The 144179-nt window shown below is 40.2% G+C and overlaps 4 protein-coding genes across 6 annotated transcripts; all 4 read left to right on the top strand.

Moving 5' to 3' along the window:
• Positions 1-40851: 40851 nt before the first annotated feature.
• On the top strand, positions 40852-44653 carry zfp64 (zinc finger protein 64 homolog (mouse)). The gene is made up of 6 exons (XM_085344900.1): positions 40852-41048; positions 41214-41381; positions 41459-41602; positions 42646-42708; positions 42799-43050; positions 43157-44653. The coding sequence occupies exons 1-6, from the start codon at positions 41027-41029 to the stop codon at positions 44566-44568; spliced, it is 2061 nt and encodes a 686-aa protein (XP_085201026.1). The 5' UTR covers positions 40852-41026; the 3' UTR covers positions 44569-44653.
• Positions 44654-68268: 23615 nt separating this feature from the next.
• Positions 68269-73749, top strand: sall4 (spalt-like transcription factor 4). 2 transcript variants are annotated; one of them, XM_085344641.1, is made up of 4 exons: positions 68269-68335; positions 70377-72809; positions 72894-73198; positions 73312-73749. In XM_085344641.1, the coding sequence occupies exons 1-4, from the start codon at positions 68269-68271 to the stop codon at positions 73747-73749; spliced, it is 3243 nt and encodes a 1080-aa protein (XP_085200767.1). The 2 variants fall into 2 exon arrangements, with proteins under 2 accessions (XP_085200767.1, XP_085200765.1); XM_085344639.1 differs by having other exon boundaries at positions 72891-73198.
• Positions 73750-77809: 4060 nt separating this feature from the next.
• On the top strand, positions 77810-111547 carry atp9a (ATPase phospholipid transporting 9A). The gene is made up of 28 exons (XM_085343772.1): positions 77810-77913; positions 80260-80404; positions 83689-83802; positions 84000-84108; positions 85127-85185; positions 86102-86153; positions 87140-87234; positions 87534-87614; positions 88464-88539; positions 88985-89061; positions 89289-89449; positions 89551-89693; positions 90296-90408; positions 91083-91292; positions 93483-93644; positions 94222-94314; positions 94432-94515; positions 95444-95614; positions 97055-97153; positions 99691-99780; positions 100035-100179; positions 101647-101711; positions 103557-103712; positions 104998-105062; positions 105267-105375; positions 105466-105523; positions 108357-108560; positions 110890-111547. Exons 1-28 carry the CDS (start codon positions 77846-77848, stop codon positions 111024-111026), a joined length of 3141 nt encoding a protein of 1046 aa, XP_085199898.1. The 5' UTR covers positions 77810-77845; the 3' UTR covers positions 111027-111547.
• An 8314-nt stretch (positions 111548-119861) lies between these two features.
• On the top strand, positions 119862-137827 carry nfatc2a (nuclear factor of activated T cells 2a). 2 transcript variants are annotated; one of them, XM_085344627.1, is made up of 10 exons: positions 119862-120207; positions 121928-122849; positions 122956-123124; positions 125461-125663; positions 125763-125935; positions 127611-127751; positions 129596-129651; positions 129747-129879; positions 130003-130677; positions 136895-137827. In XM_085344627.1, exons 1-10 carry the CDS (start codon positions 120150-120152, stop codon positions 136948-136950), a joined length of 2586 nt encoding a protein of 861 aa, XP_085200753.1. In that variant the 5' UTR covers positions 119862-120149; the 3' UTR covers positions 136951-137827. The 2 variants fall into 2 exon arrangements, with proteins under 2 accessions (XP_085200753.1, XP_085200752.1); XM_085344626.1 differs by having other exon boundaries at positions 129747-129906.
• The last annotated feature ends 6352 nt before the right edge of the window (positions 137828-144179 follow it).

Below are 144179 nucleotides of genomic sequence, written 5' to 3'. Positions count from 1 at the left end.
CATGAGGGGAGCATTATAACACTGTGTGGGCTTAAGGTTGTCTGTCCTTGGTGCTTTGTTAAACTTGGATGAGCCCCAGGGACTTTATAATTCTATCTACAACTCGCATCTACTGAAAACACATAACGGTGGTCTGAAGAAGAAAAAACAAACACGACATTCCTTCCGCCTCTCCTCCGAACATCCGACAGCAATCTGCTCTCAGTGCAAAATGATTCCACTACTATGTTTTAATTTCCACCCTATCTACTTGTTAATAAATCTAAAATGCAGGCACTCCAAATAGAGACCCAGACATTCTTTGTTTTTACGTGATGAACGACTTGGAAATGTTTAGACATCGATGTTGATTGTGCTTCTCATGGAACACCGCGCCTTGTTTTTTAGCTTGCTGCAATGATTAAAATAAATGGGGAGGATGAGTGCACGCAGGCAAAGCAATTGATAGCAGCATGATAATATAGAAACAGCTGAAAGGGACTGATGTGGTGTTCGCTTGATGGTATCAAGGAGAAACTGCTCATTCTCAGAATGGAGATCATTTCTGGAACTATGTACTTTGTGAGAAAATGCTTTCTCTTATATATCACTGAACTTGGGCTTTTTCATTAAATGCGCTATTTTGTTCAATATTTGAAAAGAGCCTGTGCCGGGGCCTGAATGGATTGAATTGATGTTCATTGGACAACTGTATATCAAAGTGATGGCCAAGTCTAAGAAATGACAAAAATCCATTTCATTTCAAGTTTAACAGAATTACTGGGCTTGATGCCGCCTGTGAACAACTACCAGAGAAAGGAGAGAAGTGTGCAGGGATGGTTCAGTGTGTTGCTAATGAAAGTGTATGTTGCATGAATTATCAGTGGGAGGACGGCTGTGGTTTAGCTGAGCTGAAGAGATTCAGATTGAGATGTCCACTCACGGCTCACTGGTTTGATATTTCCATCATCGACAGCAAAGGAGACTCTGACAGTTGGGCTGCACAAAGCCAGCTGTTTTCATGGTTTGAAGCGTCCTGAACGTGCACCCAAGTTGAAGGATTGGTAGGAGATTATTAAACAAAGTGACACCCAGAACACAGGCATCCACAGTTGGAAAATCACTGGGTCTCTCTCTCTCTCTCTCTCCTTTTCCCTCTGCCGTTTGCTTTCTGGCTCTCTAATTTTGGAGCTGCAGCAAAGTGCTCCAGCATGTTTGTGTCAAAAGTTCCAAATTGAAAAGTGTGATAAGGTAGGAGCAACATTAAAAATAGATAAACACACATCTCTGGACTAATCTGAGGGGGAAAAAAACAATGAACAAGGTGGGATGAGGATCATATCCCTGCTTATCAAGTGATTCGAGAAAAACAGGGGAGATTGGATCTGTCGTCGGTCCAATAGACTGATGTCCTGAAATGACTCTGCTATGACTAAATTATTCAGAAACATTAACTCAATAGGTCTGCTTTCTATTTAAACAGACAATGCATCAGGTTAGGAGAACATACATTAAATACACAATATACATTAGTACCTGAGCTGACAATGATATTTTTCTATTCATAATAATGAACGCTATGATAATGCTGAACAGTTTCTTTGATTTTAACAGTATTTGTTTACTAATTATTCACCTAAAATACAAGATATGGGGTCATTTAAGTGGTGGTGAAGCTGATAAATGTATTCAGTTTAGAACTTTTATAGTTCTGTGCATTGAATTTCACAACTTTACCTCCCACTTGCCTCTTAATGTAATTTAAGTAATGTATCATGAGTTCACATCGGCACAGGTTAGGTGCCTTCAGGTGTTACACTTGAATAGAAATATTTTATTCATTATCATTACTGCGATGCCTTTTGTGTCTTTATTGTTCTCTGGATGTTGTTGAGTTGAACATTCAAACTTTGGTTACAGAATGAACGGTGAAATGGTGTGAAGATGCTGTAATGATCGTTGCAGCTATAAGGCAGCACAAAGTTGTTCCTTCTTTTACTTTATTTGCACTCCAAGTAGCCTTGATGTTGCGGGGGTACAAATATTTTAGTATAATTTTATATAGAGAGGCTTAATGCTAATTGTTATCAGTTACTGTTCCTCCAGGAATTCTTGATAAACACTTTTATTCTTAATGGGCAGCACAGTTTTCACAAATGGTACAATAGTGGTAACTGGAGACCAATTTAAACATAACAAACAAGAGAAAAAAAAAGTCAAATAACATGTGCGTGCAACTCTACAAAATAAGACAATAGGAATGTTAAAGATGCACCAACAGCGTAATTCTGGGCAGATGTGAATGTTTGAAACTACAATTTGATCAATAGTTGGTGCTGACACTGATTTCATATGTTTTTGTTTTGTTTATGTCATTTTTATTTAGCCCATCACTGCAGCTGCCATTAAAGGCAGTCAATGCTTTTGTGTGGGATAATTCTTCCTTTGTTTGTGAAGCCCTTCACTATAGAGCAGCACAGTGGTGCAATGGTGATCACTGTCACCTCATAGCAAGAAGGCCTCTGGTTTGAATTCACCAGTCAGCTGTGGCCTTTCTGTATGTGGTCCCATAGAGTTACTCCAGCATGGTTGTCTGTCTTTCTGTGTCATCCCTCTGATAGACTGGTGACTTGTCCAAGGTTTATCCAGCCTTTTACCCTATGATAGCTGGGACAGACTCCAGCCTCCTCGCTCCCTAAATTAGACTAGTGGAATAAAGTAGATGTGACCAGCATTTAGAATATGAAATGAAGGCCAGATATCTGACTCTGTATACTGACAGAGAATTAAGAATTATTTAATTACAAATTAAGAAAGTACTTTTTGGCAATTTGATATTGCTTTGTTATTCATTGGTAATCAAACATGCAATATTGTTTCTGTTTATGAAAAATTGCTTCAATCTCTTTAATATCAGGGTGGTGGAGGAGAGTTATGACAAAATATTTCTTTCACTTTACTTATAAAACTGCTTTTGTAAAAACATAAAGAAAAAGAAAGTGAAAGAAACAAAGAAATAACAGTTTTTGCTGTGCGCTAATTGTTTCTGTAACATTTCTTCTTTCAGACTAGCAAAAATTTCAATCTGATGCGCACAATTTCCTTATTTTAACATAAAACTTGAACTTGAAATTTTACAAAAAAAAAAGTTTAAATTAAGGTTATCATTGAAAGACATTTCACTGTAATATTGGTTTATTAAAATTCATACAATTAAATACAGGCTATTTTCTTAAAATGACACTCGGAGCGAGAAGTTCCCAGCAGCATGTAATCAGACATTCCAGTTTATTCCTGTCTAATTTTTAAAGGTTTTTGCAGAAGATTTTGTTTATATAGGCCATGAAACAGAGCTTGATTTACAGGGGGGGAAAAAACAGATTTTTTCTGTTATCAGAAATCCATCTGTAAACACTTTTGACTCTAATGAAACTAAATGAATCAAGGATTACAAACCTGGTTTTATCCGATATTCAATATTCTGAAAAAGTAAATGAATTAGCCCAAATTTATAGAGATGTCTCATTTGCATCTTAAAAATTCTAATCTTTACATACTTAATCAACCGGATAACTTTCATGGCGATGAGTAAAATACAACCGATCGTAACATGATTTTTATTATTTATTTATTTTTAAACTTAAACAAAGCAAAGTAGTAAAAGTTTAACTTGTTTGCTTTACATGATAACTAAAAGTTGCAATCATTTGTTTTATACATTAACACAATCACCAGATAGAGGAACTGTACAATGGTAATCACTGCAGTTAACTATATGAGGCCATTTGTGTCTATTGAATAATATCTGGTGTACAGCAGGTGCTGCTTCATTGTTTTCCGTCCAGGCCAAGTTCAGGTCATTCCTGAATGTGATCTGAAAAATGCTCAGTCCTCAGTGATGCCTCATACATGCACTGAAAACAACAAAAAAAAGCTATTTGGCTTCTGTGGATCAGCATTCTTCTCAGGCATGTGTACGGGAGTGAAAATACAATATCGTTTTGGAAGATGCTTGCATTCATCTTAGAATGAGTCTCTCAACCTAAGCCTCACTTTTAGCCACCTCACAGAAAAGAAAGAAAAAAATCTTGAGGTTTAGGAAGAAATGAAACCCCCAGCGCTGCTCACTCATCTAAGAAACATTAAATGTACGGTTTGTTTACCCGCATGTGCACTTATGAATCCCAAGGGTGCCGCAACCTGTGTATAACTCACCCTTAGGGCCTTGGAGTATTTTTCACTATGAAATGAAATTTTATAGCATGCGAGATTAGCCGACACTAATGCAAGGTCAAAAATAATAGAATCAATAGGCAGGCTTGGCGATGTTAACATTTACAGAAAATAATGGGCTGAAAAGCGCTGTTGAAAACAGAATGAAATGACTCTCTGCAGAATTCTTATTGATGGCTTTTCATTATTTCTAATAATTTGACTTTCTTTTGTGTGCTGTTGCCGGGGGTATGGCCCTTGCTTTGGCACTATGGTTTATCTCTGTATGTGTAGGTGTTTGCGTGTGTGCATTTGCACTCGTGTAAGTGCAGGGGCGTGCATTTGTGCTTTCATGTGTGCACGCACATGTTTTATGGTCAATAAACAGCTATTTTCTGCCAAAGTCTTTCAGCTGCTGGTCAGATCTCTGGTTATAATGTTCCAATAGCAGTTTGGAAGATGAATCTCTGCAGATCAGCCAACTTTGTAGATTTGGGCCTGGTCTCACATTCAGAAATGGACGATGTTTATTGCTTCTGACAACACTCGCTCCTTCAGAGAATGGGCCAACATCAAATGAAGTGTCCAAGATAAACCCAAACGAGTATTCTCTGTGACCTCATGTTTTATAGTCTATTGGAGTAGTTGCACTATCTGCAGCTAATTCAAGTGTGATTACAGGGGGGGTCTGAGATCCCTCTCCAATATAACCCCGCTCGCTGCTATTGTCTTTCCCTCCGACTAATGAAAATAATGGTTATGAATGTTTTTGGTGCACTTTGATTGTCACATCAACTGTTTTTATTGCTGTCATTATGGTTTAACATCGCACTGTTAATTCTGTTAATTAAAAAGCTGATTGCTTTTGCCAGTCTGTGATCTCCATTTGGTGAGTCCATATGGTAGAGATTGCTTGTTGTAAATTTCAATGAAGCCTTATCACAGCGTTGCTATGTATAATCAAGCAGTACAAGTGCTTGAATTGCCTAGAAACCCCCATCATCCTCCCTTGCAACTCTTGTCCACAACTTCACTCAAACTACCATTTTCCTTAAATAGCTTTTGTTTAAAATCACTAGAGAGATTAAAGGGCCATTGTTTGTAAGCTAAGCAAGCGCGTTTTAATGCACACAGTACAGTAGATAATATGGGATTGAGATGATGGCATTCCCATGTAAATTTAGGGGTGGCGTTTCCAGTTTAAGAAATGCAATTAAATAGAAGCAATAAGCACATGTAGGAAGCAATCCGGCGTACTTACGCATCAAGAAGCACTTAATATACATTCAAGTCAAATATATGTATGCTCTCTATGCACATGTGCTGCACACATAACAGTTGTTCATAGCTCAGCAGTGATGACCTACTTCAGCTGGATTTTTATTTGTTGTTTGCTTTAGTGAAAAGTCCCTCAGTCCACTCCTCTGTCTGAAAACACACTGGTTAAATCCCTAAAGGATGGATTAGATTTGCTTTTAGGTATCAGCGTCTAAATGTTATGTTCAATATCAAAGCGCAGGCAACCAAACAAATCAACCAAGCCAGAAGATCAGTGTACGCTTCTTTGAGAATTTGCTATAAAATTAAAACAAAAACTGTGTTGACATTAACACAAGTACTTGGTATGTGGTTTGTTTTTACCAGACCAGATATAGTTTTGGGACATGCTGTCAGTGGGATCAAAGCCTTGTTTCCTGTATCTGTCCTAAGTGCAAGTTTGTACACACAGATAAGAGAGCTCAGCTGCACTGGGCACCGCTACAACAAAGTCTGGGATTAAAATGCCACAAACGTATCGTCCAATGTATTTGGAAGCTCAATGACAGCAAAATTATTAACTTTAAAAGCAGCCGTGACCACGTTCCCCGCGACCACGCGACACAGAACGTAACCTCGGAGTCCGTGTTGCTACGCCGCCCGACAATCTGACTACATGTATTCCAAACAGAGAAGTTTTCATGATTGATAACAACATAAAACACAGCATTCTGGGTGAGCCACATAAGTCTTGTCATCGCAGGTCTTTGAATTCTTGACAAAGCTTTTTCCAAATGATGTTCTCATGTGCGTGGAATGTCCGTGTTTACAGAAGAGACAGGGAGAGGGTGCACACATGGACGCGTCTGCCCTCATCAAGCCTGCTCGGGAGTGGACGTCTATCAGTTCAGAAGTCAGCGACTTGCACGAGTCACCCATTCTTCATTTAATTCCCTCTGACAGGCCCGGGCTCTGTCTCTTCTCTGCAGTATTTACAGCGGTGGAATCTGTTTATGTCACACAGATGTAAATGTTTATACTTGATGAACACTGGCTGAGTTTTTACAGTCCGAAAAGATGTGTACGGTTTTGAATGTGTGGAAATAGTTTAGCTTAATTTACTGTCATCATTAGGAATGTGAGATCTGTCTCAGACACCAGTTATTGCTTTTAAGCATGGTGCCAGGTTTACATGTTTAATCGTGGTCTGTTTGTAGTGCCAAATCCAGCAGCGTCCTTGTTAGGCTCTCGTTTGCAAATGCCAGCTGATGTGGAATAAATTGGGTGGCTTATGGTTTGTTTTTTATTTTATTTTTTTATTTCACACGTGGATAACTTTCTCAGCAAGTTCTTCCTGCCGCTACACATAAATAAAAAAAATTTAAAAATCTGTTTTGTGGAATTTTGGAGACAACAAAGTAAATGATGGGCGGTATTTAATGGATAAAATTATACATAATGGAGTATGATGATCATAATGGTGAACTGTACATATTGTTGTTTTTTTGGTGAGGTAGCATAGAGGCAATAGCAGCTTTAGGCAGAGCACTGCAGTCTTAATTTGTTAAAGTCATTGTCCTGAGCTCTTTTCAGAAGGCGAGCTATTTATCATTTAGGCGGCCGTTATTTTTAATGAGTCTGTTATCATTCATTTTAGGGCATCCCACCTTTCCTTGACACGGATAGTATTTCTTTTTATATAGGACATAGGATTTATGTCTCCCTCTCCTATCAGCCTCTCTTCCTCTCTTGCCTGGCTGAGCTGTCGGCTGGATGGCAGTTTGGGAAGGTGCACATACCAGGGCCACAGGGCTCATAGAGCTCAAAGTATATCTTGCTTATACAACAGAAAATATGGACATTATGTGGCCCTATCCTTGCCTGTTATGTTTTTACAGAAGGTGTCAGCTGGTGCTTCAGTAGAGAACATGAAACACTTTTCCATTCTGGAATAAATTCTGGGGCTGGATTAAAAAATAAAAGTATAATGTGGGAACTGAAACCTTAGAAAGTCAGAAATCAACAACTCTAGACTGATGAGAGATCCAACAATGGCGTGTTAAATTATAATAAATATACTTACATAAGCTATACATACAAATCTATTTAAGATCAAATGCTACCTTTTAAGGCTTGACAAATGAAAGAATGATTGTAATTATTTAAATCTACAAAATATGAACAACCAGCACATGTAACACTGAACCTAAGGAGGCATTCAGACATAAAACAATTCTGTGTTTTTTTGCTGGCTTTTTTTCCCATGTACTGGTGAGATGATAAGATACATTCAAGGAAGTCAAGCTGAAGTAAAACATCAATAAATTTCAAGGCTTATCGGATGTCAAAACACTGCGCTGCAGTTTATAATACTCGAAGACTGGATTTTATAACTCTGGAAAGTTACTCTGCTGGTAATGTTTTTCTTTTTTTCTTTCAGTCATCTAGCCAAACTGTGGGCTTGCACATATGTGATAAACCAATGGTGTGCTCCAGCAGATGATATTACACTGCACTAGAACCCTGCTGCATCACAGTTTGTTTTTTCTGTGCAGAAATAATATTAGTGTGAATATGATGTGCAAACTATCTGGAGAAATATTCGCTTTCCTGGAGCTATCCAATTTGTCGATTACGAATACATATATTTAGCCATACAGTCATGTTAAATGCATGCAAAAGGCGCACATTTGCATGTGGGAAATTACCACACAAATATGAGGCATCATAAAATAATACATCTCTGAAGTAACGCTTATTCTCAACATTTTCTGCTGCTGTTATTTTCCTTGCTAACAGATTGTGCAGGTATGTTTTGAACTGAAGTGCATAAGTGCCTTAAACGTGAATTCTTTCTAATGGCATGCAAGGAACAAAAAAAAGTCTGATAGCATGAAAGACAACAGGAAAACTGCCCTCAGTTCTTTTGATCTATGACCTCAGTAAACACTTTCTTGAGAAGTTTATGGTGTCAATTGTGAGTTTTAAAGTGTTACTGAATACGAGATGACACTTGTTTTGCAAGTTATTGCCCCCATTACAGACAAAAAAGAAAATAAAAGTACACTTTGATGTGGACCTTTCTTGCAAGTCTCTATGGCATAAGCGTGCAATGTTCCTCGGTTTATCAGTCAGATCGACCGCTCGCTTGTCTCGTCTGGTTCAAGTGAGATGGTGAAGGCCAAAATGCTGAGGTTGAGGCTTCACAACAAGACTTCACAAGGCTAAGGTCTAATCGAAATGATAAGATCAAAAAAACCCTGATGAGGGTGCCTCCAAATGGCAGATCTTAGGAATGAAAAATGACTCGAGAACTGATGTGCCAAAAACTACAATTCCTCAAATGGCCACTTAGGCTGGACTTCAAAAAGTTAGCTTGAGCTGCCAAAACGTTCAGCATGGCACTCTTGTTTTGTAAAAATATGCAGAGAAGGAGGAAGTTCTCCTCACTGTTATTTTCATATCAGCCAATGAGCTATCAATTGTCAGTTTGCCAATGAGTTTCTTGGAATTATAACCATGGTGTTTTTTAATGATAGCAGACTCGACGACCCGAAACATATTGTTGGAATTTCACCCTTTTTTCTTAAGACCGCTATCTTAAGGTGTTTGCTGCATATACAAATTATGGAGCAATTTAAAATTATGCTCCTCAACTTCTAGTATCACATTGTCTACTGTACATAACGTCATTAAAGGATGGCTAAAACTCACAAGGGATAAGGTTGTAAATAAATTTGGATCCCACTGAACTACGGGCAGCGCTGCATTAAAAACAGATATGATTGCACCATGGAAAACTCAGACATGGGCTCAGGAACACTTCCAGAAATCACCATTCCATTTACATATGCAAGTTAAAGTGTTATCATGCAACGAAGCACACATCTGTGAACACGATGGATTGATGCAAAGTGGAAAATTGGGATGAGACAAATCAAAATTTGAAATTTGTACAGAAATGTGTACATGGACACAAGGTATATACAGGTTTTAGGGAAATGCTTTCAATTTAAAATCACAGCAAACTGATGTACCCTATTACAAACCCTGCTTAGCGAGTGCTAGCATTAGCTTATGACTCCCCATTGCACTTTTCCTTAACAGTATTCTGATTATGAGACGTATCACTGAAGATGTTTACTAATAAAGACAATTTACAATAGCTACCACTAAGTGCCTATTTCTTAAGTACTGTTTTAATTATTACACCAGCCATTGTACTCTTGAAATACTTTTGCAGTTACTCTTGCTTCCTGAGTGCTTGACTCAGTTCCTAAATAAATGTGTCACTGCGGTAGTACTGCACTCCCCACGGTGGATGTACGTACATATACAGTATATATCTTGGTCATGTTAGCAGCAGACACGTGTTTGTATTTGTACATTACTAAGTGTTGGGCTTTGATGTCTGTTCCCTGAAGTGTTGATCTAGGCCATATGTAGAGCTGGCAACAAACTGTAATAGCAGGTGAAAGAATGTGCACTTGGCATCTTTCTCACACTCTCGGAGGCACACACAGGACATTGGCACAAATTTTCTTGCTATAACAGAAATGACCCGACAGGTTTAGCGCAGCAAGATGTTTTCTGCTCTGCTACACTTTTGGGTGGTGGTATCAGGATGTCCGTTCGGTGCCAACACTGAGTTCCTCCTATGTTGTTACAATACACGTCTATTTGTAGGACCTCGACAGAATCCATCTTTGCATTTCTGCTTATGAAAGTGTCTTTATCTACCAGACGATGCTTACAGTGAAGGCCTGAGATGTGAAGTGGGATAAAGTAACAGACTGTTCCAGGAGATAGGCAAAGCGCCCTTCGTCGAAAGTTACCGCCAGGCAGCCGGGGGTAATACATCACAGCTTTTGTGAGGACAATGCTACGAAGCCAAATCCAAGTACAGATGCATCATAGTTGCACAGTGAGCATTTTGTTACAAATAATGTTGTCATCAATTTTCATCTTTTGTTTAAACATATTAGTCTTTTGGACAAGATAGGTCATATTTCAGCAGGTTGATAAATTTTCTCCCCTCTCCTCTTCACAGAATGTGCACTTAATTAATTACACAACCTTTAATTGGACAGATTATTCCTAATGGTGGTACAGTGCTAAATGTACAAACTCTGAGAGGGCTCACAAGTAATTATTTTAATGCCACTTTCTCGCCTAGCTGTAATCAGTATATTTCAAATAATTAGTATTTTTCACAGGATAAGGTACAGATGCTCTAAAATAGACAAATTACATTTACATTTGTGTGTTGGATTTCTGTGCAGCTGATGCCTCATCTACTGCATCATTTCCATGTGCCGAGGCTTTACTGTGTTAAGGGGCGTATGATCACCCCTTGATATTTTACGATATCTGGCAGTATTACCTCCTGTTTAATTACCTCGGTAATGTGCATTGATGTACATGATGGATTTTTACGGAAGCCCACTTCTTAACTATCGGATGCGGTGATATGAATGATCGTCACTGCTGCGGTAGTCTTAAGAGATAAATTAATAATTGTGATAGAGGAAGCGGAATACAATTAGCAAATGCATCTGCGGTCAACTAACGAAGATAAAAACGTGCATGCTCGCGTGTTTTTTTGCCACGTAAACTCCAGATATCAACACGTTATTCCACGTTGTTTAAATAAACACACTTAGGCTTTTTGACCTCAGCAATTCAGCCGAAAGAAGCTCTCCATATTCATTTAACTGAAGATCACACGATATGAGTAGACAAACAATCTTAATTTAGCTATAAGTCTACTAGTATACACAGCGACTGTGGAACAATTTAGGGAGGAAAGAGGAGAATGATGGTGCTGTAAAAACTTCACAGCTTGACTCTGAGATAAGGAAAGAGTGGTTAAACTAATGGCTGAGGCCTGCTTTGAGGGTGCCCAGGCCTCAAAGTCATATAATTCAAAGCATGTATGTCTGCCTTGTGCTCATTACCATGACTGATCATACTGTCTTCCAGTATCCTGCCCGCCTGGCACCCAGGACCTGCAGGTGGTACTTTATCTAATGTCCATGTCAATTTTTCACAGAAATTTTTTGCAGCTAAGCAGTCCGAAATCACAGCTTGGCAAGGAACAAAGAGCAAAAACATTTACTCAAATGAATAGTTGAACAACTGCATACAGCTTCTGTTTTTCTAAGGTGAAGACAAACTGCAAAAACGATGCAGTTGTACAGAGGTCTATCAGTTTATTCTTTTATTGCGAGGAAAAGACTATTTTTTTCGGTTATAGTGGACAGTTTAATACTGTGAAATGTATTCCATGCATTTATATATATATATATATATATATATATATATATATATATATATATATATATATATATATATATATATATATATATATATATATATATATATATTGGGGGTTTTTTTGCAGCGAGTGGCCCAGTACCACAGCACTTGTCCATTCTGACAAACCCTGATTTCATTTATCTAAGTGCTAAAATGTCCAAAATTCATGCGTCACTGGCCATCATTTTTCCCTTTTCAGCGTCGAAGCATCTTTTTTTGTTTTTCCCTCGTTCTCCCCCCTCTGTCTCTTGTCCTTCTCTTTTATTGCTTTGTACAGCAAAGCACCATTACTGATCCCTTCCAAAGCACAAACTAAAAATCTATCCCGTTGTCATTTGCTGCACCGTGCCATCTATCATCGGGGGTGCTTGGCAGCGTCTCCATACGAAAGAGGAGGTGCTGGAACAGGAGGCAGAGTCAAGGACTTTCACGCGCAACAAAAAACTTGTCACAATTATTTATGGCTCTTGCTGGGACACATAATAGGACACATCAAACTGCTGTTTTTTTGTGTGATGAGCGCCCTCACATCGCTGGCTCCCTTGTCGAAGTGGGTCACAGGCATCTCTTGCCTTACACATACAATTTCCAAGACAATGGCGGAGCACTTGGGGAAGTGACAGTGACAAATACTGGAGCCCCCACAGAAAGCTGGGCAGGCTGTTACATGAGTGATTGCGCCAATAATCATGCGGAGTCGTCACGTGTCTGTGGAGCAGGAGGGAGATGGGCAGCAGGGGTGGCAGGGGGTGGGAAGAGGCAGAGTGAGTGAGAGAGAGAAAGAGAGAGAGAGAGGGAGTCTATGAGTGTTTGAATAAGACAGGGAGGAGCTGAGGGGGGGGGGAGAAGGCCTGTGTAGAGAAGTGGCTAACAGGTCCTGGCAAATCATTTTTTATTTCCTTATCATCCATCTCCCACTTCCTCCCCTCAGATGAGTTGCTGCTAAATGACTGTCACTTTGGACGGTGCTGTGATATGTTCTGCTGTAGCGCCCGTAATTGGGAAGGGGTCACCAGTGCCTGTTTCTCTGTGTGACCTTTCTTAAACTCAGCCGCCCAGGGAATTGGGCAGAGCCTCAGATTAAATTACTTCTCCAGCGCCTCGGCCCTTCACCTTAAGTGCTGGCACTTGGCTCCAGTTCATGGGAAAGAAGCCCCTTGTTCTCGCTTCAGCGCTTCAGGCACCGAGCACAGACTTGCCCAGTTTGCCAGCAGGAGCTAACAGGAGAGACACCATCGGACTATAAGGCTTAAATACTGGTATACGATGTCTTACAGATACACTTCCAGATACTGCACTGCACTCAAATTGGATCACACTTCAAGAATTCCTTGTGAGATGTCCTTTTCTTCCTTTTTTTTTTAAAGCCAGATGATATAGGATGTAGCACAATATGCAGGCTAAAGTAATTACTTTGTTTCTTCTATTAGTTTCTGCTTTTGGTAAACAACAACGAAGAGTTAAATGTGAAATCATCATCTCGCTGTCAACAATATACCCCCACCGCCTCTCTCCCGTCACCACTTAAAAAATGGCACATTGACCTGACACAGCAATGTGAGGAGAGAGGCAGCTATTCACTGCTCTGTTAGATATGATATAATGAGACGCCACCGCGCTGAAAGACTGACAGAAGAAAAAACACCACCCAATTGTTCTCCAAACATTGTGGGGACGTCTAAATAAAAATGTCACATTTTGGCTCGCTATCATGCAAATTAATGGCATATCTGGCTGTAAAATAGACATTATGTGAAATCAAATCATCTCAGAAGACATAAAAAAGCTCTGATCAAGTGTTCGTCCTCCCCTTTGAGAGCCTTCAACAGCTCGACTACCTCCTCAATTACTTTGGGTGTCAACAGACAGCTATCTGCAACGAGGGCATGTTTTCCCACATAATGACAACTGATAGCTGGTGTCAGACAGGTTATGCTTTTCAATTTGTGTCTGGCAATAATAACAATTACAGCTCATGCAAGTCCTCATTACCTTACAGTATGAATTCATTTTGCTGTGCATATTTCCCAAAACGCTTATGTCCACACCCGTCAGCTGAGACGGGCAACGGGAAGGACAACACAGGATGGAAAACAAAATGGTAAACTTTGTTATGGTTGACCATTAACTTTAAGCAGGATTAGTCCTGCCAGACCTGCCTCTGATTCATTTTGGCTACTCAAATTGTCCTGCATTTACAGGGTGGGGTCCTGTTCTAGCTACCAATCCAGGAAGATTAATGGTTTAAGGAAAATATGGCAAAATTAAGGCTGCCGGCTGTTCGGTGACACAGATTTTCCCGTTAGTGGAGAAGATCTTATTGCTGTTGAACTAATTATAACATGAGTCTTTATTTCAGCATCTCTGCAGCATGCCAACAACTGCAGTTGTATTCATGCTGAGATGAACAGCAAAATTTTCAAGCTCTTGGCAGTGTAATTTGCACTAAAACAGGTGGTGTGGTGAGGATTTTAGGATCGAAGCACAATCTACCCCAAACAGACAAATATGTGAATGCGATCTAATAACATTTGTAACTCAGTGCTACGCTGTGTGTTTTAGAGTAAAAGGAGCATAAGCAGGATTACGTGGAGAGAGTGTTTCAGAATAAAAGTCCCATTCATTTGTGGCACAGACTCAGATTCATTGAAAAGAAGAAGTACGGCTCAGTTAAGCAATATCATAGATCCAAAACAAATAGTGTGAATTCAGCTTGTTAACAACAACATTTAGTTTTCTTGGAGGGAAAGGCTCTTTAAGTATTCCACTGAAAAACATTTCCGAATTTTTTTTTCTTAAAGAGACGTATACCAAACCAAAACTCATGTAATATTCGATTTCTTTAATTTTGACGGATGAATTCTATCTCCTTTGACTCTTGTGGCCTTCTGTCACCCCTAAAAGGAATGCACCAAACTCTCCCTTAATACATCAAATTATAATGTAGCTTCAAAAGTAGGTCATTACAGCAACAGTACATCCGTAAACAGTAAAAGATGGCTGCGTTGAGGGTCAGTGCTTCTGTCACTGAGCTGCGGTAGCTCATTTTCCCAGCCTGGCATCAGCCCTATAAGTCACTGCCCTCAGTCTGGAGACTGCCTTTGCATATACAACAAAGACAGACATTTCTGGACACAATTCAGTGCTCCATGGTACAAGGCCCACCCACTCTGAAGTGCTTGTTTTCCCTTCATGACATGTGCAACGGTATTGTCCATCTGGCAAGAATTTCCCCAAAAAGAAGGAAGAAAAGAAAAGCAGAAGAAACATTAACTTGTTAATGAAGTTTGTATCTTTCAGTCTGTACTTTTAACCTATCTAGCAACTAATCTGAAAACTTTCCCTTACATATAATCTTTTTTAAAAAGCCAATTAAGAGTATACAGCGTTTACAAGTAGCTCTGAGACTGTAGGGACTGCAGTGCCTTGAGATCAATGGCGTGTCCAGCGGGGTGGCCTGGGGGGGCACAGGCCACCCCCCAAACCAGACTGGCCACCCCAGGTGCCACCCCAAAGGCAAAACAATAAAATTCAATCAAATATCAAATGTCCGATTATGTTTTCACGGTGACGCTCAGATATCCGAGTGTAAGTGAATGCAGCATCGCTTCTGCGCTATGCATCACGTTAGCAAAGGTAGGAGAGCCAAGCGCGAAAGACGGCACTGCAGGAAATTTTTCGGTGAAAGAAAATGAGGACAGAATAAATGTCCCGGTAAGTAATATTAAGTTTGTTGAGTTTAGTAAACTTCGGTGAAATTAGAATACCAAGGAAAAAATAACACTTGAAGAATTATTGCAGCCGTCGAATATTTCTGACAGTATGCTACTGAGGGCAGCTAACATAAGAGTTATGAGTTATAAGATATAATCTAAGTCGTAACATTGCTGTATGGAGCTGCAAATTTGGTTGCAGGTTAACATAGCTGGACTGGCCATCGGGCTTATTTGACTTATTTTTTATTTTTTTTGTAACGGCATGAACAATGAGAGGTGGTGGATTGGCCAGATGCAGGTCGATGTGTAGAAATAACTCCGTTGTTTGGTGGTGGCTATGACGGGGCTTCCACAGAGGCAACAGGTGGATGAGGGAAGGGGAGGCAGGAGGAGAGACCCGAAGCAGCCGCCAGTCCGAGTGTCAGGTGAACTGAACTTCAGGTAAGAAGTTATGACCTGCAGTCTATCTGGGTCAGATATAAACCAAGTTTAGGTGGAGTTTATTTTCATGTTGCTGACTTTTTACCGTCAGTTGCAATAACTCGTACTGCGTTCTAGCCAGCTTGACGGAGTTTTTATACAGCTGGGTGGGTGCTATGATGTTACTGATAGTGAACTTTATTTTATTCATAAGGTTAGTTAGTAGAGTTGCCAACGGCTCCTTAAAAAAATGGAATGGTCCCTCAATCAGAGAAAATATTACGCGTTTCGTATTGAGCTGAGAAGAGACGCAGTTTGTCCCGAACTTCAGCTAGAATGGAAAAAAGACACAAAGCTGGAGTTATTCTGTCGTTACGCTGCACAGCTGCCTCTTCTTCTCTCATTCTCTCCCCTGCCTCTCCTGTTGCTACTTCAATCATGAAACTGATCAATGATCAGCTGATCGGCTTTTCTCTCTTGTTTGTTTATCGCCCACTTTGCGCCAGAAAGAGGAAACCAGCAGATATTGCGCTAAACAACAGCAGCACGTTTAAGCTTGATCAGCTGTTGTTAGAATGTATTTAATATTAATTTCTAGTATCAGCTGATGTTTGCTGGAGCCACAGCTGTAAAGCTGCTGGTCATGATGTCTGTTTAGATATGTGGTGAGAGGGAAACATGAAGATGAAACCAGGAGATGTCCTTACTGAATCATCAGAGCTGAACAGGTGATGGAGAAACAGGTTTACCTTTTAGGTGACATGAATGAGTTATGAACTGTTTCTGAGAGACAAATAACACCAGGATCCTTTTTTATGTAGCTGACAGCTGGTAACTGTGCAGGGGCGGGTCTAGCAAAGTTTTGCCAGGGGGCCAGGTAGGGCATTAACAGGGAAAGGTGGGCACAAAGAAATACTTTTCTTTCTTATTCTCATTTAAAATACCTAGTTTTTATTAAATAATTATCTAAATCTTACAACCAAAGTTTTTATCTGACGTAAAATGTATAGAAATCATACATATACCAACAAGACTGTACATCACTGTCACAACAGCATTTGTTTTCATTCAAAGTCTTTATGGCTTTAATATCTGGTGGGTCGGTCTGTAGTAAAAATGCCCAATTTTTTTGTCCCAGTCCAGCCCTGCAGGTTAATACTGGCAGTGTCACCATGCCAGCTGACTGTATTTTATCATCAGCCAGTGTTGTTCTTTATCAATATTACCAAAGTTTACCATAAGGCAGCATAGAAAGTATTTACTTGCTTTCAGGTTTTATTCAAATGTTAGTCTTTTCATTTGTTTCCCCACTTTTTTCCTGTTTCAAAATCAAACACCAGTTTGTGAGAAGATTATCTTCTTTTTTTAACAGGCAGATAAAGTTTTGCATTGGCATTGGCTAATTTGTCAATTGTTTGTTACAAATGTTCATATTTTAATATTCAAAAATGTTTTTGCCCAAAACATATGTGCACTATATGTCAGTAAAAATACTATGCAAATATTGATGTCCTTGAATGCTGAGTAAACACTGACAAAGCACTGATTGTATCTCTTGTACTTTATCAACGCAGTATCTAAAAACTTTGCACCGTAGTGGTTAAAATCTCATTCTAATAAGAGTTAAAAGTGCATTTGGTTATTAGGTTTATAGGATTATTGAATTATGGTTAAGGGTTGGTAGAATTTTTTTTTTAAACATTATCTGCCAATTAAATCTGCCACCCTTCTCCAAATCTGTGCCCCTACCTGGCCCCCCCAACAAAAATTTTCTAGACACGCCACTGCTTGAGATAAAAAAGCGACCATGTTCACATCTTCATTTACTGTTGTAGTATGCTAACATTTTCTAATTAGATCTAAAGCTTTGGGTGTTGGGAACATCATAAACCAAAGAGATGACATTTGACCTGATGATTACACCAGATGTAAAGTTAAGGGATTGCTATATTTATTACAATTCATCATGAGCAGGACACAGAAAGGGATCTGCATCCCAGATGAAACACAGTTAAGATATTTAAGTCTTGAACAGTGTGGTAAACCAGTTAACCAACATCCAAGTGACATTTCCATACGCAGAGCTATTAAGCGTGGCTAAAGAAAGTCACTGTGGGGTGAAGATTACCCAGAAAAAACAGCCTTTATGTGCTTGCTTGTGGTTCTCATTCCCGAAGACAAATGAGACTTTGCTGAGCTCACTGCTTGCCTGGTTGAGTCTACTTGCACAAACCTGGCATGACACTATTCACTCTTCTACGTCACCCCACATGGCTGTAATTTGAGTTTGGTCTATCAGCTTTTAGGATCAGCTTCAGACCAGATCAGGATTAAGAACACAGAGCCAAAGTATAATCACTATAACAAATCTGTCAGACACAGAATTTGTTCAAAACATACTAATGAATAGGTACTGGTATTCATAATGCTTTTGGATATTACTCTTCTTTAATTAAAATTGAGAGCAAATATTTTTCCACCAAAGTGGTGCCAGTGCCTAATCTAAAATTACAAAGCTGGAACCACTAATGCTGGTGCCTGTATAATGGGTTTTCTTCCCATAGAAGTAACCCCAGCTTCTGCTTTATAACACATAACCAGCTACACTCTAGCGCCCACCTGCAACCGCAGGGGCTACAAAATTGAAATCAACGCAGTGGTGCCATAAACTGCAATTCCTCTATTGGCCACATGAGGCTTGCTTCACAGCAAGTTGATCACCAGTTTCAATGTTTTTAAAAAATAATTTTTACAGATTGGACCTGTATGAATCATCTCCTCCTTCACGATAACTGTCCAACTCTTCCATATGAATATTGATGAGGCTTAAAGTTAGGGGCAAGGCTGTTTTGATTGACAGTTGTGCCCACATAGGCAGCTGGCTGCTAAGTGTCACCTCTGCAAATTCCATTCACTGGACATCTTGACCTTGTTTATGCTGTTTGTGCTTTATCAACTTATGTTATAAAGCATAAAATGGTTGCATCTTTCAGTTAATAGGAGAGAGGAAAATGAATTTTGATTACTATGACAGTCTCCTGTCTTTTGGAGGGGGTTTGCAACAACTAGTTATTACTGGCAGCCCATCGAAGGCCTGAAGACCAGTGTGCAACCCTGTGGCAAGCACTGGTAGCTGACTGGTTGGTGAGCAGATGTTGGAGGTTACTGGCAGTCAAACAAAGACCATTCACCTTCAAAGTAAAACCTTGTCCTTCTGAAACATGTTGGCTGCAGTGTTAAGGCATGGAAACGTCTACTTTGAAGGTCAACATTCCCTGTATTTAGATTCTGCTGCACTTTTAAAAGTTCCCCTACTGCTTGGTAAGTAGTTGGCGAGTGCAGACAAGTTCACATTTCCCATGCAACCATGCCAATCTGTTGGTAACCAATAATATTGCAAGAAGGTTTTTTGGTGAGCCACACCCTTTAAAACCAACTGCACTTAGCAAAAGCCAAGAGCCTTCAGCAAACACTTGCCAACCACATGGGGAATATACCTTCCTAGCAAGTACTTGCTGCCAACTGGTCTCCAGGCCTGACAGAGGCTTTTCAGGCAGATGGTACACCAGACAAAGGCTTAACTTTGTTGAGAGCAGAGGTTTAATATATGTTTACAGGTAGTTTTTGTGTGGTGTGACTGGAGGTAAATGCCAGCGTGTTCAACAAGTCTTCCAAAAGATAGCCTCTTGAAAATGTTCATGTTCAAATAATGTTTTGGGGAAGTTAATCTGAAATGATTAGGAATTATTTGAAGTCAGTATTAAGTGATTTAAGTGGTCAGTGCTGTGGAGTGTTCCAGGGATTTAACATATTCCTCCAACGTCTTTCTTAATTCTAGCTGACATCTTCCCGCGGAGGGATTGCATTGCACTGGCATCCGTGTGTGTCTGCTCCTTTTTAAGCACCATCCATGTGTGGCCAGAGCCCCACTTGACAATGACGCAGAGTGATGCCCCCTCAAAAGCAGAGAAAGAGGAAATCTGAGATGAATCACGTCCCATGGAGAGAAAATGTGTTAAATAGTACTTGGACACTGCAGCATGATAATTTTCTATCACAGCAGCCTATAAGTATCTGACAAGCCCTATGCTGACTCGGCAGTCTGTTACAAAATGGCAGGCGTGCCCTTTTATCTCGGTACATGTTTCACGGCAATTGGACAATCAGCCACTGCAGTGAAAATCCATAGTATTGATCGGCCTGTATCTTCTCTATAATTCTCCACCAGGAAATCCCTGATGACAAATTATATCTGCACCAGTTTTTGATTGGTGCTTTGATGTAAGCGATCTCCAAGGGCAGACTGAGGAACTGGTTGAAGCTTTATTAACTGAGTCTAAGCTGGCTCTTCCTTGTCTCACACCTGCCCAAAGCCAGACCTTCTGTCAGTCATATCGCAGGCAGACAGTCAAAACCGCTTCAGTGAGTCGGAATATACAGCTGCACATACAGGCCACCTAGCATCATCACAGAGAGACACGCAGGCCTACCGGTGGGAGGGATAGCTGGCTGTGAAGGTGACTGTCTGCCTCCTGTGTCTAGACTTGAAGAGCACACACACACACACACACATATGCCAATACAAGCGTGGCACAATAAATCTTGCATCAGATATCGCACAACTTTTTCCTGTTTATTTCAGGAAAGTCATTCCTGTATTTCATTACAATTTACAACATGTATACTGCATTTTTATAAGTCTATCCCGAGATAGTCACTGCCTTTTATTATGCCTTTGTAAATTGTGCGGCAGTGTTAAGTTTCAATTTACTGTCAGTGTAAGCGGTCATTTCATTCAAGCAGCTCCTATTCTGTTTCCCTTGCATCTGCCATAATGGCACTGCTACAGTGGAGCTAACCGTCTCCTCCAATCTGCTGTTTATGAATGCAATGCAAAGAGGTAGAAAAGGCAGCACAAGACAAATTAAATGTGATAGTGTATTCTATTGATTCTAAACAAACACAGGCCTTTTCTCACTCTCTGCTTTTAGCACTTGACATGTACAACGAGCCTTATCATTATGCACACTGTACTACTCCCCTTTTTCCTCAGTTGATCACCCTGACCACAATGCATTGCTCAACACCGTGGAGTGCACACATCAAGAGGCCTCTTCTAATCCTGGCGGGGTACTTAGCAGGCATCAAAATTGGCGAAGAACTTTTCCGAAATCCACTGTCATAAATCCGATGATTTTTGAAAGGAGAAGAGGAGAGAGAAAGCCCTTTATTGGAGAGTCGGGTGTGTGTGCTGGGGGGGTGGTGGTGGATAATGTTGGACATAATCCAGCCTCTGACAGAGGAGGAGGGGGAGCCAGCATCGTTCACAGAGAGGCATATGCTCCCTCCCTTCACACAGTCATGAACTACAGCAAAGCAACCTTTTACCAGCCAGTCAGAGAAGGATAATCTTTCCCCTCGTAGCACAATGCAGGAGATTACATGGAGAACATGTCAGTCTGCACTGGATTTGCTAGACACTAGATCTCTTGTCCCTATCGATTTGCAGGCTGCTCATTCATGTTTTCACACGGGTCTCACAGGCAGAGCGGCCAAAGGCATATAGTTAGGAAAGCAGCCATTCTCTCCTTTCTGCTCTCTTACGCTCTTTGTATGATTGGGTGCTTCACATTGTGTGTGTGCGTGCATGCGCGCGCTTCGGTTTGCACCATCCTTTGCACATACATGCTCGCAACAGTGTCAATGTAACACCTGCTCCCGGTAAATGCGTTTTGTAATCACAGGACAAGTTAACCTCGACACCGCAGACTGCAGATGTTGTAATCCCTGGTGCTATTCTGTCGCTGTTGATTTGCTTCGGCGCAAGCACAATCATCGCCCTCATTTTAGGGGTTATAGTTTTCCCTAAAGCTTTGCATTATTAATCAATTATTACATTGCGCCCCCACCCCAACCCCATACCCCCACCCGCTCCCCAACACAAATAACAGAAGCTGCTACGGTTTACACACTGCTGGGCCCAGGTGGTTAGGATATTGACCATTATAAACTGGGCTCCTTCCTGTTTGTTTCAATATGCATCACAGCAATTTAAATTACAAAAGCAAAGCTGTAATCTAAAGCGGCTCGGGGAAGCATAAGCAGTCGGTTTATCAAACACAAACGTGTCTAAACTTCAACAGCATTTTGGCAAGTTATCAAACGTTATTTCATGTTAAATGAACTGTTTCTTATACAGTGCTTTTTACACTTTCTAAAACATGATTCACAAATTCATACAAGTACTTTTTGACCTATGCTTAAGGGCCTTCTATCTAACATTCACACACCGATGGATGGATCAGAGAGCAACTTGACGTTAGTAGCTTGCCCGACGATATTTGGCATGGAAACCGGAGCAGAAGCCAGGGAACTTTGTGATTAGTAAATGACCTGATCTACCTCCTGAGCTATAGCCTCCCCAATTGATTTCCTCGTCAGCTGTTTGTTTTATATATAATGAAGACATATTATTCTCATTTCCACATTAGCTACTCTTTGTTCTACCAAAACTGTGGCTTTTTGCAGACCCTCTGTTCATCTGCTACCTGAAACAAGCTGTTTTAAGTCCTTCCCCCCTGCCTGTAAGACATTGGGTACCTTTTGCAAACAGAAGGTTTGAACCAAAGGTGTGTGGGACTAAGTCAGGGCTGTTTTCCAGGGATATCCAATCTTATCATAGACAGCTAAAAATAAAAATTAAAAACTGTAACAGTCTCTATTTAAGTTGTTAAATCTAAATAGGAAAAAAAGAAAGTGAAAACTAATGAGAGTAAAACAACTAAACTAATGAAAACAACACTATACTGAAAGAGTTCATTTTGTAGAAACTTCACCCGACCAAAGTTTTTGATATAAACTAAAGAAAGTCTTTGGTGTGTCTCTTGGTCCTGAATGACAAAAGCCCTGCATCTTTTATGCAACTTTGAGGAGGGCAGATTAAGGCCCACTGCAGTAGACTTTGACAGAAGAGTCCCGTGGACTCACAATGCCCATTTTAAGGAGCAGAAAACAAGAAGTCCTCACTCATGCGTTTCTCAGTGATCAATATGCTAACTCTGGGAATGCTAAAATCGAGGCGGATGCTTGACAAAGATGGATAGATTTGCACCATCCGTGAAATGTCACTGATTCAGTGGAGGATGTCACCTCAGGATCGCTCGGCTGTGTGATAAGCCTGACACATCAGCTTGGGGTGGAAAGTGGTGTGGCGCCACTCTCTCACTCTCCCTTCCTGTCAGAGCAGACGGATGACAACGACCACCGCTGCACCGAGTCCAGTGGGACCCAGATAAAAATGAACACAATTAAAAAATGGATGAGTTGCAATCTGTGGAGAAAAGTCAATGTGTGGGGTTTCGGGTGGTTAGCGTCTGAGTGGTCGCAGAAAAGCAAAATCATTAATTCCAAGTGAGGGCTGTCAATCTAGATTTGACAGAAACACTCTGAGCTGAAAAAAGTTTTTTTCGTATTATTTATTGATTACTTGCATGTCTGAGCACTTCTGTTTACTTGCAAATTGTAATCAAATTTCAGCACGTTAAACTGCTGAATACAACCACCTTGACATACTGTAAGTCCACACTCGCTGTGATCTATTCAGACTGACATACATCACTTTCATTTTCAGCACATCAGACACTCCTTGCCAGAGATTTCACTGATAATGGGAACAAAGCTCTGTCATTTTCCATAGATAATGTAATTGCCATAGCGAATGAGGCCATAAAGATGGCAATAAAGGTTTTAATTTTACTGCCTTCTTCTAGAATTTGACCCTTTGTGGTGCCCATATTTCTTCATGCCCCAAGGCAGGTGCTCTGAGACTCTCTATTTGTTCAAGATCAAAGGTCTGTCCAACAACAAGCAGCACTGACAGGCTGCTTTGGCATATGTTGGGCCTTTCTATTGGACCACGGGGAAGGTGAGAGAGCGAGAGGTTTCTGTTTTCTTCATCGCTCTGTCAGAGGGGCACATCTCTGGGGACATTGGGGCAGTTTGTGTGGTCAAAACAAGAGAGTTACACAAGGGGAAAAACAGCAATCAACAGAGTGGTACTTCACACTGACCCATAGCTTGACCTACTGTCAAATTCTCCACCTTCTTCTGTTCTGCTGCTCCCTTTTGGCTGATTTTGACTGATTGGTTTTGTTTTGTCTTTTGTTGATCCGTCTTCCTCCTTTTCAATTCTAGGTAGCAGGTATCATATCTCATGTGGTATTCCCAAAGACTCTGATTGTAATCCTGTTGCCTTCTGAAGGAAAAACACCAGAATCTGACAGAAGACAAAGCATCATCTAGCCACAGGATCCCGGGTAACTAATAGCTCAGGTCAAAGTCTGTCCTTTTATTTATAATCCTCAACAACATGAAAGATGAAGGGGTAGATTGAGATGCATAACTTCACCCCCTTTTTAAGCAGGAAGCCCACAGACACCAAAAATGATGAAATGCTTTGGCTGAGAGGTAAACTATTAATAGACTCCTCTACCTGAAACTGTCATTGTGATCCCTGCTCTACAGTAGGGCTGAACGATATATCGCATTTGCGATAATATCGCGACATGATCAAGTGCAATTTTCTAACCGCAAAGGCTGCGATTATACTCTGGACATGTCCAAATTCATGGGCTGCATCCTCCTGAGGCCGCATTTGTAGACCGATTACGTCACAGCGACGCGCCGAAGGCTGTCCAAATTACTACCATATCCCAGAATTCATAGCGCGGCCCAGCCAAACTCCAGTTTCCAACAATGGCGGCCGCTACTAAGTTTTAAAATTACTCATACTAATCTTTCTGGGTCACAAAATAAACTTTTAAAATATTTTCAGGCGAGAAAGTAGTTGTGTAAACATCAAATATCTGCTCGGTTTATCAAGATATCCCATATTTGCAAAAGTGCTTCGACGTTTTCAGAGGCGTCTGCTACCCACCAGCTCGACAGCTAGCCGGGAGCTCGAGGGTTACTGATGCGGCCGAGAACGGCACAACTCCCGGCACATCATTTTCAGATCACCGCGGAGTTTCGCTGCTCGGGTTAAACGTAATATATAAGTCACTTAGACAACCTAAAAATGTTATTGTTGGGCTTTTTTCAGTGTTTTGTTTGTTCGTGAGTAAATCGGTTTGGCTGAGATTAAAGTTATTAGATTAGATAAAATAAAACTTTATTAATCCCCCGGGTGGGTTCCTCCTTGGTTTTCACACAGCTGACTAAACGTCAAACAGAAAACTTATTAAACAGAAGTATGAGACAGTCGAGAATTTACGCCAGTGTCTGGTTATATTTTAGATAGCAAGAAGCAGACGGCCGAGTTTATTAAACTCCACCGAGACAGCGGTGACGCTAATCAGAACTAGACCGTCCAATTTCACGCCTTTAAATTTTAAAGGCGTGTTTGTGTGTGTGTTTATACAATTGCTATTATGTTTGCACTTTATGTGTAATGTTACTGACTGCAGAGATCAGTAAGATGTGTGTATTTTTTATTTATTAGTTTTATTTATTTAATATTATTTTTTAATTGAATGACTGTCTAGTAGTTCACAGATGTCGAAAAACTGAGTGTGGTAAAGCCACTGATTTTTTTTATGTATATTTCTGCAATCTGCACATTGTACTGACTTTCATTTTAATGTTTACACCAGGGTTCCTTGTCAGCACTTTATGCTCAGATGTTTGTAAGCTAAAAATAAACTATTGTGTATGTTCAAATATACTGTTGTGATTGAAGAAGTTAAATAAAAATGTCAGTCATCAATTCATGCATCACCTCATGTCATCATAACAGAGGTCTGTCTTCCAGGAAAGAACAGTTTAAAATTAATGTAATATAGTATTGGCCATACTATATGATGTATTGCTTGTCTTTGTTTAATAATACAGAAGACAAAGACCTTAAAAAATAATCGCATATCGCATCGCAATCGCAATATTGGGGCAAAAAATCGCAATTAGATTATTTTCCATAATCGTTCAGCCCTACTCTACAGCCCTGCATCCACACCAGGAGCACCTTCCCGGGACCTGTAAAGGGCTGCTGAAAAGGACTATCACATATGCCGCGGTGCACACGGCAGCTACTGTACAGACGGCAGTGCTTATCCAGAGACCAGTATGCTTCATAATTGATAGTAGCGTGCATGTGTCAGTAACTCAGTGGGGTAAAAGCAAAGTGTGGGCATGCAGATATTTTATTTTGTGCTGATTCTGGATGTATAACTGCAAATCTCCACAAAAGCCTACAATGTTGTCGAGTCAAACAGAGGATGACAGTAAAACAAGGACGCAGGCATTTTTCATGGCCAACTAATTAGCTATTTCCCCTAAGAAGAACAATAAGAGCTCTTGTGTGTGTCACTACCGTCTGCTGTGCATCATGAATAAAATGCCCATTTTAAATATTTTGGGGACAACTTTCCGTATGTAAATCAGCCAACAGTAAAGTTATGTCAGAGGAAAAGTCACTGCCGATAGCAACTGCATTCCACAAATGATCATTTATTACCCGACACTATTTTTAAGGTGGGAAATGGCAGCCTCCCTTTGTCAAATCTAACAAGGGAATAGCTTTCAGGTGCTTATACCACTATAACTCATCTCTGTGACCTTTTGAGCAGGAATTAGGGCACTTTCATCCTTGCTCAGGTGCTTGTTGGAGTCCATTAGCATTTTTAAAAAGTGCTACAGAGTATAAAGCAAAACAGGGAATCTTTCATTAATAGACCTAGTGAACTTTAGCATGTTGGGTAAATTATGTAGAATCAGCCGATAAAGGATGGCTACAGCATTGCCGCAGACTTTAAAGCAACATCTTACTAGCATGAACTGTGCGGTTCATGTGACTATATTCCCTAAAACTCTCTCTATTTTTGCAACGTATTTAATATGAAAGCTAAGATCCGTGATACCTTCAAGCGCACGTAGCAATCATGAGTTAATATTTCCTTGCTTCAAATGTTCAGTACCTCTTTTATCATTATTCTCCAATTCAACATGCTCCTCCTTCAGGGAAATTACATAGCCAACCACCTAATCCCAGTCGTGTTGAGTGCTATTCTACGCTAGCAGACCAAATTAAACATCTGACTGAGATTGCTGAGAGAGACAGAACACACAGTCTTCTAACCCATTCTCGATTTTTGAAGCTCCTAAATAATTCATAGATAAAACAAAACACAACAAATACCTTGAGACGTGTGCTACACAGTAAGTTAATCCCACAAAATGAAATAGAACTTTATCTTGGAGCTTAAATTGAAGCAATACTGTGATATTAAAGTGTGAAAGAGAACACAAACACTGCAACAAATTACAAAATACCAGGGGGACCGACAACAGTATTACAGAGGACAGCCAAATACCATTTCATTTTAGAGTGTGGGACATGCGGTTCAATATTATCGTTATTGTCAATAAATTGTAGCATGCAAGCTAGTTTGAGTTATCACTGCCTGTCTCACATATCAAAGCATGGGGTATCTTTGATAATTCACAATTGTGCATTGTCAAAAATATCATGCAAGAGCAGCAGAAGCACTGGGAATAATAAAAGGGGGGGGGGGGAGAAGTTTGTTTGGGCCAAGCATGAAAAGTACTCCAGAATCCTAATGCACCAGATTGTGTTGAGATGTCATACCTTCTGCCGTCTACTCGTTTTGTATTACCACTTTCCCTGTGATCAAAAGCATTAATCTAAAAAAAGGCGATATCTGAGTGCAAATATCATCTTTATGTGGCCATTACTTATTAATCTTTATGTTCATTCCGGGGCCACTAAGTCATGTCACCTAGATGTCCTCTGAAAGCACAGGGGCCGACAGTATATTGAATTACATGTTCCCCTATTTACTGGAAAAGCAGGTCTTGGAGATAACAAGAAAGGTGATATTTACAGTAGCCTGCAGCAGTGTGATGTGTCCTGCCAAATCACAGCTCAGGTGGGCCAAGTAACTTCTTTGTGCTAGGTGGGAGGATGCGACTATGTTAGACACACTGGCAAGATGCATTTTTAAAGATCGCTCTCATATCAGTGTGTTTAAAAGCAATTCATATAATTGTCTGTGAAGATGAGCAACTAAGGTTTAAGTATCATTTTGATTTTCTCCTGTTTTAGATTGTCTCCTGTAACGTGCAAGTGTAGGACAAGCATGGTTGTAAATACCAAAATTAATGATGTCTGAATTCCATTTAGCTACTTTAGTTTCAGGCTCCTTGTATCGTGCACACTGCCTCACTGATAATCTGTCATGGCTCACTGGAACAAAAAAGAGCCATCACTTTGTTATAGGTAACACCTGTGCTTTTACAAACAGTCATATACTTCAAGTTAAGACATGGTGTCCAGTGAATTTCCTCAAGGATGCCAAGGTTTATGTGGCAATAACCAGACAGACAATTAGGTTAATTAACACAATTTTTTAAGCAGATAGATAGATAGATAGATAGATAGATAGATAGATAGATAGATAGATATTTTAAGTATTTGGTTTTTATAGTCATGCAACATAGTGTATTATCAAGCTCAGCTCAGCTCACAAGTCTGGTCAGTAACATTTTTGGAAAAACTACAGAAGATTAAGCATGGATTACAACCAAAACAATTACTCAATTAGCAGATTAGTTGATCAACAGAAATCAAAACAGCAAGAATTCATTTATTTTCAAATAAATTAGAATTTCCTCCTCACGTCTGTAACTCTGTATGCCTTCCTAGACCAGTAAATTAGCATTTTTCACCCTTTTCTGTATGCTTTTCTAAGCTCACAGGGCTAAGGCTCATATGTAGTCGAGAAATGTGTGCATCACTGGCCAATTAAGCTGATTCTGACAGAGCCCAAAGTTGAAGCCATGACAGTAAACAATGCAACAAAAGTGAATGTTGATGCAAGGATGCTACAAATTCTAAAACATGGATGCTTCATAGACATCTTTAATGGAGCAACACTGTAAAGCCAAAATCACCTAGGTGGGCACCTGAGGTTATTGATATTAATTCAGTATATGATCAAATGTGAAATAAATTCACAACCTATCCTTCTTTTAATAAGTAATGGTTATGAATAAGTATTCTTGCACAATATTCTGACGTAACGGTGAATTGACCTTTAACAATTTGAGTGTAAAATGTCATCCCATGTGTGTAAAATGTAGAGCCGACTGATTTATTGGCAGGCCAGTATTACTGGTGAATATTAGCTATTTGCTGATCTACCAGTATCAGCATTTATAACTACCAATATATTAAAATGTGAAAGTACAGGGGAGACAGGAGAAACACCCTTCAATCATAAGTGTGGCTGTTGCATGCTTTGTCCACCAGTGGGCACTCTGTAGCATCCCTGTTGACAACAGGTGTTTAAAACGCTACAAACACTCAGCCAATCTGAGAAGAGTCAAAACATAAATGAGCAAATAAATAATTATAAATATAAAATGTTAGGGGGAAAAAATAGCGATTTGTCAGGATATCAAATTTTTATATAAATTTTTAAACCACCAAATATCATTATTTATTATTTATTATAATATTTGGTGAGTTATTTGGTAAAATGGTACCACCATTGTTAGAAGATTACTGAGTTATAACCAAAAAAACATTTTGTCAAGGTGATCTTGACCTTCAAATACCAAATTCCAACCAGTTCATCCTTCAGCCGAAGTTCATGTTTTTGCAAAACAGTTTTTTTCCTGTGACTTTACAAGAATGCTGCCATGATGAGATATCAGCGACCCTGAGATTTGAGTTCATGCATGAGTTTGAGTGGATATTTGAGCAAGGTTGGAAAAGATTATCTTCAGGCATTCAAGAAAGACACATTTCTGTACAACCTAAAAACAGTCATAGGTGTCAAAGTTCAAGCTTCTGATTATGTTACATGAAAGTAAAGTGATAACCATTATGTTCTTTATTTTTGGTTGAACTCAACAAGTCCACAGGTGTCATTTTTGCCCTATAAAGTTGGTATTTTTCATCATCTTTTAATTAAAAAACATAATGAAGATATTAACCAATTTTGGAGGAAAAACACTTACAGTCCTTTATAAGAAGTTTTTTTTTTCACATTTTAATGGTTACGTGACAACATGTGTTGGGGTAGTGTTACACTAAACATTCAGCATGCATAGTGTACTTATCGGCTGACTTCAAAGTTGCAGCTATGCACCTGTTTAATTTTGTAGTTCTTTCCTACCGGCAAATTACACAAAACATAAATCCAGATTTAACTTGTATCTCTCTAACTTTATGTATGAACAACATGACTGATTGGCTTTTATGTACATATGGAGCCAGTTCACAACAATAGTAGTCTCAAGGCACCTAAAGTTAAGCAGCGATGGCATATTTTCACTTCATTTCATTTTGTCTGCCTTGAACAAATAACTTCTCTGTTAAAATCATGAGTGTGTCAAGACCATCACAAGTTTCACACTTCATTTTTATCTTATTAGACAAATTTTAGATTTTCAAATTTGTTTATCTGCTGCAAATATCACATCTCAGCATGGCTTTGATCACAATTACAATCAAACTTGTTACATGCAGCCACATATAGATGAAACAGTGCTTTCATGTATTTGAGAAATATGTGTAACCGACACAGCACAACTTCTTTCGGTTCTTTATGGCAATGCCACTGTTATTGTTTAGAAAGCTGTACTTTAATATAAACAGATCACAACGCCATGGAGCCTGCGTCTCCTTACTGCTGCTGCCGACTATATTGCACGAGCTATTTCTACTGTAGTTTAAATCATTATTTATTAATCTGCAAAAGTAGCATATTCAAGTTTAGGTTGGACATGTTTTCCTTGTTAATGTAACTTGTGACACAATAATACGCGCCACACGACTTAATTATTTCTAATGATATGTGCCTGATACAGACAGTGACATTGTGGCATATGAGCGAGAGCACTTTATGGTTAATAAAGTGTTTTGATCATCATATACAGGACTCGGGGAAACAGGTGCAGATGAAACAACTGGAACACATGGTGGAAGCCAGAAGCTCAGCACACCTGTTCCCTTCCTGCTAAACAGCCTCGCAGTGGATCGTCTCTGGAGCACAAAATAGCTTCCATCTCACACACACAGCACACATTTCTCCAATTCCAATTGCTCAGAGATGGAGAACAGACATTTGTCCCTTTTAGGGCCAATAGCAATAGTGATAAATGAAAGCAGGACTCTTTCTCTATGCTGCTGGAAGATCTTAATGCATTTTCCTCTGGTCTGTGTAGACAGAGCACTCCGCAGGGAGGGAGGGGAGGATAAGTAACTATAGGAGGTGGTAATGGTGTTGGTATCGGCTGGTGTTGTTTGCCCTAGCTGTATTGAAGCGATGGTCCCCGAGGAGCCTGGCACAGGGAGCTGGGTTTGTCAACCTTGTCTGAGGGACTTAATATGAAAACAACACTAATGAGAACCATTTCCATTGCTCTGTTTATTTTCAGAGATGCATTGAGCGGGGCATATGCACGGCTCAGTGATCGCACGTTGCATTGCATTCATTATGGGGCCCTGGATGGGCTACTGATACATTACACACAAACACACTTATAATTGCATTTTTTTATTGTTCAGTGCTACTTTTAATGCTGCACTGAAGCAAAATGGGCTCCATCTGACCAAACACAACCGTAACGTTATGCATCTGGCTGGCATCTTTTATCCTTTTTAGAAACACTTACTAAAAACTAAAAATCTGCCCAGAAAAAACCCCCACTACGTCTGTACACTATGTCTGTCCATTCTATAGTATGTGAGGAGGAATTCTCTTCATCAATAAATGACAAGCTTCAGCAGACAAGTATCATTTCCTCAAGCAAAATTAATCCTCCCGCGTCCATCTATTCACTCACAGACATGCCATTTTGAAAATCTCTCTAAAGTGACATTACTCTAGAGATTGAAACCACTATTTCATTGAGCAGAAAATTGCTATTGAATTTGGGGCTGAATAATTGGAAGCTATGTTCCAATGCAACCCACAGAAAAGGTGGAGTTATGTTTTATTGTCACACTCAAACCAATGACATTCTGAAGCTGAGCAGCACAAATGGTATGGGTATTGTTGGACGGGACATTGCTCTCCTTTGTATATGAGCCATATCAAGCAAGGAGTTGGAAGGCAATTTGGAAAGGATGCAATTCACTTTGAGCTGAAAGAAGGCCATGGATGGCATGAAAAGATATCAGCATTTTAAGGGAAAAAATCTGAGCATTCAGCTGTGTAGTTCTATGTTTGTTAAAGCCTAGACCAAACATTCATTTTCAAACATGTTTGCTGTATTGAAAACCAAAGAGGGCAACATTTTTCATCCAAATATATTTTTTTCCTTGCAAGAAAATACATTGTAGAGTCTGCAATTATAAAAGCCTGAATTAAATATTTTCATACATAAGCTGCTTCTGATTGCATGTATCTACATCAACAGCGGGCTCTACTCCTTAAAAAAATAGCACTTGTGAAAGCGGCCACCATTTAATAGAAGAATAACTGTTTCTGCTATCCTCTTTGCTGTATTTTGTTTTTAGTTTTGTGGCACTTCCTCTCCCTTCCTGCCCCTCCTTTTATCCAGTGATCGTTTTGTGAACCCTTTACCCTGTCATTGGTTTAGAGACTCCAAATGACTCTCTGTTTCTGCAGAAGACTAATTCATCTCCTTTCCTCCCTCCCTTGGCCACTGGCAATACTGATGACCACCAGAAAGACGCACACACACAAGCGTGAACACTTTTCATACAGCTAGACGTCGGCGCATGCACGTACACACTCACACATACACGCACACACTGATGGCTGCTGTGGTGTGCTGGTGTAATGTGCTTTGTTGTGTGAAGGTATCAATCAGAGGGGAGCAGATTATTAGAGTGTCTGAAAGAGATCAAACAATGTTGCCGTCTGCACCCACACATGGCTGATTTACAGGCAGGCAGATAAAGTACTGCAGCTCTCTGTCAGGGGCTACATGACGGCTCGCCGCGCTCTTAGGATAAATTATTGCAGAGGCCCGCGGTAATGTCTCTCCACCTAGCAACCAGCCGCTCCAGCCGCTGCCAGGGGAGCTCTGCTCGTCTGCCATAATGGCACTGTGTCCGGGGTCAGCAGTTACTGTATCGTTGCAGAGTAGGAGGGATATACACACATGCACGCGCACGCACACACACACACATATATATATATAGAGAGAGACACACACACATCCTTGAATGCAAGCGCGTGCAGGTTTGAGCACTGTTTCTCGTTTGTCTCTACACCTGCCATAGGAAGCAATGCCAAAAGACACTCAGGGATGACTACAGGAGGACTGAGTGGACACAGGGGAGGTGCCGATGTCTCGCTGCAATTTTGCAGCAGAGCAACATTTTGAAAAACTGACACCAAGGTTCCAAACAAGACAGCGCTGAGGGGAGGGGGGTGCCATTATCAAAAAATAAAACTTGGCAAAAACATTACAGAAAGCCATTTGTAACACTAAGTCTGATCTCACTTGTGCGATTGGCCAAGAGGCAATTGTATAGACGCGTTATTTCATAGTACGCTCCAGCTGCTGCTGTCCTTAGGTTGGCATGTAGGCCGGCACAAAAACAATCACTTTGTGACTGATAAAAGCCTCAGAGGCATATTGACATATACCAGTGACTTTTAGAACAAAACACAGTACCTATTTGATCCACTTTCTGAAACAAGACTACATATTTTGAGCTGTGCTTTAGTAGACAGTGACAAAGATACATATATATATATATATATATATATATATATATATATATAGATATATAGATATATAGACAGACAGACAGCAGGAAATTGAAATGAATAAGTCACTAACCTGAAGTGGATTTCACTTACAGATGACACATAACTATTTTATATGTCGCTGAGCTCCTGGCCTTTTATTTATTTCAAGATGGCATTTTTTTTTCTGAACACCGAGCAAGGTCAGAGTAAGTAAAATTCATCCGAGGAATTGGCAGGAAAGAAACAGGGCTGCAAAAAGAAAGCAGAAAAACTATAGTGAGATGCTAAAAGATAGATGCTGTCGATTGAGTGTAATGAATATTTTAGTGAGGTTTTCTCCATTAGAGCCTTTCAACAGTGTATTTCTATATAAAAAGAGGAGGGAAACTAAGAAATAAAAACACAAACAACTAAAAAATACATTTTTCCTTTTTCTTGAACCATGGCGGTCCACATCAGGAGTTCAGAAACTGGCTTTGGCTAGCCGCTCTGCCATTTCAGTGATGACTGGGTGATCGCCTCCTCCCTGCCCCCTCCCCCGTGTTATCTCGCTCAAAGCAGTGCCATCCCTCCATTGTAATAATGCCGCTTCCCAGCAGCCCTTGGAATGACCTTTCTTTAATTAACTGCATCTTGATGAGCAGATCTACATAGAATGTGAAGGTTAATTAATGAAGTATCACTGCTTAGTCTTAAAACCATCACCTAGCGGATGACAGCCAGCCCACCACTCTCAATTTTACCCCCGATCTCATTAGCGATGTAAGGCCAATGGACAGCTCGGCTCTGGCCAGTGGATCTCAAATAAATTGTATCAAAGATGGGCCCTTTGATATCCTTCATATGGCTACGTAAGACCATATTCTGACTCTACACTTTGAATAATATATGAGAAATACTCACAAATACACACTCACATTCTTGCATCACATAATGTGTTCATGTTTTTCTCTGAGGTATGAATCTAGTCAGCAAACGCATAAATAATTCAAATGAAGGTAAAATAATATTTCAATTAAGATCCATGTAATCTGTTTCCTGCAAACAAATACATGATGGATGGTGATGGATAATTCTTGTATTATTGCACAGTTTCATCTTGATAAGCTTTCGGTTTCCGTGTGATTTCATTTCAGGGCACATTTCAGCGTTGCTTATCATCGCAATTTGGAAAGAAGATCCACATTAGCGAATGTTGCCCGACGACTAAAAGTGTCTAAAGCTGGTAAAAGATGGGACGATGATGACTCGGGGTCTACGGTTACAGCGAATTTCCCAAAACTGGCTGCACTCACACAGCTTTTTGTCTATCCATATCCATCTATCACGCGGGAGGATGAGGTGAGCTATCGCCCACGTATGCTGAGCACTCCTAGCGCAGACACTAGGTGGACATGCAAGACTATCCATCACCGTGGAAGCTTGGTTTTGTTGCCGTTGATTACAAGATTTCCCTCCTGGGTATCACCGTCCAGGAAAGCCACCTGGGCTCACTTACCTCCCAACTTGCCCTGGACATTGGAAAAATGACCCGAAAGTATCCAAGATAAGAGAAGTTTTCTGACCCCTTTCATTCCGAATAAAAGCCTCATTCCAAAGGTGATGATTTCATTCATTCATTGCACCCAATCAAATGGTGCACATTATCCTGCTGTGAACATTATCCTGTTTCTTTCCGTGTAACGCTGTTGTCTATTTAGATGCACATGCAAATCTCCATCAGGAGAACCGCTACTGTCTCTGTATGAAAATTCCTCCTGAAAACAGAGAAAAATGATTGAAGCTCCCTCTGTAACCTTGTTCCAGCCCTAAAGTCAAAGCATTAATGCATGACTTGGCGTCGGGTAGCATAAGAAGCACAAAACAGCTTCCACAAAACAGCAGAGTTTGACAGGTGCGTGTTTATCCTTTTTATCCAATATCTGCAGGATAAAGAATAAAATATGACAAATATACTCAGGCCATCTGGATACGGCTAAACAAGCAAAGCTACCAGTCTCTATTTGTGTCTGTTAGCACTACAAAGTTATTGATTCTCACCATTTACCACTACAACCCTTTGACAGCAGACACAAGCTCATATGTTAAAACTGGCATGGCTGACTTCATGACAAGCTAACAAAGAGTGATAACCCCCTGGTGTCTTGTTGCTGTCTGTGGTTTTATGGAACACAAAAACAAAAGAATAACATATAAGCAGAAATCTCTCCACTGCTTTTATATCCGTGCCTAATCTGTATACTGAATGACAATGATTTCCAACCCTCATTTACGGATCGAGTCATGAAGAAAGACAGAGTGAAATCCCATTTTGTTGCCCTTAAATTGTTAAGATTTTGCCAGAGTAAACTCGATCCCTAATTGGTGTAGCTTTTTGCTACCAGTGATATAGTGTCACACCGTCACTGATGACTGTCAGGTAAACTTTCTATATAGAAGTATTTCTCCGTTGAAGCGTCTATCTGATTTCCCTTTCAGCACCTCGAATGACACCCCACTAAAAGCTGGCACAATACGCTTCCCGCACACAATGCTGTCACCAAAGACAACTTGGGAGAAGCGAGTGTTTTGAGAGTTTGAAACAAAATAGCTGGTGCAGCATTTCCCCATTTCCGTCTGAAATCCTTGACACCAGAGGATTTACAGTGAAGTGAAGTGAGGTGGGTGCTGTATGGAACGAGCTGTGGGGGCTGCGTTAGCCGGGGTGGGGGGTGGGGGTCCGCACTACATTCGTGCTGACAGGGATCCTCCCTGTAGCGCATGCTTTTTTTCCATTAGTTCCTTACTCACTCTCTTGCCCTCCAGACCCACAGAGTGAGGAAGATTTAAGTGGCCAGTCAAGAGAAATCCCCAAGGTTTGGCAGGTGTGAGGTCTGGCTTCATTATCTACAGACACCTCTGTCCAATTATGAGCCTTGCTCCCTCTGTGACGATGATGATGCTGTGTGTGTGACTATAGGTGTGTGTGTGCACGTGCGTATGTGTGTGTGGAGGGCATGAATAAGCCGCCCTCATTGTTATCTGTCTAACTATCAAGATTCTCTCTTCCATTGTGACATCATTGACAATTTCACACAAAAAAATGTATGCACGCGCACTCATACTCACACATCACAACCACGGACACACACGCGCACACAGCATGCACATGCCTTTTGTTTAGATTTAGCTCCATAGATCGGCCTAAACCTGAAATATTCGGCCCATGGCCTCATTTCCTCCTCTGCTCTACTTGGAAGAAGAAAGCAACACCTGAAAACTACTCGTGCGCTCACAGTAACGGTCACTTCCCACCGAAAATAATTAGGACTCGCGATAAAGAATAACCAAAGGCCCATAATAAATTACACACAACAGTCCTGTGATCAAAAGTCTCACTGGTTTTGATACATCTCCATGGATTCTCCATTTTGCTGACCCACTGGTTCCAAAATGTCAGCTACTACAAACTGGAGCAGTGCCTTGTAAGCTGCTTCAAACAAGCACAGGGGTCTCTTTCTCTGGACTGCTTTTGGACACCCCCTGCTGACACTAAAGTGAAACACAACCTACAGAACCTTCTTTCCAAAGCAGACTGCACTGATAAACATGACAGAACAGATGACAAAAATATCATCTATTTTAAGCGACGTGCACCTTAAAGATGGAGAGAAGAAACCTAATTATTTATTTGCTACTACGGCCACATTTGCATTAATGCATGCTACCACGCTAGATCTTAATACTTGACAATACAGACAATTCTAAACTACATTATTTTTAAAGTGGGGGGGGGTGTTAACATTTTTGTCTTAATTTATACCCCAGCATGTTCCTTGGGATTGCACACACTCCTCCCAGGGCTATGGCCTGCTATTGTCTATGAAGCCACATGTACCCTCTCCTCTCTGGTTTGCATGCACTCATATGCAGCCCTATCATCTGCATCACTTGGCAGATACAAAGAGCATAGCACTGATTTGCGTGTGAGCATGTGCGCCTTTTGTGTGTAGCACGGCTGCACTTGCTTGCTGTGCAAATGTGTGTGTTTGTGCGCATGCTTGTGTACAGTGTCTTTTTTTTCTTATATGATAAAGTGGGAGTGTCAGAGGCATCTGATGGTTCCCAGACTTTGGCTCTGTTTTATCTGATGCTGAGATGGCAGCTGTTGACCAAAGGAATTCATACATGTGTGTATAATTTGTCTTATGGCTCAAAACAAACTCGGGACATGGGACATCTTTTAGCCATTCAATTTGACACGACACAAACCAAAGGTCGCCGTGCGTGTTTTGGTTTCCTGAGTTAAGGACTGTCTAGAAATAGAACGGACAACAAATCTATCTTATTTTCTTGGAACTGTACAAATAACAAATCATTAACATATAAGAACAAATGCGGGTTGAAGCAGGTTGCAGCACAGCTCTGAACTCACCAATTTATTTGCCTCCTCTTAATGATGATAATCTTAGGACTGGCGGCAGCAAATGAGCTTCGCCTGAAAAAAAAAATTGCATGAATTAATAATGAGCAAAATTACTCAAACTCTGCACACCACAACCTGCCGCAGCACGGTGGGCAGTGGGCCCTAAGGTGACAAAGCTGGGTAAATATTTTATGTCTAAATATGATTTTGGGGTCCTGAGTCTTGTGTCTGACAATGCTGCCCTTATCCTTGCAGAACATGGGTAAACCATTAAGCTTAGAGGAGACTTGGAATCCATCGGCAGCTCTTATCTGGATGCAAGCGAGAGAGATCAGGTTTGCGTGCAGCAGTCGGCTTTTGAGGCTTATGTCTGTGAAGTGAGTCGACGGTGTTCTTTGGGTGCCCTCAGGTGGAAGCCTGGTATAATTGCTGTTGACAACCTACAAGTCATTGTGCAATTAAAGCATCTGCCGCTCCTGTGTGGCAGTGGGCTGTGATGCCTTGTGACAGCTCGTAGCCATTAAGCAACTGTAAGCAGCTGGCGTGCCTCGGTGGGGGAAAATAATGTGACAGAGGCACTCCCCCCTATTGTTGCCCTTGTCTCATTGGGGAAAAGAGGGACATTACATCACTCACCAAATACACGGGTGTCTCAATGAATGGGAAAGGGGCATGTCTACAAATTAGGACTGGCACAGCTGGATGTCCAAATGATAGTTTGTTTCTGAATGCAAAAACTGAAAGTGCTTTTATTGTTTTCTAACAAGAGATGGAAGCCTAGGGAAAACACAATCAAGACTATGCAGTGTGCTCAACCAGGAGCTATTGGAAATTAATCAAATAGTGAACTGATTGATTAGTTCAAGTGAAAACAATGACAACAATTAGATAATTCAGAGTTTATGGATTTTTTTTCTTTTGTTTTGGGTTTTTTGGGGGGATGTAAAACAACAAATTTTCATTGGTTTCAACTTGTTACATGTTTTTCTTCTTCATATCACTGAAATTTAATATCTCTGGATCTTAAATTATTTTGAGCAGAAACTGAAACATATAAACTGGGAAAAACTGTGATGAGCACTTCTTGTTACTTTCTGATATTTCAAATCATTAAGTGGAAAAACGATCTGCCCAAATAATAAATGACTACAATTGTTGTTTGGGAATATTTTCACTGCGGTTATTGCAGTGTTTCTGAACTTAACGAAGTGACCAAACTGCTCAATCATATGAGAGAAAGAAGAATCCTAAGCTTCGAGTGTGAAAAGTGAGAAAAACAGATTTACAGTTCTAGATCAAAGTAGGGAGCATTTTGGCCAGTTCTTCACTGCTGGGAGAAGGGCGGGAGGGACATAAGTCTTTTTTTTTTTATTACACCACCACTAAATCATTTGGGTGTCACATGTAAATGTGGTCTTTTGATGTACATTTAAGTATACTGAATTTGCGAGGGAGGGGGGGATTTATGTGAATGCAATTTGCACACTCTTTAGTCAGATGCAATTATTTATTTAATTAGCTCATTTTCATGTCTCCATGTCTCCTTCTGAGCTGTGTCATCAAATTTCAAACTGCTAAGAAAACAGTACTTTGTTAATAATATCATCAATACATTTACCATATCACTAACTGAACATTTATGGATTATACGTGAAATCATAAGTCAAATAGGGTGATAATCAACTAGTCACATTCATGTGGGTAGGCTATGAAAGGCCTTGCAAGTCTAAGTGTGTGTGTTCATGTGTCTAGTGTACTTAAATATGTGTGTGTACCTCCTGTCTGTCTCAAGGATTTGCTGTTTCAGCAGGGAAGGAATCAGTCCTATGCCTTTGCCATGCAGGAAAGTCAGCGTAAGGAAATTCCTGAGCTTCACAGTGGCAATCAGGCAGTTAAGGACCTGCCACTGAAAATGGAGCTGTATGTCAGTCACTTTCATGGCTTATTCACACTAGCACAACTGCTCTGGCATAAAAAAAAAGAGGCATTCTCATTCACTCACACCAACAACCAAGCAAATTGCCCTTACTTGAAAATGGTAGAGCATGTATATTTAAGTAGCCTACCATCTGAAAGCTTACCTTGCACACGAGCAATACTCTATTAAGTCGCTGCAGGCACCACAGCAAGTGTTAAGGCAATATTCTGCTGCCTAGAGTAAACAATAAAGCTAACTGCTGATTTCCGTGCCTACGTAAGTTAGAATTTGACATTTATATGGCCCAACAAATAGTTTCAACATGCATGTAAAAGCCATCGTTGCCTCTCTTTGTGACATTTCTAATAAGTAGTAACCGTTTTGGTGGCTTTCTAGGAACAAAGAGGTAAGCTAATAGCTACTATCCTCTCCAAGTCAACTAATGCAGCTACTCGTTAAACCTTTAAATAATATGCTTTCTGTTTTTAAAGAATTTTAAATTTTGAAATCAGATTTAGTTTTGTTCAGCATCTGGAAAGCAGAGCCTGAAGACCTCGAATGGGCCGGGGGCACCACCACACAACGATGTTGCGTTCAAGTGCTCATAAATATGCAATTTCAGCTTTTAAAATCCCGGTTTGCAAAAGAATTAACACAGTGTTAAATAGATATTGGTTTATTCTAAATAGGACAGTCAAACACTAAGTCAGATAGCTTTATTAATAGTATTATTTAATGACTTATAAGTTGATTTGGGTGATCAGACTTTGTAGTTTGATTTTCCCACGTTTCTCAAAGCAGCATATGACGACACCAGCAAAGCCTTGTGCGGTTGCCGCAAACCCAACGTAGAATGTCGTAAAACGTGGAGTCGGCAGAGAAGTGAAGTGCTAGTTCTATTGATATGCAAACCGTGGTAGATTTCGCAGTTGGAAATAGGTAGTGATGTTTCATTGGCTACTTTTTGACCCCAGTCGGCATGTTTTAAAACTACAATGGACGCAGCGAGGACACAGAAAATGAGCTGATCTCCAGCAAAACCACCTCGAAAATGGCTGCATACACCGCTGAAGGTAAAACAAAACAGTTGCTAAAATTCATAACTGGAAGACAAATCTATGATATCACGATTTAGCTCCAAATTATTGTAGCTATCTTGTAATCACTTTCACAGATGTACATTATGCAACGTCCTATGAAGTCGTTATTTCCTGTTTTGTGTTCTCTGCCATCCGAAGTGGCTGCAGGTCATTCTGTGGTGGTGGAGGTGAGCCCAGATATCCACATCTGTGGCTCCTGCAAAAAGCAGTACAATAATTATAAGGTCTTTCTCGCCCATAAGCAAAATGAATGTTTCCTGTCCACACCTGACACCCCAACCACTACTGCCACATCCACTCTCACAGGTAACATACTCCTCTTTCTGCTTTTGCTGTCCATAATTTGAATGAAAAATTGACTTTGCCTGTCAAATTATTTTCAGACTCCAGCACTGAGTTTATTTTTGAGGAGACCTACCAGACCTGTGTTGTGAGAGGTGTCAAAAAGATGACCAAAGCCCCAAAGACACCTTCCAAAAAACTAAAACCTGTCCTGACTTCAAAGAGACACAGCTGCTGTTTCTCAGGTTGGTGCCTCTTGCTGCTGATGAACACAGATCTTCAATCTCTAACAGGAAGAACTGCACTTCCTGCCACTCAAGCCCCATACCATTAATAGCTGTAAAAAGTATTTGCCTCCTTCACTTTCCTGTTCCATATCATCAAGCAAACTTTATTAAGTAAAATACGAAGAAAACCCAAGTATATACAAAATACAGTTTTTAAATGCTAATTTCATTTATTATTTATTAGAATAAAAAAAGCTATCCAAAGCTGCCCGTGTGAAAAGATAATCAAGCAAAGTAATCCATAAATAACAAAATTACACCCAAGAGTGCATCGATGGAGCATCCAGGGGGTCACAAAAGAACCCATCTAAGCATCTAAGGAACTCTAAGCCTTACTTACCTCAGTTAAAGCTAGTGATCATTATTCAACAATAATAAAGAGACTGTGCAAAACTTGACTTTAGGAAAATATTCTGTGGACTGTTGAGACAAAAGTTTAACTTTTTGGCAGGTTTGCATCCTGTCACAGCATTTCATAAACAACATCATACCAACAGTCAAACATGGTGGTATTGTGATGGTCTTGGGCTGCTTTACTCCTTCAGGACCTGGATGACTAGCTATAATTCAAAGAACCATGAATTCTGCTCTCTACTACAAAATCAGTTTGGCTTATGCAGCAGGACAATAATCCAAAAAACACATTGGCAAGTTCAAAATTCCATTCCAGTTTTGGAAAGTGCTGTAAAACAGCCACCGCTGACACAAAATGCTGTGCATCAGCAAAAAATTGAAAAGAGAGGCAGTAAAGTAGAACTAAAATGTACAAAATGACACAAGTAAAAACAACCATAAAAGAGTTTTATAAACGCACCCCCACAAATTTATGGGCACAAAGCATCAACAGAGTGACAAATAGGCAAAAGAAGAAGAAGAAAGAAATCGGGAACTTTTTCACAGCACTGTATTTATTTAGTACAGTGTTGATTGGACTTTTCACAAATGCAGAGGCTGCACACAATTTAAGAAAATGTTTGTTTTGTTTTTTTTACAATCTACAGGTTGCACTTTCAAGACACAGTATGGCCAAAAAGACATGGAACGGCATCTTAAAACTCACACCGGTACGCTAATGCTTTCAAAATATGTTCTTCAGTTGCAAAACCCCTTTAGAGTAAGGTTTAACCCCAGTTGTTTTTCTGTCTGCCATCCAGGTGAGAAGCCATTTGAATGTGAACTGTGCCACAAACGCTTCAGTCGGCGGGACAAGCTGAACATGCACAGCCGCTCGCACACAGGTGAGAAGCCACACAAATGTAAACACTGTCCCTATGCAGCAGCAGACAGCAGCAGCCTGAAGAAGCACCTGCGCATCCACTATGATGAACGGCCATTCAAATGCCAGATCTGTCCTTACGCCAGCCGCAACTCCAGCCAACTTACCGTGCATCTCCGCTCTCACACAGGTAGGTAGCCAAAAAAATCCAAAATTGTCAGCAGCTGTGTGACAGTTGTAGCTTAGAGACTGGTATTAAAACTGGCTTTATTTTGTTTATGTATTTATTTTCTAAGGGGATGCACCTTTTCAGTGCCAACAATGCGATGCAAAGTTCAAAATAAACTCAGACCTGAAGAGGCACATCCGGATTCACTCCGGCGAAAAGCCTTACAAATGTGACTTTTGTGAGTACTGCTGCGCCATGAAAGGAAACCTGAAATCGCACATTCAGATCAAACATGGTACGGAGAACTCCTTTCAGTGCGTGCACTGTGATTTCAAGTGTGCCAACAAGACTGCTCTGCGACAACACTTGAGAGAACACCAACCCACTCAGCCCATTCAGTGTTCCAAGTGCACTTACTCCTGCTCCAGCAAGGGGGCGCTCAAGGTCCACGAGCGGATCCACTCTGAAGACCGCCCTTTCAAATGTGACTTCTGCAACTTTGCCTCTAAGCAGCGCAGCAATCTTGTCATTCACAAGAAGAAGTGTCAGTCGGATAAGCTTGAAAAAGGCAGCGGTGGGAAAGGAGGCAGAGGTGGAGGCAAAAATTTAGGCACCGACTCTCCGAAGCCTGTCAGCTCTCGGTATCGAGCCAAACTAGATGCAGCTCGAGCCTTTTGCTGCGACTCGTGTGACGCTTCGTTTGTGAGGGAGGACTCCCTGCGGAGCCACAAAAAGCAGCATCGGGACACTCAGAGTGTGTTGCAACTCCAGCTCTCTACCCCAGCAGAAGCAGTTAACTTGGTTCCCGTTACCATGTCACAAACCAGCTCTGAGCTCGAAGTTCCTATCCCGTGTAACCCAATGCCTCCTTATAGTAATACACAGCTTAAAATCATTGTATCTCACCCGTTAGGCCAGGATAACCCCTTGCTCTCAACTGGTGGGGATGGCCAGAATAAGAGCAACATGGTCTTGCTTAGCCCAGAAAACCAGGACATGGTAGTTAACTCCATGATCCAGCAGGTCAACCTGCTGGCGCCTGTACAACCACTCGGTTCATCCCAAACCACAGAAGCCACTCTTGAACCCCAGACTGTCCTCCTGACTCAACTCAGCACCGACGATGCCAGCAACCCGCTCCACCAGGCCCTGATGCAAACGGCCATAACCGCTCAGGACTCGAGCAGCAGCACACAGACGTTCATCACCACCTGCTCTGAACTGGAGGGGCTCAATGCTTTGATCCAGGAAGGTGGCACAGAGATTACAGTGGTTACGGAAGGAAACTCTGCTTTGGTGACCACAGCACCTCTGCCTGATGTGGACATGTCCAAGACAGCAGAGATGGTGACGGTTGAGGAGAGTGCCTTACCCTGTGAGGAAAGTGCATTACTGGTGCCAAACATCAGCCTGGGCAGCCAGAATGTGGTCATCCACGGCGTTCCACTTATAGTGTCTCCTCAGCAGAGCACGGTGGATCAGCTCTCCCCTCATGCACTCTATTCCAATTCACACACACTCGAAAGCATCCCACAGTGAACAGCGTTGTGTGTTTCTGAAAGTTAAAAAGACAGTAACTGCATCATAAGCTATTTCTCTGCTGATAGTAACTTGTAGATCTAACGGTAACCACTAAAATAGCAAGACTGTTGGCTTTGGAGGTGTCGTTTGTTTAGTCTTAACATTTTAGAATAAAACATCAATTTTAACATTGTTTCATGCACTGTATTTTCAAGTGTTATATTTGCAGGCATCAAAAATTGAAATTAAACCATATTTCAGTTACAATATTTAATTGAAATCAGGTTTAATTTAAAGCAACATCATACAAAAAAATAAAAGAATAATTCCGCAAATTAACAAAATGTGAAAGTGACTGAATGTATTTGTATGATGTATTTTTTATGTTTGTCCATTAGGTGGCAGCAGAGTGATGAGAGTATATAATGAAACTTGCTCTGCTTTATGGAGTATTCAGACTGTAAGTGTACTGCTGCCCCGTGGTATTGATTATACATATTCTGTATGTATAGCTTTTGTTAAAAATAAATATTTTTTTCAAGCCCTCATTCTGAATCTGAAAAAGTAGATGTCAATTGTAGAAAGCATTAGGCTGCATATCAAGGTCTTAGCTTCTAAAAGGCGACTCGCATTCCCGATAGATTTTTCAATAAAGAGCCAGTTTTTTGCTTGCTGCTTTCTATTATTCTTCCTATTTTTACATTCAGACTTAAGCACTTAGTATTTGCAGAGAGCGGATGCTGCACCTGAATAGGATTCTCCTGTGTAAACACTTGACCATTGATTTCTTTCTGGTCTCTGAGCACTAATGGCTCTGCTGAAGCAGACTCTTACATTTTCTCGCTCAGCATGGCCACAAACTCAGATGAAGTGGTTTGATGGTTTAAAAAACATGTTTGCCAGCACTGTAGGTTGAGAGAGTTGGTGTCTGTTTTAGACAGGGGACTCTAGCTAGTAAGGGTATTACTGTAGTGTGTGTGCTTTAACACTGAAAATATATGAAGGATGGCTTTTCTATAATATCCCCATACTACTAATTTTCTTGAGAAATGCTGCACTTTTTTATACCATTGTGTTTCTATAAGATACGACTGCTACTCACTTGAAGGTTTTGTCTTTTTGAAAGTGCTAGCCAAGAATTGTTTGATATGAAATGACTGCTGTGTCTGTCAATAAAGGAGCAGGAGACAGCTACCTTAGCATAAACACTGGATATGGAAAACAGCTAGCCTAGCTGGGTAAGAAAGCATAGTTACTTATTTTGTGAATTCTGCTTTGAACTGAAAATTAAGGGTGCTAATTTGAGACATCCTTATGAAAGGGTTAGGCGTATTGTTTTAGAGACTTGGGTGTATCCAAACTATGCTAATTGTGTGCTGATTGGTTTGAGTGCTAGCTTTAGCCCACATTTGCTAATAATTGTTTTACGTGTGAATGCAGTATTTGACCTATCAAATTAAAATGCTACACTTATTTTCTGTTCACGCAGGTCCTCAAACAACAAACATGGTAGAAATCTAATCGTTTGAAATATAATCCATTGTATAACCCAGGATAACTTAAAATTTCAACTTCAATTATTTCCAGTGACAGAAAAAAGCTTCCATGGATAACAGTGCTAACTTTTAATAAATATGACGCCACCACCAGATGCCACAGAAACTACTACTAAAATCTTATTCGTAGATGGTGGTTACCATGTTTGGTTTTTGTTTGTGCATTTATGTAACTTAAGCAAGCTCTTTAGATTGTTTGCTGTGCTTTTTCTACTATTTCTCTATTTTCTACCTTGAAATTAAAAGACAGATCAAAATACTCATTTTGCTCCTAAATAGAAGGGAAAATCTGAAGTTAGGTTCTGTTTCTTGTATTATTTAAGCAACATAAAGCCAGCTTATAGTGAAGAATGTACCACAAAGAGAGCAGCATGCAAACACTAAATCTGCATCAGTTCTGCACTTGGGTTGCATTATGAGTGCCTGCACTCAAACTCAGATTTTTCGAACCACTCTGTGTCACCTCTTCTTCAGGTGGAACTAGGGGGGAAAAAATCCTGAAATTCCATTATGCATGAAGATGAGTGTTATGTGGGAAAACCACAAAGCACTCTGATGTATCTCTTTGATCTATTATCTAACAGACTTCCAGGCCATAATCCTAAGCACCCTTGAGGAGGACAGACCCTTTCTTTCCCCCTTCTCCTCTTCCACATGTGACGTCATAGCTGGGTTAAGTGCCTTTTCTATGGGTTACAATGTCTTAAGAGCCCTACTTGGGGAGAAGGTTTGAAGAGAGTTGTTATATTTATTTATTTTATTCTGTTTACATTTTTTGGAAAAATAGTGAATTGGTTACAGTATAAATCATACCCAATTTGGTCTGTAAGCTTGTTTTCTTATTTCAAAGCTAACTAGAGTGCATTCTCTTGGCAAATCCTAAAGCTTTGCTTGCTTTTCTTTTTTTGATAAATGCTAGGATGAGTTTAAAATGAAGCTCTTCATACTGTATAGCACTTCTGTGTTCCTTCCTTCCTGTGTTTGAGATGCCAGCCTTTGAATGGGGGCCATAAATGGCTTCCCAAAAAGCAATTTCCACTCACAGCTGCTTAAAGAAATCGTAACTTGTGATGCATTCCTTCTGGACATAAATAGATCCAGAAAGGACCAGGTGATGGAAAGATGGACAACAACCAGAACAAGATGACACTTTGGCAAAAAACTGCCGGTGCTCTAAATAGTGTGAAAATGGTAGTAAAATAAACCTAAATGAATTGAGTTTGTCCACTTCTGTCATCAGAGGTAGCTATTAATCAGCCACCGAGTCCAAACAGTTTTTCATTCCTTCAGATACAATCTGTCCCTCGGTTCAACAGTGCATCTCTGACCTTTGGTTTGTTTGCACACAATTTGCAATCCCATCAGTAAATGGCATTGAATGCCTTAATGAAATTAACTGATTGGCGAAGTATTGATATGGATTTGTTTTTCCGATGCAGGCATCTTCTGGCTGTGACACTATTGACATCTTAAGTGAATTTTGATTTCTTAGTGCACTGGAGGCTTTTATCTTGTCTGTGTTCAATTCTTTTTGTCTTTCTGATAGAAATTCATGATGAAAGCGGTATGTGATCAGCCGAGGGACAAAAAGACACCTCAATTTGCTTTTCTGAATGCAATGTGATTATTTGCTGAGACATTATTAGGCTATTGTAGCGTCTACGAGAGGAATCGATAGTATCACTTTAGGGCAAACTCTGGATTTAAAATGACTTTGCCTCTGTGGGTGGTTGTATATTTCACGCTGCATGTTTGTTCTTCTTTAATGAACTCGGGCACAATTCAAAGCTGCTCAAATTTGTTCCTGTGATTCTTGAGTTTTTCACACTCTCTCAAAGCTTTGACACTATTTTGTGGTATTTATTTAGCATTTGAGTGTTTGGGGTGTTGTTTTTGTCTTTTGTCGTCTATCTTGGGCTGTCAGGAAGCATTACTCTGACAGGCCCTTTTGTTGTTGTTACTTTAAGATTGAAAGCAGAGTTTAAAACCAGTCCTCGGGGTGGGGGCAGCAAAATAAGTATAATTTTGAGCCAATAGGCATGGCTTCAGTGGGAGCACAAGAGCCCATAAAAGTCCTTTAGTGGACAAAAGAATGCTACAGTATCTCCTGCTCTTCAACACAGAGCCAGTGCCTTTTAAAATAATGTCTTTTATTCCTCTGTGACAATGTGGGCTTCACCGTTTTGCAGCGATAGCTGCACGTAATCTTGTGAATGCAAATAACCCGGCTATCAGCTTTTGTGATTCAGGAACAAAGACATTTAGCTATTGTTTTCCTGTCTTGTTTCTGTGCCGCTAACCCTATACAAATGCATGTTTTAATGATTTTGGCCGTGCACATCAGTGCCGTATATTCAAAGGGAAACAAGCACTCAGTTGTTTTCTTTTATTCCATATATGGTCGGATGCAGGTTTTGCTGGGAACCCGAGCCAAGTGTTAGTCTTGGGCCATCAGGTTTGGCTCTGCGCAGATATGGGATTTGTTTTTTTATGCTCGGTTTTGCGACAACCTTTGATCATTCTCATATGTCAGCATGTTGCTTTGTGTGTTCTCTGTCCGCATAGTCTCATAGTTTGCAGAGCAGCACAGTCAGTTTTTGTGTGCTTCAACATTTGTTTTCATCAGACTGCCTTTATACGGTGATTTGATTGTTGTTAAGCATTCCATAATTGCAGTCATAGTAAGTTTGATAATAAGAGTATTTGTACAATTACTGATGTGTTTATTATAAGGACACACTGGTTGTTAGTCCCTGGTAGGAGTTGCTTTTTACACATGTGGCTTTTGAATCAATACTTATGTGTTAACTGTGAATATTGTCCTCAAAGAAGGAACAAAACTGTTGCATAAGCAAACAAACCTATTTACAATTTTAGAAATTCCATTGGTTCTCAGCAGATGCCTATGAGCAAGCAAAATATTTTCTCTGTTCACGCATGCCTTATCCTAAAACAACAAACACGATGGAAATCTAATCTTTTGACATACAAGCCATTGTTGTGTGTGCGTGTGCGCGCACATGCTTGTGTATGCGCTTAAGTCTTTGTTTACCATGTGTGCTTTCAGAGTGCTTAATGCGCACAGATACTGCTGCCTCAATAATTCTTACACAATGGGAAACACTGAAGCCTTTGGTGGATCTGAAACACTTCACCTGAGAAATGTGGGGGTTTTAAAACTGCATCCCCGTCAAAAATCTCCCCAGTTTTTATTCTTTTTGTGTGTTTGATGTATTTTACTTAATTAAAACATTTTCTTTTTAATGAACTGCAGAAATACTTTTATATTTCTAAATCTGTTGTGGTGGCCCTACATACATTTATTGCATCCTACTAGGGCTGGGCGATATATCGAGTTTTTTTAAAAATATCGATATATTTTCATACGAGATATAAGATGTGACAATATCGTTTATATCGATATAGTCTATGTTACGTTATAATTATACTTGTGGAGCCGCAGGTATACCTCTCTTTCGTCCACTTTTGTCTCTACGCAACGTTACTCGGCCTCACCTCTCCTTCACTGAACACAACTCCCCCCTCCCCCTTAGCTTCACCTGCAGGCAATGACAAGATGAAAGCGGAATATCTCCGTTAGCGAGTTACCGTGCGTGGGGCTGGACGGTGTCAACGTGTTAGCGAGCTAACCGCGCTAGCGAGCTAACCGCGCTAACGACATGCAGCCAGGAGGGGCTGCACGGCCTAAAATCCTTTCATTTTCTCAAAAATCGACAGTGCGCCTTATGTATGAATTCTGGTTGTGCTTACTGACCGCGAACCGATTTTATGTGGTACACAGCGCTCAGCAATCTGTCAAAAAATGTTTTAATATGACTTTGCTAAGATACGGAGCTGCACCACTTGATGGATTGTCGGAGGATTACGGCTACCGAGGAGGAGCCTCGCGGAGTGATACGTACTGTGTGTGTATAAGGACCTGTTCAGAGACGTGGTGCAGCTGTGAAATCTGTCTCTTTGTTATTATGCTCAGCGTCTATTAGTTTACATTTTGACTGCACAATTGTGAGCTTTTTGTTATGCACAAAAACAACATTGTTTTCTTTTATTTATGGACCATGATTATTTAATAAATGCTGATAATTTATTTTTGAGTAATTTCTTCATGTACATCTACGCTGTATGTAAATAAAAGTGCCCGTGTGACATCTGGGACACAGTGTGACTAGGAACTCTCTTTTTGTTCTTAACTTATGGCTTTTAAAAAAAAAATCGAGATATATATCTTATATCGCCATCCAGCTAAAAAATATCGAGATATGAATTTTGGGTCATATCGCCCAGCCCTACATCCTACCTATAATTTCTTCAGTGTATCTTGTTTGTGTAATAATCATTGTTGATCATTTACTGCACTGCAGGAGTCACTGGCAGAGCCATAGAAATGTTTGAGATGCTCAGGAATGGAATGGTGAAGAGATGAAGGGTAAGATTTAGACTCTTTACTAGTATTAATATTACAATTAATACGATAGAGAAGAAGACATTTCCAGTTTTACTGTTACTAGTGAAAAAGCTTTGGTGAACTGGGGATGGCCAGCCTTTTTTAACCTTTAAATAAAGTTGTCTTTGTGCCACCATAATGTCCACCCAACCCCATGGAAAGTCATAGCCTGTCCATATTTGATGTTTGTTTGACCCCATAAGGGCACGAACCTTGGCTGATCCTTCATCTGAGGACAAAGCTTATGTTTGCAGTGACATCATAAATGCCTGCTCAGAGAAAACAATGGCTGATGAATTTAGCTGGAGTCCAGCACACTGGACAGCAGTGACACAGAGCCGTTGGCCGAAACTTCCAGTGTCATAGAAATGTTTCAAACAATGACCAACACCTTGGCCAAACATGCAGAGTACTCCCAAAACGAGGGGAGCTGTAGTCTGAAGAGATCAAAATGCTGTGGTTGTTTTAGGGACAGTGGCAGGGAGAGCCTGAGCACGGCTGGGATCATCAGGTTATAACACCAAGTGTTTATATGAATCTTTGTGACTGTTGGAGACAGTCAGGGATGGGGCACTGCTCCTGGGGGAAGAAAGACACTTTGTTTTTATAGGCTGCCTGGAATGTGTTGAGGACTCTGGACATCTGCTTTATTAGCATATGTGAATCTACCCCCAGCTATGTATCTGCTGGTGGTCTGATAATGGATCTTACTGTTACTGATAAATGTAAATACAGACTAGGATGCCTGGTTTGCGTTTTTTGCGCCGTTTAATTAATGGCTTTATTTTCATAATAATGTTTAGACATTTACATTCGAACCCCTGACTAAAGCATAGGAGGCAGGCTTTGTGAAATTCATGCTTTTTTGAATGGAAGTTGGGTTTTTTCCCCCCTGTTTTCTCAGTTGCACTACTTTGCTGTTTCAGTCTGGCTCTCCTGCAGCTTATTGGTGTGAAAATTCCTCAGAAGCATTCTCAGAGTCATTCTCGGGTCGTTACAGATGCACCCCACCCATGCACTCATACCGGCTCGTGGATTACCATTTTCTTTGTTAAGCTAATTGCATTGCATTGTGTCTGTTTAAAAATCAAGCAGGGGGTATGTGAGCCTATGAATGAATGCACAAGGACTTATGGATGAGATGTATTTTCTTCACATGTAAATTAAATAATTGGCATTGTTGGATATGATTTTTAAAATGACTAATCGATTAGTTACATATTTTTTTCTTGCAGTTCTCTGCTCGAACTCGATTGTATTACCCTGTTATGAAGTCGACTCGGGTTGTTTCCTGCTACCACGTCTTCATGACAGAAAATTAATTAGTTTATGAATAATGCACCATTTCGCTTGCGATAAAGATCATGTGGCAAAGTGCCTTCAGACAGATATCATCTATTAAATAAACCAGGCTCGTGTAACCTAACACCTTGTGGGGAATGCACTCAATCAAGCCTATTGTTTCTGTTCACATACAGTTCCTTCTGTGAGATAAGTCTGACCTGGCCACGGAGATAACAACAATGCCCTAAAAGCACTGATGAGGCATTGACTGTCAGCGCCACAGTTAGCAAGATTTCCACCCAGATTCATACGCAATTCAGGTTAGGCAAGCAGCTGCGGTCATCAGAGGTGCATTAAATTAACTTAATAAATAATACAGGGAAAGTAAGCCATTGTTGCTAATATCACATTATCCCAGACTAATATTCAGACTCTTAGTCAGGATGTAATTTAGTGAGCTGGTGCCTGTGGTGTGATTCATGCAGCAATTTGATCATGCCACCATTTGAATAGGCAGCATAAATATTATGGCACAGAGGATGTGAGTCAGGACAGAGAATCCAGTTCACTGGGCCATTACTTGAGTTGAAAGGAAAAAGAGGAAGTTGGTTTGAAGATTTGTCACCATCAGATCTCTCTGTTTTAGAAAGGGGGTTGGCTCAACAAAGCTCAGGAATGTGAAGAAAGATCTGGGTGTTGGGAATGTTTGTTCCCATAAATAGGAGCGACTAGTCGCCAGTTTCTGGGTGGGAAGAACAGCTAATAATACTATTCCAGCTGCATTATTATAGCTCCATTATTAACTGATATAATACAGAGAATTTTAATTTAATTTACATAAAATATATAAATAAAATGATTTCATAATGTGGGACAAAATAGTGGTGCCAGTATTTGGTGGTTCCAATCAACTTTCTTTATTTCTAACAAAACCTGCTTCAAATGCCTGAATATGCATTATGTTTATCTTGATCAGCAGGTTTAGTCTGTTGCCACAAATCTGCAGTGCAACAGGTTAATCAAAACTGACCCTTTGTTTCGTGTCATCCTCCTAAAATGCAGATGTGGTTGTCTTGTTGTATGATTTTGGACCTAAATTCCTGCTAGAAGCTCCTTTGAGGCAGTTGTCCATGCTCAGCCACTCATCACTGGTGGTGGTTGATGTATCCATCTGTGCCAGCAAAGGGGAGCTAATCCCTGACAACTGCACGCCTCTGACACCATGTCTGTTGCACTGCTGGTTGTGCGATACAATAGCTTCTCCTCTTTTGTCCTTGAAATTGTTTTAATTAGCACCACAGCAGGGAGAAGTCGAAAACATAAGATTGAGACAGTAGGATGGACAAAAGTACACAAGTATGATAGTACAGTATTGCAAATGACAGTCAGTGATATAATTGAAAAGGTGAGTGATGTGAAAGCAGCAGTGAATCAACTTCAAATATTATAAAAGCATCTAAATGTTTATGGATAACTGAAACTTCCAAAGCACACGATGCCTTATTAAATCATAGTTAATTATGCTTATTTTAAAATCAGCTACTCTTCCTAATAAAAATTATGACTTTTAGTATATTTTATTTACTTATTGTTCCATTAGAAGTATCGTCCTGTAGTTGAATAGCCAGAGACTAATTTAAGTGCGCATTAATGAGTATTTCATGAGCGATACACCCACTAGAAAGTTTTAAAAAGCAAATTACTTTAAAACTCTAGAACCTGTTATGCTTGCTAAACCATGCTTAACAAGTGCAATGTAGGTAGATGTGTGCATGTGGGGGTGTGTGTGAACATGCATGTGTAGGCTGAGATAAGCCACAGCCTCATGCGATCACACTTGTTCCACCACCGAGACTTGGTGGACCTCCCAGCAGCCGACGAGAGGTGCGCATGATCCGAGAGGATCATGTGACCTCTAAAATGCCGCAATAATCCAATATCCATGTCTGTTAGTTGTGCGCGTCACTTTCTGTTGGAAAGTTAATGCTCTGAATCTTTGTGGAATGCCAGCCTACGTGTTAACTTTAGATATCGATAAGGAGAAGACGGGGTCGTCATTTTAGGGCAAAGGTTGCCTTTAGTTTCTGTAGATTAAAATGGAGGTTGAAAAACTTAGATTGGCCATTTATGTAAATACTCAACCCCCCCCCTCCCAGTTTCTGCTCTCCCAAGTCAAACACCCATCCCCCTCAGACTCTCCTCTTCTCCTTGCCCCATGAGAGGCGAGATGGTGGAGGGGGAAGAGAGACAGAGATCCCAAACCATCTGAATCCCTTTTAACTAAGTGGACTGAGAGCAGTAGGGCAATTATTCCACCATGATGCATTCCTTTTCAAAAGAGGATGCCATCACCGTGCAACAAATGGAATGCAAGCTGTGTTATGGCCAGTGAAGGAATGCCACATCCAACTCACAGAAAAGTACATGAAAGAAAACAATTAAATCAGGTGCTTTAAAAAAAAACTATATAAGTTGAAGCGTTCTATAAATTTATTAGGACCACAATATAAAAACAGAACAAAACATGTAAAGCAAAAGACATTACTTGAAGTTAAGTAGTATTTATTATGCAGAATCTCCTCAGTCGGGATGCTGCTGATGTTAGCAAAAACAAATATCAATCAATCAATCAATTATGATTGGTTAAGATGGAGCACAACTAAAATGCTTGTTACAAGTAACTACAGTTCCTTTTAACCAATATGGTCGACTAAAAAGTAAGATGTTTTCCCTGAAACACTGCAAAAACAAGTGTAAAATAGATCAAATAGTGACATTTGAGTGAAAATCAAGTATATGGATAATAACTAAAAAAAATAAAACTTCTGTATAGACAACCACAGTCTGTAAATTAGGTAACAGTTACAATGGCTCAGATTGCTTTGTAACTGATTAATTCATGTTTAAAGCATATTTCAATAGATTCTCCCATGTTCAGAGCATGAATGCTTGGATAAACAGTGTGTGGTTTGTGGTAGCTGACCACAAGCTGTTAGTTTTCCTGAGATTTGATTATCTATCACTTACATTGTAGGCCAATTTCCTCCAACTATAAACACAGGCTTAATGATGAAAAATACAGCTGTGTGGTGTTTGAATGGAGAAGCCTACAATTAACTAAGATTAATAACAGTGTGCTGTGATGGAGCCCCCCCCCCCCCCCCTCATACTCGGACCCTCAGGCAAAAGTTCTGTGAGAAAAATTTTCTCATTTTCAGTCGCAGCGTCAAAAGGGATGTGTTTTTTAAAGGTTTGCCGATTTGTCTGTTTGGAATTTGAAGGCTTTATTTTTCTATTTCTGTCAATTTTAAACTTTATTTTACAGAAAATATAAGAAAAAAAGGCAATTTTTTTATGATAAATCATTTATTAACGCCTCAAAGCAATGTTTGCTTTTGTAGTTTATTATTGTTTTATTTATAATAACAATGCTGTTAATTCTTTAAGAAGATATAATAAAAAATTATACACTTTGTGGTCATTAAAGATATGATTTTAGTCTGGCGGGGGTTCTTTTCCCATACCCCACCTGTAGATTGTGCACCGCTGATTACTCCAGACACCCTTTCCAGGTCCACTTCTTCAGTGTTTAATGGAGCTCATCGTCCCCTACTAATTCTCTCACCATTTCCCCTGAAACTGGACACTCTGCCACATGTATCATCCAATAGCACCTTTCTTAGGAAGTGACTGGAGCATGGAGTGAGAGCTTTAGCACTTCTTTTAAAGAGTAAGACAATAGGAACAAGACAAATTTCCAACTGAGCAGCTGTGTGGTGGAAAACACTTGCCTTTGTGTAGTCCTTCCCACAGTTGCATAGGGGCTGTCATATGCTCAGCATTTGCTCAACTTTTTTAATGGGTTTTTGAATGCATGTGGGGTGAAACCAAACACATCCTTAGATGTGTGAAAGTCGCAGGGTATAAAGACAGATGTATGAATGCTCAGTTCCTATTCTCCCACCTCATCTCTGTAATGATTTAGTGCCTGTTTAAGAAGAATCGCCTTTTTTGTCATATAGCCACAGATGTTTCCGCCCATCTGTCTTATATTTATGGCTGATAAAGCTGTACATTTACATTCATCCTTACAGTTAGATGGCAGTAGTACATTTGTAAATAACAGTGCTTTGTATCTATATGCTAAATTGCTAGCTTGGTTCAGATCTGTAGGAAGAAACAATGTGTCTTTGTATGTGACCTCATTGTTCCTTGGTTGAACCTAAGTCCATCTGAAAGCCTCACCACTAAACAGCCATCTTGGTAATTCCTCCAGGTATTTATTTAGAATATTTTTTTATTGTTAGGGAAAATCAGCCGCTCTTTCATAATCTCAATTCTTTATTTAGCAGTGACAGCTATTGAACGTGACACGCGAAATGAACGCAAATTAAATTTCATTAAATGATAAAAATGAAAATCAAGCGTTAGGATTTATAATATATACTATATATTATTTCAAAAAGCTTTAAATGTTTGGAGGGTTTTTTTAAATATACCTTGCTAGTTTTAATTATTTTTGCTAGCGTTAGCTGACAACCATCTTCTCTAAATGGGTCACTAATGTCTTCAAAAAGAAAAACAAAAATGTAGTGGCTTCCTTTTGGGCATTTCATAGTGGCCAAAATGCCCCAAAGGGCTTTAAAACAGCAGTTGAGGGTGCTTGTTTAGCTCATTGGGTTGAGCAGATTGCATAGATATGCTATAAGTCTGAGGTACCTGGGTTCAACTCCATACCAAGGCCAATCTGCTGTGTTTTTCCCCTGGTCTTTCTCACAGTTTTACTATTTCTTCCCCACTGTCAGCCATCAAAATACAGGCTTTAAAAACAGCTGTGAGGTTAATATGGTCTGGAAGTGTAGCTGGTCATTCTACTGGTCATTAGATTACAGGTGCTAACCCTGGTTACGACCCCAACTTCCACAATTATTCAGTGATATCTCAGTGGCTAAATGCCATCTTTTATATGCAGTTTGTTTGTTTACTTTGCTTTAACCGTTGGAGAGACTCAGCCAAACATATTTCTTTCTTTGTATTCATGCTAAGCTATGATTTATGCCGTAGCCTCATATTAACCTTACAAACATGAGTCAAACATTCAATAGTTGAGCAAGAAATCAAAATGTGTCCAATTTTAAGTTTGCAAATGGGAAACAGTAGCTTGAAATCTCTGCAGTCTGTGTATGAAACTTCCCAGTGTCTGCGTCGTGTTAGCAGGCAGTTTCTGTGTGTTGACACACAGAAAGCAGTCAGTTAAATGCGTCTGCGAGATAACTCCAGTCCGAGCCTTTCATCCTCTGGACATTTGGACGGAGGCTCAGACAGGTCAGGGTTAATGACAGGCTGTCAGTGCACCTTTAATGTACTACGTGTTGAGTAAAGGCCGTTTTCTCATCCGCACATAGATAATGGTTTTGAAAAGAAAAAGGTCAACACTGATAAATAACTGGATTTTGATCATCAAATATTGATGAAAAACGAATGATTCATGTCCCAACCTACACTACCCAGGTGAGTTCATATTTCATATCAGTGTAACCGACCTCTCATCTGTCCTGAAAAACATTTCCTTTAGGGAAGTCTGACTGTAATGGAATACTAGTAAAAAACAGAAGAATGTGCTTTAATTTGTCAAGGGGATCTGAGCTGACAACTTTAGTAAAGTCCACTATAACAACCTTCCAGGGCCCCTGACCTAGGGAGGGAGTGACCCCTGACCTTATTTGGGCCTCTTTTATGAGGACTTTTTTGGCTGAGCCAGATGGCTAAACTATCAAAGGGTTTTTTATGAGAAAAATCTGCAGGCAAGGGTGGAGTAGTATATTTATCTCATTGTCTGGAGGACCAAGCCTCTGTAACTTCCGACTAGATCGGGTAGAAAGAGTTGAAGACGAGTAACATAGCAGAGTGTGCACGTGGGAACCTACGCACTATCGATGAGCATACAAAATATGAATTTGTAATTATTGAACGTGAGCTCCATTCTCATGTTTTAAGCCACTGGAGGTGGTTCATTAGACATACTTTTATATTTATCTGAAAAACATATTCATGCACACAGCATCCAACTATACAGAGCGATGTGTTTGCAAGATATTTAACTGTCTGGTCTAAAATTTATTATTAGCAATTTCTTGTTTACTCAGTCATCCAGTCTGCAACCAATGCAAACAGCAGCAGCAAGCAAGGAAAAACGACTCAGCAGCTCAAACAACCTGCTGTCAAATAGCGACCGGCAGCAGAATGAAATGAACAGCCTGTTGTTGAAAGAAGCTGCTGCTCTTCTGAAACTTTTTACAAGTAATGCAAAACTTGTGTATGGACACATGTTGTAATGAATCCGATGTGTTGTTTACTAAAGATCAAAAATGTGTAGAAAGCAGGGGAATTTGCATGTTTGGGGAAGGGAAGAGTTGTGTGTCCCAGGGTCACTATAACTTGCTCTGCTCACATCACTCATGTTGCATCTTTATGAGCGATGGCCTGTTTTGTTGGATTGAGTTTCTGGGGAAGCATTTAGGGCCCGTCTATGAGCTGTGCAATACAGGAATAGATTCAATATTCCAGTAAATGTTTGACGGGACGTGAGCTGTGCATAATCCGGAGCACGTGCTTGTACGTGCATGAATCGGACTTGAAGCTAATCATAACAAAGCTACTTTATGTGTATAGTTACACAGGTGAAAATCCCACTCAGTAGCGCCTTCTTATACGCTTGGGTCGCACAGCTGTTGTAAGCATTACCAGTTTGTTGTTCTCTACAGAAACAAACTCAGCTGTTCCCTCTGAGCCCACTCATCATCATCTTTGGACTTCTGTATAGACAGAGGCACAAAAAAAAAGTAGACACATGTATCTAATGATTAGTAAGAAAAAAAAAACAGGAGTTTTAAAATAGATCTGAGACCAGATTAGTCATGTATATTCAATTAAAATATAATTTGAAGGATTTATATATAAGCATTCACAATTGTTCCCAGATTCAAGATGAATTATTTATGAATTAACATCACTAATGAATCATTTATGTTATCAATTTTTATAACAAGGGTAACCTAAGCTGTGGTTTGCCTGGTTGTTTTAATGTGGCCATACCTTCCCTTGATTGCACTCAGGGGTCGAGTGAGATCTAAAGTAACTGGAAGCAGTTAAAATAATAGGAGCTTACCATGTGTTTGAGGTTATAAGAAGAGGAGGAATGGCCTCTTTACACAGAACAGCCACACTGAGGACTGCTGATGTTTACTTCAACATTTGGAGGACCTGGAGAGTGTGAATGATAAAAGTTTCTTTAAAGGGTTTTCATCAGGCAGGTCAAATCACAGTGCTGCATTACTTTGCATTGTATCCTGCCTCTTTGTGTTAATTTTGCATTATCAAAAAGCTAAAATCAAGTAGTCAATAACAATGACAACAGCTGAAAAGCAGCCGCTGCAAACAGAAGAAAATCGAAGCAGTTTTGGTTATTTTCCTCTGTCAGACAACAACTCAGCACATGTACACACCCACCTGCATTCAAAAATAGTCATTCTTACATAGATTCCACATAAGCTGTCTCCTCCCATTTTCATTCACAAAGAGAAGCGTGGTGGTGGTGGGGGGTAGGGAGGCGGGGCTAATCTTTTTCCAAATTTGTATGAGTCACTGAAAGAGCACAACAGGCATGTGCCATGTGCTGCAGAGAATGCCACTTGTTTTCCAGCTACAGTGGGAAAAAAATCACTTAAAGTTTGACTGAAACTGTTCACCATACAGACGTTTTTCACTTAGGCGTCCTTTCAGTTTAGTTCTTCGCCATTTTGACTTCACAGTTTGATTTGTGTGTCTTGCAAATGAGCTAGAAACCAGATTTATGGGGGGGATCCTTCACCTTAAGAGGTTTTTTTTCTCCTAGTTTCACTGTTAAATCTCCTAAAGTTTAGAACACAAAGACCCCTCGGCGCTGACCAGCCCACCCCGCAGATGGCCAGAGGATCAGAGACTGTCAGCACGCTTAAACGAGCCAAGAGTCGAGGTTCCAGCCCTGCGGGGAGGACGGAGCATGAATGGGGTATTTCCACCAACTTCTATAGCCCCCCGCTGGGCATTTGTAAAATGATTTGTGGCAAATTTGTTTAATCAATATGGATGCGGGGGAAGTCTAAAGTCTTTCTTTTGCCTTCTTTTCCTGCCTGTAAATGCATCATTGGTCACTACCTATGATGACGACAAGATTACTTTCTGTTTATCTGTGCTTGCATGTGTGTGTGTGTGTGTGCATGTAAATGCTAAATAGAAGCATACCTGAGAGAAAGCACTTATTTATCAGTAGTTAACTGGATAGGGCAGGGATTCAAACAAGCAATGCAAGTTTGAGTGCTTCATTGCAGAGAGTTTCTTTTTAAAACATCTATTGAATGTTTGTTCTGAAAGAAAAATCCACTTTCATGTGCTCTAGCTGAATTTTATCGTTTTCCCCTCCTTTTAAGTTGTATTTGTATGAATCAATAAAGTAATTAGTGTGATACGCTGCAAAGGTTGGAATGCAGCTTGAGAAAATTTTGTCAATAATTCGTGGAAAAAATAAATAAAACTGATGTCGAGAGCTTAATAAGCCCTGTTAATAATAAATCCTGTTTTTAGATTTGGGAGTTTTATTTATATTAGGAGTCACCAGCTTTGGGATCTTTTATGTGACTCTACTAAGCACTGTATTCGGTCTGCATGGTGTCTTTGCAGACACGCAGGTGGCTTCGATCCAATTCTTCCAAGGCTGCTGTCTAGAAATCAAAAGACAAAGGCACTATAGGGTTTTCTCCTTTCTATCCAGCTTTTAATTTACAGTTTTGCTTGTTAAAGAGTAACCCCACCCCTTTTCTCTCTATACTTCAAACAATTCCTTATATTACAGGAGAGAGTGAGGCTGTTTACATCCCTCGAATTCATTGTTTTTGCTAGAGGAAACATTAAAAAGTAATTGTACCATAAAATGTATAGATACCGTGACCTATGTCCTGCATTTTATCCTGGATCCTATGCAAAGTTATTATTCACAGCCCTTTTCAGATGCCTGTTACTGACTCTTCCTCTAAATTGTTTGCCATTATAAACCTTGCAAAGCTCATAAGACCATTTGTCACACACCTTTCAACTCCACTGACTCGAATGAATTCAGCACACTCTCCAAATGTTTCTTTTTTTTTTCAAACTTTCTATCTAAACTGTCACAGCAGAGCTTACCACACCACAGCCCCTCCACAGATGTTGGCAGAATTCCTAATTTTATTCTCTTTCTCTCAGCCTGTCAGTTTTGAAAGGGGGAAGCAGGACAGAAAATAATCAGCAGAACATCCCATAAGTCTCTATGTGAGGGCGGCAGATGTGGGTGTGGAGGGGGGGAGTTGCCACTGGGCCTCCCCAAAGACCCATCTGACTATTGTTCAGCAGAAAAGCCATTTCTGTGGTTGCTATAACAACCATAATGCACCCTTATCCATGTTCCTGTGCAGTACTTGTGGTAGTATGAGATCTGATTTTTTTAAACTGTATTCACAAGAATGAGAATTAGCAGTCTTATTCAATTATTTTTTATTGTAATTTTTTAATCAGAGTGCTATTCAACATGTAAGCCTGCATGGGACAAGAGGAAGATACTTCTAATAAGTTTTTATGAGCACACAGTAATAAGAACTATGATATTTAGGCTGCTCGTCTTACAGGAAATGCGAATAGATTTTTTTTTTTAAGTGCCCCCAAGTAAATACTATTGAATACAATAGGCAGAAGCCGAGGGGATAAACAGTTTCATTCAGTGCTCACAAAAAGCCGTCAGTACATCTGGTACGTCAGGTCCACGGCTGTCTTTGTCTGCAGCCACTGTAAACCTCCACCCAGAGACTCAAAGCCCACCAGGTGTTTTAAAGTCTGTGGGCCACCGCATTCACTGTCAAGTGCTATAGGCTGCCAGTTTCTTTTGTATTTAGAAAAGATTTACCCTTTCGATTCCCAAGGGCCCTTTAGAGTGCTTTCAGCTGATGGTAAATCTACCACTTAATTTGCATTTAATAATTTACTTATTTATTTATTTTTAGATCTGGTTGCATTGCCACTAGTAATGCAAAAATTAAAGGTTTATTCCCAGATATTTAAAAAAAATATCCATGTCTGACAATGTCAGCATTATGGCAACACTCAGTTTTGTCTTCTCATATTTAAGCAGTTTTATGTTAATATGATTTTATATGTTCAATAAGAAATTCCAGATAGACTTTCTGCTTTTTTGCAAAAACTGAGCATGTGTGTCCCCATGATATCATTGCTGACACACAAAGACGTGTTACAGTCATTAATGTTTCATTGGCACCATACCATACATGTTCTCATCCCCCATGAACCAGCTGAGTTAGTTTCGTCTTCAGGTGACACTGAAAACAATGTGATCTTCCAAAAGAACACAATAAGAGAAATGTTAGAATTAAATTATTTGTACATAGTTTTCCCTTTCATCCCGCCGCTTGAGAGTGATTATTCATTAACTTAAATGAACATATATAACCAAATTTGGATGGTGCGCTGTACTGCTGTATAACCATTATATTCTCATAAGCTAATTAGAAGTGCGAGAGGACTGATATCCTGCAGCCCCTCTGCTCACCACTTCCCACCCTGTAAATCTTTATGGCCCTGACCCAGATTGCATCTCAGATTTGAATGATTGGCCCCCTGTTGACTCACAGCTTGATGTGGACTGCCCAGCTCTCCCTATCTCTTTGTTTATTGTGTCGCAGATTCTTTAAGTTTCACCTCCTCATCCCCCAAACTATAATTCCTTTAGATAATCCCATCAAGATTTGTAAATTAAGAGTGCCTTATTGTAATGCTTTTCTCCCTGACATCTTTATTTTCTTAAACAGCGTCTTAAAAATGATATATCTGTGGTTGTGCATTAACTTCTTTAATGTGTAAATTCAGGTATCGAATCTTATTATTGCACAGACTTCTTTATTGTGGCTCTAACTTAAAAAAAAACGAGAGTGAGAAGTGGACACAGTGGGGTTCTATTCATACAGTGAGCCCTTGTTTCCCCCAACACTCTATTGTTTATTGATGAAGGCAGTTGTCATAGTCATGCAATAACAAAAGCCTGACTATTGCTGTGTTTACATCTGCACAGGAACCACTGGGCAATTCTCCATTAAATTACAGCCATGTGTGGGCCACTGATCTCTCCCCTCACCCGCTAGCCCCTGTGCCACAGACACACACATTCACACAGATCCCACACTCAGAGTTGAGCTGGATATTAAACTGTTGCCATCACTGTAGACCAGGACTTAACAAATAAAACCAACACTGACTCATTTTGTGATGTCAGCGCCTGAAATTGTTTAAAATTGTGTGCCGAAACAGTTACTTCAGTTTGGGCAGAAACTACACCCGAAAGCTAAAATCAAAGAATTCACGAGCAGAGTAGAAGTTGTTTGTGGAATGCTGTAGCACATAATCTCCTCAGGCCCCTACCCCCCATCCTCTCAGTCAGTGGTGTGAGACAAATAAGCACTCATCTCGCTATCTCTGAAGACACAGATCTAGTTTAAAGAGTTTTTTTATACTTCCTGTTCCACCCAGGTGTCATAACAATTTCCGGTTAAACTCTTTACATGGAAACGCGTTTGTTAAATTTTAACATTTTATAATCAAGTACCCTCGATGAAATGGGGTTTTTTTTATATTTACTTGAAATGGTATATATTTGAAATTTTATTTGAAATGATATATTTTATATATCCCAAAATAATTAAGACACCTCTTAGAAAAAAAAAGCTAGACTCACACTCAGTGGCCCATGAAGAATGCAGAATGCACAAATAAGTAAACATTCTTTGTTTAAAAAGCTTAACTGCTTTTATTGCACTAAATGCACACAGATGGGTCCTGTTTCTCTGAAAGGTTCACATGTCCACTGGAAATGTCAGGTTTCCACACTGCAGGCTGCATGTTGGACCTGGACTGAACCTGGACTTAACTTCACATTTACGACGATGACAGAGAAAAATTTCCCCCTTCAGCAAACAAATGTTAAAAGAGCCTTTTAGCATCCAGCTCTGCACGTACAATGTTCTGCACAGTGAAGGTCAAATTTCCAAGAAGGGTAACAAAACGTGCAGTCCATTTTTAAATAGAGAGACAAGTTGTTGTTGTTGTTTTTTTTAAAAAGAAAGAAATTATTAGAGACAACCCATCTACATCTATGAAGAAAATTAGCCAGCTGGTTTATCTAATAGGCTCTACATAAACAGAAACATTCACCGGGAAAAACAATATTGGCACAGCCAGCAAACATCCAATACCTTTCACCTCAGTGCCCTCAGCCTCTATTCTAGGCCGATGCTACCAAACAAAAGAACAAAATACACATGTTCATGAAAAGGAGGACATTGCAAAGGGTGTTTGCTGATCAATAACGAAAACAGTCGGACACTATAGTAATTGCAGAGAGCCACTATACTTGTATTTTCTAGATAATGCCATGTTTAGGTGATTGAAAATCAACAGTGGCAGGGAAAATGACTGTATAGTCTTAAGAAAAGGCACATTGATTGCCTTCAAGCAGCGCTCACGTTCTGATATGACAAATATGAAGGGGGAAATCACTGGACCTAAGTAACAAAAAAGGTCACCCAAACTGTTTTCATTTTCTTTTCCTATCCTCAGCGTTGCTTACCCTTTCCATGGGACTCAAGTCTTGCATGAAAAAAAAAAAACTATTCCCCTTTGTCCTTTGTGTAAATTTAATGACGTTATTTATGACTACAAGGGAGGAAATGTTTTAAGGGGCACCTGAAGAAAGCCATCAAAGGATAAAATAATAAAGCAGGATCTGGGAAATACACTCATAAGAAATCCTGATGTCAGTGAGCAAGAAGCTAGTCAACCATTAAAAGACTATTTGTGGTGTCCTGCTGGTGAGAAAACATCTAAAAGGGTCAGACAGCCTGGCATGGTGTTTTTTTAGGTCTTTACATAGAACAAAAATGCCATTTTTCCCTTTTGCTTCTCCAGTAGACAGTTAATTATTTGCAATCTAACACGTGTAATGTCGGTGATTTAATCAAGGAGCTCGGGAATGACACTCAAATGTCATCAAGAGTGTTGATGAGGGTCATGTCAAAGAGATTCATAGCTAATGATACTGCGTAGTAGCTTTTATGTGCTATGAGCCTTTAGGTTTTATCACAAGAATGCACAATTTTACAAAATAATATAACCTCTACCTTTTATTTTAGACTTGAATATATAGAAAAAAGCCAAACGTGGTGTGTTTTCTTCAAACTCTGCAAGCTTCTGTTTATATCACTTTATTTGACAGCAAGGAAGAGTAAAGGTTTTCCAGAAATAAAGCTAAAAAACAAATCTGCTTGTTTTGACAGCAGCACTGATTGTCACACTGAGGTGAAATGGCTCACCCTTCCCCGATTGCTCTGTGCCTTTCATCTTTTACTGAGTCCTAAAAAACACATGTTCAATTCACAATTCCTGAGCAAGTGTCAGGCTGTTATTGTTTGTCCGCTGCAAGGTCGTCGTAAAGCTCATCGAGTGACACATCTGAGAAACTTAAAGTCTCTCTATCCCACAGCACTCTCTTGTGAAAAGACAAGGAGGGGGTGAAAATTAGGCCAGGATATAGAAAATAATAACTCAGTAGTTACTGTCCTGAGGCTGTTTTCAAGCTGCCTTGTTGGCCGTTTATGAGACCTTCTGTCACCAGTGTAGATATACTATTGTCAGATACATGACCTGGTCAAGGACACAGTATTAGGTTTGCTTTCTGCGTTCGCTGCCTCTTCTACTGCCGTTTCTCTTTTCTCAAAAATTACATAACTGAAACTGAACAGTGCAAAATGATCACTATAGATTTCAGGCACCAACAAATGCGTCTAACCTCAACACAAGGCCATTGAATCTATATGTCTCGATGGTGTATTACATTATACAAAGCAAGAATGTGTGTCGAATAGAAAACAGTTTTTAGTTTAATTCGCTGGTATATTTAATTATGATTATTTACTTATGGAACTTTTTTCCAAGCAGTCAGCCATTTTTCCAAATTTTACAACTGTGCACAGTTTAAGTTGTATAGATTGAATGTTGAAGAAGAGCGTATTGAAGTATGGTTTCTTATTGGGGCTATAAACTGTCTAGACAACACTCCCCTCTTTTTCACCTTCAGCAAGTCCCTTAAAGGACATTTGTTTATTTGAATATAATGCTGTGTCTTTGTCTCACACTTATCAGCTGTGGCATTATATAACACTTACTGAGGCATTTTAGAGTGATAGAGAATGGTAGAAAGGCCAGTATCACCAAGAGTTACTGAAACTTTGCATACTCCTGTCTGTAGGTCATTTAAATGATATTTTCTTAAATGAACATCAGCGCTTTCTCCTAGTATCAATCACTCTTTCATGCATGGAGCTACTTGTTAAAAGGAAAATCCAAATTAAAAATGTTTCCTGAACTTATCAGGGTCAAAAACATGTTTTGTATAAATAAATAAAAAATTGAAAGGATACAGTGCAAGCTGATCTGATTTTCACATAGGAAGTTGCATGAAAACCAGCCTTAACTACAGTGTTGCGGTTTATACTTTTGTTTTTTGCTTTTCTTAAAACTTTAACGTTCAAGCCTCAATCTATGAAGCATGAACACACTTGCCCTAACTTGCCTAATAGACTACAAGATCTGCATTTATGTGTCAATTGTGCTTCCACGAACAGTTTAATCCCTTTACAAGCTTTATATCTGTATGCCTGTTGCTTCTTTTCCTGTCAACATGCATAATTTTACCCAAAATACACTTTTGTCAAACTACAGTGACCTTCACTGTCCTCTATGAAAGCAACACTTTAGTATGCCCTTGGTATACCAATTAATGTCTGCATGAGTTAATCTGCGAAAAAAAGACCTACAAATAGAACTCCAAGGTTACACTACAACCATATTCTGCTATTCCTATACTTTGCCCCACACACAGTCTGCAGCAAGACTGTGTGTTTCCACCGGAACATATAGCACCCTTTAGAAATCTGTGGGTGACTGCTGTTGTGTGGTGAGCTATAAACATGCAGGAGGTGATCACTGTGCTCTGCATTAATAAAGGTTCCCCCTTTGTAAATTCTCCTTTGTGATGTGTAGTGAACTTCCTGGAATGTTTTTTCGGCACACCGACTGTGCCAACAATGTGAATGCTAATGTGAAGCAGGACCAACAGAGTCATTCCAGCATCATCCTGATCCCATAACAGAACCCTTGTTTTTTTTTTCTTCTTTATTTTGATTTCCCCCCCTGACAAAACAACATTATTATGGCGAGTACAGCAGCAGGAAATACAGTGACAGATTCAGCCTCTTTAATAAATAATACACCACTGCAAATGGTTAACCACACAGCAGTTAGGGACATCACCTAGCATCACAATAATTTATTGACCAGCTCCTTCAATGCAAAACCACACATTTTGAGCTATTTTGAAAAAAGAGTTGCGTAGTGGGGGAGCTTGACCGTTTGGCTTTCTCATTCATTCAAATATAACCAACAAGACGTTGTTTTCATTTCATGTTTGACTCTGTTTCCTGTTATGGCTCAACGGTATCCTTAGATGACTGTGTTCCCTCCATTAGTGTACATCCTTGAGACAAAACTACTCTAACGTTTCATATTTAGGAGATCAACATTTACTAGTGCACAATATTCTTTTTTTAAAAAGATTAAAGGGAGGGGCACATATGTGCATGTACATGGTTATAGCCTATGTTTTGATGAGCATAAACTGACTTTCTGTAGAACTATTTTGCCATATTTCCCTGTAGGAACATCCTACTTAGTCTACAGTGATGCTATTGGATACAAAACGCTGTATGTAAAATATGTGGAGTTTCCTGGAAAGGGATGGCCAAAAACCCATAAACAATAAGTTGCTTTAATGAAAATAAATGGCATAAAGTAGGATCGGATCATTAAATTTCGCTGCTTTGAGTTTAAAGTCAAAGAAACAATATTTGGCTGAACTCTCGGTCGCCTTTGTCTTTCTGTGGCAGGCAAAATATAGTTTTCCTGAACAAGGAAAAGTACTATAAGTTGGGTGTTATTAACCCTGCCTCCATCCAGAGCGCCATCCACTAGCATGGCTCCTCCCGCCCCCTTCTGGCACTCTGCTCCGCTCATCAATAGGGAGCGCATTTAAATAATGTGTGAGCGCTTGGATCAGAGCCAATCAGCTGTCAGGGGACCGTGATAAATCGCAATGCATTATTGATAATAATAATTACGTTGACATGCGCATTTCTACTTCAGGGGTTAATTTTCCGAGCCGAAGAATCTGTTGAAGAAGGGGAGGAAATTTGTCTGTAACTCTTTGCTCCTGATGGTCGCACCATGTCGCGGCGCAAGCAAGCCAAACCGCAGCACATCAACTCCGACGAGCCCGGATCGATGGAAAATGGTAAGTTTACGCAAAAAGATGAGCTTGTTGGCAAGAAAAGTTAACATGTAGGAATGACACAGTATCGACATTTTATTTAAAAGTGTGGAGAGGGGCTGCTTTTACATTGTCCTCCTCGCACTTTGACCTGTTGCTGTCCCTCTCAACTGACCGGGGCTAAAACTTCGGTCGAGAAGCGACACATTTAGAAATCAGGTGCTCCACGAGGGGCTCTTTTAAATTGAAACATTGTAAGCTTTCTGTCTCTCTCTTTTTTGGTAAAAGCCGAAAAGCATCGTTTATTCTTGGCTCTGTTTTGTCTTGTTTCGTTGTTTATATTGACGGTTTGATTCTAATGAATGAATTGAGGTTGTTTCGCGGACTAAATTAAAGACGGTAAAGTACTTTGAACTTTTTGTTGATTCATTGAAGGGCACGTTGCTACATTTTGGATTGTTTACGCTTTTTACATTTAGAATAATTACCTAATTTGGTCAGGATGCCTGTCGTGTAACTTTATTTCATTCACGTATTGCGAGCTGGTTTTACTGTTAAATTTGAATCGGCTTTTTTAGATTTTGCGCAGTACCTTTGACTCTTTGTGCCGGATTCCCATAGGTATCGTTACAGTTTATTCTGCTGTAATTATAATTATCCGTACTTTCTGCCCCTTGTAATTAATAATTGTGTAATCTGGCGAGAGTTTATTTGCAAATCTGCGCCTCAGTTGGAAGTTTCAGACAAAGGTACCCAAAACTGTATGAAATATGACTCTGTAGTAAGCCGACCTAAAGGCAATAAATCCCCCAGTTTAATGCATGACTGTTTCCTTTCGTACATATGTGGAGAGGTGGGGGATGGAGCAGTGGCCTTTTTGTGGAGACTGGGTGGGGGTGCGTTTTGGTGTTGCCATAAGCAAACTTCAGCGCCGCTGTAGCCCTCATAATTAGAAAACTTGGGATGACAAGTTTTCCTTTTTTTCATGAACTGTAGAGCATAAAATGCCAAAAGGTTATGCATGAATCTTATTCAGCCCGCATAAGCTGAACGGTTATCTCTGACCTCCTCATGTTGTCCACCAAAGGTGATCACAGGAGGCTCATGCGCCGTCAAGTGGCGAGCGAGTGTGCTGCGTCCTGTAGTTATCTAATGATGGATCCGCTCTGATAAGGACTTTTTTTTTTCTTTAGTTTTAAATGCTGCTAAGCTGCATCATGGGTGCTTTTCCAGTCGACGTTAACAGTGTTGCAGAGCCATAGTTAGCGCTTCCTCATGGATCAGAATGTAATGCTGTTTGCAAATTTTTCGTGACACCGCCTCAGTGCCGCCTGGTGAGCAATTAACAAGTCCAGCAGATTCCTTGGGCAAATGCAAACAGGTGGTCTACCCCCCATTCTTCCAGGCATTAGCATTTAACAATACACCCAGTTGTGAAATGGTCTCTGGTTAGCACACAAATTAAAATGCTCACTTGGAGCACTTATCAATCTTTCAAAAGACTGAAAAATGCTTGGGAAGTGTTTTAATAAATGTAAAGCTGTCTTGTGTTTGAGCCATTCTCATTTATACAATATAAAACCTGCAATTTAGAGAAATTGTTTCTGGGGTTAGTTTAGTGTAAGGTGTTTCCTTTTTTGTGTGTTTTTTGGTGGTGGGGGGGGGGGGTGTCTTTTTTTTTCTTTTTTTCTTTCAGAATCTAACTTGAGTGTAACTTGATACTCAATCTGTAGCTCTTTGTTTCTGTGGACATTGTTCTAGGTAGCCAAAGATAAATGATTGCCCTCTACAGGCCCTTTGGACAATAGAGCAATTCACAATTTTTACAGCCTGGTGCAGTTACCTAGAGAGAGTGGACAAAACGGGGGGGGGGACCCTTTTAGATGTGATGGTGTGAGCCAGTGAATAAGTACATTACACCAAATCAGCAAAATCTCAGATCTTGACAAATGAACAAAACATTGTAGCCTTTAATGTGTTACAGGAATTACATTATTTGATTTGACGAACATGGTTGTAATTGTATGAGAAGTATTAATGTAAATATTTTATTCTCTCGTTGAAGGGATTCATCAAGGTGATTCCGCTGAGGAGATTGGAAATGAAGTAAAGAGGTTCAGAATGGATGAAACCAGAGTGTGCACCAAGTGCTGTGCTGAATTCTTCGACGAAGAAGAATTTCTTGAACATGAGAAAAATTGCACAAAAAGTCAGCAAGTGGTCATCATGAAAGATGGAGACGGCAGTGACGAGCCTGAGAAATATTCACAGGGTTCTTCTGAAGGCCTTGCCAGTGATCACGAAGACGGCCACTCCAGCAATCATTCTCCATCGCGTGCCAACACAGACCAGCTGGAAAGATTGGAGGAGGAGTCCAGTGCAAATGCAGATGATTCCAGACACCAGGATCGGGGAGAGATGTCTGCTAGTCCTGTGATGACTTTCCAACCCTCCCCGAAAAGGCAAGATTCAAATGTTACTCTTGAAACCATGGCTGACACTAAAGTGGCTGTTTCCCAAATTCCTTCAAACACTTCTCAGACTTCACAGGATGCCATGCAGGCCATTCCAGTAATCCTGGAACAGCTAGTGTGCCTCCAGCAGCAACAGCTACAGCAAATCCAGCTCACCGAACAGATCAGAATCCAAATAGCCATGATGGTCCCACAGAGTCTCCAATCATCAGTAGAGTCAACAATGGATCCTCTGAGAGCCCTTGGTGCACATCTCTCTCAGCAACTGTCTGCTGCAGCAGCACTGATAGGAAAAAGAACCGGCAGTCAGAGCCTTTCCATGGAGAAACTAAAGCAAGGTAAACTACCTCTACCCACTGGCATGTCTCCTGCTCTGAATGCAGGAATGGGCTCGATGACATCAAACACAGACCTTTTAAAGGGTGCTCCAGATCTAGCCGGACGTTTACCAGTACTCATGCCACAGTCTTCAGGTGTTCTGGGTTTCCCTAGCGTGTTCAGTGGAGTCCAGGCAGGGATCGATGCCTCCAAAAAAGTGAAGCCCAAGATGCTGAACATCCCACCGGAATCAAAGAGTGGGGACCCACTATACAAGCACAAGTGCAAATACTGTGGAAAGACTTTTGGCAATGACAGTGCCCTCCAGATTCATTTGCGTTCTCACACCGGGGAGAGGCCTTTCAAGTGTAACATCTGCGGAAACCGTTTCACAACCAAGGGAAACCTCAAAGTGCATTTCCAGCGGCATAAAGACAAATATCCCAACATCAGCATGAATCCTCATCCTGTACCCGAGCACCTTGACAATATTCCGACCAGCAGTGGGATTCCCTTTGGTATGTCCGTACCCATGGATGAGTCAAACATAACCGAAATGAAGCCTGTGCTAAGTCACCCAGCGGCTGTTTTCAGCCCATCATCCATGCCAGGGTTTAAAACATTTGATGGCTTTGGGGGTGATCAATTTTCCCAGAGACCCTCGCCATCAACAAGTAATGGCTCCCCAAATGTTTCGTCTGTGTATGGCCAAGACGTGGGCCTGGAGCCCAACCAGAAAGATGCTAAAGAGATGCTTGGAGCATTGCACCACATGAATGGTAATTCTCTCTTAGGGGAGCAAAGCTCTGGAACAGCAAAACTTCAGCAGATGGTGGATGGACTGGAGAAGAAGACTGGTGATCCCAATGAGTGTGTGATCTGCCATAGGGTACTGAGTTGTCAGAGCTCACTCAAAATGCATTATCGCACACACACTGGCGAAAGGCCGTACAAGTGCAAAATCTGTGGCCGCGCATTCACCACAAAGGGTAATCTCAAGGCTCATTATGGTGTGCACAGGGCTAGCACTCCTCTTAAAATGCAACACTCATGCCCAATCTGCCAGAAAAAGTTCACAAATGCAGTGGTTCTACAGCAGCACATTCGCATGCACATGGGTGGGCAGATCCCCAACACCCCCATGCCAGAAAACCAGTTTGAACCAGCAGAAGCAATTGTGCCTTCTCTCCCAGAAGAGAAGTCTATCGACGCCAACGGATTTGAAGCCAGCATGGAAGATCAAGAGCCAGAGCTTAACAAGACAGCAAATGACTCCTCCAGTTCCCTGCCATCTGCCGCTGAGGAGCAACCACAGAAGCTTGCAGCCCCTGTAATGTCCAGCCTAGATGTTTTGAAGAATCTCTCCAATGCTCTTGCACTGAAACGACAAAATAGCACTACTTCAGAAAGTGAAGGAACATCCAAAGAATCCCCACCAGCTCAGAGAGAGCAGGAGTATCAAAACGGCCGTAGTCCCTCCATCTCAGACTCGGCTGCGTCTTTTCGCTCCTCTTCTCCAGTTAACAACTTTAATGGCAAATCTCCTCAGCCTGCTCTTGATGAATTTCCCCAGAGCGGGTCAAAACCAGAGTCAGGTGACGCTAAAGATGAGTCAAGTGGCGCACTTGACCTCACAGCTTCCAGCAGCTTCACCCCAAAAGCAATTAAGGAAGAGCCTGGCATGTCTTTTTCAAATGGAGACTATGGTAAGTTTACAAGTTGAGTGAAGTGTATTAGATGCTGTCATCTTGAATGTGTAGACCTAATCTTCAATCTTTCTGTATTAGTAGCTTCCAGTAACATGCCTTTCATGAGGATACCACCAACGTTGGCCAGTCTAGAGATGAAAGTTCCCCCAGAGAATCCTCTGGGCCCTCACGGGTTGTTCAGCTCCCATGTGCCTCAGGGAACAGCCATGCCCTCCTCAGTCTCCCCTGCACCACGACGATCAGCCAAACCACATGTGTGCCATGTCTGTGGCAAGAACTTCTCCTCTGCCAGTGCCCTGCAGATCCATGAGCGCACACATACAGGAGAGAAGCCTTTCGCCTGCCACATTTGTGGCAGGGCTTTCACAACGAAGGGAAATCTAAAGGTGAGTCATCACTTGTCTGAGAAATGGTTAAATTAGGCATTAGAGTTCATGTATATAGATGATGTACTGAAAAATAAGTGTTTTGGTTTTTGTTTTTTTGTTTTTTTTTTAAGGTTCATATTGGCACCCACATGTGGAACAACTCATCAAGGCGTGGCCAGCGTCTGTCTCTAGATAATCCCATGGCGTTGATTGCAATGACCCCAGATGCAAAGATGATGCCAGAAATGATGCAGGCCCCCAAAGAGCTGGTCGCTCCTCCGATGAACTTTGACCCATCTCTGTGGAACCAATATGCGACTGCTACCTTCAGTGGTGGCCTGACCATGAAGACCAACGAAATTTCTGTCATCCAGGGAGGTGGCATCCCACTCCCTGGGAGCCCTGCTGGTGGGCCCCTGATTGGCTCCACTGGAGGCCTCATGAAGATTGATGGATCCCACTCAGGCTTGCCTGCCACCATGGCTGAAATTGAGAAAAATGGCTCAGACAGTGTGCCAAAATCACAGTTTCCACATTTCATGGAAGAGGGCAAAATAGCAGTTAATTAGTTTCCTTTGTCTTTCTTTCTTTATCCATCAGGTAATAAACACATTCACTTTTGTGAATGTCTCTCTTCTTTATTGAGGTACAATCAATATTCTGAGAAATCCTTGTTGATTTGCTGTTAAATTGGTTAAAAATGTCCAATTAACTTTATTGCAGCTATTTTCCTCCTGATCTCAGTGATTCTTAAGTGTTATTACTAGTCAAATCTGTATAACTGCTAGGGATGCATCAATACAGCAGCTTATTTTTTTTCAAGGACATTGACAAAGAAGACTTGCTGATCTTTCGATTAATGTCTGTCTATTGTTGCATAAACTTTGATGGCATGATGAAGCGCTGAAAAACTTTATTAATTTAGTTATAAAAAGATTTCTCTGGTTCCCTGGTACAGAAAGGGAGGAGAATGACAATATCCCAAGCTCATGATTCCAGTTGGTGCATCCCTAAAAACTACTGTAGTTGTATTTTATTTCATGTAATTATATATGCGGGTATTTGTTTTCTTTTTTTTTTCCTTTTTTTTTTCCCCAGTGAGTTGTTTTGTTGTCTCTCCAGAAATTGAATGTATAACTTACTTGAAACTGCTTTAATTCAAGACTGTCTCCTTGATACTTTTGAAGGATTTTGACTTTAATAGGAAAATAACCTGAACGTGCCAGCCTGATGAGTCAGAAATAATGACGTATTTGACCACATGTGTCCATACTACTTCCCCCTCCTGTTGTGTGCCATAGGTTACATGATATTGTACATATTTGTAGTGGTAAATGTTATTAGCTTGTCTGTAATTGAAGAGGCGTTCTGATCAGATTAATGTAATGGGCAATGCAAAAATCTCTCAAAGTGCAACAGTTCAGTCATAGCTGAATTTTGGTTGCACTGGTGCCAGGATACAGTAGTTAATAACTTGTACCCTTTTCCAAGTGCCTAGTCTGATTTCATGGCACCATCTGGTTGTAACAAAGGTGCTGTTTGACTTGAGATATTGTGTTGTGACATGGCATGTATATCACATCTTTGTCAGCTTACTAAAATCATTTTTTACACCCACGTAGTCCACTTCTACAACTACGGAGTAAAATTTTGTTGGCTGAGCTCTGAAGGCTATCCCATGCTTAATGTTCTCATGCCTGCACTTTATTTAAGGTTTTAGTTTCATTTACATTGTATAGATACATTTACGTCACTGCTTAATTGTACTGGCTAAAAGGGGAAGAGGTCAAGCCAACATTTGTATGTGTATTTCCTTCCTGTAACAAACAGCTGTTTACGGTAATATACAACTTGTAGCATGATTAATTTATTTATATTACACAGTGCTTGAGTTTAGGGGTAAGTTCTACCTCTCTTAGATTTTAGTTGTCCCACATGCCCCTTACACTCAATGCAATGCTCTGTACGTTTCTGGGTACATTGTTTAGTTTAGTTTTTCCGATAATGCGATAAGATTTCTCACTCTCAACCTGCTGAGTTGAACAGTAATGAATGTATGTCTGACACTTTACACAACTCAGAATGGTCCAAGTGCTTTGTAGGTCCCTGCTGTACATTCCTTATTGATATGCATTTGCCAAGTTGTGCCTTTCTTTAGCAACCATGTCAGAAACTGCTTTCAAGTTGTCTCTACAGTTCAAGTAATGTTGAGCCAGTTTGATCCGTTTACAGTGTAAATATTTCTTCTTCTTTTTTTTTTCTTTCTTTTTTTTTTTTCCAAAGGTTTCCTTCACATAAATGTTTTCTGATTTTTGAAAAATAAAATCAGGGTGACTTTTTCAACATTCCTCCTGTCATTACTTCAAAGATCATCGAACTTTAGCGATGAAAATAAATAAATAAATACATTTTTAAAAAGCCTTAAGACTAGACAGCATTGTGCTAGCCAGACCTCTAGGCTAATATTTATGGCTACACAGGCTTGTTTGAATGTACATAAAATCCCTTATTTACATAAATTCACCCTTCAATAACTACTGGAAATTTTATTTTCTTTTTCTAAATTCTCATTTCCCAACAGGAGCTATTAATCCTTTGCCAGTTTGCATTCTCAACGAAAAACTATTTGCATCCCCAACTGAAGCATGGTATCCAATCGTCCATTTTTGGTAATCAGCACAGTGGCCTCTTCCTGAGGAATTTTGAAATGATCCATTAGTTTGCATAAGTCTCCCTATGGAATACAAAGTAGTTCCAGGCAAACAGAGTGAGCAGATATACAGAGAAACCTGTAATGCAAAAATACAGAATGGCAATCATAACCGTCAGATGTCTTTGAGAGTTGTTTGCATGTCAGCTCATTTTAATAGTACCTTTTATGCAATATCATTTTAGATTTTGTAAGGGCTAACAAAAAGATGGCTCTGTAGTGTTGTGGTTTACACATTCACCCTACCAAGCAAAAGCTCCCCAGTTTGAGGATACACAAATCCCTTTGGGGATGTGTCAGGAAGCACATCTAGTGTAAAAATCTGCCAAATCAAAACATGCAGAGCTACCTGCTGGGAAAAGCCTTGTGGTTAAGGAAGCAGCATTACAGACAACAAAAAGATACAAAGATAGTGCAATGTTTTATGCGTATATCTGAAACATGACGCACGATAGATGCTTTCATAGTGGCTGCCTTTTCGCATCATTTTTTCAATTGACTCTTTCTCTGTCACAGGCTGAGGTCAAAGTTGTGGGATGCAAATTTAATTGCTGTAGGTTAAACTCATTATACAAATTTTACAATTTGCTACAGTCGTTTAAGTTTACCCTTTTGTCCTTGCTCAAGCCTTTTTAAATAAGCACTTTACAGTCTTATGAGATCTCTTCTAATGTGCTCAAAAATGCCCCAATAGGCTGATGACTGGCCCATTTGACTGCATTACACTGGGGTGTGTTTTAATATTGGACGCCTGGATGGAAGGATGGATGGGTTCGATTCAGTTTTATTTACATAATGCCAAATCACAACAACAGATGCCTCGAGGTGGTTTTTATTGTAAGGTAAAGACCCTACAATAATACAGAGAAACGCTTTTGACAGGAAGAAACCTCTTAGAACCAGGCTCAGGGAAATGGCCTTCTGCCATAGATGGATGGATTGAGCGATATGTGTTAATCACATTACAGTCTATCAGATCACATCACTTTCTACTCAGATTGTTTGTGGGTATTTTGGAAAGATGCTGAAATTAGTGAAAAACAAATCATTACCACTCCTTTCTAGTCTTAAGAACCATGCTGAATAAGAATAGTGCTAGCAAATATGGGTCATAAAAACTGCACAAACCTGTGTTTGGAGAAAAGCCTTACTGTCACCCAAACCATACCCCAACTGTAAAGCACAGTGGAGAGAACAACATGGTTTGGGGCTGCTTTGCTGCAGGCTTTGCGGTCATCAGGTAGCATTGAAATTAAAACGATAACATTTTAATAAACATATAAACATTTATCAAGTAAAAGATATTGTACAGCTGAGTATCAGAGCAGCAGTCCTTGAGATGGTCCTATCAACATGTCAGAAAAATGACAGAAATAATGAAAAAGGAAAAAACAAGGGGTTGGAAGAGTTAATAATAAAGCCAATAATTTTTGATTAAAAAGAGAAGACTCCTCAGTCAAGACAGTCCAGAAATACTGTATGAAATTCAACAGCTTGTTTATTTTAATGTCAAATAAAATCTATGACACTTAATTCAGCTATTTAAACTTTTTAGTGCCAAATTTCACTTGATAACTGTTTGCTAAAATTTTTTTGTCTCTCTCGATTTTCTTTAAAATATATATATTTTTTACTGTATTTATTTCTAATGTAATGTGTCCTGGATTTCCTGTACTCCTCACTGTGTCTCGTTCGTTTTTGGTCTTTCCTGTGCCACCCCATTGAAAAAAAAAATACTATTACTAGTACTATACTATTAAAACTAAAACACCTTATTTGAAAAAATAATACAATAAGTAATTATTAATGACACGAGTGTGGTATAGTACTCCAGTGGAAGATTGGTTTGCTTGGTGTAGCACTGTCCCAGCTGTCACTCAGGGAAGCCTCCGCCCAGCAGCTCCACAGCCAAGCGGACTCCTTCCAGCTTCCACCCGCGACAAGGGGCTGCAGGAATGACCGACAATATCCCTCTACAACCCGTGAGGCGACCGAAAAGACACGACAGTAAACACAGAAATGGGTAAGGGCGTTATACAGCTCGGTATTATCACTGTGAAGCCATTTGTTTACGTGCTTCGCTCGTCGCATCTCCTGCTGTCACTGTAGCGGTTAAAAGTGTTTACAGGAGCGCGTCGACATTGTCTCAGAAACCAGCTAAGCAGCTTTCTGGGTAAAATATATCAGTACGGAGGGAAACATAAGGACGAGCAGCCCGTAGATGTACTAATAAATATGATGTAGCTATTCATTGTAGCTTTGAAACGGCTAATGTTAGCCGGACACATCCTTGTTCCGGGGTTGCAGTAGCAAGTGCATATTAACGCCCATTGTCAATATTTGCTCGCCTGACATTAAGTTCAGGCTGTCTGCCCTGATTTAAATACATTCTGCCCCTAATTTTTACATACGGACGAAGTGATCCTCTGTAGTGTTATTTGACCACCACAAAAAGGGGCAGGCCTAAGAAATAATGATGGAGAAAGTGGAGAGACACAGTGCTGAAATGCTTCCAGCAGACTGATCAGGCTGCCATGGTGATGTCACCTCCTGTTATAAAGACCCAAGATCCTCGAACGAGCTATGATGTTGCAGAAATAAAGGCCTGCATATATACAAGGATGATGGGTGTATGATTTCTAGCTGGCAGTGTGATATATAGTGACCATTAGTGCAGCCAGTGCACTTTCTTTGCCTCCTACAGAGTGAGGCATGCCAAGGCGAGGGTTTATTTGTATAGCACACTTGAATAAGACATTTGAGGGCCTTGCATAAGTCTTTAATGATATCAAAGAAACACGTATACGTTGGATTTGGTGTAATAAAGTAAAATGATTGAGGTTTTAGTTTCATTTGCTTTCTGTCTAACATTCACACACATTCCAGTGGATGCCCAAAACATTATACCTATCAGCTTCTCGTTGTTTATGAGCTCTGTGTTTTTGAGATTATGTTACATAAAGAGATTTTGTTGTTTTCCATTAACTAAATAATCTAGAGCCTTTAAGCAAAGGTGGATCATGACTTTCTTTGTAAAGCTCCTTAGTAATTTTTTAATTAAAGATATCAACAAACTAGTCGGTGCTGTGTCTCAGGAGGTCGAGTGGGTCTTTATAAAAACACTGATGGAGTGGGAGAGCTCTGTATAAATCACTTACACATTTAATTTGTATTAAAAATTCGGGATTGGGCGGATTGTTTGTTTCCCCCATTTGTGAAAAAAGGTTAAAAAATAATATGAGAAAAAATAATTAATATAAGTCTTTCATCTCTCCATCACGCTATCTTTGAACTTTGTTCCGGCACATAGTTCATCCAGCACAACGGATAAACATGGCAGCCGACATCAGGAAAGGTCATCTCATTGCTGATAACAGTCCACATTTAGGTGTCCCATTTATTAGTGAATAAACAGCCACTCTAACGGTTGATGTAAATATAGAATTATACAGAAAGACTAAAAAGCATTAGAAAAATAATCAGTTGATATACAGTACTAACCTGTATTTTGATAACACGTACATGTAACACTCATTAACATAAGGGAGAACATTTTGAATATGTCAGCTTGGGTGTTTTAGCTACTTTTCACAGGTTAGCATAATGACTGCTCATTATATATGCCTGATACTACTCTAAACAGTTAATTAGGAAACACAGTATTGCATAACAAATACAATTTAAATTGTCTGGATGGGTGGGTTTGAATTGCCATTGCACCAAAGTCAGATTAATGGCCTGTGTTATGCTTTCCATGTTTATTCTTTCTATGTCTGCAAGTATGAGGGGGTCTACTTGGTTCCAAGTGACGTAAATATTATCACTGCAGGGTTGTTGAATTATTGCTACGGTGCTATGATGTTTTTCTTTTAATTTGTCAGGCCTGGCAGACAGGATATTGTTGGCATCTAAGACTTGAGTCATCTGCCATAAAAGTCAAATATGTTGTTTACAGTTAGGTTCAATTATTAATCGCAAAGCCACTGAGCTGTTCGTTGGATTTTACGAAATGCTTTGTTTTCTTAGTCTGAAGGGAGTGACCAGCTTTTCCAAGATAAAGTTAATATTTATTTTTCACGGCATGATCTTTCCAGACACCTTTGGTCATGGGTCTGTAGCTCAGTGCAGTGTGCGCTGTGGGATTTGGCTACAATAAGCAACACATTAACAAGAAGATGTGAGAGGAAATTCATTAGGGTTACCTCAATGCAGCTCTCTCAGGGTGTGGAGAGTGAATTCAAATACTTCCCAAATATTAATTGTCTTTTCGTCACATAATAGTCTTTGTCTTTGCATCCTTACTACAGAATCAAACACTGGAATTAAATGTGAAGTGTTACTTGTGTCTTCCATCTCCTCCTCCTCTCAGGTGCTGCCCGTGGTCGAGATGCTGTGGCATGGGTGACTTCCGTCCCCGCACCGTGTGGCTCGGCCACCCAGAAAAAAGGGAGCAGAGGTACCCCAGGAATGTCATTAACAACCAGAAGTACAACTTCTTCACCTTCCTGCCTGGGGTTAGTGCCAGTCAAAGGTCACCGCTTCACCTGCCCTTTGTTTAACCCCCCGAAGCCGTCATCCAGCTCTTTCCTCCTGGTCATGATTCACTGTCTGTTTGATCGGCACATTTTCAGAGCATCATAGGATATGTCTGTCTTAATTGATATTTTTTAAATCCTCCCTGTTGGTTGCTTGTAATGTAAGTATGCAAGGCATTGATGCTCATTTCAAATTATCCTGCTTCAGAGTATCAGGTTTGGTTTAGTTTGGCCTGCAGCTAGTAGTTATTTTTAGCATTGGTTGAAAAATGACAGTATTAATAAAAACACTAAATAGAGTAGGGTGTAATCTGGGTTCATCCACCATAACCAACTGTGAGTATTTAATGTCATGTTTTGTTAATCAACCAAAAGTCACTTTTACAGGAGTAAGCAATAAAAAAAAGCAGAAAATAGTGAAGTGTTTGTTTTATAAAAACAGCTGACTATAAAGAAAGTGACCGAGTGATGCATCTCCAGATAAGATCAGGTCCTTATGAATGACAAGTGCTTTTTTGGTTCTTTAGTTTCCTATAAGAGTACTGTAGTCTGTCTTTATGCTTACACTAAACCTAACCCAAAACATTGGATGATACATGTGAGGATATGAGAGATGCACTGTTTGTGCGGTCTTAGCCCTGATATGCAGGACGGGCTTGGTTTGTGAATTCAATATTAATTACTTTATTCCGATTGCATCTAAGTAGTATAAAGAGATAATTTGCCATTTTTAAACAGTACAATGTTGCATATTCGAATGAATGAGAGATGCATCATAGTTTCAGCTACCAGCTGACCAGCGCCTGTACAGCGCCAGGTCTTATACAAGCACTTTCTTGATATTGCGTGACAGATGTGACTTTGGTTGGATATTGGATGGAAGGCAGTTACCGAGCTATGTGCCTTTGATTTTTGTATTTTCCCTAACTTATTTACATATGCATTTGTTTTCCAGGCATTCAGTTGTCTTAAGATCTTATTTTTGCTTATGGAGTCAGACGTTGAAAGTAGCTCAGATTTGTTTGTAAAGCAAAAGACAAGAGCAAAGCCTTTTTGCATTGCAAATCAAGATGCTTTTTATTTACTTTGGTTCATGTGAAGAACTTCTTTTCTCTAGATCATATTTAAAACATATTTGTTGCTCATGTGCTTTCCTCTTGGAGGAAAAGTTTTTCTGGTAGTAATCTCACACGCTGATGGTAATGAAACTGAGCAAAGCTGTAGTGTGTGTGTTGAATTTTAGACTGACGCTGGCAGATGAAAAGTAGCCATATGTGTTTGCACATTGCTCCATATCTGTTGGTTCATGAAAAGATTTGTACGCCTAACTGAAAAGTGTACTTCTTTAGTAAGGGTGCGTGAGATGCTTATATGAGCTGTGAAATTATACACCTATAGATGCTGCCAGATTTGCTGCAATGCTACGTCTGTGGTTGGTTTTTTCGGATATTGTGTGTAAATGTGGACAATGTTGCAGTTAATTGGAGTGATTTTAGTTCTAGATTAACATCTTTTAACTTTGATTTTTAATTCACTCAAAAGGATACGATTGCAGTGTCAGATCATTTTCATTCTTTATTAATTTAGCGTGTTAACATATTGCCAGTTAAACTGCTATTTTTGCCACTTTCAACTCTGTGTCGTTGCATTTTCTAAAAGGCAAGCCTTTAGCTGTCTCTACTGCATCTCCAGGCTGTTCTAGACATTCTCGGACACAGGTATTTGTTTGTGTAATTACACAAACGGTCAGACATTCAATGCTTTTTAACCTGCCAGCTATGTGGAAAAGATCCAGGTGATGTCTGACTGTCCCAATTTATGGCAAAGGAAGACTACTGAAGATAATAGGCCAGCAAACTCACAGCTAGTGGTCTTCCTATGCGCTGGTATACTCAGATTGCATCGTCATCTCAACCAAGAGAGCATTTCCGTTAGAGAGAACAATGTCTTGCTGGGTGCTGCATGTCAGTAATAGTGAAAGATGAATCCAGCGTCCGTGACGTCACCTAATTGGTGGCGAGTCCACATTTTGAGGCCTTATTTTTAGTGTTTTGGATGCGCCCATTGTCGTTTTCTAAGGCTAAAAATCATCATGTTTGCAAGAGAGGGTGGAGTGCTAAGTGCTGCATTTGTAAACTGGATGAGTAAAAAGTACTGATGCAGATACCTGATGATTTATAAAAGTAGAAGACCGATAAAATACAAGGGTATCGCTCAACAAAGCTGAATCACAAACTTACTGGATAAGCTGTATGACAAAGCAGCTCATAGTGTTTGCCAGAAAATCCTGTTAAAAGTAGAAGTGAGGTTCTGCTCAGTGAATTAACTGAGATGAGGCCAAGGAGACAGCAATCAGCTATAGCTGCTTGTGTGGGCACACTTGACAATCAAAGACTCCACAGCTGGGATTTTAAGACTTAGCAGCATCCAATATGGATGTGTTATTAAAAGATTCATGCAGCACACATTTGTTATGGAGGAAAAGCTACTGGTTGAGACCATAACCAGTTTTTGTTCAAGCTTGTAAACGTACTTTGTAATGTAATTTTTAAGATGGGAAATGACTCGCTTTTGTAGCCAGCCTCAAGTGGTCATTAGAGGAACTGCAGTGAAAACAGATTTGTTTTAAATAACATATTATACTTGTTACACAAAACTAAAGATAACGGAAAGAAACTACAAAAAAAATCCTTCAGGCATACTCAAAGGCATTTTCATTGATGATCAGATGACAAATAAATTCTCTATTAAGTCACATACTGTCAAGCAGGAAAGTAGACTTTTGAGGGGGAAGGTTGTGACATTGGTGTATGGTTGAGGCAGTGAGTGAGCATTTTCCTGTTTTGTTTTGTTTTCTGGGAAATGGCAGCACATGTTATTTTTGGGTAAATTAAACCCTATTTAATATGAAAGCTGCTTTTATCTACTCCCTTATTCACAAGAGGTCCTCATATCTGAGCAGCATTTTAGCAGATTTTTACACTAGATGCCCTTCCTAACGCAGCCCCCGGGGGATTTGTGCCTCCTCTCGGGATCCAACTAGGGATTTTTTGCTTGCTAGGCAAATGTGTACTACACCATGAAGCTCCTAAACCCTACTTAAAATAATACTTGGAATTCTGTTTGTCACAGTCCTGGTTATTATTCTTTGTGGGAAAGCCAGAAACTGAAAATCGTGTATATTCAACAACAGCCTCCATATGCACATTGCTTTGCGAAACTGTGAATATTTCACTCTTGATCCTTTGCCTTTTTGTTCTCAGGTGCTGTTCAATCAGTTCAAGTACTTCTTCAACTTGTACTTTTTGCTTTTGGCCTGCTCTCAATTTGTCGAGGAGTTACGCTTAGGTGCTCTCTACACCTACTGGGTCCCTCTGGTATGTGGCATTTCACTTACTGTTAATCATTAAGGTCAATCAGCTTCATTTTCCATTATTTGTGTTCCTCTTCAATGCTTTTTTAAAATGTACTTTTGCTGAAAATTAAGGTTTAGCTATTTCTTTTCACTTCCACGGTTGCAGCACTCACATAAACTTTATTAGTTACTTTTTCACTGTGACTTGTCACTCTCCAGGGTCTTGTTTTGATCATTACCATCATGCGAGAGGCAATTGAAGAAATTAGGTGCTACCTTCGAGACAAAGAAGTGAACTCTCAGATTTACAGCAAGCTTTCAACAAGAGGTAAGAACTGAAAGCAGGTTTTACCTGCGTCGATTTCTGTGTTGCATTTTTGTTTTCTTAGCAAACATGTCTATTAACTGTAGGAGGTTGGTCCTGTTAAAACTTATTGGGGCTGGGGGAAATGGTGGGTAATTCAAAGCAGAGATGTAAAAGTGTACATAAGAGGCCTTGGTATAAAGTGCTACCAGCAATAAAAAGCATGGGACCTCTTGTGGTTTCCATCACTTTGCCTCTTTGATGTGGCAGCTTGTTTTACCCATAAACACAATGACTGGTTGCCTCCATGGTGGCAGCCCCTCTGCATATTTTGTGGTTTATAGAAACTTTATGGTGTCAGAACTCGGTGTACTGGTTGCAGTTATTTTGTCTAAGTTCCTTTAAATTGTATGTTTATGAATACACGTGCATGAGATATTGCCATATGATCAGTCAAAACCATCTAGAACATTTCATCACTTAATGCTTTTCTGCTAAAAGCTGTGGTGTGAAGTGTTACCGAATAGGTCTTTTTTGTGTTAGCGTGTAAAATGTAAAATGCATTTGTAGAGTAAAGTTCCATGAACCCGAATGCATAGCGATATTAATGTGCTTTAATGTCTTACATATGCAAAGCTCAGAGGTCACGGCAGAGTTCAAGGGTCAGTGATCTCTTCCAAACAATTTTGCCGTTCATTCCAAGTGGAATGAAAGAAAAGGCTCAACTCCCCCAGCATTCTTTCAAATCTTCATGGAGACTTACTTTCCCAGATTCACTCAGGTGACTAGTGAGCCATGCAATTCGCCCAGAGGTCTGGGTTTTGTGAAGACATATTTGCTGAAAAAATACCACATTCTCTCACTAGCTTATAATTAGGGAAACTTTTAAGACAAAAATCTAAATGTTGGGTGGTCTAGATTCCATTTAAATTCTTAACTACATGACTCACGTAAAAGTTTCAAATAGCTTTGTGTATGTGAGACTTTAATCAACATTCAAACTTGCCAAACACTTAACTTTATGTTTTCTTCTGTATTTCAGGCACTGTGAAGGTTAAAAGCAGCAGCATTCAAGTTGGTGATCTAATAATTGTGGAAAAGGTTTGTTGAAGTTTTTTTTTTCATCCACATCTGTGAATAGTTTTGCTTTTTAGACCTGTCAAGTTACCGTTTATATGACAGCTAGTAATGAGGGGGTTGTTAATCTTCTGTGCTCCGCTGGTGACTGAGGTGAAAAGAGTTAGTAAAGATTTTGTAATCTTGTGATCAATGCTGAGTGTCGGCCTGTCAGACTCGATGCGCGCGTGGCATATGTGAACATGAAATGCCTTTTAATTAGATCTGAAATACAAATTCAATTAAGCGCTTTAGTTTTATCTCGAGATTTCATTTATAGTTTCTAGTTCGATATCTGTGTGAGTTTTGGATCTGCTGTGTTGCTCCCCTCGCGGACAGACTGGAGTCCCTGAGGTCTTTGTACATGAAATGTGAGAAGCGCGTTCTGTCTTCAGTTTCCAGCGGAGGGCTTCTCTCTGAATCACTCATTAAGTGCAGTTGAGGGAAAGGTCACACATGTTGTCCTACACATTTTGCTAATATGACCGAGTGATTCCGAGTCATCTGGGTTACAATTCACTAAGTCATCGGTGGAGGTGATGGCAAAAGTTTTCAAATAAATCTCACTTTGAAAAGCCATGCGACTTGCTTTGTTAAACTGCTATTAATCACGTGAACTAAATCTAAACAGTTAGATTTTGCCAAAGCGGTCATGTGAATTTAATGTGTAATATCTTGAGTGAAATGGCCGGGTCAGGCTGAGTATAAAAGCTGGCTTGGGTCCTTTTAGGGCCATGACAGAATGATTTGCTGAGGGGCTTAATATTTTTGACTGACTGACTGTTGGTAATGTGGCACATGAAGTGAAAAAAAGTCACAAGAGCATAAGGAGGTAGAAGGAAAGTATAGAATCAGGATGTAAGGTTCACGCCATTTTTTTTCTTTCTGCCTTTCTTTGTAGAACCAGCGTGTTCCTGCTGACATGATCTTTCTAAGGACCTCTGAAAGAAATGGTAAACATCTGCCGGTCATTCATCCATATATCCACAACAGGCCGGCTGGGGAAATGAGTTGTTTAAAAAGGCGCTGAGGTGCAGGGATTAGCCCTGAGCTGCGACAGGAAGTCCTACATTGTATAAATCGGAACCGTGACCACTACTAAGTTATCACTCAAAGTTATTGTGGCGAGTTGCCACGGCCACATAGACAAAACATTGTTTGATTTTCATCTTTGTCTCTGACTAATTTTGTCTTTCAAATGAGAAGATAATGAAAAGGAAAATCAAGGGACACAAAAAAAAATCAAATGCAAAGAACAAAAAGAAGACAAGAGGGGAAGATCCCTCATCTGAATAATCAAATATGGATTAGTGTATCATTTGTGGGAGATGACACCAAACATTGACTAAGGCGGTTTAAATTGAAATGCACAGGCTGCTGCTGTTTTATTTATAGCCTAGAAATCCAAATGTGACTAAGAAAGAAACGCTACATGCTTGTTGTTGTTGCGTCTTCCTGTTGGGGGAAGAAAAACATCAACTTTGTTTTACTGGAAATAGTGCTCGGTTATCTCCCATTCCATGTGGAGGCCATTAGGTCAATTATGAAGGGCCTAGGATAGGATTTAGAGTTTTGGGCAGGATGACTCATGCTGGCCAGTGGGGGGGAAGGGGTCTGGTAGACGCTTCCACTTCTACCCCAACAGCAATAAACTGCTCAATCCTGTTCCCAGTAGTCAGTGTTCATCTGTGACCCCATGTTAAAATAAATTCACACATAACATTAACTTAAAAAATTGATGTTTATTAGAAAAGATGAGAATATGATGAACTCGCAGTCTAGCCTTCAGTATGGTTGATAATCTGCTGTAGGCAGTGAAGTGATCAATAATGGAGCTTATGAGTTTCCTTCTTTGAAATAAAAACCTTTCTGTTGTTGCCCCCTAGAGGTGACTGTTTTCATATGGCGTCAGTAGCAGCTCTTGTCCTCTCTTTTCCAGGCTCCTGTTTCCTGCGGACTGACCAGCTTGATGGAGAGACGGACTGGAAACTACGCCTCCCAGTGGCCTGCACGCAGAGACTACCAACTGCTGGCGTGAGTTGTAAACTGTAGATGGAGGCTGGCAGTAACGATTCGACTGGAAACTGAATGTTTGCCCTGTTGTTGTTTCTCTTTTTCTTTTTTTTTATAACAACTAATAAATACAAGAGTAATTTGAACTGAGAGAAACAAGTCTTTTATTTAGCCACTACATGCTAAGTTAAGTATGCAATCTAAACATTAAATTCATTAATAATTGTTGCATGTACAATGTTCTGCACCATGTAGGACTTGTAAAGCCTTTTCTTTTCTTCTTCAGGTAATTTTAAGTCATGTTGTCTAATCTCTCACAGGACCTTCTCCAAATCAGATCATACGTGTATGCAGAAGAGCCAAACATTGATATCCACAACTTTATCGGAACCTTTACCAGGGTAAGTGGTTGCATTGTTACGCTGAACCCTAATCTCCCTTCAGACATGTTAATCTCATCTCCAACATCTGAGTCTTTGTCACTTTTATGCTCGAGCTGTAACAGAAACCGTGCTGAACTGAGTACAGTGATATCAGTGTTGTTAAATACCCCTCAACAGAAGCATGCAGAAAGAAAGATGCTCATTGAAGTGTATTTGTGCTCTCAATTGTTGTCTTATAGAACACAATTTATTGGTTTCATCTATAAAAACTGTGAAAGTGACACTTTTAAGTTGTTGAATGTCTTATTTTAGATCAGGAGCTGTGATACAATAGTGACCTCTCCAGATTGTACCTCGCCTGTCGCCCAGTGATAGCTGGATTAGGCTCCAGTTTCAGCAATCCTGAATTTGATAAATGGTTGAATAGATATTAGATCAGACTTAAAAATGAGTTTCCTTAAAGCGTTTGAGGACCCCACCGCAACAATCACTCAGCTACATCGATAAAAAGTTGAAATCCTGCAAAACTCTTAACATATAGCACACCCCAACAAGTAAAAGAGTCCAAATTTAACTCCCTAGCGCTTGCTGTGTTATATGTTCTAAAACATTGAATGTCTTGATGCATGCTCAATCATCCAGGTAAGTAAATCTCCAAAAGTTGATTCTGTTCATCTGACGTAGCGTTTTGTGGGAGAAATGTTTCGTCACTCATCCAAGTGACTTCTTCAGTCTCAGCTGACTACTAAAACATTGAATGATAAAACCGATTAATAGGTTATCTGTGGCTCAATTAGGAGAAGCAGAGACGAGCTGGTTTCTGTCCTTAGTAATCATTCTGCATGTCTGTTGTATCAACTGTTACAGGAAGATGGAGACCCACCAGTTAATGAAAGCCTCAGCATTGAAAACACCCTGTGGGCGAGCACTGTTATTGCCTCTGGTAAATATCTGACTGGTGGTGCATCTATAAAGCTGTTAATATCCAAGTAACCAGGACCTGCGTGTTCACTTAAGCACTGATCCTTCATAGCTGTTGATTTGATGGTGTATCTAATCAAATCTACACTCTGGAAAAAAGCCCAATGAGGTAGCCCTTTCTAAAAAAGCAGAGGCACCGCTAACTATAATTGTAAAGAAAGTGTGCTTCGTCTGTGGGAGAGTGAATCCACTTTAACCGGCACAAGCATGTGTTGTTCATTAAGCAATTAGAAATCTGCGTCCTCCATTCAAAATGTCATTCTTCATTTGGAAAAATCTATTCATGTCAAGATTATAAGTCTGGAAAACGTCTTCCTGACATGCTGTGTTTTATGTTGTACCTTTACTATATTGCCCTGAGGCCGTTTTTTTTGGTCTTTTTTTTGTCTCTGCCTCACTTACTCCAGGCACAGTGGTGGGGGTCGTGATTTACACAGGCAAGGAGCTGCGCAGTGTCATGAACACCTCCAACCCTAGGCACAAGGTACAGTAGTGTAAGCCAGAGCTGGAAGACAGAAGTCTGATCATTTAATTGCATGAAGGTGTTTTTCCTAGTATGTGTTTTTTTATACAGTATATGTGTGATTGGATTTAACTTAATTATTCAGATAAATTAATTTGTTGCTTCACTTATTTACATTTGCATTTTGTCAGTACACAGATCTTTTATATTTACAGTAAGTAGATGCTTTATGTTTGCTTCTCTTATAGGTTGGTTTGTTTGACCTAGAGGTGAACTGTTTGACTAAAATCCTGTTTGGAGCCCTGGTTGTGGTGTCACTGGTCATGGTGGCCCTCCAGCACTTCGCCGGCCGTTGGTACCTGCAAATCTTTCGCTTCCTGCTGCTCTTCTCCCACATTGTGCCCATTAGGTCCGACTTAACGCTCTTTTTTTAATGGCATCTGCAGTGCTATGTTATATTTACATGTGAGGAATGAAAAATTGCGTGCTTCCTTGTTTTATCTGATGCAGTTTGCGTGTAAATCTGGATATGGGAAAGATGGTTTTCAGTTGGATGATTAAGAAAGACTCAAAGATCCCTGGGACAGTGGTGAGGGCAAGCACCATACCTGAACAGCTCGGACGGATCTCCTACCTGCTGACTGACAAAACGGGTAACCTAGCATACCGTTTTTTGTTGACCTAGTTGAGCAGTAACACGAGAGGATAAAGTGGTGAGGATTTTCCTAGGAGGTATTCTGTAAGACAGAGTTTAGCTGTTTCCTACCCTGCAGCGTTGCTATGCGGTGGGTTTCTTGCTCCCTGAGACTTACAGGACCTTTAAATCATAAAAAATCAAAGTCTCTCATCTATACACACCTTTAGAGCATAACACCTCCACCAGTGAACCTCCACAGGCAGGAGGTGTTACTCGTTAGATTTACAGCCCTCATGCCTAATAAAATGATCGGCCATTTCCACATCCAGAGAGCGATAAGGCCAGTGGGGTCTTCAGGTCACACTAATGTATGTGTAAGTCCCCTGAAGTCTTTTTGATATACTGGCAGAAATGCTTTTAAAGTAAGTGTGAGGATACGGAGGTTGTGTGTAGTGTCAAATGCTTCTGGCATTTTTCTGGTCACCATATGTGGCTGTTACAGGTGACTGATTGTTGTTTGTTAGTTAGATAATTGAATCTCTACAATAGGGTCATAATTTGTGCTGTCAAGCGTGATAACTTTTACTGTTTAAATGTCTGTAATGTAACTTTCAACAGGAACTCTTACCCAAAATGAAATGGTGTTCAGACGGCTCCATCTTGGAACTGTGGCATATGGGATGGACTCAATGGATGAAGTACAGAGCCATGTGTTCAGTGCCTACACGCAGGTGAAAGGTGTTATGTGTATCTTAAGAAGAAAAAGTGACTAAATTGAGCAAACTGTGTCCCAGTATTCAGAAGAAGAGATTCAAATTTAAAAAGCTCTTGAAAGGATTAAAAAAGCAATTTTTTTTTTTACAAAATGTATTAGTTTGTGATTATTGTTCAGCTGAATGCTTCCTGACCTCAAATGACATTCTTTATCCCTCTTGACACCAGAGGTTAGTAGAGCAGGAAACAGGATTAGCCCACAAGCGAAGCACTGACCGGACTCCTTTAATGACACCATCATTAACCCTGAGAACATGCAGCCTTCTAAAAATAGCAAATTCACAATGCAGAAGCAAATAGTTCATATTTACTCTACACATCTGGTTATGTTTACAGGCTGCTAACATAGCGATAATGGAAACTGTTGAAATGAAGAAGCTAGTTCCTCAGTCTGTGAAACATTTCAAGTGTTAATGCAGCTTCCTCACAAACTCTCAGTCACTAGTGGCCCATGGTTTTTTGATCTTTTTTTTTTTAAGTTGACAGTACTGATAATTAGCTCTGTTGGCTAGAATACTTCCCCTCTCTTGACAGCTGGCAACAGTGAAAGACTCACATAAAAGAAGTCTGTTAAAACGTTTATATTCTTTGTTCTTCTTGCACTAACAGTACCTTCTCTAATTCTCTTCAGCCCACCCATGACCTTCCAGCCTCCAGGGCTCCAGCAGCCACTAAGGTTCGAAAAACCATCAGCAGTAGAGTTCACGAGGCTGTGAAGGCCATCGCCCTGGTGCACAACGTAACACCCGTGTACGAGTCCAACGGCGTGACGGACCAGGCCGAGGCCGAGCAGCACTACGAAGACACTTGCAGAGTCTACCAGGCATCCAGCCCAGATGAGGTATCCAGTCCAAGAAAATGCTGTTTTATAAAAACCTATAAGGCATATAATGATATGCACATTATTATTGTGTAAAACAGGGGTGTCCAACTCCAGGCCTCGAGGGCCGGTGTACTGCAGGTTTTAGATCTCACCCTGGGTCAACACACCTGAATCAAACGATTAGTTCATTACTAAGCCTCTGGAGAACTTCAAGACATGTTGAGGAGGTAATTTAGCCATTTGAATCAGCTGTGTTGGATCAAGGACACATGTAAAACCTGCAGGACACCTCACTTTGATCCGTACACAAATGATGACTCTAAAAGACTGTTTTCATATCAACGTGCTGAAGTTGAAAGTGTGATTAGACCTTTATTATTCATTCATCAGATGATATATGTTAATATATAAAGCTGAACTCTTATTTTTTGATGTTTCAGTTTGAAATGTTTAAAATGTAGTTACTCTACCCAAACCTAAGACCAAGAGCAAAACAGGGAAGCAGATTTCTAAGCATATAAGATGCGTAGGTTTGTGTTTTTGGTCAAGGCCATTACAAGAGTGTCTGTATTTCTTGAATAGGGAGAGTCTCACAGAAATGCAGTCCACACTGATGTCCTTGATCAGTATGAATTCTTTTGAACGTCAGGAAAAAGGCTGCGGACTTCGACTCGATCCATTTCCTGCCATGTAAATACGGATTTCCTTAATGTGCTCCTCAGCCCATTGCACTTAGCCCCCTCTGAGTTTCCTTTTTTTTTTTTTTTTTTTTTGCATTTTAATAGCACCCAATACACTATGTGGTGGTCACCAGAAAAGAAAAAAGAAAAAAGTCTGGCATCGGTGGTTTGCGTTGTTGGTAGGAAATGGAGCCGTTTTATTGTTTTAGGTCACAATGGATAAAACAGTTGGCTTTGAGTTGCTGAGACCTGAAAGTTGCATTCAGTCAGTTTGATACAATCGAGGCAGATTCAGTTTGCTTTGCAACAGCTTTCAGGAAGTCTTATTTATAGATCTGGTTTTGTGTGTGAGCACATTAGATGCAATGTCAGTGACTGTTAAATGTATGGTTTCTACTACTGTAATGTAAACTGACAGTTTGCCACCATCCGCATGCAGATGAAAGTAGTTTTTTTTTTTCTTTTTTTTTTTTGTTCAACATTTATTAAAATTTTAATAAATGTTCGTTTGTATGGTTTGGTTCAACGAGGAGTGAAATCTGAATCACTTTGCTTTCTGGCTCATAAAGAACATGTCAGCCATGTGGTGTTTGTGAGTCAAGCCATCTGGGTCAAGCATTATTCAGTCCAGTTACAAATGGGCCGCTAACTCAGATGCTTCTATTATAAGGTAGTGCTGTTGTGGCAGACACCCGATCCCAAAATTCCTCCACAGTGAATATTTCTAGACTCTGACTAAGCATAATCTTCATACTTCCCAACCTGTATGACAAACACTTCAGTAGTCAGAGCTTTGATGACGCTAAAGCGTTTCTGGTCAGACATTTTTAGGCTATGTGGTGCATATTTCCAAAATAAGTAATTTTGGTATCCCAGAATCTGTGATTTTAAAGTTGTTGTAGGAGCAGAGCAGTCTCCCTTATTGTCTCTTATCTGCATCTGTTTGGCTTCTCTGCTGTTCGTCCTGGCAGAAGATGGATGATGAATTGGGAATGTGATCTGGTTTCTAGTCTGGAAGTTATTGGGCAATGCCATCTCCCCTCATTCTCTCTCCCCACACACACACACACACACACACACACACCACCCCCGCACACATGCTTCTATTGTATTAATGGATGTCGTCTGTTGTGTCCTTCAGAAAGGAACAAGCAGAAACTATATTTTCAGTTAAGAAATGGACATCTTCCCAGTTTTTCAATCAATAGTCTTAAGTGCTGAAAATGCTTGAGCTATTGATGTTCTCTGACAGTCTACTTCAAAGTGGCCTTCGCTGTTTTCTGTGTAATTCAAGTAATGGAACATCATATTGACAATGCTTTTGCCATGAAAATAATAAAATGACCCAGGCAGAGGTCACTTTCTCTTAATGGGTTCTTGAATGATGATAATATTTTATTTGGTAGAAATATGTGTTATTAGCTAAAAGCTACATATTTTGCCTTCTTATTGTGCTCTATATATATTTAGTGTCAGTTGTGCATTTTAATGACCGCTCACTAAAGCCTTTACACTGTGCTTTTGATAGGTGTCGCTGGTGCAGTGGACTGAGAGCGTCGGCCTTACACTTGTAGGAAGAGACCAGTCATCCATGCAGCTGCGGACCCCTACTGGCCAAATACTGAACTTCACAATCCTTCAGATATTTCCCTTCACTTATGAGAGCAAAAGGATGGGAATTATAGTCAGAGTGAGTGCCAAAATTAATATTATTACTAGTTGTTAGTGTTAGTAGTGGCTGCTGTCCATCTTGCTCAATATATTTTGATACAAAGGAAATGTACTGATTTCCTCACATCTCTATTGCTTAGAAATTACTTTCAATTACAGTCAATGTAGGTCAGTGGTTGTTGCTATGATGTTGATTCTTGCTTGGTGCTGACTTTAACAAGGAAAACAAACGAAAAACAGATTTGTGCTAAAGTGTATAATCTGAGAAAAACCTCACCTTGTGACCTCTGACTAAGTCGGATGACTAACTTTATTATTGCTGGCTGGGATATTGCTCAGGAAGCCAGGGATTTTTAAAGTTGACTTCCTCCTGATAATATTTTCAAACACTTTTAAACTCTCTTGTGGATACCAAAATAAGTTATGAATTTCTAGGCAACACTAAATAATAGAATGGCGCACGTGCACTTTGGCTTGTGCACGCTGAGTAGAAATCCCCCTGCGAGAAGCACGGCTGGGTAATCATTGTACCAAATATTAAATACAATTTTATGTACCGTTTGCACATGATAAAGCACAAATCAATGTTTTTCTAGGATGAATCAACAGGAGAGATCACTTTCTACATGAAAGGTGCCGATGTGGTGATGTCAGGCATCGTCCAGTATAACGACTGGCTGGAGGAGGAGGTATGTTTCTATGTTTCCCACGAGTCATGCCGCATACCTGATGACACTGATTTTATTCCTGTTAATAGTAAATCACAAACTTTTAGATCACATGCAGATGTTGTCTGTGTTTTCTAGTGTGGGAACATGGCGAGGGAAGGTCTGAGAGTCCTCGTGGTTTCCAAAAAGTCGCTGACAGAGGAGCAGTATCAGGATTTTGAGGTAACAGCCCTCCATGAAATTGACCTACAGCAATCTAAGACAGAGCTCAGAGTTGGGTTTCAGATTCAAGTATGAGAAGATGGGGCTGTTGAAGTGTGCTTAGGTTTACGAGCGTTGTTATACATGCATTGTTTGGTCCCTGTCTAGTAAAGCCATTACAGTTTCAACAGTGTGATAGTAAAACATGCTCAAGTTACATTAAGCATCTGTCGACTGACAAGCATTACACATGATATTGATATTTGGAGGAGACATGTTCAGCATTTCTAAATGTCAAAGTGTGTCCTTGGGTAATTAGACTAACCTCTGACCCCCCCTTCAGTATTTCTACCCCACTGTTCCTCACATACACCAGGCCCCCCTCATTGTTGTTAGCCCCAGGCCTATTACTGAAGTGTATAATTGAGTGAGCAGAGCTGGTGGGCAGCAGTGAGTCACCAACTGAGTCACACACAGAGTTTATGTTTCTGTATGAGTCACACTCAGATTGTTTTTGCTTTGTCTCACTCACAAATTGCCCTCGAGCTGAAATGCTAAAGATGGGCGTTAACTGATTGATTATGTCTGTCCTGTATGCTGTAAGTACAGTGTGCTGTATGTATAGCTATTTTGTTTAACAAAGCTATATTTATAGCTTTCAGGGCTGCTTGACAGTTTACATTTATACACAGATTTTTGTATTTTGCTATTTTTGTATTTAAAGTATCAGTGCATTTAGGATGGTATATAGTAGGTAGACTGCAAATTTGGCCTTATGTATGCACAATGCATGACATATTCCTAGCTCATTTTATTCCTTATTTGTTTTTCTTGACTCTCCTGGCTGACAGCCACATTCCTGTTTTCTTCTTTTATTCCTGGCTGTTTCACTTCTTGCAGTAATTTCACAGTATTTAAACTTTCTTATCCTCCCACTACGACTCTCCAGGCACGGTACGTGCAGGCCAAGCTCAGCGTCCATGACCGCTCTCTGAAGGTGGCCACAGTGATTGAGAGTCTTGAGATGGAGATGGAGTTGTTGTGTCTGACTGGGGTGGAGGATCAGCTCCAGACTGATGTCAGGCCCACTCTGGAGATCCTCCGCAATGCAGGCATCAAGGTCTGTGGGGTAGGGTGGGGTGGAGTGGGTAAATGGCCTTACAGTGCACAGTAGCAACAAACTAAGAAGACAAGCACATATGTTTTTCATATTGGCTGTATGTATCTCAATACAGCCTTCATTTTTTCCATCCCTTAAACTTTAAAACTGACACTTTAGTTATTTTAGATGTTCAATTCAGGCGACGTCCACACTAGCCCGGATAGATTTGAAAATGGCGTTTTCGTGAAAACGTTCCGTGTCCACACTATCATTTTCAGTCGTTTTCACAGAGTTGTGCGTCCACATTGAAACGGCCAAAAACGCTTACGTTCCAGTACTGTGCTTGCGTGAAACGCACGACGATTCGACCTACCTCATTTCTGTCAGCCGTTTATTTACTTTCTGGCTCTTTGAAACGTCTTTTGAAACGCAAAATATTGAGGAAAAGCACCGAGTTTTTTAAATGGACTAACAATGAGGTGGAGTTGTTGCTGCGAGTAACACAAAAACAGCGTTTTCAAATGTATCCGCTTTGGAGAGCGTTTTCAAAACGCTGTCTCAGTGTGGACGGAAGGCTAAAACGGAGAGGAAAGATTCGTTTTCAAACGAAAACGTATTAGTGTGGACACAGCGTCAGTCTTTGAAAAGGATGCTCTTTCCCAGTATGCTCTTCATAGGTGCTAAAGCACAAGCGTAGCTCATATGTTTCACACCAAAAGGTAAACAAGAGGCACTTAAACTAAACTTCAGAAAAAGTAACAAATCTCAGTTTCTCCGGTTTATTGTGACCATGGCAACAAATATGATAACGATTCAACTTACAGTCTTAAGTCTTTACTCTAAGCCCGTTTTCATCCTCTGCTTTAGTACAGCAGACAGAAATAGAGTCAAATTTCTTTGGGTCATGGCATTTAAAAATTTTTAAAAATCAGCGGCTATGTAGTTTTCCAAAACTCTTGACAAACTACTGAACATGGAGTCAGTTTCTTCTTTAAAAAGTCATCCAATAAAAAAATAAATGTGTGTGTTTTATAAATAAACCACACGAACAGAACATTGCTTTTTAAAAGTTACCACTCATGTAATTTGTTAAAATGAAATTCAGCTGTGTTTGGGTGGAGTCAGAAATGTCAAGATCTGAGGATAAAATCCCCCCAAACCTTTTTTGTGATATTGATGAATCAGTCATGTCAATTCTCTTATATGCAAGATCCAAAATACTAATGAGAAAGAATTTGGATGCTGTGATACCAGTCTGTGTGATGACTTGTGTTATTTTTGTTTGAAGCACAAGATCTAAACTAACACTGTTTTTATTGGTAAAATTGCTCCACAGGCTTTGTCTTAAAAGCCCGTGGAGCAATCTTTACAGGCTTTTATTATCAAGATGATTCTCAAAGTCTTATATCTGGGTTTAAAGACACTGGAGTGGGATTTCTGTCTCTGTTTCCTGTGTAGGTTTGGATGCTGACCGGAGACAAGCTTGAAACGGCCACGTGCACTGCTAAGAACGCCCATCTGATCACCCGCAACCAGGACATTCATATCTTCAGACCAGTAAGTCCAAGAAACAGACCCGTCTTTCTCTTGTGCACATATCTAGTGGGTAATAGTTGATTTTACTCCAGGGCTGATGTCAGTTCAAAGCTGCCCTGACAGTTTCTTGAATCTGTCAACCCACGGGCATCCAGGCTCTGTGACCAAGGCCCATTAGCTAGTGGTCATACAGCCCAACACAACTACGCATGCAGGCCGAGCCAGCATCCACAGCTGAATAAATCACCTCCCACCAGTGAAAGCATCCAAGCCACTGTCAAAGAGAACAAACAGCCCTTCGCTCAAACAGAGGAGAAACCAGCTGAACCACTCCCAGAGGGAACATGCAGAGGGCTCACTTCCTAATTTGTTTTGCAGGTTTCAGGCACTGTAGCTGCTTTGATAGTCCCCTTCTGCCTTAACCTCTGGATCCATGCCAGAGCAGAAGGAGCGTCTGCCATATAGGAAGGTTAGAACTTGCGTACAACTGTGGTTACTGGAAGAGAATAACAATGGTTGGCAGTGCTTAAAAACCTCTGTCACCGGGGGACGGGGGTGTGCTGACTGGGCCTGCTACACACACATCTGGATTAGTTTCCTGGTGGCCACCAATGGCCTGAACTGGACTGACGTATGAATTGTCAGTGGTTGAAGGATATTCATTCCAGAGCATAGCTTTTGTTGACAGATTAACACCATGCCTTGTCAGTGCTGAATTTTTGGAGAATTTGAGTCTATATTTGAACCTGACACAACTGTAAAGAAATTCTGTTTATTTTTTCAATTTTTTTTTATGCAGGATATTATCCCGTTTCCCCTTTCCATTTTTCTTTTAACACACCCTTTTAATATTTGCATTGTAATACATCAACAATACACTACAGGCTAGTTGTGTGCAAATGTAAGGACAAACCCTGAATAATTTGCATATGCATAATTTTCATTTTAACCTCCTCTGTGGTAAGTATAAAAACATTTTTACAATAGGGTGAAATTACCTTATGCCTTTTTCGTGTCAACACATGCCTCTTTAAGACACAGTGCTCAGCTAAAAGGTCAATAATTTTACTTTTTAATTTAATCTGAATGATCTTATGTTCTTTCAGTTCAGTCATTTACAGTCCAGCTTTTGTGATATTAAAATCTTCTAATATTTCTAATATTTTCTAATATTACAATTTTAAGGTTTTTTGTACCAGCCTTGCCTGCATCTGTGGACTCAGTTACTTCCTTTTCAGGTCGTGTGTCACTCCCATTCTCATAAATGCAATAGCTTTTGATACCTTTGGTGGAATTTAATGAAATATACTCACTTGGACTCAGAGAAAAACTACTTATATTTTCATGGGAAAATGTCAAAGTCGCTTTGACGTAATGTTCTGAGTAATTACATGTGGCAAAAACATGTAACTGTACTTGAGGTACAAGATCAAAATTGGCCTAAACTCAAGAATTCACAATCTATTTATGGTAAAATTTTATGCACTTGTCTAACAGTTGCATTTTCAGTCTGTGCGGTGTCTTTTAGTTGATTACTTGGCTGAACCTCCTGTGTCTTTGTGCTCTTCTCATCTGCTTTGTGCTGCACATTTTGTATCCAAATGCTCACTTTCACTGTGACATCATCTTGTTCTGCAAGAAAAAGAAATCGTGCAGTTATTCACCAGTATAGCAATATTTCACATGTGGTCAGATGCTCAATTTGTGTCACCAGTATTTGATTCTGACCTCTCAATTAATAATCGTAACTAAAGATATTTTGTAAGGATGGACAGGCGTGGATATAAAGTGGAACTTGACGGTTGGAAACAGTAAGGTTTTAAACTGAGTGAAGTTTCAGGCTCATCCTGCTCTTTACTTCTATTCCCTACATCAACCTGATATCCGCCTGTAGGCTCCACAGAAACATTTAATTGTCACTCCAATTTTATTTCAAACACAAGTAGAGATAGGAACCTATATGCCGAATTATACTTGCTATTCAGTAGCTACATGGTGCTGTTTAATAAATTAAACATTTGCATTTATATAGCGCTTTTCAAGGCGCTTTACAATTCCACTACAATTCCACTATTCATTCACTCTCACATTCATACACTCAAGCTACAGTTGTAGCCACAGCTGCCCTGGGGCAGACTGACAGAAGCGAGGCTGCCATATCGCGCCATCGGCCCCTCTGGCCATCACCAGTAGGCGGTAGGTGAAGTGTCTTGCCCAGGGACACAACGACCAGGACAGAGAGCCCAGGGATCGAACCGGTTACAGATGCGCTTCCCAACCCCCTGAGCCACGGTCGCCCCCTCAGTCACACAACTCACACTCATGAGTTGTGTGACTGAATTCTAGTGTATTTAGCTAGTTGAATGTCAGCTAGGTGTTTGGTTGCTCTAACATTTGTCATTGCTGCAGTTGGAGAGAGACAAGCTTCCCTTCTTCTGTCTGATAACAGAGAGACAAACATGCAAAGCCTGGCAGATTTTCCCCTGTGATAATTCTACATTAGAGTGTTTTGTTGGGGCATACAAGTGCATTTAACAATGTGGTTGCTATCGGTATAGGTGACAACACGAGGGGAAGCCCACCTGGAGCTCAACGCTTTCAGGAGAAAGCATGACTGCGCTCTGGTGATATCGGGGGACTCGCTTGAGGTAAGTGTGCCACTCAGACTGTCTAACCCACATCCCATTAACTTATATCTCCTTATGAAACTTTGACATATATTCTGCATGAAGCGTGCACAATATATCACTCTGGAAGTGGTGTCTGTGGTTAGAGTCACTATCTCAACCACAATAGGAGCTAAACTGTAAGTTGAGTGGAGGTATTCGAGCGCCACAGCTGAAAGCAGTTAAATGTGGGTGCCTGAGTGTTTTATCTGTCCATTATGCTGGTTTTCTTGCAGGTTTGTCTGAAGTATTATGAATATGAGTTCATGGAGCTTGCGTGCCAGTGTCCCGCTGTGGTTTGCTGCCGATGCACCCCCACTCAGAAGGCTCAGATAGTCCGACTGTTGCAAGAGCGCACAGGCAAACTCACCTGTGCAGTAGGTGAGTGGAAAATTTAAACTGGGCCAGCATGTTTTTCATTTGTTTAAAGTTCTTCCTTGCACTGTTTTTTTGCTGTTGTTGTTTGTTTGTTTGTTTTAGTTTTAATATGTGTTTCCAACTTTATAATGTTGTTATGCTATTATAATAATGAATAATAATGAAAAAAGCTATATCTCTCTCTATATATAAATCTACATCTCTCTCTCTCTCTCTCTGTCTGTCTGTCTGTCTGTCTGTCTGTCTGTCTGTCTGACTGTCTATATATACATACATATTAATTACATACACACATTAGGGGTGCAACAATACTCGTATCGATATTGAACCGTTCGATATAGTGCTTTCGGTACGCATATGTATCGAACAATACAGTTTCTTTTATTTATTTTATCAACTTTTCTTCTGACGATGCTGTCTGTGTTGAGAGCTCAGTGGATCTGCGTTCGACTACTCCGCCTAGGCTGCACTGTTGAGTGCAGATCCAATGAGCGCAGTGCAAGCTAGCAAGACAGAAGCTAAGCTCGTTGCAACATGGCAACTGCCTCAACGCTACCCAAAATTGAACCTCCCCCACTCTCATTCAGATCTGGCGTTTGGAACCATCTTGGTTTTCATGTGCCGTATGACCCTGATGGTAAGCGCATCATGGACAAAAGTAAAACAGTATGTCGGACGTGCCACAATGCTCAATTGGTGGGAACTAGTGCGTTAGCGCAGTTAGCTCATTAACGTGTTGGCCGTCTAGCCCCACGCACAGGACGATCGTTAACGGAGATTTGCCGCCTTATGGCGTTAATGTCATTTTAACGAGATTAACGCTGACAGCACTAGTGGGAACACAATGAATATGACTGCACATTTACTGCAAGTGGAAGCAGACAAAAACAACAAGCACGCATGCTACAAACTTTACCCGAGTCATTTAGACAGCCGTTAGCACATGATTCTCCTTAAGGGGACCTGATATGTATAATATGCTGCTGAGAATATAGCCCAGAAGAAGAGTATAGTATAGCTTTTATTTTGGAAAGAGCCATTTCTCTGTAATAAACTCTCTTTTCCAAAGATGAGTGATTTCTCGATCAGATAGATTTATTTATTTATTACTTTGTTGTTTCAGCAACATTAAATTTAAAAACTGTACTTTTGAGATAAAATATATATTTATAATTTTAATAAATGACAAATTAAAAAGGCATGAACATTTTTTTGTATCGAAAAAATATCGAACCGTGACACCAAAGTATCGAACCGAACCGTGAATTTTGTGTACCGTTGCACCCCTAATATATATATATGCGTTACTCTAAATTGCAACCCAGTGAATTTGTAGGAGCTTGGATCTCTTAATCAGGCCAAATTAAGGGAGTGTCTTGTGAACATGCACTTGATACTTTCACTAAAAGTTTGTATTGGTGAGTCACTGATGTGAATCCTGACACCTCTATGGCTTTTGTTTTCTCTTAGGGGATGGAGGAAACGATGTCAGCATGATCCAGGAAGCGGACTGTGGCGTGGGAGTGGAGGGGAAAGTAAGACTCTCCATCTCATCGCTTCACATTGACGTGCCACTCGCACAGATTTTTGCTTTCTGTTTCCTGTCAAGATCTCTCTCACATTCAGAGAGTTGTAAAAGGACATGCACACAGATGATTCCTCTTTTTGAGGAACTATTGTGTGAATAGAGGAAACAAAATGACAGGATGCTTTGTGCTTTGTATTGTATATTTAACATAAAAGTAAGAATCTCCCATCAGCCCGTCTCTTCTACTTCTCATTGTTCTCTCTGAAAGTTGCCTGTCAAGTTGGTTAGTATGCTCAGACATGGATCCTTGTATTTGTGACAACAGTGGAATTACCGACAGCAGACGGTGCAGCTGTGCTCCTGGTTTAGTCTTTACTCTTTACTTTTTAACATAAAGTAAATAAGCATATTAAAATATGGAGTTTAGTACAGCTGACCTTAAAAGTTAAAAACTGCTCAATAGTTGACTGTAAATTTTATCTTTATTATGAAGAGAAACAAACTTACAAATCTGGTTGCAAACTAAAAGATGCTGTAGGTGACATACATCAGCGGTCCCCAACCTTTTTTGCACTACAGACCGGTTTAATGTCAGACCATTAAGGTGTCGCACATAAATACAACAAAATAAAATGATACGACCAAGACAAAAACTGTGGTATTTTGTAAATATAATAATAAACGCGAATTCACTGTGTAATTGTGTAACTTTATTAACGGCGTCCTAAAAACCATAATTTCACACCCGGGCCTCAACTCTCGTGGCCCTGTACCAAACGACTCCACTGATGTACACAATTTATCTTTTCCGCTATCTTCTGTGTATTTATCGTCCATCGCTTTTCTTAACTGCTTATCCGTATAAGGTTTCACACAGCTGAAGCCTGTCCCAGGTGATATTGGGGCGAGAGGCTGGGTAAAGGATGACAAGTCCGAGACAGGGCTATCAGAGGCAACCATGCATACTCACATCCACACCAATGCAGATTCTGTGATTCTCAGGTTTTTCTTCTGCTATGTCCAAATTGAGAAAGTTCACACCACAGTCAATCAAGTTTTTCCTACAACTTTTTCTCCATATTTTTAGCGTGGCATCGTTGTCCTTTCTGCAGTGAGAACCACTGATCTAAGCTAACATGTTCAACTTTGGATTGTAGGGGAGATTCTATGCAGGCACAAAGAGAACATGAAAACAAATAACAGCAGGCTGGAACTCAGAAACCTTTTACTGTGAGGAAATGGTTGCTTACTACAGTACCACCATTCTGGCAATGATGCCCCCTATCCCAAAGATTGTTGGGATAGGGGGCATCATTGCCAGATCTTAACTCTCTCATTTCATGCATACTGCATAGACAAACTCGTTCAGACTAATGTGCATAAAAAGCTGAAAACCCATTTGGATTTTGGAAGGAAGATGGTGCACTCACAGGATGGACTTGGCATCTTAAATACATTTTTTCTGTATGTTCCAAACATAATCTTATGATGGTAAATAAAAGGTGGAAAACTACACAGTTATTCCTGGGCTGCTTGTCAGAGAGGAAGCTAAAGGTTTAATAACAGAAAATCTGCAGTTCTTCTATGAAAATCCTCTGGTTCTAACATCTCAAACATGAATATTTGCTCGATTTTTAAACAGGTGACTTATTATGTGCAATGCTGCTTTTTGTAAATTTGTATTGCTAATTATGAACTTTATGCTTATTGTACCTTCAGTCTGTTTCCCCCCCCCCCCCCCCAAAAAAAAATGTTTTATTTGTACAAAATCAATTCACAATACTCAAAGCATGCTTTTCAGGTCAGTCTTTGCGCAGTATGTCCTCAGTGTCCTCTGCTGTGTGTTTGGCAGGAAGGAAAGCAGGCCTCTTTGGCTGCCGACTTCTCGGTGACTCAGTTTAAACATTTAGGCCGTCTCCTCATGGTCCATGGGCGGAACAGCTACAAAAGGTCTGCGGCCCTCAGCCAGTTTGTCATCCACAGGAGCCTGTGCATCAGCACCATGCAGGTAGACTAACAAATACACAGTGTCGTATTGGTTTGTGTGCATGAGTCATGTAAACATCAAGCTGAATAACTTAGAACTACAAGTATTTTCCACTTGCTGTGGGATAGTTTCTTGTTTTAGTTTGCAAAACTGTCACTACTTTATATTTTACTCCTTTATCAGTCTCCAGTTGTAACAATTTAGGTAATGCACCACACACTTGAGAGGGTGCTTTTTTCTGTGTTAAATATTGTGCTGGTAATCAGGATGTCAAGATATTTCAGTATGTTGTGAATTAAATTTAACCTTCTAAAAACAGTAAACTTCAGTGATCTAGAGATATTTCTCTTTTCTTTATTTTCTTTACTCCCATGCTCAACTGCATAATGTCAAAAAAAGGTTGAGATGATTACAAGCAAAAGGACTGTGTTTAGTGTTTGAATTGGTTTGGCCCTTTTCTGCTTGTTTGTAGCCAAAACCACACTGCAAAAAAAGTGTATGCAGCCTTAAAGTTAATGCAGGGAGGTGTTTTTTGTTCTTACTCACAGCACCTAAAATCTAAATGTAGAGAGCATCAGTTTGGGGAGAGGCAGGGAGAGGTTTCAGGGGTGGTCTTGAAAGGGCGGGATGCATGATGACTCAGAGAAGGCAGTCTGTGGTGCCCTTCTAAACTGCCCCCACCAGGCCTAACAAGTCTGTCTAGTTCCCATGTCCCAGTCCAACATCAGCCCCCGCGGTGGAGGGGCAACCCATGACTCATTGTATCGTGGACTTTGGGGTTTTGGGGAGGCCTTCCTCCGCATGTCTCACAATAACACCAACCACAGCTGGAGCTGTGACCTCTCCAGTTTGCAGCTGTCTGACTAATTGACATCTCATCATTTTAAACTGTAGAATTTACCATTGTAGTCCAAGTATTTGCAGTAGTTTGATTTAGAATGATGTCCTTGTGGTCACCTTTTGATTTTTGTGTTCCCACAGAAGGTTAATGTTTAAGCTGGGTTTCTTTTAATGGGGCGTATTACACTTTCCCATTTTTTTTTCCATAGAAATGTTATTAGAATTGGTGGATGGTTATATTAAGGATGGCCAAAGCAGTTACCCTTAAAATGTGAATCATGCAAAAGTACTCGATTAAAAATGAGTATAAAAGGCCTCCTTTAATGAAAGTATGGTGTTTTTTCTGTCATGGAGTTCAAATATCAGTGTGTCAATGTTCCAATACTGCTTATAATATCATTTGGGTGTTGAAATGAGAAAAATCTCAGATAAGAGTTTCTCATTTGTTCTTCTTCTGTTTCTTTAGGCAGTTTTCTCCTCTGTTTTCTACTTTGCTTCAGTCCCACTCTACCAAGGATTCCTGATTATTGGGTAAGATACACGCTCTGAATGGAGATGACTTATCAAGAGAGCATTTAGCTGCCTTGTGTCCCTGGCATTTCCTCTGTGTTAAGACTATTGAAATGTTTAAAAGGGAAAATATGCAAAATCTTACAATGAAAGATTTCAACCAATTTGTACACGTGACATTTTATCTGGGAAGTATTCATCACACTCGATTTTTGTCTGTTTCAGCTATTCCACTATCTACACCATGTTCCCTGTCTTCTCCCTGGTGTTGGACAAAGATGTTAAGTCAGAGGTTGCCATGCTATACCCAGAGTTGTATAAGGATCTTTTGAAGGTATCTAGTAAATGTTCGCAAATTAACTATTGCTGTGCAGGCACGTAGCTTTGAATCGGTGAATATGAACGCACTGTCTTCTTTTCACAGGGTCGACCACTATCTTTCAAGACGTTCCTATTATGGGTTTTAATAAGTATATATCAAGGTAAGAGAGAGTTTGTGCAAACTGCTGGCAATGAGTCAGTAATTCTAAATATACTTAATTTTTAAGTACTTTACAACATCTAAGCTGTATTTCAGGTCATATGTTTGTTTAAATGTTTGTATCTGTACAAGACGTCTACACTGGCAGACTGATGAGTCACTCCCCGTCAAACAAACAAGATATATTGCTTAGGTTCATGACTTATCACTCTTGAAAAGCCCACACACTTTCTTCTTTTCTTTAGGGACTTTGTTAAAGAAAAACTTGAGGTAACTTTCCGACATGGACCGTTGCAATGAAAGCTGTTTACGCGGGCATTCTAAACTACACCCCGAAACCTTTTTTGTCTATTTCTGTCGAAACACTGTATATCCAAGCAGTGGTAAGGGCGTTTTTTGCAAACCACTTCTGTGTGTTTGTATCATTCTTCTCGGTCCTATTCATGCTTGTATGTTAAAGGAGGCACGATTCTATTAGATAGAAGAGTGCTACTGTTACTGGCCAAAGATTACTTTGGAAAATCTCTCATAACAACCATAATATGCAGGAAATGCCTAAATGTAATGGTGTTTTAAGGAGGTAATGAAGTGGGCTTTGTTCTTCTTATATAAGAGCAAATTTTTCTCTTTTAAATTAATATTTTGATTAATTAATTTTTTTTTAGTCTCTGTAATAAGCCAAACACATTGGCCACTTTATTAGGTACACCTTGTCAGCCTACCTTAATTCTTTACTGCGATGGTTCAACGAGGCACTGAAAACTTTACTCTGAGATTTTTGGTACATATTGACAAGACAACATAAAGTAAATAAACAGTTGCTGAATCTCCCATTTCTCCACATCCACATTGCAAAGGTTCTCTATTAGGTTGATCTCTGCTGACTTTGGAGAACATTGAGTACAGTGAACACGTTGCGATGTTCACAGCATTTGAGCTTTGTGACATGATGGTTTGTTATCGAGCATCAGAATCAGCATACTTTATTAATCCCCAAGGAAATTATGTGGTTACAGTTGCTCCAGTATAAATAACAGAAACAGACTAGACTATTTAACAATATGTTACAGATTTAGGAAATTTAAGAAATAGCACAATATATACAAATCACTCAATAATTAATATCAAGGATTGACAGAGGTGATTGCAATTATAAACAGGGGTGCACATAAGTGGTCCGCAGGTGCGCATTCGCTGTCAAAATAAAAGACGCGCACCAGATAAGAAGTCACAACGCGCGTTTGCGTACATAAGATTTTCTGGAGGAGGACAGACATTTGTTTAGAACTCTTAAAGATGTTGAAGAAGCGCCTTTAAGCAATCACCTTCAAAGAAATGTCAGAAGGAGTCGGAACTGCAAAAGAAGCGCGTATTCTCGGAAAAGTGGTTGCGGGAGGTGAGCTGGCTTCAAATAAATGATGAACGCGCAGAGATGTGGTGCAGAATATGCCGTGAAAATCCCACTCTAGCGGACAAAAACACTGCCTTTTATAAGTGCGTGAACGCGCGTTGCAACTTGTCATTTGGTGCGCGTCTTTTATTTTGACAGCGAATGCGCACTTGCGGACCACTTATGTGCACCCCTGATTATAAATCAAGAATTGACAGGAATTTTACATAGTAGAAAAGAGCATGTGCAAAAAGGCTGTAACTATTGCAGTGTTTACAGTGTGTTAGATGGAGGAGCTGTACAGAGAGATGGCCACAGGCAGGAATGATTTTCCGTGTTGTTCAGTGGTGCTTTTTGGTAATCTCAGTCTCTCACTGAATGTGCTCCTGTGGCTAGCCCGCATGTCGTGGAGTGGGTGGGAGGTATTATCCAACATTGTCTTTATCTTGGACAACATTCGCCTCTCCGACACCACCTTAAGGGAAGCCAGCTCCATCCCCACAACATTACTGGCCTTACGGATCAGTTTGAGTCTGTTGGCGTCTGCAACCCTCAACCTGCTGCCCCAGCATGCAACAGCATAGAGGATAGCACTGGCCACAACAGGCTGATGGGAAATCCTGAGCATTGCCCGACAGATGTTGAAGGACTTCGGCCGCCTCAGAAAATAGAGACGACTCTGGCCCTTCTTGTAAAGTGCAGTGGTGTTTTTAACCCAGTCCAGTTTATTGTCTATGTATACTCCAAGGTATTTATAGTCCTCCGCAATGTAGAGGATGGTACACTGGTGTTATCGTCAGTACCCAGCTAGGCAGTGACATGTAAATGAAGTTTAGTTGGTATCAAAGCGTGTCTGTTCTTAGCATGTCAGCGTGTCGTACATTCAGAGATACTCTTCTGCATATCTTAGTTGTAACGAGTGCTTGTTTGTGTTACTCTTCCCTTATTGTCACTCGAAGCAGTCTGGCCATTCTTCTCTGACATCAACATTACATTTTATCCTAGAAAGCTACCATTCGCTGGATATTTTCTCTTTTTCGGGCGATTCTCTGTAAACCCTAGAGGTGGTTGTTTGGGAAAATCCCAGTAGATCAGCAGTTTCTGAAATACTCAGACCAGCCCTCCTGTCACGAACAATGGTGCACATTCAAAGTCACTGTAGTCACACAAACATGCAGACACCCCCATTTGGATTCTCAGTTTGAACTAAGCACCTCAGTTTTCCTTTTATTCAAAGCAGAAGTTTCATTATTGTCATTGTTATACGATGAGATTACCATAAATATTTTATATCTTCATTTGTCATTATTTTAATAAAAACAAATTGTATCAGTGTAATGGTAAACAGCTTATTTCAAACTGTGGATGAGCTGAGGAGGTGGATCAAGTTAAATTATCACATTTTTAAGCTTTAATTACATTAAGGCCTCTTTTTCCTCCACAGGGAGCATCATCATGTATGGAGCAATGCTGCTCTTCGAGTCCGAATTTGTCCATATCGTTGCCATTTCGTTCACCTCTCTTATCCTGACTGAGCTACTGATGGTGGCTCTGACCATTCAGACATGGCACTGGCTCATGATAGTTGCCGAGCTCCTGAGCCTGGCTTCTTATATCGCCTCGCTCGTCTTCCTGCACGAGTTCATCGGTAAGTTAACACGATCACACACAGATGCCTTTATCAGACAAAGAGTGACTTTCAGGCTGAAGCGCTGTCTAATTCATGGGGAAGCAAAGGAAAATGCATTCATTTCTGAATTGATTTCACTACAGTGTTATTTTGTTTTTTTGCTGACCTTGAAATAGTACGTCAGCAGTACAGAGACCCCGCTCATTCATATTGTGTCTCTAGTGTATAATAAACAGCGGTATGCTGAATATTAGGAAGTCCAAAGCTGACTGTATTGACAAATTCTCCTGGTGTGGACGACAGTCAGGCATGCTGTAGTATCAAAGAGGAAATGCCTACAGTCCAGTTAGTTTCCTGTGAGCTTCCAAGGTTTATGTGTTTATCACAGCAAAGGTGTGTTAGAGAATATTACCCAAAAAAATGTTCCAACCAAATAAATAAATTCATAGCCATTAAAAATCTAAAAGAAAAACATTCATAGAACAACAGTTTATTGCCCTGTTGCACCCACACATTTACTTTAGTTGACAAACAATAAGGCATTTTTAGTTGTGCCATATTAAGATTCGTGACATACACAATACTGTGACCAAGGGCTCTTCAAGGTCTTATTTTGAGCTTTATGTGGGGTGTGGAGTTCCATTTTCAGCCTGCAACCTCGACCACTGAGGATCATGACTGGCATGTGGTCAAGAATACCCTTTTGGTACACGTTTTCTCCCTCTTCAAGTCAGACTAGAATAGATTTTAAAGCCTATTCTTCTGCTGAATGTGCAGTTTACACTTTTAATTGGACATTTTCCAGGGTTTATTTTTCTGTCTCCTGCATTCTAAGCATTCTGTACCCATATGGCTTTAACTCAAAAAGACTTGGTCAAGAACTCCTGAAGGAAATTGTGTTCTTTTTTAAATATGGAAAATGTATACCATAAAATTGTAAACTGCGAGGTGTGCATTTCCAGTAAGACACTGATAGGGTTCGGGGGTACAGATGGTGTGATGTAAGGCAGTGTGTGTGTGTGTGTGTGTGTGTGTGTGTGTGTGTGTGTGAGGTATAAGTGCATGCCAGTGTTAGAAAAACAATAGGAAGTAGTTTGGCCTGCTGAAGAACAATGAGCAGCATAGAGGCTACTTCAAAGCCTTATTGATGCAAAAATGAAAGCAGAAGCATTATACGCATTAAGTGTGTTTCAGTGTGGTCGTGCTTTCTGAGATCATCATGGTCTCATTTCCTTTTTTCATTGCACAAAGAATAGTTTTGAAGTACAAAAATGATGTAGCTTTATAACCCCACATCCTGTCTGAAAATCCTCTTATTGTTTCCATCACCTTCTAACGCTGTAACCGTTGTCTCTACACCCATGAGTATAAGATAAGATAACCTTTATCAGTCCCACATGTGGGAAATTTGTTTTGTCACAGCAGAAAGTGGACAGTGTAAAGTTATATAGCAAAAATTAGAATACAATAAGAATAATATACTGTACACAACTGTACAGAATAGAATCAAATAAAATACTATATACAGTAGAATAAAATATACAATAGGATAAAAATAGAATACAAATGCTGTATACAACTGAGTGAAATTACAACAGAATAATAATATGCATCATTTTAATTAAAACACCTTCAAAACTATTAAATTCCCTTAAACATAGGTTGGAGTTTCCTCAGTCTTTTTAGCGGTGTCACCACTTTACTGACACATTAGTACATGTTAGCTTTTAGCTTTTAGCATTAGCTAAAAATTAAAACACCACTTAAAAAATTGTCAAACAAAACAAACAAACCCTGGTGGTTAGGCTCAAGGTTAGACAAGGGGAAAAGTCATTTTATACCCATTGACCCTGAGGGAGCACCAAGTCTTGCAATACTGAAATTCTGAAGGTGATGAAAAAGACCTTGGTAGCCAGCATTCAGTGTGTGAAACTGGGAAGATGTTTAAGGACAAAAAGAAAAACAGCTGCTGTTGATGGTTGAAGTCAGTGTCTGGAAATACTTAAAAAGCAAACTGCACTGTGTGTGAATGTGTTTTAGACTTTATTTATGTGCATTTCTATTGCAAGTTTGCATTTTGATTAAAAGTCTGGTCTTAAATTTCATTCAAAGTGGCATTGAAAAGGTATTTAAAATTCTGTACCTGCAGACACCCTAAAACAACAACAATCAGCTTGTAGCCCAGACATAAAGAAGTCAGAACTGAACTCTTAACACCTGCTGAGTTGCAGGTGCGAACAAGAAAAAAGAGAAAAATGTTTTCCCTCCTGAACTCTTGTATGATGGTGGGACATGTCTGTTTGTATCCTATGACAACGATCTTACCTTTACCTCTTTTTTGTGTCAGATATTTATTTCATCACCACCGTATCGTTCCTGTGGAAAGTGACTGTCATCACGCTGGTGAGCTGTCTGCCCCTGTACATCCTCAAGTACCTGCGCAGACGCTTCTCTCCACCCAATTACTCCAAGCTGACCTCTTAAACCAAGGTCTCCTCCGAGAGGTCTCAGGATTTGTTTTTTGCGGGAAAACACAAAGATTTTCCTCTCTTTGAACTGCAAACCTGCACCTTGACCAGAGAATCAAATACAGATAAACGCCCTTTAATTTTCTCTGAAAAACTCTTGTTAGAAATGTCAAATGTAGACTGAGTCGACAGGGACAGATTGTTTACTGGTTGGGAGAGTTTGTGTCAGTTTAAAAAAAACAACAACAACAAAACTGTGTTAATTGCATGTATTTTCATGAAAGGACAGATTGATTGATCGTTATTGTGAAGAGCACCTGCAACAAATTGTGGGATGGATTAGACTGACCAGCTTAGACTGGTTTCAGTTGTCCTGTCAGCATTAAAAACATCCCTAACATTAATATACCTGAAACCATTTAGTCTGAATGTAATAAATGCAAAATACAAACAGCTTTCAGTGAATTTTACAGGTCCAATTTGTTCTATATTTAGGAAATTACACTGGAAAGTTAACTCATTTAGACATCTGTAGCTGTATCACTGGTTTTGCAAAGGAATTTGGTCTAATTTCCAGTTCCATCTTAAATAGTAAATTAGTTTTTAATCTAAGAACTGGAATTTGACGTAGCATTTTCACTCAGGACTTGGGTCACACTCTCCTTAAACAGTTATTTCTAAACAGAGTTTGAGAATTGTACGGTTACGGTTAAGTTTGCTGGCTAGACTGCATAAAACAGACGTCTGCAAGTTTGTGCATTTGTTTATGCGTCACCTCGAAGCTACATCCCAGCACGGCGGAGGTGGTGTGGTAGTTTATTTTAGCATGACCCGTGGTGTCTGATGTTAAATCTGTCCTTGTCTCATTGTGCGGACCCTGAGTTGTTATTGTTTGTGGAGCGTGGTCAAAACGACCACAAAGGAGTGCCGGTTATTTGCAGCCGAGCCTTCCGCCGGGGCTCCCGACAGGCTGTTTGTTCACAGGAGAATGCACAGTCTCTAATGTGGCCACTTGGGCAGGCCAGCAACGGCCACGCTTCAGCATTGCATGATGACTCACTGTAACAGTGACCTAAAGCCATAACTGAAAATACCCCGGTGACCGGCGTCCAGCCGCCACCTTTCATGTCAGCTAATCCAGGGCCCCCTCACTTCTCACTGCAACAACAAAAAAAGGGATCAAATCAACACACTACTCATCCAAATGTGAATATTGTCAATAAGTATTAGTACTGCACCTTCAAAGAAAAGCTTCACGATGCTACACTCCTCATATTTCATTTCACTAGTGGTGTGATGGTGGACTGTGAAAAATCAGCAGCTAACATGACCACATTGTTTCAGTTTTAAAAAGGCGTTACTTTTCTCTTATGTAATTAATATGTCAGTATCCAGGGTGCCATAATTAATTTTGTATGCTAAATGGGAATTTCAGTCTTCACTGACTACAGCAAGCTGTTTGCACTGAATCTTTTTTTTTTGTACAACTAATTAGTATATTTTTATGTTGTAATTGAAGTGCAGAGCGTAAATGATGCTAAAATGGTTTGCTTGCTTGTAAATAACATAATTTTTAATTTATTGCCATGTTTTATTTAACAATGTTGTTTGCACTCAAATGAGCAGAACAAAAAAGGGAGAACTGTGCTGATGTTAATGTTGTGATGATAATTAATAAACATGTTTTCTTTAATTGTGCCATCCTTGGGGATATTTTTTTACTTTTACTATTCTTCTTCACACCATGATTTCCAGACGATCCTGATCCTTATATCTTAAAGATCTCAGCTGATATCATTGCCGAGCCAATCGCTCACATTTTTAATACGAGTCCAGCTCCCTACCTAATATTTGGAAAGCTGCCTCTATTCTCCCTTTCTTTAAAGGTGGAGATCATCCTGAAATCTTTGAATCTTAGGTAAGTTTGCTATTATAAAAGTTTTTAATCTGCTTACATTTTAAGGTTATTTTCAGTCTGGTTTTACGACTAGGGACAGTATAATTACTGCTGCTACAACTGTGATAAATGATCTCATAGGTGCCGTGGGCAGGAAAGTACACTGTGCTGTCTTGTTTCTGGATCTAAGTCATTTGATTCAGTGGCTCAAGGATTGCCCCTGAAAAAAGCACTTTAATGCTACTCTTGGTCCTGAGGCTGTTAGGCTAAAGGATTTTGAAATTATTTTGTAAATTGAACTCTGTGTTTATGTAGAGGACCCTAAATTTGTTAACCCTAAAGTTAACTAAGGGTGTGCCGCAGGGCTCTATTGTGGGGCCTATTTTATTGCCTTGTTTTATGAATGCTTTAGTAAAGAACATTCCTGCGAAAATACATTTTTATGCTGACGATACTGTCATGTACACACATGCTGCCTCTGTGGGGCAGGCAGGCTGGATTTCACTCATTCATTACAAACTGTATTTAAAAGTGATTTTTAAATATTTAACAAAATTTATGTTCCTGCCTGCAGGAATTTGATGATTTGATGCAGGAATTTGTGACATCTGATGGTAAATGAAGGGGTACATACTTACCAGTATATGATTAGATGACAAGTTTCTCTTTAATGTAGATGTCACAAATCTTCTTTGAGTTCTAAGCTCAAAGTAAAGTTTGTTTGTTCTTTTTAGAAACTAAAGTTAATTTATTTTTTATTATAAGAAAAAAATTGTTTTATTGTACTGTGGATTATTTTATTACAAAGCTTGTCACTTACCATGTCTTTATGATTTGGTAGTTTGGCCATCAAATACAACTTGCAGAAAACAGCACTGGTATATTTCTCTTCTATATTTGACCTTTGTACCCTTCTCTGTCTCAGTACCAACAGTTACAATTAACGAGGGTGTTTGTTTTTGTTACTATGCACACCGGACATGGCATAATTTACAAAAAACCTAAACTTAAACATGGATATATATTTGGTGGTGAATTTAAAAGCATCACAAATGAGCACCACTTTAGCTCAATAGGTGAGCATTGCCAGAGTGCAGCAGCCCAGGTTTGAGTGTGACCCTTGGCCCTTTGCTGTGTGTCTTCCCCCTTCACTGGTCTACTATCCAATAAAATAAAAAAGGGGATGAAGGAGATTTCTTGATTATTTTTCTTGAGAGGCCACTGATAAGGCTACTTGTATACTCTATTTTATGTTGGTTTCTTTTAGAGCTTTTGAGATGTTTTGAGTAGATATGGCTGCTACCTAAGCCAGGCCTCTCCTGCAAAAGAGATTTGCTCTCAATGGGACTTCCTTGTTAAATAAAGGTGATAACTGTAATCCCTTTTGCTCAGCGTTGCCTAACCAAACGTCAGTGGTCAGCAACAGGCTATGATAAGAAGAGTATATAAAGAAAACATTTGTGAATGAAACTTTAATGCTTTCATTTCCTCTGAGCGATCCTTGTTAATGGAGTTTGGATTGAAACCAAATTATGTTTGTCTGCTGAAGCAATCCTGGCTTCTCTGGTTGTGTTCCACTTCAGTTTCTGATGAGGTGCAAGTTACACAGGACACACAGAGCCTGGATGTTTGGCTCTCTCTCACCAGAGGAGGGAGTCCCTGGTACCTAGAGACACTTCTGTTTTCCATTCATGGTCACGACCTGCATGTTTTAATCTTATTTCAGTCTTAATGAGAAATAATATAACACAAAATATCATCTGACTTTATTAGAAATATTATCACAGCTCATAAAATCCATAACTTGGTGGAAAACGCATCTGTTTTAAATCAATGTCCATGCTCTGTGAGAATTTTTAGAAGCAACCTTATTAATTGTTCATGTAAGTTAAAAGTGTTTGTGTTTGCTTGGCATTTCAGCTCAAGGATTAAACAGGACTAGATTCTCAGTCATAAAACCTTTTCCTTTTTTCAAAATGCAGTCAAGCGCCTCAGAACGGCATGTTCAAATTAAAACTACAGTGTTTATCCAACTTTTTTTTCTTGTTCCATGCCCAAATGCGTAAGTTATACCATTAAAAGAAACCATTTAACTTAATCTGTCCCATGAAAACTGAAATTCCACTCCAGAATCAACAGAGCTGCCTGCTAACCTCAACATTTTGGTCTTTCTTCCTGTCCCGATGCCAGCTACAGAGCTCCTGCTGGCTCGCTGCCAAGTTCACTATCCAGTTAACAATCTCAGTAAATCTTCAAATTAACATTTAGTATTTCACAAGATTTTGACTTTAAGGCTTTGAAAAAAAAGGTAGCATATAGCTTTTATGTAACAGATCTAAGCTAATTACCACAACATCGCTGCATTTTATCTTTGGCACTTCAACACATGAATTTGTTTCCAGCTTGGAAACATCCTCCACACAGCTCCCAGTGGAACAGCGCAAGAGAGAAGCAGACTATCATGAATCTGCTACAGAATATACCACCAGCTGTAACAGGCCCCTGACTAGAGTGGTTAATACAAATGATAGCATGGAAACATGTGGGATCTATACCCAACTTTAAGGCCAAGGCAGCCACATCAACGAGGTCCCAAAGCCATTGCCAATTTCCTACAGACAACACTAACTTCTGCTGCATGGTTTCAGCCTGAGGTCAGCCTTGCTTCTGGATTGGTTAAAGGCATAATGAATTCGCGCAATAGACCAAATTTGAATAACACTCCTAGGATTATAGCCCACATTAAGCTTATCTGCTGAGCTGCTTTGAAATAACAGAAACCATTGACGGATTATTTGAAACGACACAAAATAATGAACACGCCACTGCAGATGAATTGTTTACTACTCGCTGTTATTGCTCTGTGTAAACACTGGATTTTGGCAATGACAGGCTCCTCACAGAAACTTTGCAAGGCATGAACACACACCCTTCTCTGACACTATTTATAACCCTGTGGGCCTGGAATGCTTTGATTTGTCTCGGCACCCACCACTGTTAAAGAAGGGCTGCATATGTGTTTCGCTGCCTCTCCCAGCGATCACTAATGACATTGGGTAATACCTCCCAAACTAATCAAACAAAACCGCCCAAAACACTTTAAGACTTTCGTTGCAGTATAAGTAAAAAAAAAAAAAAGGAGTGATTAGTTGTGATTGTTGAGCCCAAAATACCTTCAATTGTTGTTATAAATGGAGTTGTAATAGGAGGAGTAAGGTTTTTTTTAGCTGCAGTTTTGGATAGGATTTATTTAACTTTGTTATGACTACCAAATATTGACTTTTATGCTTTCATTTTTGCACTGATAATAGATAGAGAGAGAGATCTAATGAAACACTGCTGAGTTGAACTGGAAACTTCAAGACGACAGACAGAAAGAAGTGTCGACAAGGGGGGCGATGTTGTTTCGTGAGATTTTATGTGGTGCTGAAAAGGGGAAAATCCGTGAGCTGCAGTCTGCCACTTTTCCACTGGATTTAAGACACTTGAATTCTTTCTACAGACATTCCAGTATTGATCAGAATCCTATTACATAATGAGCTGGTTTCGTCCAGCGTGGATGTATGTAGTTTCCATGTTAGTGGAACATATTAGTTCATTTGCACGATTTGGAAAAAGAAGGACAATGTTTTCCACAGATCTCAAGTTGTGGCAGGAAGGAAATAAAGATTCTTTATTGCACAATGACAAGGCAGCACTGCCCAAACTGAAATCTTGTCAGTAGTGGTCTCGCCAGCCACCGCAGCACTTGTCTAATATCTGGTGATACTTGTGAAACACATTCTAATTTTTTAAGGCTTCCACATCATTAAAAGGCGATCCATAAATGTTTGAGGAGTGCGCTGACAGCTTCTGCAATAAGTTTTGAAAATGATTCCTTTGTGCTAATATTAAAGTCATATTTATTTTGCTTCGTGTCACTTCACTTAGATGTTTGACTTGACAGAAGAACGTGGGGCGGGGGATTCAACTGGGTACCTTCCATTCTTGCAGAGACTTGCTATCTCCAGTCTTTGGATTAAGCTAACTGCCAGTTTTCTCTGGCCTTTTTTTTTTTTGCAGGGTACCAACATGTCAGTGGTGTCAGTCTTCTCATATGATTGTTTTTTGGTATTTAGCCATTGTTTGCATGCTTTAAACAGTGTATGACATGGACTTAAGCCCACTAAAACTAATAAACCTGTTGATATACTGTTATGTTTTTAATTTTCTTTCTTTGTTATGGTCTGTATCCTGCTGCTCACCTGAGAAAATTTACAGTTACTCCACTTATTGTCAAGAGGTGAAAAGTTCAGAGCTATTGCAAAATAGAAAGCAGCTATACTTTACCTGGCAAGTAAGAGAGGTGATCAAAAGACCCAAACAAAGTCAAAAGTCCATGCTTTTCATTGACCCCTGAATTTCCTGGGAGAGCTTTCCATTGGACAATTTAATATTTCCATATGCTTGGTTTTAGGAGCTCAGCGGCACATGTTACCCTTGGAAAACTCTAACAGGGCAGTGCTCTAACCCAGACAACTTTACCTCAATTAGCTCTTTAACAGTGATGGAAAATACTGCATGACCTTGGAAAAAGTGGGCTCATGAAAAAAAACAAAACGGAAGTGCAAACTCGACTGTCTGGACACAGGCAGTTTTCCTTTCTTAAGCCTGTGCCATATTCATTTACTCATTCATGATTTAAGTTGCATAAGTGTTCCGTAACAGTGGAGGAATTTAGAGCTGGTAGACGAGCCTGCTGGATGGTTACCCCCAAAACGTAGGCTCTGGCCACTGTGGTTTACAGACTCATTGCAGTCACCTTGTTCGCCCAGCTGTCTAGCACAAACTCCCTAACACAGACTGATCAATATCTCAATCCAAAATAAATCCTCTGATTACACCCCCCTCTCTCTCTCAAGTACACACATTTTCCTCTGACTGGCCTTGGGACTAATATGACTAACGTAAGCATGGGATCACTCCCTGAGGTTATACTGAGGCTCGGCATTCCAAATGTAGATGCAGTCTGAGACAAAGCAAATGTGCTTTTTAAATTTGCTTTAACCGGTAACGTTAACATGAACTGGACATGTCATCACTCCTGTGTTCCAGCAGCACAATGTGTTAGCTAATGCAATTTTAAAGGCTATATCTGAACTTGCTGAAAACCATTTTGCTAACTAAAGAAGTGAGACATTTGACTGTTTGAGCTGGAGCACCTTTGTGGGTTTGGTTACAAATATAGTCTCAAAATAGCCAAACACACACAAAATCTTTTGAAACACTTCAGATTGTTCTTATTATAAATGAAGACTGTTCAGTGCCTGAAAGAAATTAAGAATTCATATAACAGTGTGCATAATTCCCTTTACAGAAGAGCGCATATGGTGGTAAGTAAGGACTAGAATACAAAGATAAGTGAGAAGTATCCTCGCAGGTCCTCAACCCCTACATCCCAGCAGTGCTGTTCTTTGAAGAAAGTAGTACATTGTACAATGAAATAGTATAAAAACTTCAGTTTTTCTGGCAAATTTTTATTTTGGGGGTATTTTGAACATACATACAAACTCCACAGATGTCATAAGTAACACACTACACTTAATGCAGCAGAGTAGGCTTGAGTTCTTGGCACTGACATGGTAATGTATAGTTTAACTTGGCTCTTCTCGATGGCTTATTCAGCATGTCTTCCTCTCCTGGGCAATATGTGAAAGTCTTAATGTTTTATTCCCAGTTTCTTAATTATGCAAATATATTCTGGATAAACTTCAGCTTCTTAAAAACATCGCAATTCATCACATATGGTCGTGAAACAGTAGCGGTTTAGCAGGAGCACTGATCTACAACGTAAACTTTTTCTCTCCTGTCCAAATGAAAAATAAAGACCTTTTGCTGCTAGGGGTGATTTATGACGATAAAACTTCAGAACCATTCTTCCTGACGTTTTCTGTCAGTATTTGTTCAGAAGCTGGAAACCTCAGCAGGTAGATAGATGAGCCACCCCCCCCCTCCTGAATTCCCAAGAGTGCGATTTTAAGTTTTATGAGACGAGAAAAACTGTGCTGTGTGAAATATCATTCCTATTCATTATTTAGTGATTTATTCCAAAAAGATCACGTCTGGGAGTAAAAAGATGAAGTCTACAATGTAAAGTCCCATGTCTTTGTGACCTCAGGTGATCTCCCTCCACAATGCAGTAAATGAAGTTTCTTGGAATGAAGAAGTGAGCCTGTGATTTAGATGTCTGGCAGAAACCTTCATACATAACAAATCTTTAGCTCAGTTAAATCCAAAATAGCATTATTCTTCCTCTCCTCAAATGCTGGGTTATATAACTTCTATATGAATTATAAATGTGTCTACAGGTCTGTTGGGGACACGCTATGTCCTGGTCTTGTTCAGATTTTTTTCCAGCCAAGTATTAGAAGATGCAGCAGATTTCCATTTTAAAATGGAAATGGGTAGTAACGTCTTCCCACAATGGAAGCAATGGAATTCTCCATATTCCATGTTCAAAATTAGCCATAGCCTAAAAAAGGATTTAGTTTTTGCTCCAAAAAGCTACATCTTACTACTGCCTGGTCTCTCATAGTTCAAACTGAACTGTAGAAGAATGAGTAGGGTGAACTATGTTAAGTAAATTTCACGTAGCGTAGCCTGTGATTAGACTTCAGAGCTATTTTTCATTTTTCTCTCTCTTTCCTACAATGTCCTACAGTAATTTCTTCATACCCACAATGAGGTTCTTGTGTGCTACTGTCTGAGAGAACCGCAGAAATGCCTTGGCGCAGGAGCTGGAGACGTCATGGATTCCTGAGTGTGGGGCTTTGCAGGAAAGCCCTGAGTCTCCGACATGGACCAGCTCCAGGTTTCCATGGCAAAGCCGCACAAACAGGAGGAAACACTGAGGGAATCCCGTTATTTTACAGCATTGGACCATTATAAACACCCAGAGCGGGGAAGGAAGCCGCTCTCGATACTCAAGTAATCCTTATAGAGCTCTAGGAAGAGGGGCTTCATACCAGAGCCACTGCTGATGCGGCCGCATGTTTTTGAACAGAAAAGGAGTTTGCGCGCAGCTGCCGTGTCGCAGCCTTAACTTGAACGTCTACAGAGTTTTTCTTTCCTGTTTTACTCCGCTTTCAGCATTTTAACCGAAGAGAGTTTCTTCTGCTATGGTTATTAGAGGACACTAGTTTTTCCAGATATTTCTTTCTTTTTTCTTTTTTTACATTCCTGTTTCCAGTTTTTTGTATCCAGATGTTCAGAGAGACTTGGAGGCTGGCACAGTACCACACCATGAGGTCGATGGATCAAGGTACTGCTGAAGTGTTGTGATTATCTGGTAATCAACCCATTTGATTTTTAATTTATAGACTAGTGTTAACTAGTGTGTTCATGCCTGAAATGCTGCAGTCATTTGTCGGCTGTCTGTCTAACATTTCGGAGACAGCTGGGATGTTGATGTTTGGCGCTTTAAATCAGCATACAGCGCGTGCTTTTGAAATCACGGTCGCCTACAAAGTTTTGATTGCCATTGAGAATTACTTGTTGGATTGCACGATGCTGATCGGGAGAAAGAAGGGCACTCTGCACAAGTCTACCAAATGCAACGTAGCAAAGACCGATAGGCTCATGCAGAGATTGATTTTCTCATCAGTTAATGAAAACTTGAAGATGCTATCGTCTTCTCTGATAGGGATACACGCTTTCCGTCTTCATTAAGGATTTAAACAAATAAGCCTATAATCAACGATTTAATAAAGTTGTGATTTCTATATAACACCACCAACGAGATCAGAAAAATTAAAGTTTACTGCCGTTGTTTAGCTTTTTGCTGACAGAGCAAATGCTACCGGTGTAAGGAACGCCCTGGTATGTGTGCTGCGTCGTGCGTAAATCCGGGGATACCCTCAGGAGAACCCGTGGGTTTTCAGTGACAATAAAACAGTACGTCACTACGAAATCCAGTCCGGGACAGGATTTATTGTTTGACGAGATAATGCATCAGATAAAATAAACGTTTATATTTTCAGCCATCTATCCTCTTTAATCTAAGTCCACGCAAAAGCGATGCACAACCGCGTTTTAATGGTAACTCAGCTTGACAGGTGTCGAACATAGTCGGCACCCTGCTATGTCACCATGTCAAACACCCGGGGGCAGCAACAGGCTGTGTAGCCCGTCAAATCAGTATTCTGTTTGATCTGAGCAGTTAATTCACGTCCAAACTGCACTTGCGCTTTTTGTTGTTTGACGCATCAGCATAGAGAGAAGGCGTGATCGGACTCTCGGGGATGAACATAAAGAGTTTGTATTCAGTGTGTAAATAGACCCGCCTCCGTACGAAAATAACCGCGGCGAACTGAACAGGAAACGTGTGCGCTTCACCTTCTGCTGCTCACCGATGCATGAATTGACAACAGGTTCCCCAAATCCACATCTACACCGCAATTCGCCGTCCACGTCCCTGCCGCTTCGTGTGAACTCAGAGGAGTAGTTAGGAAAAAAATAGACAGATGACCTCCTTTTACGACGAAAAAGATTTGGTGGAAGAGCTCAGTCGAGTCAGCTGCCCCGATGAGGATTTGCAGTTTGAGTACCTGTTTGAATATGAGCCGCCGTGCAGTGACTTTGCAGGGGGGCACCAAGGTTTGTCCGAGACTTTTCTTTTTGGCACTCTGAGTTGGCTTGCCTTTCTCTTTCTCTGCTGTGTTGACCACTAGCGAGGCCTTTAAAGTTGCTTAATGTGAATGAAATGAAAAATGAGGAAGTAAAGTTGACTTCGCAATGAGGATTCTGACGCCTCGCCATGTGAAAAAAAAAAAAGAGTCAATATTTCAGCTGATAACTGTATACTTGAGCTAAAAATAACCTGTGTTGTTTTTGAAAAGAAACACGTCTTTGATTAAGATTCATTCATTCATTGAGTGATATTGGTAAAGAAAAACATGCGCTTTTCTTTAAAAACAAACATATGCCCGTTTCTCTTTCAAATGTGTGCATTGTAATAAATGTAAACATTTTGTTCCCTGCAGATGACTCCAACCTTGGACCCCCAAAAGTCCTCAGTCCTGAATCTGAGCAGGCTTACCCCTTGGAGGAGACCTCACCCTATGGTATCAAGTCGTGCAGCCCCGCCTACAGTGAGCACATCGAAGTTCTCACAGGATACGAGAACCAGGAAGCCAGAAACTACCTGGACAGTACCCGACCTGCAGCCTTGAGCCCTCGCATTGAAATCACCCCCTCACGTGAGCACTACAGTCATGGTCGGGACTCTCTGCAGAACCACCATCTAAACATTAGCCCCAGACCTACCCTTACTGTCCCGGGCCATGAAAACCTTGCCTACCGTGAGCCCCAGTGCCTGAGTCCTGCCAGCAGCAATTCCTCCACCAGCTGGCACTCTGAGAACTATTCTCCCTGGGCGTCACCTTGCGTCTCCCCAAGCAGTGCGCAGAACCCTGGAGATCTCTGCCCTCGATTGCAGAACATCCACACTGGCTCCCCTCGCACCTCCCCAGGCACCTCTCCTCACACCAGCCTAGGTGACGACGGCCTCGGACCCCGTTCTCCCTCACCAAGACCAGGCTCTCGCTCCACCTCCCCACAGGGAAAACGCACCTACGACATGTACAGAAACCCAGGATTAATCCCTGGGCACCGGTCCCGCAGTCCTTCCCCCAATAACGGCCATGAAGATCACAACATAGGCGCCCACTATACACACACCAGCCTTACTGATGCCATGAATGGTTTTGGCACCAATCATCCAAACCTGGTTCCCACTAAAATAGTGAAGACATCCAACCAGGTTTACACTCTGTATCCAGAGAATCATGGCGATGGGAACTACATGGTGTCCTGTGATCAGGACATAAAGACCAAACCTGCTGCAGAGCCTTTCTTTGTTATTCCTTCAGTCTGGCCCAAGCCTTTGGTTTCCAGCCTCTGCAGGTAAATTGGCCATGAAGTGAGGCTTCACTCCGATAAGCTCCCACTCTCCATGTGTGTTTATTTATGCAATAATTCTATAATTTTATGAATAATTAATATTTTGCAGCATCCCTGTGGCTTCTCTCCCACCGCTGGAATGGCCGATTCCTCGTCGCACCGACCAGTATGAACTGCACATTGATGTGCAGCCTAAACCACATCACAGAGCTCACTATGAAACAGAAGGAAGCAGGGGTGCAGTCAAAGCCCCCACGGGAGGACATCCTGTTGTGCAGGTATGGCCAAAAGCATCACTATAAAAAAATTAAGTAAAATTCTTAAGCCTATGATTTATTTTTAAGTACTAAATCAGTAAATATGAATAAATCTGTTTTTTACTTTGGTGAATAACCATATGAAGTCATGTTGTCAGGGTTATTCATAAAAGTGCACATTCATAGTTATTTCCATTCCCATATTTTGGGCTCTACTTCAGTAGTCTAATGATTCACAGCTAAACCTAATCCTTATTTTTCTTATACTGGTCTGCCAACTTTCTTCCGATTGGCTGGCCCTTGTAAACAGGAGGTTTGAACACGGGTGGAGATTCTGTGTTCACATACAGAGCTGTGTGCCTCAAATCGTTGTATTACAGGTGTCCGTTTAACTGACATCATACAGAACCAAGCACAGAAAAAAGTGCCTAGAACGGTTTCTAGAGCAGTCTGAATTCTGTTATCGTCCACCGCTGTGACAGTATACACAGCAGCAAAGTAAGGAATAAGGAAACTAGTAACAGTTCCGCTTTAAATTAGCCGTCCAGCTCGAGAGCCTCAGGCAACCCTGGTGGGAGGGCTTGCGTGTAATAGTATTTCCTACTCATTATACACTCGGCGGTAGTGGTGGTATTGTTGCCCGGGGTCATCTGTATGAAAATGAGTCTGTGTTAGTTATTGTGGCTACTGTCATGGCACCTCTCCATTTTTTTTCACTTTCTAAAACAAATTGAAATAGCTGCTGTAACCCCAGAAAAATGACGCATTGAAACCAGGGTGCACACTCAGGACAACCCTCGGGTCACTCATCAACTCTAACACTCAGATTTTTTTTTTCTTTTTGGTGTTAAAGCTTAAAATAGTCTGCAATAGTGCACCTTCGCCGTATGGTTTTAACCACATGTACATATTTGTTCTCATGCTGTTCTGACTTCCTCTTGCACTCTGTGTAAGAGGTTTTGACTGTGTGGTTCTTGCGTTAGCTGCGTTGAAGTATCGAAGCGTTCAGCCCCTATGTGTAGAAACTGAATACGGCCTGTGGTTATAATGATTGCAGACGAAAATGAAAAATACTAATATTTTAGTTTTTCTCTAGTCACAAAATAAGATTCAAATATCCACTTTAAAATTAGCCTTGACACAGTTACAGCTGGGGTCCATAAATAGATACAACTTCCTTTTCTTTGTGTTACTGTGGCAACATTTCACTGCTGTGTTTGTCTGTGACTGTGGGGACTTTGTGGAAATTAAGCTTCTAATGCTTCTTTTCCATTTTATGCCCATCCCCAAAGGCCTCACCCTGAGGTCAGTTCTGCCTGCTTTGCCGGCCAATCAGATGGTCAGGCCTGGCTAGCCACGGTTGCACTCCTTCACCTCCTCTTTCCCTTCCTCTGCCCTTCTTTCACTCTCTGTGTCCCCCCCTCCCTCCTTCTCTTCTTCTCTTTGCCTCTCTCTAAGCTTCTTGCCCTCCACTTTACTTTTCCTACACTGCGCTCTGTCATGACTCACGGGTCCTGCCAATGCCATGACGACTGGCCGGCTGCTCACATGGCCTTTTGAGTGTTTGCAGTCAGCTTCCTTCTGTTTGGAGGGGAGCATGCTCATTCATGTTGCCATAGCTTCTGTTCACACTGAGCAGCTGCTGTCAAGCCTGACAGTTGCATCCACTGAGATGATAATTTCTTCAAACAAGTTGATTTTTTTTTCCCTGACCGCAGTTAAACGGAGCTCTTTTGAATGGAAATTATGTTTCGAAACAACTTTAAATTAACTTTGCGTGTTGCAGGCTAATGGCAGAGGGACCCGAAGCCTTTTTTTTTTCCATTACCCACAATCCAATTCATGTTTGTGCTCTATGATAAAGGTTATGCACTACACAGTTTGCATAAAAACAGCATTTAGATGCAAGTTGATGCTTTGTGGTTTTTGCAGGTTTCCTTAGGAGGCAGTCACAGGTTAAAAGTAGCATCTTGGTCTTTTCATGTTCGCGGTTTAATCAATATGGTACTTGTCATTTCAGCTAAACTTTAAAAGATAGAATCCCCGCTTAATCCTTCATCCCATCGGAAAGAACAAGCACAAGGCCGTAGGATTTGAGCTCTCTGCTGGCTTCCGTTCAAGGCTGCAGAAAAAAGACTCATGTGTTTGCACGTGGGTCTGACACAGATTTGCCATCACTGGAGGGGGGCAACATCTGGAAATGCAGAGTTAGAGAAAGCGGTTATGGAGAAGCACAACCAGTTAAACGTGACTGAAATATTTCCTTCGTACTGTATCTCTGCTTCCTTGCTTTCCAGAGGATGCTTTAAGTTAAAAAAAGAAAAGAAAATGACTGAGTGCTATTTCTTCGTTTACAGTTACATGGCTATAGAGGCAAGGAGCCTCTTGGCCTGCAGATTTTTATCGGTACAGCTGACGAGCGCATCCTCAAGCCTCATGCCTTTTACCAAGTCCACCGCATCACTGGCAAAACAGTTACGACCACCAGCTTCGAAAAGATTATCAACGGCACCAAAGTCCTCGAGATCCCGCTGGAGCCAAAGAACAACATGAAAGCAATGTGAGATAAGCATAGTGTCCACTTTTAAACCCCAGATCTGTCTTTTCGCAGTCTAATGTTTTAAATATTAAAGTTCTGAACATTTCGTTCTCGTCGCAGCATCGACTGTGCTGGGATCCTGAAGCTCAGGAACGCCGACATCGAGCTGAGGAAGGGCGAGACGGACGTCGGTCGGAAAAACACCAGAGTCCGACTTGTGTTTCGCGTGCACATACCTCAGCCCGGAGGACAGCACGTCTCTCTCCAGGTGGCCTCACATCCCATTGAGTGCTGTAAGTAGCTGCACACAATTACATTTAACAATATGTTTTATTTTTGCGTTATTGTAACTACTAATATCGTCCTGATAGACCATGAGCTTTTTGAATTTCAGCATGTGCGCTTCCCATTGAGGTCAAACTGCTTTTCAAGAGTTAACAAAACTTCATACAAAACAAACATAAAAAAAAGAACCCACATTCAAATGAGTTTGGAGCTTGCCTGATAGTATGAAAGACCTCTTTATGCTACCAGGGCTTCCATCCAGTTGGTGGGCACAGCATGTGACAGTGTCTGTGTACCTGTTTGTATGTGCACAGTAGTAAAGTCTGTGTTTGGGTACATCAGCGAATGTGTACACAGTGTTATTAAAGCACCTGGTGTAATCAAAACTCAAACAAGAAGGGCCTTTATCTGGCTTTAATCAACACCCTGGTCAAGTGTTGCACCATCTGCTTGCAATATGCTCCTGCCATTGTAAAAAGTCATGATGCAGAATACAATATTATGTTGTAAGTATTTTTTTCCATCTGCTCGCGGATCACAGATAGGGAGAAACAACAGTTACTACCTCTTTTTTTTTTATTTTATTTTTTTTTAAAGGTGAATTTCTGAAAAATCATTGTATGTGAAAACCAATCGAGCGTAAAGCAGCGCACAGTAACACCTGTGCTGCATCTGTCAGGCGTATTGTTAAGCAGAGGGTCAGTGATGGGGTGTTTGAGGAGATGAGGCACCTGCTTGTGTCATCCTCTTTGTTCTACCCTTTTTCAGTGTAGTAGGTTGAACCGGCCGATTTAAAGGTCAGCGGCGTGTTTGTCAGTAGCTCAGTTCCCATCAGTAAATGTGGAGATTCAGCTGAACAGGAGATACGGCTGAACTGATGACAATAGGGCACCAGTGAGGAACTGTCTTGTTTTTTTTTAAAAAGATGAATAAATGAATACAAAGCTGATGGCTACGGGAATATTATCTGTTTCCCTTTAAGATATACATATTACATAACATGTCCATTTCCAGTTAAGCAGGTGTATTTCTTTCCGCACGTTTGAGTATTGTATGCATTTTTGTATCGGCCTCATCTAAACGTTCAATTCGGTTCTCATATTTCAATCAACTGGAAATATTTGTCCGATTGAATGATTTGACTGCACAGCACATTTACAGTTTTTAGAGGTTGCATCATTCTTTTCGGTGTTAGTTTTATTTTGTTCTTTGTGTCTGTACGGTACTTGATTGTAAATGGGCTGAGACAGCAACAACTCCCCTTTGCTCTTGCAGGTTGTGATTTGACTGATTTTAAGCTTCGGCTGATTAAAACCGAAAGCACTGGGTGAGATTGTTGAATGACTCAGCATCAAATGTTTAGTGCCAAACACTGTCACTTCTTGGTAATGAGTTGTTTTGCATTTGTGAGAAATCAATAGTGAACTTTCAGATCATCTGTTACATGCTTTTTTTTTTTCTTTTCTGCAGTATTGGGCTATGACAAAAAATTGGTTATGTAGTCTGTGATATGTCAGAGCTGGGGAAAACTGCCAATACCTGCTGCATAGCGTCCAAGTAACAGCATAGAAAGCAAAGAAGTTCACAAAAACAAAGAAAAACAGAAAATCCACACACTGGAGAAAGTGACACCAGTAGAAAGGCAGTAAATGTTGCATGCCACCCTTTTGTGTGTCCCTGCAGCTCAGCGTTCAGCTCACGAGCTTCCCATGGTCGAGAAGCAGGACATGGACAGCTGCTCTGTTCTGGGTGGCCAGCAGATGATCCTGACTGGGCAGAACTTCAGCTCCGATTCCAAGGTCATTTTTATGGAGAAAACACAGGGTAAGCGGCATTCCAAAAACATGCTTTGCTTTCAAACCAAATCAGTGACTGAATTCATAAAATCTTTGTGGTGTCTGTCGATTTGTCAATTCCACTGTTGCACAACATTGTGTGACAGTAACAACACGACACGAACGACAACTAATGAGTCATAATTGGCCGTGTCTGTGCACGAGGTCATAGCTGTTACGTGTCTTCGCTTTCATTTAATAGATGAATCTGCGTGAATTATTTGCATGATCTGAAGGATAACGCTGCTGCCTGACTTCCTTTTGACCTTTTCTCCCTCACCTTCATGTCTTATCAGTCACACGGGCCTCTCGTTATTTGATCAATGGTGTCACATAAAAGTTTGTTTTATTTGTTGAAACAAATGGACGGAACAAAAGGATTTATTTTTAGCAGCGAGGAAGTGCAGTAATTTTTCTTGCCTTCTGACATTTTTACGCCAGACTGAAGCATTTGTACTATGATTGGGAGCTTTTATGGTTCTTGTCTTAGGTCAAAGGTCAGAAGTTCTGTTGTTCTGGGTTTCCCTTATTTTGATTAAATGGCATCAATGCTGTATTTTTAAATCTACAGGCTACCTAAAATAAAACTTGGACATGCACATCGCAGGTGCTTCCCCTCCTCTCCTCCTTCTTCTTCTTCTTTGGGGTTCCCTGCTGCTGTGTTATGAAACAACAGCAATGGATAGTAATACAGAGATGGAAAAAGAAATCTTACAAAGAGGGGTTGCCGATGTTTTGAAGAGTTTGTGTATGACACAAAGTTCTGGATCAGTGAGGCTGTGAAATCCCTCTGAATCCCTCAGCTGCTATTGGCTGGAGCTCCCCTGACTCCTGTGCTTGGACAGGGAAAGCTGTACGGAGAGAAGGAAAGCTTCTCTGTCCAAGTAAATTTTCTTTCTCTGTTTCCAGCTTCATTCCTTGCCCCCTTTCCCCCCCCCCCTCCACATGCAATTATCTCCAAAAGTACACGCAGTCAGGGGTATCCCTTGGAGTAGAATTGCAACAAAATGCAAACAAATAGAAATGCCAAGAAAGCAGAAATGGTCACGTTTTGTAGCAGTGGAGAAAGTTGATCATAAAAAGAAAGCTAAGAAAAAAAGTTGTCAACATGTGTGGAATCCCCCCTTTTCTCCTGCTGACTCATTTTAGCCATGTGTTATTAATTCACAATCTGACAGAGGGTTTCCCAACTGCACTCCAAACAGAACTCGCTGCAGCACATGTCCTGTCATGTGTTGGGGCATGTGGAGTTTACGTTCGCAGGCACATGTTGTTTTCAACTTTTGCACATAAATGACAGCTGCATTTAAATCTAATGAAGTGTGAGATAACGTAAACCTTTACCGCCATAGATATAATCCAAGGTGTTTCACCTTGTTACGTTACTATTTAGTCGGCTCAGGACGTTCAAAAGTCACATGTCTTTCCGAACAATGGAAGGCTGTATGTGTGTTTGGGGTAAACCTACCGATCCTCTATTGTTGGGCGTGCGTTGTGGGGTAAGAGGAAGTGGTTTCAAAAGTGATATCATCTCCAAGCACAAAGATGCCTTTTCTGTCGACATGAACTGTAACTCAAATGGGACTCGTGGGGACATACAGTAGATTTGTCTAGTAATGCACGTCCCTACGTTTGAATTGGTGAAATAAAATAAGCAAAAATACACTTGAAAAAGAAAGAAAATTAATTTCTCAATCGTTTTAGTTTCACCGGTTTCCAAATTTGCACGTTGTCAAGTACATCTGGAAGCAATCGACCTCACTTACCCTGTAGAATTAATTACCACATGTTCTTAAGTGTAATTAGGTTTTCGCTTTCTTTCCTTCTTTCTAGATGGGCAGCAAATCTGGGAAATGGAAGCAACGGTGGATAAAGACAAAAGCCAACCTGTATGTATTAAACATGACACTTAAATTCTGGATATCTACCCTTTAGTTCAAATAAATGAATCACTTTCAGTACATAATAGAGCATTGTCTTGTAGAGTATGCTGTTTGTGGAGGTGCCGCCCTACCGGGATGCATCTGTCTGCCATCCTGTCAAAGTAAACTTCTACGTCATCAATGGCAAAAGAAAGCGCAGCCAGCCTCAGCATTTCACCTACACACCACTGGCATGTAAGAATGCTGCTCAGCCTCTTTTTGGTATGCTTTTTTCACATACTGCTTTTAAAGAATTATATTTAAATGATTTTCGTGGTATTGTTCACAGCCATCTTACTCATTTTTTCCCCTCCTCAGCTCCATCCATTAAGACGGAGCCTATAGATGAGTATGAAGCAGAGCGCATGGGCTTTGCCATGCCTCAAATCTTGGGCTTATCTCCTCATTCCTACTACCATAGCCCACGTGGCATTCTCCACCCAGACAATGGCCTGGTCTCTGGCATGGCTCCCTGCCAGCGCCTCAGCTCCAGCCTTCCAAACCAGGATGCACGTTTCCAGCAGCAGAGCCCGGCCATCGTGTACTCACGTGGAGGCAAGAGTCTGAGTGGCAGCCCTGCTATGTGGCAGACCGGAGGGATGATGCCTGACCCCCACAGATCGGTCCTGGTCCACACGGGCTCCCCGGCTCAGTCTGTGGGGCCAATCAATGCAGGTCAACACCCCTCTATCATCCAGTTCTCTCCCACCAACCACCACCTGATCCGAGCAGGTGAACCTCAACCCCTTACTGGGCCTCAACCTGACAACCAGCAGATCATATACTGCGATAGCTATTCCCCACAGGCAGCTGCCACCCATTCACCCACACCCCCCCAGGTAGCAGTAACCCACCCGCAGCACTACCCCACCGTGATTCAGCAGCAGAAAGGCAGAACTCCAGCTGGGACGGGGCAGATGGACGCTTCGGCAGATGGACAGAGACGAGTGACTGTCAAGGAAGAGAATTTGGACCAGGCCTACCTAGATGATGGTGAGTGTAAGTTAATGCTTTTATACTCAGTGTGAGTGGTCAATTGCAGCTTGTGTCTGAGTCTCCAGATTCAGGGCCAGACAACGTGATCGATAGGTGCAGTTCCGATTTGATAAGATCCACTAACAAAGATATGACTTTTCCCAAGAACAATTCAAGGATATTTACAGTATCTCCTTTTCACATATCCTGATCCAGTCTGTGTGCTATAGTATTCCTCTGAACAAAGCCAGCAGAACAAACTCGCACTGTTAAAACAATCCTTGCCGGGAGGTGCAGTTATGTTCCATTCAAGGTGGAAATAACAGGGATTGTGAGTCATATGTTTATACTTGTGCTTGTCAACCCCACTACCCTCTGACAAAATTAATGTCAGGCCACATCCAGCAGCAGGCATGAGGTTATACCTCTTCCTTAGAATTTCTCCAAACCTCCAATCTTTTAAAATAAAACGAGCAGCTCTGAACGCGGTGCAGTATTTTTCTTACCTTTGGTTTTTGTCAGCCGGGTGGTTTTTAAAGTTAGACTTTGCTCGTCAATGCTCTGCTCCATTCAAAAATGCTCATTCTGCTGGTCGTAGGGGTTCATCTGGCACTGGCAAACATCAGGAAATGAGCTTTTTCATGCATTAAAGACAGGGCGAGAGGGAGAAAAAAGTGTCACTGTGCTGACCGCCCGGACATGTTGACACTGTTATGAAGTGAAAAACAACTTCCATGGCAACCATTGTCAAACAGTGGAACGTGCTGCCTGGGAGAACTGGGGAAAGCCTTTTTGTTTGTTATAGTTGGCCAGGATTTCTCCTTGGCCCTATGCCCCTCAATTCTGTCGGGGAGCCCACCAGAGGTTTAGGTTTTTTCCGACCACGGGATTCTGCCAATCTGGCACAAGAAATTCCTATTTGCAGCTGCTGTCCTCCAGAGATCCCGCCTGATCCCTGTAAGATAGCAGGAGGGTGGAGGGTAGTTCGCAGGAAAAGGGAAGGAGCTGTGTGTGTTTGCACATGTGCGTGCTTCAATGGAAAAAATGAAACGAAGAAAAAAGGCTAGCAATGGAATTTGTGTTTTTTGGATGGAACTTGCAGGATTTTCCTCCACAGTAAACAGCAACAGGGCTGTGAGCTGGTGAATTAACAAGGAGTTAGAGAAATGGTCAAACTGGGGCCCTCTTTCATCCTCCCATCATCAAAAGCTGATGACGGTCAGTCATTTTCCCCAGGTGCCCCTGCTTGAGTTTAACTTTAACCCTTTATCTCATGAAAACTACTTGCAGTTCCTGGGATTAAAAACTGTCTTTTATTAATCTGAGCGTCAAGTGATTTTACAATTTTCAATATGACAATGCCAGTTCTATAAGTTCACACCATTCCTGAATGTAAAAACCTTATTAACCTTATGTAGCATTTGTAGCTCAATTGCTCTGCCATTGTCTTATCACTCCCAACAGATGACATGCCACCTACGCATGCCATCATTGCTATTTAGTGAGAAAAAGAGGGGGGATTACCCAAGAGTCAAAACATTTTTAGGGGGTGAGAAGATAGGTGAGGCAGAAAAAATCCCTTCCAGTTTGAGTGGAAGGTTGTTGAAGTTTGATCCTGACCGCATAACACTCATTTATGTTAGGGCTATAAAACACTTTTTTACCTAAGTGAGATTGTCAACATTACTCATCAAGCCATGTGTTAAAGTCTATAGTCATTTTTGAAAAAGAGGTGATGCCACATCCTGGTATCGTCACACTGTTGTGGTCCGTAACTGTCACATCTCAGAGGGACTTTAAAGTGTGTCAACTCCAGAGACGAGTGTTGAATGAAAACCCGCTATTTGTTCTCTTACAAAGTGTGGCTTCTAATTTCTCCCATGCAGAGGGCTTGAATTTTTATGCCCTTCGAAAAGTTCCCGTGCCCTCTGCTGGTATTCAGACGTGACCGTTCTTCTGTTGACTGGTATTTATTTACATTATCTAGTCAACTTGGTGAAAGATGCCTGTCAGAGCCTGCCTTGTTATGAACCGCAAAGGTCAAGAATCACCCCCATCAGTTACTACATATCATATAGTTTGTCAGAGCAAAAATAGAACAACTGGCACAGCGTACAAAGGCTGAAAGTGACAGATTTGGTGGGTGTGGAATAAAGCCTGGAGGCAGTGGAGCAGGTGAAATTGTTCCAGCAGGTAGAGATCAGCGCAGGAAAGATAAAGCACATAGCAACAGCCTGGTGGACGTGCATTAGTCTCAGCTCACTTACATCTCATTTGAAAGACTTAAAGACTCAATCGCGCCCTTCCAGATGCGATTATGCTACAATACAGCTTTAAAATCTGCAGTCTGCACTGTGTGTAATACGAATACGGTAATGCGAATTGTTTTTTGTTTTTTTTAAACCTGTCCAGTCCGACATTTTTAGCAAGCAGAATCATGGTCTGAATGCTTCGTTGTGCCAAACACATTTTCTTTGCCAAAAGGAGCACTATAGACTCTCTGTTTATTTATTTTATTTTATTATTTGCATTAATATCAGAGTGGGTATTATGCTGGAGCAGACATGGGGGGAAGGCCAGGTTGGCTAAAGTAAGGAGAAGGTGGCGGAGGAATAGAAAAAGAGGAAAAAGGGGTGGGGGCGACAAAAGTCTATTCAATTCAATTTTATTTATACAGTGCCAAATCATGGCCCTTTATATTGTAAGGTAGACCCTACAATAATACATACAGAGAAAAACCCAGCAATCATATGACCCCCTATGATCAAGCACTTTGGTGACAGTGGGAAGGAAAAACTCCCTTTTAACAGGTAGAAAGCTCCAGCAGAACCAGGCTCAGGGAGGGGCGGCTGCCGTGACTGGTTGGGGTGAGAGAAGGAAGACGGGACAAAAGACATGCTGTCTAGGATGAATCTAACAGACATGCTGGGTCTCCAACTGCTGCATCAGCACCTGAAAGACAAAACAACCTCTGTTTGTTTTGTCTTTCAGGTGCTGAAAATCTGCAGTCTGCACTGTGTGCAGTACGAATACAGCAAGGGAGTAATTTATTTTAATTCAAACTGCTCCTGAATGCTAATGTGCAACAAAATGTATTAAACCAAAAAGGATTTAACACCTATAAAAAATCTTCTTTTTTTTTTTAACTTAAGGCTCAATCTGACAGTTGGACTCTCATAGGAACAGAAAATGAATTATGGAGAAAATGTCTTCATGCAAATCAGATTCAAATCGGTCCCTTCATGCCAGCGTCAAGAAAAATAACAATAACACTCGCGAGCAGGTTTTTTCACTGTGTGTGTGTGTGTGTGTGTGTGTGTGTGTGAGCTTTGGTTGACACACCAGAACTGTAGTTAGAATAGCAGTTAGATGTCAGTCCGATCCCTCCACTTTCTCTTTTCAGTGGATGTGTTTTTAGCTTCAGTGTCATTGCAGTGAAATAAGAGCTTCATTTAAATAGATTCGGTCATATGAAAATATTAAAAATACTGTATGTCCAAACATGTACACTGTATGAACATGCAGATACTTGCAGATGCACAAACGCACACATTCCAGCTCACAACAGGCAACTGAGTCAGGGGAAACTCTGTACAGTAGCTTTCTCTCCCTCCCTTTCTCTCCCCTCTCTTCCCACCTTTGGTTGGTAAACAGTCCAGCTCATTGGTATAGAACTCAGGAGCCAGACACTCACCTATTGAACAGACTAGTCTGAGTGTTCCCTAGGCCTGCCTCAAATTGCCAGTGTGTGCCAACCCTTCATTCGAATCAGTAAAGCCCCACTGTATGTTGCTCCTCTGTGGCACTCTTGCTCCTTCTCTAAGCTGGTTTTATACTCAGGAAAAATCCTGTGGCACTGCTGGATAGATGAAAGTTTCTTTAAGGCATTGGGTGTCAGAGGGAATTCCACTACAGACTAAAATAAACAGGGAGGCCGATGTTGTGACGACAGCAGAGCATCCAGTTTGGCTACTCCTGCAGTGCTGGAAGTCTCAGAAGCTGCTTTGGCTGAAAAAATGCACTCAGCGCTGAGCTGCTCTTTCACAAAGGAAGACAAGGGAGAGGCTGAGAGAAAGAAACAAAGACTGGGTTAAGGTTAAAGGTACTTTAAGTTTGAATTAGAATTATAGTTTGTATCCCCTAAAAACCACACAACACTCCACCAAAAACGAGTCAGAAAAACAAACCAAAAAACATAACACGACTCTTCCTAGCTTCTAATATATTTTGTGGTCTTCGGTTTGCTCTGTGCCTGCTCAGAAGTGCAGCTGTGTGGGTGAGATAATGTCAGACATTGTTTTACATGAGCTTAAATGTAGTCGCACCCTTAGCTTTGACACTATGTAAATTAAAGATGGAAATAGAACATACACAGTTGGGCTGAACTGAGTTAATCTATCTTTATCTAAAGCAAGATGGCAGTTTTTTTTCTAACAGTGGTTAGAAAATCAGATTTGAATATTTCATATTCGTAGGTGTGAAGTTACAGAGGCAGCTTAATATCTTAATATATATCAACTTTTTTGTATTCTTGTCAATGGATAATTATTACATATGTAGCCCAATGAGCATGAGCAAGTCATTTTCTGTAAGGTTAGAAAGAAGGCAACTTATGTTAACCTTGGGTTCCCACAACACAATAATAACTCAAATGTTTCATTCATAGATGACATTTTATTGGGTTCATGTATGATTTGCTGATTTCACAGACACTGAAATACCAACTTCAACAGTAACAGTAAATGGCATAAAAAAGTACATATTGCAACGTACTATTTTGTGTATTAGGAATAACAAGTCATGAAAATTATGACTGTTGTGCCATACACAAAAATGCAGATGTCTCACTATCTGGATCCTGCTGCTGTAGCACCGCACGAAGCTGCAGGTAGTTAATAAAATCAGAGGAAAGACTCCTACAAACAGCTGTAAGCCAAAAACTCGCTCAGAGCAGAAAAACCCAGCATGTTTTTTATTCGAGTGGCATGAAATTAAAGGTAAAAATGTGTGTGAAAGTTGGGTATCCTTATAAATGACACAAGTAAACATATTACTCCTTGTTTGGGTTCTTATAAAAAAAAATGACTGACAGCTTAGGTGACTGGTTAGCATGCTTTTATTCCCTAAACTAAGCTAATTGGCTCACGACTGTAGTGGGTTTCTTGTTTACCCTGTTAATAAGGAGGCATATTTCCTAAATAAAACATCTGACTAAGGTGTATTTAATGAGGAATACCAAGTCAAACAGAATCAGAAGCATCCTTTTAAAAAAGAATGAAAAAAACAAACTCTAGCAGAAAACTCTGCAAACCTGACAGACTGCTATACGAACTACGCTAGCTGGATAATCACATTTTAACGGTTCAATAAGCCAATACTAAAATGAAGGCTATTACCATGGTTACAGAATCACAGGCATAATATGCTCTGTAATGGCTTTGTCACAGGCAAGAAGCTTTTTTTGGTCCTCTTTGAAATACTTTTATTACTCATCCGTCCTAATGACTTCCCCGGGGCATAGTGGAAGCAGTGGCACCAGCCTATAATGTCTGAGAGCCAGAGTGTACACAGTAGGCTGCCAGATAAACACCACAGCTCAACACAGACGGCATGGCATTTGTGAAGCAGTGACATATTACACATAGTCATCATTCCTAGCTTCTTAACGCTGAACTACCTAAGCAGGCAGGAAGTTTAAGTAAGACTATACAGCAAGTAGTTACACTTCCTTGTCTCTACTATTTGGCTGTTTTACTCAGCAGATAAAAACAAAACTCCATGAACTCAAACCTGTGCTGCTGAGAGAGATAAACAACTGCACCTATTATGTGTGTATTTATTATTATTTCGAATGCAAGTTGTATGCCCCCCCACACACACAGTGCTCCTATTTTTAGAGCTGTGACACCATGAAAGTTTCCATTTCAACCCCCTTCCTCTGCTGTCGGTGTGTGTTTACACACACTTGTAATCGGCTGAGCAACAACCAGCAATTGCTTGCTACCTCTAGAGGTTACTCTATATAAATGCAGCATTTGTCTACCCTCCATCGACGCCCTTCACAGGATATCAGTCAGACTGTAAATGTTCTCACTGAGGAATATTTCCAATAGGAATGTTATCAATGTCACTGTTTTACGTTGTCAGGAAGGCATTGTTTTCTTATCATTTGGAAATTTCTTTGTGAAACTGATCGCGTCAGTGTCTGATATTGGCGTCTTTATTTCTCTTGCAGTGAATGAAATCATAAGAAAGGATCTGACGGGCGTTCAGGCCAGAGGTCAGACATAGAGGAGGGACTCCAGCAGGAAATGACAACATACCCTTACCCCCCCACCCCGCCGACAAACAGACAGACAGACATTAACGGGCAGTCCATCGAGGTGACGCATTTCCACTACCAATCAGACCTTCTCTTCCTTATTTTCGCTACCCATGGTGATAGAAATATGGCTGCTGTGTTTGTTTTGGATGTTTTCCTGCCATAAACATTTGGCAAACAGAAGATTTCATTTGACCCGTAATGTCTGCCATCAACACCCGACAGGTTTCCAACAGATAACACCACTGAGGAAAGGCAGAAAATTGTGCCTTACGTTGTTCATGATGTTTTTCAGGTGGAAACACTGTTTATAACCAAAGAGAAAAAACATAAAATGTTGAAGTCCACAAACAGCATAGCCATAATGTCCAGACAAGAAAGCCGCACCGGTTTGCCTTATCATAAAAGACGACATCAACAGGTTAATGTCGCGATGTAAAGTCATCACACGTACAACGTTCTTTGTTTTTTGGTCATTTTTTCCATCCTTTGTGCACAAAGTGCGTGTTTTGTCTTTTTGTATGTATTTTTTTACATGTAAAGATTGACCAAAGCTTACGTGTTGATCATCTCATTTTAAGTGCAGTTTTCTTGTGAAGCGCACACTGCTGCCTTAAGCATATACAAATGAACTGTTGTGACATCTCCTAATATGCACTGTTTTTCAGAATGGGATTTCAATGTTTATTATTATTATTTTTATATATTATTTGTGAATAATGCACCGTTTCCTATTCATATAGTATATATTCAATTATATCCAGGTGCCAAGATAGCTTTATGGGGACGTGTGCTTCATTTTGAAATGATTTCCATGCACAATAGTTGAGGTTTTATTTCCCAATATTGCAGCTAACAATCTAACTTAAGTCTCACTCATGCAAACTAAAGTGAGATCATTTGATTTAATTTGATATTTTGTTCTTTTTTTTAAAAATTGTAATAACAACTCAGCAACAAAATGTCCAAAGTTTAAACTGTGTATTGTTTTGTGAATAGCTGCATTTTGAATTTATCCACAATGGCCATCATTATGCTTGGAGCTAATTGCCTGTCTATTCAGAACTATTGTGCTTGCAGATGCAAAGAGCATAGAAATTATTTTCTGTAATTGCCATAAAACATAAGCACAAAATAGCTATACAGTCAGGATTACCAATGTGCTCATATATCTCGCCTTAAATAGAAAAGCACAAGTTTAAGTGTAATTCTGAGTGAACAGTAGTACATTAAATACAAAGTGCCAGTTATGTAACTCTAAAGCAGTAAAATTACATTAAAGTAAAATGTAGGCCTGAGTCGCAAGAGTTAGCACTTGATGTGGACCTATATGATAGAAAATAACTATATTTTGTTATATTCGTAAAGCTAATATTGATCATTTAAGGATATTTCTCATTGAGCCAGTGCAGTACAAGTGCATCTGACATTTCTTGAATGTAATTTGTATGAAACACCTTTTTCCCCTTTTGTGTAAATAGTAAATAAAGCGTTAAGAGAAGTAATTTGTTGTCATATATCATTTTCTCTCTTTTTCTTTAGAATACACATATGTTGTCTTTGTTTTATTGCCATGTATCTGTAATCTGAAGGGATTTACATTAACCTTACCTATAGTAGTTTTATAGTATATTTTTGTCTGTCTTATTATTTTACATCCTATGGTAATGGAAATGTTATTAATACTGTCTTATTCAATTTTCTATGATGAGAATTGTCATCAATCTGTTTGAGCCTTTGTGCCTCTAAAAAATTTAAATTAAATAATAAAAAAAACCTATTGATGCCATTTTTGTATTCCTGAATGAAGCAATAAATAATCCCGCCACACATTATGATGGTGTTTGTTTAAATGTGTCACTTTTCCTATTAATGGAGTGAATGAATAATTTAACATGCATTTAGATTCTGATCAACCTTAAATATTCTGGGCATATAAGCTAAAACGGTCTCTTCATTTTCGAGAGGAAAATTGTAAATTAATAGACCCAAAGAAGACAGTGACTCATCAACTACTCCCTTCCTGTACTGCGCCAGGGACAGATGTAGTCCTATTCATCGGAGACTCTGTATGTTTGCTAATAGCTTATACGGAATGAAAATATCCAGAACTCGACCCTTTGAATGTCATGCGGTATTTACACGGGCACACGTGAGGGAGGACAGTACACACACAGTTTTGAATCCTCCTTCAAATAACAAATAACAACAAGAAGGGGACTCACATGCTACCCCGAGGCTGCAGTTGCTATGGAGATAGCTTGTTTGGTGTTCGGCCCTTTTTCGGGAGGAGGGCTGTGTGAATGAACCTTGTGTTCAGGAAGTCTCTGGATATGACATCATCATGGGTGAAAAAGAAGCACGTGGGCTTCTCTGCATGAGGCGTCTGCGGCCCACTCGCGCACAGATATGCCTGGATGACTAATGTGCCCTTTAGCACTCTATGGTGTAATGAGTTTGGAGTGCATACAGATTAACTGTGTGAAATCGGTTAAGAATGAAATACATGATGAGCATGGCATTTCATTCAGCTCATTTTTGTGTTATTTCCAAAAAAAAAAAAAGCGCTCTGAGATCATCCTCACAAAAAGGCCATCAAGCTCAACTGAGCACAAAATTTATATTTTGTTAACTGCAAATGAAACGCCACACTTAAATCCAGATTTAAAACATGCCCAAGTCACAACTGGCTAATTACTTCATTAGCCGGCCGTTTAGGTGCATTGATATGGCGTTAAAATATGAGTAAATATGGCAGTGGAAGCTGCTGAGCAACAGTTGTGTGGAATAAAGGTGGCTTTATCCTCTTGCAGACACTTTGAAGACTCATTTTTTCAGACATGAGTCAGTGTCCTGGGCTTCAGGTGAGTAACTGCTCCTCGTAGTATTGGGTTTAGTGGGTGAAAAACTTTAAATGCTATAAAAAATAAAGACCATAATTAGACATGATGCATTTTGGCAATATTATGGTTTTATTTAAATTAAATATGCTTTTGATTATGTCCATTTAGCAGAACTTAAAATGACCAACTTTTAATCATAATCTCACTTTGACTCAGGTGAAACACAGATTGGGAAATGACCTTAAAAAAGATTAAATCTGGTATAAATATCGCGTATCCCAGCTAAAAATGATGAAACATAACATGCACAATTTATAGCTTGTATTACAGTGACAGCTAGTGAGACCAGAGAAAACTAAAAGTAAATGGTGAGCTCTGCTGATGTCCTGCAGAGGGAGACAAGAACTTGTGAATGGAGCTCTGAAACAGGAGGGGCTGTTTGACAGCTCTCCACTGGAATCAAGAGACAGTTACTGAGGTACAGAACACAAGTACACTGTTTTTGGAATAATGGGAATACTTCAACAGCGTGCTTTCTATTTTTTCAACCACTGAACTGGCAAATTCACTCACTTCAGAATTGCAAATTGAATTTAACGGGGCACACATGAGCAGCTCACAAAAGCTTCTTTGACAAAGCAGCTGCATGCTTAATTTAGCCTTTTAAATACATTTTATGATGTTATACCGTTCTGAAACCATTTTTGGCACCTAAACAGTAGATGCCGCAAATGCAGCTTATGAAATACAAATGCAAGTCTGAATCACATTGCTCTAAAAGGGGTTCAGTTTCCCTTGGATGAACAAAAAAGACTGAAAATTACATAAAAGAGCTGATGGGCAAAAATAGATTTGACAAACAGGAAAGAGCCTCTTTATGGTTAGCTAGAAGTGCACAGTTACAGATGTGTTTGGCATGGGAAATATACACAGCGGATGTCACTTTGTAATCATAACATAAGCCTAAATCATCAGTGTTTCAAGGACTCTCAGTGATAGGTTAGTAAGAGATGTGTGTGCTGTGCAGACTGTAAAACATGCAGAAATGTAAGATGTATTGAGATCTACATTAGAAAATGAGCTGATCGTTGAGCACACTGCAATAACTAATTTAATACGTTAAAAATGTTAACAAATCTCTGCCTGGACAGTAAACTCCAGAGAATGGAGAATGAGAAGAAATACAATTAACGTGATTATTTATCTTCCTGCATAAACCGTATCAAACTGATTCAGAATAGTTGTGTTAGCTTAAAAAAATTAAGAGTCAGTGGCTGTTACATCAGGATACAAATCATGAACAAGACAAAAAATTAAGTCTTCCAACTAATTTACATGTATCTAACTCCTAAGTACAGTTCTGTCTATATATTTTTGCACATTTGTTGTAATCTTGCTCCTGTGTACCATCAACGTGTTTTAAATATAGCAATTAAGATATTATTGAAGTGTAGTCTTTCAGCTTTACATCAAAAGTCTTAACAAAGTCTATCTTAGGAATTATGGCCATTTTTATACATATCTGCCCTTTTTTAGAGGCTCAAAAATAATTAGACAACTGACCAACAAGCAGTTTTATGGGCAGGTGAGGCCTGCTTCCTTGTTGTTTTTCTTTTATGCAGCAAAAGATCTAGAGAAAAGATCTAAATGCAGTTTCAAGTGTTGAAACTGCATTTAGACATGTCAGTGTTAGTGGGTGTGGGTGTGGGGGATCAGAGAGACAGCAAAAACCTTATGAGTGGCCAAATCAATAATCTGGTGCATTTATTAAAAGAAGGAACGCACTATTTAGCTCAATAACAAGCCAACAGTTAATGCAATGCATTAACTGTCTATGAATTGAACCTGAAAGTTTTTCACTTCAATCACATCTCCATTGTTTTATTTAAAATCCACTGTAGTGATGTACCAAGGCAAAACCTCTAAAAACTGGCCATTCTCCAAAAATGTATGGACCTAACTGTAAAAAAAACAGCATGACATATATTGTATGTGTCTGTATGTAACTTGTATATGCTATATTCTATTAGATTATTCTCCACCTATGTGACAACTCAACTGAGCGTCCATGGCTATAGTGCATAAATGTCAAAGGGAATATTTGCAGGGGCAGAAACCAGTCAGGTGAGGGCCACGACCTGAGTGTGTACACTTGTTTTCAAGAGTCATTAAAAGTTGAACGCCTGTGGAACTTGTTAAATGTCTAAGTGTTTTTAAAGTTATGTAGTGACAGTAAGATGGGGTGAGTGCTGAGCACCTCAGTTTTGGAAGTCTTGAAGAATTGTTGGAAACTGTGGAGTTGACTACGGTGAGAAGCGCTCACAATGAAACTCTACATACAAATAACTGTTAGTAATTTATAAAAATGCACAGAGCAAACTGTTGATGTAATTTAATAATATAATAATATTAAACTTAACCCCTAGAGGTTACTTGCTCTTGTTCGATGTGCTTCAAATTGTTATTTGACGCCAACCAATAAATTAAGAATACAAATTTGTTATAAGATGAACAGTGAAAGGGGATGTTATTTTTAAATGCCAAACAGTGATTGTTATGATATTTTGATACCATAGTAGCATTTACAGGATATTGTTTTATACAGGAAAACTGTTACTCAATAAGGTCCATATACTAGTTGTTTTTCTCTTTCTCTGTGACCCAAGAATTAAGGTGTAAGACTCACAGGCTGGTACCCCAAGGTCGAAAACACCACAGAGACGAGACCACTTCCTTACTCCCATCCTCCCTTCCTTATCTCTTAGAAAAAGGCTCGTTAAAGGCCAGGTGGTTCGTTTCAGAATTCACTAATGAAAGAACTCTGTATTCTGTGTATTTTGCTGGGATGATCATAAATTGTAGCTGAACTGATAAACTACACACAGGATACTTCTTTGCTCACAAGGCAGGAAGACGTTTCCTTATTTGGTCTGTACTGGTTTGAACTGAGAACTTGCTGACACACGAACCTTTTTTTCCTCTATATAAACTGCTGTGTATCAAATAAACCTTTGAGTCGATTGGGAAGGCAACCTAAAGCAGTCTCTGTTTTCTTGTTCTCCCAAGCTGCTCCCGAGCTCGTACTAACACGCTGAATGGCATACCTGAGTGTTACTTTAAATAATTAGGAATCTTAGAAGGAAAGGACAGAACTCTGCTTATCGCTCACGCCACGGAGGAAACCCGGGACGGCAATTTCCTTCAATTTTGGTGTCAGAAGTGGGATGACTGACAGAAGGTAAATATGCGTCTTTCATATTTATATAGAGACCTATTATACCTCTCTCAGTGATCGATCCATAAAAAAACGGGATATGCTGACGAAGTTTCACTTAGTGATCCAGAGAGATACACTGACGACTTCCTCAGTCCCCGAATAAAGTAAATTAACCCTTGTGTGGTGTTGGTGGACACAGGAAGTTGCCTGTTGTCTTGAATATTTTAATTTTGTTAAAAAAATAATAATAATAATAATAATTAATTGTTTAATTAAACGTACGTTAAAAAGTGAGAAGTTGCTCACTCAGAAAAAGTGACACAGGAAGTTGCCTGTTATCTTGAAACGTACGTTAAAAAGTGAGAAGTTGCTCACTCACAGAAAGCTAGTAAATAATTAAATTTAATTTTGTTAAAAAAAAAAAAAAAAAACGAAAGAAAACTGAAAACGGGTCTCACAGACCCGATTACCATACAAGGGTTAAAAGCAGTAAATTAAAAGCAGAAAGACACAGGAAGTTGCCTGTTGTTTTACGAGAAGTTGCTCGTTAAGCGAGAAGTTGCTCGCTAAGTGAGAGTTGCTCACGCAAACAAAAATTGCTAGCAATAAATTTAAAGTAACCTCAGCTGTGCCGCAGCGAAAATACTAACATAAATCCTTCAAGCGTGTAAACCCCTATGGAAATCACTGAACATGGGTCAGAATTATTCAAAGACCACAGACAGGTCCGATAAAAAATCTAAAGTACCTGTAAAACCAAAAAATTAATAAAATACAAAATAAAGTCTCAAATAACGGCTCAGTATAACTCCCATTTCCGGTTACGTGTAACCTACGTCCGCGAATCGGTGAAGACGTCCATGATCACGTATCCAGAACATGCGGGAGTGCTTATGTGACTGACTTTGTTTACAACTTAAGAAGTTCAATGCATTCTAATTTATTTCCGGAGCCTTATCCCGAACGATTATCGCCAGAAACCAGGTCAGTAGAAATGTTGAATATCATTTGTGATAAGAAAAGTAGTCTGCTTAAAAAGTCCTGTAGAAAATATGATAGAATGCCACGACGTGATGCATCAAATGTTACCGCTATGGACAAAAGGACCGGAACCAGGCGTAGATGCTTTAACATCAAA

The sequence above is a fragment of the Diplotaxodon limnothrissa genome, linkage group LG20 (assembly GCF_057381915.1).
Source record: "Diplotaxodon limnothrissa isolate DT_005_m linkage group LG20, D_limnothrissa_male_GT1.1, whole genome shotgun sequence".
NCBI lineage: Eukaryota > Metazoa > Chordata > Actinopteri > Cichliformes > Cichlidae > Diplotaxodon > Diplotaxodon limnothrissa.
The sequence above is the reverse complement of the archived record's forward strand: the minus strand, read 5'-3'. Positions and strand labels throughout refer to the sequence as shown.

Bases quoted from the DNA above. Each gene is read 5' to 3' on its own strand.
- zfp64 (XM_085344900.1), top strand. From the start codon at position 41,027: ATGGCTGCATACACCGCTGAAG. The intron at 41,382-41,458 runs GTAACATACTCC...AATTATTTTCAG, and splicing joins TGCCACATCCACTCTCACAG to ACTCCAGCACTGAGTTTATT. The intron at 41,603-42,645 runs GTTGGTGCCTCT...TACAATCTACAG, and splicing joins ACACAGCTGCTGTTTCTCAG to GTTGCACTTTCAAGACACAG.
- sall4 (XM_085344639.1), top strand. From the start codon at position 68,269: ATGTCGCGGCGCAAGCAAGCCAAACCGCAGCACATCAACTCCGACGAG. The intron at 68,336-70,376 runs GTAAGTTTACGC...CTCTCGTTGAAG, and splicing joins GCCCGGATCGATGGAAAATG to GGATTCATCAAGGTGATTCC. The intron at 73,199-73,311 runs GTGAGTCATCAC...TTTTTTTTTAAG, and splicing joins CAACGAAGGGAAATCTAAAG to GTTCATATTGGCACCCACAT.
- atp9a (XM_085343772.1), top strand. From the start codon at position 77,846: ATGACCGACAATATCCCTCTACAACCCGTGAGGCGACCGAAAAGACAC. The intron at 95,615-97,054 runs GTCTGTGGGGTA...TTTCCTGTGTAG, and splicing joins TCCGCAATGCAGGCATCAAG to GTTTGGATGCTGACCGGAGA. The intron at 105,063-105,266 runs GTAAGATACACG...TGTCTGTTTCAG, and splicing joins CAAGGATTCCTGATTATTGG to CTATTCCACTATCTACACCA.
- nfatc2a (XM_085344626.1), top strand. From the start codon at position 120,150: ATGTTCAGAGAGACTTGGAGGCTGGCACAGTACCACACCATGAGGTCG. The intron at 125,664-125,762 runs GTGAGATAAGCA...TTCTCGTCGCAG, and splicing joins AAGAACAACATGAAAGCAAT to CATCGACTGTGCTGGGATCC. The intron at 125,936-127,610 runs GTAAGTAGCTGC...GTGTCCCTGCAG, and splicing joins CTCACATCCCATTGAGTGCT to CTCAGCGTTCAGCTCACGAG.